This window comes from Cyprinodon tularosa, unplaced genomic scaffold, assembly GCF_016077235.1.
Source record: "Cyprinodon tularosa strain WSP-4 unplaced genomic scaffold, ASM1607723v1 ctg255, whole genome shotgun sequence".
In the NCBI taxonomy this organism is placed as follows: domain Eukaryota; kingdom Metazoa; phylum Chordata; class Actinopteri; order Cyprinodontiformes; family Cyprinodontidae; genus Cyprinodon; species Cyprinodon tularosa.
Genome location: NW_024038948.1, coordinates 143,384 through 267,090, shown reverse-complemented (window position 1 = coordinate 267,090; position 123,707 = coordinate 143,384). Strand labels below are relative to the sequence as shown.

The 123,707-nt window shown below is 36.7% G+C and overlaps 5 protein-coding genes across 8 annotated transcripts; 3 read left to right on the top strand and 2 right to left on the bottom strand.

Moving 5' to 3' along the window:
* Positions 1 to 12,514: 12,514 nt before the first annotated feature.
* Positions 12,515 to 28,360, bottom strand: mettl25 (methyltransferase like 25). The gene is made up of 12 exons (XM_038288427.1): positions 28,079 to 28,360; positions 26,916 to 27,086; positions 26,643 to 26,749; positions 25,974 to 26,522; positions 25,582 to 25,729; positions 21,861 to 21,958; positions 19,879 to 19,908; positions 19,280 to 19,353; positions 17,099 to 17,192; positions 16,696 to 16,770; positions 16,007 to 16,078; positions 12,515 to 12,716 (listed from the first exon to the last, which is right to left on the bottom strand). Exons 1-12 carry the CDS (start codon positions 28,293 to 28,295, stop codon positions 12,609 to 12,611), a joined length of 1,743 nt encoding a protein of 580 aa, XP_038144355.1. The 5' UTR covers positions 28,296 to 28,360; the 3' UTR covers positions 12,515 to 12,608.
* A 369-nt stretch (positions 28,361 to 28,729) lies between these two features.
* ccdc59 (coiled-coil domain containing 59) lies at positions 28,730 to 35,679 on the top strand. Its single transcript, XM_038288428.1, has 4 exons — positions 28,730 to 28,998; positions 31,143 to 31,473; positions 34,995 to 35,103; positions 35,198 to 35,679. The coding sequence occupies exons 1-4, from the start codon at positions 28,845 to 28,847 to the stop codon at positions 35,360 to 35,362; spliced, it is 759 nt and encodes a 252-aa protein (XP_038144356.1). The 5' UTR covers positions 28,730 to 28,844; the 3' UTR covers positions 35,363 to 35,679.
* A 93-nt stretch (positions 35,680 to 35,772) lies between these two features.
* On the top strand, positions 35,773 to 49,333 carry cracr2ab (calcium release activated channel regulator 2Ab). 3 transcript variants are annotated; one of them, XR_005281070.1, is made up of 18 exons: positions 35,773 to 35,901; positions 36,534 to 36,873; positions 38,401 to 38,512; positions 39,954 to 40,143; positions 40,243 to 40,389; positions 40,976 to 41,066; positions 41,681 to 41,776; positions 42,583 to 42,770; positions 42,870 to 42,941; positions 43,825 to 43,873; positions 43,955 to 44,025; positions 44,412 to 44,928; positions 45,032 to 45,170; positions 46,921 to 47,002; positions 47,160 to 47,274; positions 48,542 to 48,643; positions 48,759 to 48,838; positions 48,962 to 49,020. XR_005281070.1 is itself a non-coding variant. In XM_038288426.1 (18 exons), exons 2-18 carry the CDS (start codon positions 36,730 to 36,732, stop codon positions 49,047 to 49,049), a joined length of 2,280 nt encoding a protein of 759 aa, XP_038144354.1. In that variant the 5' UTR covers positions 35,773 to 35,901; positions 36,534 to 36,729; the 3' UTR covers positions 49,050 to 49,333. The 3 variants fall into 3 exon arrangements, 1 of the variants encoding a protein (XP_038144354.1); XM_038288426.1 differs by having other exon boundaries at positions 48,762 to 48,838; positions 48,962 to 49,333; XR_005281071.1 differs by lacking the exons at positions 48,542 to 48,643; positions 48,759 to 48,838; positions 48,962 to 49,020 and having other exon boundaries at positions 45,032 to 45,166.
* A 2,115-nt stretch (positions 49,334 to 51,448) lies between these two features.
* LOC119785663 (protein arginine N-methyltransferase 8-B-like) lies at positions 51,449 to 74,381 on the bottom strand. Its single transcript, XM_038288419.1, has 10 exons — positions 74,013 to 74,381; positions 72,254 to 72,478; positions 70,885 to 71,040; positions 67,174 to 67,237; positions 66,322 to 66,464; positions 65,923 to 66,010; positions 59,118 to 59,233; positions 57,074 to 57,224; positions 55,768 to 55,889; positions 51,449 to 53,285 (listed from the first exon to the last, which is right to left on the bottom strand). Exons 1-10 carry the CDS (start codon positions 74,079 to 74,081, stop codon positions 53,202 to 53,204), a joined length of 1,218 nt encoding a protein of 405 aa, XP_038144347.1. The 5' UTR covers positions 74,082 to 74,381; the 3' UTR covers positions 51,449 to 53,201.
* An 8,993-nt stretch (positions 74,382 to 83,374) lies between these two features.
* On the top strand, positions 83,375 to 101,588 carry tspan11 (tetraspanin 11). Of its 2 annotated transcripts, XR_005281069.1 has the most exons (9): positions 83,375 to 83,575; positions 85,028 to 85,134; positions 86,750 to 86,941; positions 91,648 to 91,722; positions 93,656 to 93,760; positions 94,116 to 94,274; positions 97,178 to 97,264; positions 98,784 to 98,916; positions 101,369 to 101,588. XR_005281069.1 is itself a non-coding variant. In XM_038288417.1 (8 exons), the coding sequence occupies exons 2-8, from the start codon at positions 85,048 to 85,050 to the stop codon at positions 101,426 to 101,428; spliced, it is 765 nt and encodes a 254-aa protein (XP_038144345.1). In that variant the 5' UTR covers positions 83,384 to 83,575; positions 85,028 to 85,047; the 3' UTR covers positions 101,429 to 101,588. The 2 variants fall into 2 exon arrangements, 1 of the variants encoding a protein (XP_038144345.1); XM_038288417.1 differs by lacking the exon at positions 98,784 to 98,916 and having other exon boundaries at positions 83,384 to 83,575.
* Positions 101,589 to 123,707: the final 22,119 nt, after the last annotated feature.

Sequence of the window (123,707 nt, the reverse complement as noted above, 5' to 3'; positions counted from 1 at the left end):
GGACAGCTTGACGTAAACATATTACCAGAATGATTGCTGGTTAGGAGGACCACTTATTTAGATGATCCACCCAGAAATTAAAGATAATCTTCTATACCTTTAAGGCATGTTCATTTGATTTAATTAAGCAATTAATTCATATGTGTCTAGATTCCTACTTATTTTTTCCTCTGTGAAGTTAGTTTTCCTTTTTGTCCTAGGTTGGTGTTTGGCTTTTTGCCTTTTTACTTGTACTGCAGATCATTTTAAGTTTTATTTTAGATTCCTCTCTGTTTAGTAATATTCTTACATTAGTTTCCCTGCCCAGCACTCTCCATTAGCCAGTCCACATTCCCCCAATAGATCACCTGGTTTCCATGTCACTGGTCAAATATATATTTTTTCTGTATTAAATCTCGATGGTTGTTATTGTTCTCCATTGGTACCCTTCATGTTTCGGTTTGTTTCATGCCTTAAATAAATGTGTGTCTGATGCTGCTACTGCACATTTCTGTTTGTACTTTTGTTTTGCTGAAGCCTTTCTAGTTCTGGTATTTGGGGCATTTAGACAAAATGAATTTAACTAAAACAAACTACGTAACAGAATTATTCCCTCTGAGGTAAAGACAGACTTTCACAAATCTGTTTACTTTCTATTGACTGACAGCAGCTGTTGGCACATTTCGCCCCATAACCAATTTAAAATAAATGGTGAGAAGAAAAGAGATCATATCTTATTGCATTCTTATAACAAATTAGAAATATTGAATATTTTTTTCCCTTTCGTAATGCACTCTGTTTTTGTAAGAGCCTCAATAGAGAGAGTCAGGAGTATGATGGATGAACCCCTCCGACTCAGCCTATGGCTTGTATGTATATGGGTATTGGTTTGGAAATGTGCAGCTTGGTCCCACTGAGTACCAGCCGGACCAAAACCTGTCCCACAGTTAGGGGGCCAGCAGGGTAAATGCACCAAAGACCATTGGAAGAACAAAAAACAGATGGTTGGAGTAGAATGTGCTGAGCATATCGGTGTGGCATATAGCTGCAGATAGGGAGAGACAAAGCATTGCAAGCTTAGAGCCATTTGTTAGTGAACTGGATCAGAATACAGCTTGGCCTTAATGTCAAAGAACCTGCTGGATTATTCAGGATTATTATTATTTGTGAATGCACTTGATTTGGTGGGATTGTATGATGAATATTTTGATGTCCTGAAGTACAATAATAGACTGCAATTAACATCTAAAATTGAATAAATTATTTGAAATAAGTTTACTTAACCATAAGTTGAGAAGGTAGATACGATGATCTGTCAATAAGATGAGGATGTTTACCGTTAAACTAAAATAAATAGATATTAATCAATTGAAATATGAGACTAGAGCCGGAGGGGGGGTGTTCTTATTCTAAATGTAAATTATTCTACACCATTGGAAAAATGTCTAACCTACCTGCTCAGTTCAAGAAAAAAAAGCACATATTTTTATGAAAAATTGCTTTTCTGATATTTACATTTGTTGCAGTTTTAAGTCATTTTAACTCCATTTGCAGTCAAATAAGCTCATATCTTATGTTTATTGCTGGATTTAAGCAGGAATCAGATGGATCAAGATGAGCAAACATTTTTACACTCAGTCATTTAGTCTGCCATATAGTATCAGTCGGCATTAGGTGCATAAAATAATAATGAAGAAGTTAAGAAATTCCTGCATGAACAGAAAAGCTTTTTCTCTTAACCCCTTTGCTCCGAACCATTCAGGTTTGGATGTTACATTTGATCAATTAATTGTATTTTCTGTTTTATTTTTGGTTTTATTTTTTTAAGGATGTGTCCATTGTTTTAATAGTAAAAAAAAAAACCTTAATATGAACCTTATATTGTTTTTTCTTCTGAAGAAACCTTGTTACGTATTTGATTTGAGTCCAAAGGATTGTTCTCTGTTTCCGTGTGACATCCTCAGCATGAATGTGCATGCCTTACCTATTAACAGCTGTTCTGTTAAGTTTTAAACTTGAAATGATGTCAAATATGAGAGAGTCAATTTATCATCAATTCTCATGGCCCTGGACAGATTGCTGTGCTAGCCAGTCAGGCAAATCCGTAGCAGCAGCGAGACTACAGAGGCCTCGAAACAATCAAAATAAGATTTAAACCAGAGACAGGCCATTTCCTTTCATCTCAGACTCATGTTGTTGCTTAAAGGCAAACTTGATTTAAAGTTCTCAAAACTTAAAAACACATAAATACAGATCTTATGTCCAATAAGCAACCTGTTCAAATGCAACTACAAAAAAAACCAATAGGATTCATTTGAACTGTTAATAAATTATATTATTTAAAGTGCTGCTAAAAATGTCACATGCATTTCTGTCAAACAATGACAATTTTACCATGCTGAAAGATAAAGGAAAGGCTTTTAAATCGGTCTTAATGAATAATACTTTTAAAAAAAGCTATAAAAAAAAAAAAACTTTCTTGAGAGCTGATCCACTACTGACTCCAAAAACAAAAGGTCTTAATTTTTAGGAATGGTCCAACCAAATATTTAATATAGTTTGTTACTCATAACATAAAATACACATTTAACTTTAGTTTTTTTTTTGTTTTGCAATAAAAACATTTGTTTTTTTTCAGGGGTTGTATGTGATAGTCCACAGAAACAACAGCAAAAAGCTCCAGGCTGCAAAGAACAAGGCAGCATGGTTACTACTGGTGTTCTGTCAGGTAAGCATACCTGGTCAGACCAGCATACCCATAGTCAATACCCTTTTATCCCTTTAGTTTATCTCTTTAGTTTATCCCATTAGTTATGTAGGAAAAATAGACTTTAAACTACCAGAACGGGCGTGTATCCCTTTAGTCATGTACAAAAAACTATTTAATTACTTAGTTTTTGGTGTTTTTTGAAGACTATGGCCATTTGAAATATTTTTTTTTTTGTATATTACTAAAGGGATACACGCCCGTCGAAGAAGTTTAAAGTCTGTTTATTGTATAAAACTAAAGGGATAAATGCTAATCTGACGTTCTGCGCATGCGTATTGACTGGTATGCTGGTCTGACGAGGTGTGCTGATCTGACAGAACACCGGGGTGCAGTTAGATCTAATATCAACCAGATGCATGCCTGCCTTTCCTGGCTTACAGTGGAGAATAAGTTTCTTTTTAATACACTTATGCTGTTTAAGTCAGTCATGAGCAGTAATGTACAAGCTTTTAAGTTTTTAGTAATTGCACATGATCGCAACACTAGAGGTTCCAGTAATGGGATGTTTTTTTTTTACCCGGTCCAAAAACCAATGCTCTAAGGAGATCTTTTATTTATAGATAATTTCGTCTTGGGAATAATCTACCTGAATACATTGGCTGCACTCATTGCAAATTATCTTTTAAAAAGATTCTGAGACTCCATTTGATGCCATGAAGTGGTTTTATTTTTTGTTTTATTGGCTGTTATATTTTAGTTGTTCTTTTTGTGCATTCTCTGATCATTTTTAAACTACTATGTGTTGAGAAATTACATTTTTGAAAATATAATATTTATGACTGTGCTTTGTATTGTATCTTTTTTAATGTGGACCACAGGAATACTAGCTGTTTGCCATGGCAACAGCTAATGGGGATCCTTCATAAAATTACAAATTACAAAACAACAAGACACTTACCTTCCAAATAACTTGTAAGTACCTTTAATATCTACCGGAAACATATGTTTTAAATTAAGAAATAACTCTTTTCATTAGGTCTAATATATTTTCTTCAACATTCATGTTTTATGAAAAATTATGTAAAAAAAAAAGCACAAATCTTGAAGAATATCACCAAAAAAATCACCTCACATCAAAGCATATTCCTCCGGCATAAAGAGTTTTATCATCAATTGAAATGTGATGCATATTTTGCATTAAAATGCTTGGAAAAATGGCTAAAGCTAGCATTTAGCAATATAACCAGAGAGCCATGATGCAATCATCTAAAGAGCCATCTGGAGTTCAATTTGCAGACACATGTGATTATCAACATAAAATACTGCTTAATTGCACAGCATAGTTTCCAAAGTTTTATATGAATAATTTAATGCAGGTTTCCAACACAGACAATTTATATCCAGACATGCTTTACTAAAGGAAATCCACTACAACAGGTTCCCAGAAGGTTTATTCAAAACAATTTAAATGTGGAATTCACTTCAGTTCTCAGCCTTAGTGGTAACCCTGAGAGGTGAAGAAACCTTTTTGATTTCTATTGGTGAAATATTTAAAAGGGCATCGAAAATGTTCTTTCATGTGTCATTTCTGATTCACCTTGTGGTGTTTTATAGCTTACAATAACACACTGTCATTGGAATCTCACAAAATGTGAACATGTTCAAGGGGATAAAATAGATAAAATAGGGGATAGAAATAAAATATGAATTGTACACCTTAGTTTACAGTAACTAAGTGACAATATTTAATAGGACACTAAATTGAGGTTCAAAAGAAATTCTGAATGTAAATCCATTTACACAAAGACCAAAAAAATAAAAAAAAATAAAAAAAAACATAGTGGTCAAAAAAAAAAAAAAAAAAAAAAACAAAAAAAAAAAAAAAAAAAACATAGTGGTCATAAAAACTATTATGCAAGTTAACTATCATGAAATATAGTTAACTAAGTTGACAAATAATCATAGAAATCAATTATAATAAATGCATATAGGAAATCTAATGCCTTTGTCTTGTTCACAGAGGGAAAATCTTTCTTTGTCGAAAATCTGCCTCCACTGTCACCCTCATTAGTGAGCTTTCTCACACCGTGAGCTCTTTATAGTGAGCAGGGGTAGTTTCCACAATGCTTTTCACTCCAGAACAACTGCATTTCAACACCAGTATATAAACATCACACAGGAAACAGATAATCCAAGCTGGAAGGACAGGGCTGTGCTCTCACAAAAATAGATGCCATTAATGTCAACACCAGAGCTGAAGCCATTAGAAAAGAAATCTGCTTTTAAAGGAAAAAAATCCACCCTCACTTATTAAACACGGATGCCACATCCTAATTCTGTTCACAAAGATCAGAAATCTAACTCCATCCTGAACTGGCTAGGACAGGAATGTTTGGGTTAGCAGCTAAATTTGGAGGATGATGATAATTAACATGGGCCGCTGCTGAAAGCTCTGTTGTTTTTGAGAAGTGCAACTTGTATTGTTTGTGAAAGCATTTTAAAAAACGTCTAAAACACTGTCAGAGGTTTTCATGATTAGAGGGAAATAAGAAACAAAACAAATTCTGAGGGTAGAAAGTTTGGGAAAAAGGTTAAATACAAAAATAACATGATAAATGTGTTTGTGTGAATTTCTCAATAAAATAATGTTGCCTTAATGTTGTTTATTCGAGTACAATATTGTTACATGCACATACAAAAAGAAGCTTCACTTTTCTTGGTTTTAGTAGCTGATATTTCATCCTGGTGGCCTTTGGAAGTCATCATCTGCTTCAGCTTCATGGTGTCACAGCCATTAAACAAATGGTGCAAACAGTTTGAGCCTTTGAAAACAGGAAATGGTTTTTACAGACAAACTCACAAACTGAGTAAGTCTTTCTTTCTACGGTCACTACAATCTATCTTCCAGCCACATATTTCTGTTTTCTATTACCAGACATTTGAGATTGATCTAATATGAGTAATTTCCAAGGAATGGGAATGATGGATGGAAATATGGAATCATAGAGACAAGACTGTCTTTATTTTATTAAACTAAGCAGATTTCTATTCTGACCCTGGTGTGTAAAGCTTCTAATAAAGGAAATCATGTAAAAAAAAAAAAAAGTGTTTGTGTAAAAAGCTGCTCAACGAGTATCTCACTGTTTGATCATAACATCTGATTTATCTGTGCAGAATGTTGTAGTAAGAAAGAGAAGGATGTAAAGTTGTTAGGACAAACCACACTCCTGTCTGTGTGGTTTGTGCTTTGTGTGTTTGTCTTCCCTCCTCCACCAGGCGGCGCCTGGTCCTGATTCACCTCCTCACACACCTGTAAAGGGTTACCTTATTAACGGAGTGTTCTTAAGCTGCTGACTGCCACTACCTCAACGCCAGAGTGTTTGCCAGTTTTGGGTACTCTAGCCAAGCTGAGTTTTGCTGAGTCGAACAGATTTTTTTTTCATCTTGAGTTTTAATCTTGCTATTTTTGTCTTTGCCTCTCGGCAAGAAGTCATCCTGCAAACTGGGCGTTTCGGACCTTCTCTCCCTGGAGGGATCAACTGAGCCTCAAACTGAGCTGGGGATTCAAACTGGAGGTTTGGATCCACTTCCTCCAAGGGATCATTTGAGTTTCACACTGAGCAAGGGATTCATCTGAACCACAGTCCGTTCAAGTACCGCAGGAAATCTGAGTGGCAGTCAGTTTCTCCGTTTTCCTACAAACAACCGCATTCTGGGTAAACCCTGTCCGCCCTCCACCGAATGAGACAAACACTGGAACACCCCACACCGACTGGAGTCAAAGAGTCAACCCCTTTTCTGGAAACGTGAGTCTGCAAACCATTTCTTCTCTTCAAGTTCGAGAATCAATTTTCCCACTGTACCTGAACTAACCGCAGTGTCTTCCCCTCACCTTTCAGTTCCGGTTGAGCAGTGTTCAGAGCAACACTGGAATCTCCACAAGCTTCTCAATAAACCTGTTAAACTTTTTCCCTGGTCTCTCTGTATTGGTTTCTCTGCATGTGGGTCCGAGCTCTTGATAAAATCAAGACAAACATGATGTCTTAATTCTGGTATAGTAAGGGGTAAAACAACATAAAAACTACACAACAGAAATTTCTTTAAAAATGATAAACACAGGCAAAAGATCCACTTTTTAAAGTCATACTTCAAAAATCTTAATCGCAATTATTAGACCATTACAAAATGTTGTTCAGACACCTGGTTCACAATGGAAATATTAAATGCAAAGTGAAATTAAAAGCAGTTAAAGATCAAAAAGCAATAAAATGAGCATCCCAATGGGACACCATTAATATATAAATGTAAAAAAGTTATTCTAGGAAAAAAAGGACATTATTAAAAGAATTTAGAGAAAAACTAAAGATAAACGGTTAGAAAAGGAATTAGGAGGAGTTGTAGAAGATGCAAAACATCCTTGAAAAGCAGGTGTTTATTGAATATGCAATATTGTTTTTTTTTTTATTGTGTTCCTGTTTTAGGGTAAGAGTGAGGACGAGTTTCAGTTTTTAACCTTTGGGTTTGAAGACACTTTTACAAAGTGATGACACTTTAGGGTTAAGGCATATAAAGGGTTAAAAAATGACTGAAAATCAGCAGAGGTCAACACATAATCCTCACTACGTATAGCAAGACAAGAGAGTGTTCGTCTGTTTAATTGTGGGTATGTCAAGGTGCAATGGATGTGAGTTTCTAAGTTTCCTAAAAAGATTGAAGCTTTGCGGGATGTTTATTTTGGATTATGTTTTCTTGATAGAAGTGGGACAAACAGTGCATTGCTCGGTTTAATGTGATTTGCCCCTTTCTGGACCCCTGCAGCATAAGCCGAGTCCAGAACTGGTTGATGGTATCCTATATCTCCCTGTGCTGTTCTCACCTCGTGTGCTAAGTCCTTCTCTCCAGTGCCATGCAGCTAAACTTCATTTTGCTGTAGATCCTTTGAGCAGCTGAGTACAGCGACCAGTCGGTTGCAACTTCCTGAGCAGTAGAAGCCATTGGTGGGCCCTCTTTACCAGGAAGGCGGTGTTCTTGTTCCCAGAGAGGTCAGAGGAAATGTGAATGTCCTCTATCTTTGGAATATAATAATAATTACATATTTTAGAGAAGACTAAAGTACTTGCAGTGACTCTCTACTCTTTATTGATATAAGCTCCAAGTAGCTCTTAAAGCTCAGTAGATGAAGGTACCCTCATTGTAACTGTGCTTGTTCTTCATTTAGTAAAGTAGGTAAAGGTGGAAGTAGTAGCAAGAGATTGGATTCTAATAAGAACAGCATTACTTCAATATAATATTACATAAGTAGAAAAAAAATGTATGATACAGCCCATTTTTTGAAGTTGAAGTTACTAAAGTAGATAACAGAGTAACTAGTTACTACCCATCTCTGCTTTCCAGGTGTGTCCATTTCTCTGTGACTCTGTTTGAGGCTCACATTGAGATGCATTAACATTTGACATTCAGAAGTGTCAGAAAGCAGAATGTTGGCCAGGATAAAATCCATGCTGGAAAATTCTGCACAGCTTCTTCCTGATGTGCTGGTCACCCACAGAAGCGCTTGAGTCAGTGACTCATTTCATCACGCTGCATCACAGGGCACCACAGAAACTCATTCCTCCCTGTGGCCATCAAACTGTATAATTCATCTCTCATTTCATTTCAGTCATTTCATATCTTCTTATCTATTAATTTCATTACTTTTCTCTGGCATTAACGTGACCATGTGCTTAATTGTAATTTGGTACTGAGAAGCATTGTAAATTGTAAATACCGTCGACTGCATATACTGTGACCCTTATCTTGTTCTTGTAACTTATTTTATTCTGTTTATATGGGAATTCTGTCATTTACTGTGTGGGCTGTAATTTTACAAATTTTACATATTTTATTCTATTATACCATATTTTATTTTGCTCTATTCTTCTTTCAATCTTATTTTCCTCTCTTCTGTAAATGGTTGCACTGAAAAAAAAAGAATTTCCTGCAAGGGATAAAGCAGTGATTCTGATCCTGATTGTAGCTTTAAAAATGAATAACGTTCCAATGAGAACCTTGATTCTGTCAAAGGATAAATGAAAGCTAACGAGTATTTTCATCTGAAACAGGCTGATTGGAGTCAGAACAGGCAGATGGTGCTCCAATTCTTTCTGATGGCAGCCTGCTATCACATCTCTCCCTAAAAATGTCCCAGATAAGAGGACATCATGTCTGATTGTTAATTAGGAGGAAAATGGTTTGAGAGCAACCGTTTGGCAAAGGAGGCTCAACAAATAATCAGTCTACAGCCATTTCCTACTATTTTTCCTTACTTTACGGTTATGTTGCATTGATAAATCCAACTATTTTCCTTCTAAACTCTAATTACACTCCAACTAATAAAATCAGATAAAGCTCTATGTTTTGAGCCATTGGCTTTAGGGATTTATAAAGATGAATTTCCAAATCAGGGAGGATTAGAGAAGTCTGGATTCAAGCAGCACTGTGAGAAAGCCTCATCAAAGACTGGAGTTAAAGCAGACTCGCCTCACTTCCCCTCCATTTCCCCTGATCCCTACCTCACTGGGAAGAAGTCTGTGTAGGTGGTACAGCCTTCTTAATGTTGACTATTTGTGTCTCAGAGTTCCCACTGCATCCTGAGAACCTTTTCCTGCCATTTGTTAAGGGCAAAGCCAGGAAAAGGGGTTTACGCACCCGCCGTCTGTAAACTGCAAGCAGAATTGTGTGCAAACCTTTTGTCATCTCATTTTTCCTGTGTGGACACTTGAAAGAGTCTGGATGACTGTTTACAGGTGCTGGTCATAAAATTAGAATATCATGAAAAAGTAGATTGATTTCAGTAATTCCATTTAAAAAGTGAAACTTGTATATTATATTCATACATTACATACAAACTCATATATTTCAGATGTTTATTTGTTTAATTTTGATGATTACAAATGACAACAAATGAAAATCTCAAATTCATCATATCAGAAAATTAGAATATTGTGAAAAGGTTCAAAATTGATGGCCCCTGGTGCCACACTCTAATCAGCTAATTAACTCAAACCACCTGCAAAAGCCTTTAAATGGTCTTTCAGTCTAGTTCTATAGGCTACACAATCATGGGGAAGACTGCTGACTTGACAGTTGTCCAAAAGACGACCATCGACACCTTGCACAAGGAGGGCAAGACACAAAAGGTCATCGCTAAAGAGGCTGGCTGTTCACAGAGCTCAGTGTCCAAGCACATTAATAGAGAGGCGAAGGGAAGGAAAAGATGTGGTCGAAAAAAGTGTTGAAGCAAGAGAGATAACCGCACCCTGGAGAGGATTGTGAAACAAAACCCATTCAAAAATGTGGGGGAGATTCACAAAGAGTGGACTGCAGCTGGAGTGAGTGCTTCAAGAACCACCACACACAGACGTATGAAAGACATGGGTTTCTGCTGTCGCATTCCTTGTGTCAAGCCACTCTTGAACCACAGACAGCGTCAGAAGCGTCTAAAGAGAAACAGGACTGGACTGCTGGTGAGTGGTCCAAAGTCATGTTCTCTGATGAAAGTAAATTTTGAATTTCCTTTGGAAATCAAGGTCCCAGAGTCTGGAGGAAAAGAAGAGAGGCACTTCATCCACGTTGCTTGAAGTCCAGTGTAAAGTTTCCACAGTCAGTGATGGTTTGGGGTGCCATGTCATCTGCTGGTGTTGGTCCATTGTGTTTTCTGAGATCCAGGGTCAACGCAGCCACATACCAGGAAGTTTTAGAGCACTTCATGCTTCCTGCAGCTGACCAACTTTTTGGAGATGCAGATTTCATTTTCCAACAGGACTTGGCACCTGCACACAGTGCCAAAGCTACCAGTACCTGGTTGAAGGACCATGGTATCCCTGTTCTTAATTGGCCAGCAAACTCTCCTGACCTTAACCCCATAGAAAATCTATGGGGTATTGTGAAGAAGAAGATGCAATACACCAGACCCAACAATTCAGAAGAGCTAAAAGCCACTATTAGAGCAACCTGGGCTATCATAACACCTGAGCAGTGCCACAGACTGATCGACTCCATGCCACGCCGCATTGCTGCAGTAATACAGGCCAAAGGAGGCCCAACTAAATACTGAGTGCTGTACATGCTCATACTTTTCATGTTCATACTTTTCAGTTGGCCAACATTTCTATAAATCCTTTGTTTTTATTGGTCTTCAGTAATATTCTAATTTTCTGATATGATGAATTTGAGATTTTCATTTGTTGTCATTTGTAATCATCAAAATTAAACAAAATAAACATCTGAAATATATGAGTTTGTATGTAATGTATGAATATAATATACAAGTTTCACTTTTTAAATGGAATTACTGAAATCAATCTACTTTTTCATGATATTCTAATTTTATGACCAGCACCTGTATATATAAATACAGATGAACAAACATGCGTGTGACCATCAAGGATGGGCAGGTTCACATGACGTGACTCAGTTGGAAAAAAAAAAACATAACCAAGTGGAGTTTGAATCCCAAGATAGCCACATTCACATCTGTGACTTTATTTAATTCTTTTCTGTCCAGTTTGGCCAGACTGTCAGAGCGAAACATACTGAGAGCTCTGAACACGGCCCAGACGCATCACCGTCTGTCTTAAGTGGGATAAAAATAAAAAGGCTGTGGGACAGTCTCACCACTGCAAGTACAGTATGTAAAACCCATGAATGGGCAGCAGATGTGCAGCTGCTGCAGCTAAAGCCCCAAACAGAGAACACACACAAAGGTGTGACAGAAAGAAATAGTTAATTTCAAGCTGCTTTGAACATTATTTCCAGAATTATTGTTTTGGACTTAATTAGGTCAGGATCTCCACCTTTTCTTATTTTGGTGATGAAATCCTCTCACGCGAAAAATGGTTCTTAAGAACATCTGCTTTGATCATTAATGACTCAATGTTTAATACTGTAACGCAACGCTCATGAACTTTTATTTTATTCCAATTCGCTTTTCCTTTATTAACTTTATGTTCATCAAAGGGATTTGATTTAAATCCACAAACATTAAAAGGGAAAAAGCAATTATTTTTACTTATGAAGGCATCAAAATATATTTTTTGAGTAAACAGATATTTTCCACATAAGCACAAAGACTAAAATGCTTCTTCTCTGTAATGTTTGGGAAATGACCTGCTACTAAGTGCAGTCTATTATAAAACTCCATGCATTCACATTTTTACAACTGAATACACTTCCATGCATTGTATTCGTACTTTATGCGGCAGGCCAGCACAAGTAGTGCAGTGTTTAAAAGTGAAAGTAAACATTTTTTTTTATATTGACTTTAAGATCTATGTTAGAATTATAATCTAATAAAAAAAAAATATACAGTATAGTTTTTGACCTGGGTTTTGACAGGGCCACTCAAACACCTGAATATGCCCTGATCTCTTATTTGGCTCCCCTATTTCTCCTGTCGACTCTGATCTGTTTCCCTGCGTGTAATACTGCCATTACCATGCATCACTGTGAAAACGGCGTGTGCTGTGTTAGTTTCTGTCCACATCTTGTACATTAACTTTAGCCTCGGACTAGAGGAACCATTTTTATCTTTTTAATCCTGCAAATATCCTAGCCCTTTTTTTCCATTGAGATAAAAGTGCAGTTTACTAAATAATAGGTAGTGTAAAATAAAACGGAGCTGATTAGGAATGAGATTGCTTGAGTCTTTCTCGCAATAAGAAAACTGGAAATGCTTTACATATGTGGCCAACAAAACTGCAAAAATAGGCAAAGCAGAGCCTTAAGAATAAAAAAACATACTAATATAAATCCATACATCTTAACAAAGAAGGAGGAAATAATGCACCATAATGCAATTATTTAAATCATAAAAAAATAGATATTGAAAATCCTTAATAAATGTCTGTATATCATCTTAATGTGCAAATGCATAAACTTCTCAGAGTTTTAGATTCACAGGACAACTTTTGAGTCCGATAACAGCGAAGCATCTTGGGGATAGAAGGGGGTCAAATAGCTGCACCAATGCAGAGAACGATACATCCTCCTAGAAGACACATAAACACACACATCTTATACTTGTGAAGATTCCCAGTCATCCAAGTCATTGTCACAAGATTGTTTTTATTTTTACTTTTTTGGAAACACCTTATGCATTGGCTTTCTAAAGTATTTTTACAGCTTGAGAATTCTGACATTCTAAAACAACAATCACAGACTTTAAAAATGTTTTCATTCCCATAATGCAGTAGGTCAACAGCGCTTGTGAAATGGGGAAGAATGATTTTCTTAGAAACCATTGCATGAAAAAGTTTGCCAGTAATTGGTATTTCCAGTCCCTGCTGAAAGAGAGAATGATGCTAAAACCACATTTTACTCTGGGGTTGAGCGTTAAGGGCGGCTCAGTGTTTGTGCTTTCAATGCAAAAAATGTTTTACCCAAAAAGACTTTCAGCTTTATTTTTTGTCTGATTTCAATAAACCCCTTTATTGTGCACCTTTGTGGGTACTTCCCAAAACCAAACTTTGTACATGTTTAACAGTAATCCTGATAGCTTCTCCCTCCTGAGGTACAGATTCCTGTAGCTCCTCCAAAGTTACCACAAGATTGTTAACAGCTTCCACACCCTACTCATTAGGGAAACCCTGTTTCAGTAGGTCAGCAGTTTCTTTCTCAGTTCAATCTGGAAAAACTCACACGGAGAGAAAAGACAATTGAAGAAATGTATTGATACAATACTCTGTCTTTAGCGCTCAGACCTCGGCAGGAAACATAGTACTGAATTTTGATAGATATGCACGAACGGGCTTAAAGAATAAGGCTGTTTCCCCCCCAGGTCAGTCTGTAGACTGATGGTTAGCAAGACGGTATGCTGAGCTTTATGGGGAGAGCCAGTGGACTGCGTGAGCTGATATTAGAGCTTCACTCAGGGACCTGGAAGATGGAAGTCCAGGTTGCATAACACAGATTGAGAGAACCTGTCCATGATGAGCAAGCATGAAGCGACAGTGGAGAAGAAAAACTCCTCATTGGGAAGAAACCGCAGAACCAGGCTCGACATGGCGGTCTTCTGCCGGACAAGTTGAGATGAGAAATGGAATGCTGCAAGAGTCCGGGAGGAATGAAATTCTGATTAAGTTTTTGCTACGATGGTGGAGGAGGGGCTGGAGGTGGGTTGAGACGGGGTCATCTGAATGAAGTCACATGGCGCAACCACCGCATGAGCACTAGGTAGCAGACGAGTTGCGGATTGGAGGCCTTTTAAGATGAACTTTGGATGCTGATTGGCTTTCGTGGAGGTGTGGTTCAAAGCTGATTGGCTGTGTCGCAGGTGGATGTCAGAGAGCAATCAGTTTCTTCAGTTGAACTTCCGCCTAGGCTCCATAAGATGAACTTCATTTTTTTTTCTTGACTGTTTGGTGCTCTGTCATTTAGTTTTAGATGGAAAACCATGCTTTCTGCATGCTTTACAGTAGGGCATTACTTTTTGTTGGACTACTGCATAAAATCGATATGTCGTACAATTAAATCTAAGACTGCAAAATCCCCAAATGTTGACATGACATGAGAACGTTTTATAAGGTGTATCAGTGAGAATGTAAAAAAAATGGTTATAAGTGAACTGTTTGTTTGGAAGAGCATTGTCTTCATCTACCTTGTTTACATCTATTGAATCAGAAACATTTCGCAGTGTTTTGGCTGTTTAGGTTTAGCCTAGCATACTCCAGAACACATCATCACATGGATCACATTACTGTACATCTATCAGCACCGTTTTCCTCCTAATGGGAGAGCCTTCAGTGCCGATCGGTGATGTTGATGTTGCATAGTTTGATTACATGGCCCTAATGAGGAAGTCCACCTGACACATTAACCACATGTAATCACCACTTCAAAGCTAAAACATCCATTGTATCTCCTCACCATGACTCAGAGCAAAGATTAGCTTGTTGTGTTTGGCTGCAGCAACAGAAGACTGTAAATTGCAAGCTGCATTCAATTTGGCTGACACCTATATTAATGTCAGCGGTCCTGATTTCAGCTGACATCTCTGCATGTTCCCTTTAATCATCGGGGAGGCGAGTTTTAAATCCCAATCAACGAGCCGTATGAGCCAATCAACAGTGATGAGTCCAGCTGAATCATAAGGGAATCTTTCTGCAGTGGGGATTACAGCTGTTTGGGAGATCAAATCTTTTGGGTCTGTTGCAACATTTCAATGTATATTTTTAGACTGATGCTTTATTGCTTGTATCATGACAAGTAAGCTGCCATGAGCCGGATTGCTTGCAACATGAAAAATGCCTAAAAATGCACATCTTTTATTGATCACTCTTCTACTCTATTCACAGTACCCCTCATGTTGCTTTGCACATCTGGTAAAGATGTGTAAAAAGCCTTAAAATAAATAAAAACAGACAAATTGTTCTCTAACAGCAAACTCACGCTCAGTTGCTTGTTTAATATGTTGGCCATTAAGTTGTTAAAAGATAACACCAGGCCCTTGTCCAGAATGTTTGTCACAGTTCCTGTTTTATTGTTTAATTCTAGTTTTTTTATAGTGCTAAAAATTATTCACCTTATAACGATTTCTTTTATTTTTTAAATTTTTACTTTTCACACAAACATTTTAGATCGACAAAAAAAACCCCACAGAAATACTCGACGTAGATTACATACATTAATTTAAATCAAATGTATTTTATACTTTCTTTAAGAGTAGAACGTTAACTGGACTGCTCCTCTTTTGAGAGAAGGAATTAACTAAGATTATTCTCTTTGGAAAGAAGAATCCAATTTTACCATTTTGCCATTTACTACAACACTAAATCACTTGGTTTAATTGTAGGACAATTATCCAATGTGCACTGGAAAAACCTCTGAATGGTTAAAACAAACAAAGATTTTGAAATGGCCTAGTCAAAGTCCTTTAATATGAATAAAATGCTGTAAGATGACAAAGAAGTTTTCTGATGCTGAAAACTATAAGACTCAATGCCAGTTTTCCCAAACGTTTGATGCATTTTGTAACCTTTTATGTTCAGTTGGCCGTTATTATTTACAGACAAAAGGGTGAGTAAAAAAAAATCTATATTTTTCCTAGATCAAAAATCTGAGGCCTCCAAGAAATTAGATCATTTTATATATTTTTTAAATTACCTATATAGATAAAGCTTTTAAAGATAACCCGAATGACATAATCTTAAAATCATTTGATGTTTGTTCAGACATTGAGCTACTTAAATGAGTGGGTCTTTAGAGGTGAAAGTCCAAAGTTCACATTGTTCTGACTTTGCCATGTTCAGGAAGACCTACTAATAAAGATGGCAACATTACCTGTTCCTTCAGATAGCAGAGGCGATCGAGCAGAATCAGACCCTCTATGCATGGTGCAAGGGTCACCTTCAGCTACAGCGAGAACGACATGAGGAGAGAAGTTACTCTTTATTAAAATTATCTTTTCAGTAATACCTACTTCTAGTAGACTAAAACAAAACATCTCTATGACTTGTGCCCCATCTGCTTGCTTGTTTGCATTGACCCTTTAAATAACAGTATTTTATGTCCGCAAACTAAATCTGGATTGTGGTTAACGCCATAATTAGCCGCCTCAGGGAAAAACGGCTAGTTTTCCTCTTCTGTATAATTTTACTCACATAATTTCCCACAGATCTATAATTTACCTACAATTTGCAGGAATTAAAATATTTTAAACTTAATTCCCTGAATTATTTTGGTGCAATTTGAACCATGTTGAAGACATTAATAAACCTAAGTAGCCTTCAAGGCAGTGAAGGGTTAAACGCTTCAACAATTCATGTCAGTGTCATACTATTCCATCCTTACATTTCCCACTTCCTCTCTCTTAAGATCTTCCTATAGATGTTGGTATTTAAAGAGCTAAAAACATGGATTTAACTTAATGTGACATTAAACGAAACCTGGAAATACAAGAACTTCATTGGATTTATTCCAGAATTTCAAAAACTAGGAGGAGCATCTGGCGTCCACTGAAATGTACCTACCATGTTAAAGGCATGCATCTCGTCCATCCGTGCCTTGTATGTGTCATAGTAGCTCTGAATGTCACTGTCACAAAGCTGGAGAAGAAGAAAGAATGTTAGTAAGTCAGATCACAGAAGATAAAAGAAGAAAAAACTGTATGGAAGAGGACAGCGGGCAAGGCTTCAGATTTTATAAAGATTTTTAAGACTATAAAAAACTAATTGATGATAGAAATGCGTCATCCCATTCTAAGGTAATAGACTCTTGCCTGGCATCCTTATAAACAAGAATATCATATTTAAAGCTGTCTGAAATAAAACTAAATACAGATCTTATCTCAACCTTGTGGTGAAAAAGGAAAATGGGTGTTTGTTACGCTTCCTACAGGCTGTTGTAAGATCAATGAAATATTCTCCGTCTGACCTTTGAGTCATCCAGCTCCAATCTGTGCAGAGCTCGGCGAACGTAGTCCACAAATGATTTTGCTTTGGAATAAACATTTCCGACCCGCTTTTCACTGTGGAACAAACACATTATTTCTCAGTTCTGGCACGTGGAACAAACAACCTGCCACTCCTTCAATCTCCTCATGTGTCGCCCGTTTTGCTTTAAATCACACTTTGGCAATCGAACCCTACCACAGGGCTTAACAGTGATGAATAGGCTCCGTCTGGGGGAAAGTAATGGATATTTGATGCTAATGCCTGTCGTTAAAATGAGGTGCAGAGGGCAGGAAGGGCTCTGTGTCTTTTAGGAACATCTGATCTTGTCTGCAGCATAAACATCGTATAAGGACTGACCTCAGGTCAGCTGCATTTCCCCCTATTGTTCCCTGATGAAATCTTTCTCTCAGAAGCACCTAACAAACTAACTGAAAATAACTTTAAAAGTCATTTAGTACCAGCTTTTTTGGGACATAATGCTTCAATATGTAGCTATAATTTGAACCATATGAGTCGATATTCAGAGCGAAGGGACAACCAGTCATTGGTTTCACTAAATATATAACTCAGAGCTAACTCCTGTAAACAGGAAGTGGCAAATTGCTATGCCTGTGCAAATATACAGCTCCAAAAACTCAGAAGTGGTTTGACAGATATTTAGGTAATTATTTTGGTCGCCCAATTTTCAGTTCAACAAGTAACCGACAGTTGTTAAGAAAGCAACGTTGTTCTTTCTCCTGGTCAATAAACATACCACAGTTAGGCAGATTATGTCCACCCTTAACTGCCAGTGCTTGGGGTGAGATTTCATACCAATGAGAAACACTGAGAAAACAGGAATTATTATAACATCTGTAGGAATCAGCAGAAAATACCTCAGGCAGGTCATTCCTATACGCAGATCAGAACCAAAGAAAAACACTCAAGCTGTTGGTTGAGATAACAAAGTTCTTAACTGACCCAAAAGGTCTCATGTTTGTAGTCCTTTGAATGAACACTCCTTTCAAATAGCATGTTTTGGGGATTTTATGTTATAAATCAAAACAGTCATGATATAATAAGAAATATATTATATGCTTGGCAAACATTTTACATAAAACCAAGTGGTTTTTTTTCCAACTCTCTGTAGTCTGATACGCCTAAAGCAATCCAGTCTTAACAGATTAGATGATTACTAAATAAAAAGGAAATCGTTGCTGATGTATATGCTGCAGAAAACTGAAATCCAAATAAGTCATTTTTTTTAATAGAGGAGCTAAGTGAGACCCTCTGCCAATGGAATGAGACAATCTACATTTAAAATAAAAATAAAAAATTGCATTGTCTTATTTTAAGTGCATATTATCTGATTATTTAATTTTAAGATTAAAAATACTCATTCCATTACCAAAACATCTTATTCACCTACTCAAATTAATAGTAGATACACCTGATTTAAGAAATTTTCACCTATTTCTAGATGTTTTTGCAGTTTAGATTCTGGAGGTTTTTCTTTGGATGCCTTCTTTATTATTACTTGCAAAAACTTTTAAGAGCCATAAATCCTTTGTCTTTGTTAACAACTTTCCACACAATGTGATCGTCTATCACAACAAATCAAATTTGCAATGTGGCAAATGATAAAGTTCTGTGTATGCTGAGGGAATAACTGCTTGATCTAATATCAGGATGAAGTAAACACAAGCTTCACTTTTCCTTTAGCTCTACTTGTTTAATTGATAAATGTATCCAATCAAAGGGCTGAATGACGGAATAAAACGGTCCATTATGATGCTGTAAACACGGGAGAAATCATATCGGGTTAATATCTGAAAGCTACACAGTCAGTACTTTGTCAACTTTCCGCTTTAGTTGTGGCTGTTTGTATCTTAAATGCTTTAATAGACGACTGTCAACACTTCTGACTTGATCTTTGTCTCAGAATTATTTTCAGCTCTGAAAGGTCTGATATGATTCATGGGCTGCTCCATAACTGAGTACATGTGGCTTTTGTTTGCAGGTCTTGGTTCATTAGGAATTCAAACAAACCAGAAAAAAAAAGGTTCCCTTCTCAGTTCAGTACAGGAAAAACAAACCCTTTGAACTGCTTTAAAAGCTTGACGCCTGCTCTGTTTACCATCCTTCTGTAACCATTAAACAACAAAAAATCAGGTCCTGTTACCTTTTGTAGGAGCTGTAGTGGTCCCTCAGAATAACGTGAAGAACGGCTCGATAGAACAAAGACTCCATCTGAATCTGAAGGAAAAAATAAACACATAAAGCCGTTTATTGTATATTTCCCAGCATATGCTCCAACATTGTGGATGAATATTTCTGACATTTTCACAAACTTAATGCAACACAAGCAGGCAATCAAGCCTGTTTTTGGATTCAAGCCTCGGCTACAGCAGTAATAATCAATCTTTCCATGATTACATTAATATTTATAAACATTCCATATTAATGGCAGACGGTATCATGTATCGAACTTGGCTCGCAGCCTCTTAGCTCAATGTTTCGTACAAATACACCAAAGTCAATCAAAGACTTAAAACAACTCCTAAATGAATGGACTGATTGTTTAAATGCACGCAGGAGATCGACAGTGATGATAAAGCAGCCCGGGAGGTTATTAATTGTGCATGTTTGAGGTTTGAAATGAGCTGATAGATTTGTTTAGTTAAAAGTAATGAAAGATTTGCTCAGGATGATTTGACTCTTCTGTAATGATTACTTCTAGTTAATTATATTGAAAATGATAAGTAGGAATGCTTTACTTACACTCTGGCCAAGGGTGACCCTCTCCAGCGCCTGTTTGGTAGAAAAATAAGATTGATATAATAAACTGCTTTCTGGTTATGAAAATGTTACAGCCAATTCTATGTATATAATATATAATCTGCCAAACACTGTTTCTACAAGGATTTCAAATGTGACCACTGATATAAAGTGAACAACTTTTATTAGTTTGTCTTCCAAGAGCATAAAGGTGAATTTTAACTCAAGCCCAAGCAAAAAATCAGCAGACATGAGGACATCAGCTGTAGCTTCCCATTATATGATAACTCACATGCTTTGCTGCAGACAGAAATATAATTTGCTGCTTTAAAGTATTTAAGAAAGATGCCAAAATTTCCCAGAGTGTACAAAGAGAAAACCTTTTCTTTCTTAAAAAAAATATGGCAGCACTACTGATGTTTCCATATCTGCATCTTAATAATCACGGACCTGTGGACTAGGCTAGCATAATTTAATACACAGAAATTGCATAATGCATGTACTTCTGTGCGGGAAATGAAAACAACCAAACATGGAGTAAATGAGGCGTTGGTGTGGGCATATTTTTCTACTAGTAGCTTCATCTGGTCTGTTCCTGTTTGGCTGTGACTCCATCCTGGATCGTAATATCAGCTGTTCTGCTGCCATCAGCACCTTTGTTTATAGATATATGAGCTCGGCCTGTTTTTCAGTGTAGTCCTGTTTCTCTGATTGTGACTAGCTGGATGTGCTCTCTTCATCCTCTGACATGGAAGCTAGCTCTGAGCTCATCTGCCTGGCTGTGTGTTTCCTGGACGGGGGCCAGCTGGTTGACAGTTGCCTTTTCGATCTCTGCTTCTGTCTCCTTGAACCACAGTCGGCCTCACCAGATGGACGCTCACACTGAGCCTGGTTCTGCTGGAGGTCTCTTCCTGTTAAAAGGGAGTCTTTCCTCTCCACTGTTGCTACACTGGAAAAACGATCTAGAAGTACCTCCTCAAATTAAGGGTAAATACACTTAATTTGAGGAGGTAAATTAGATAGATTGCCAATGGAATCAATATCTTTACTCTTAAAATAAGATAATTGGATAATGTGCACTTGAAATAAGACAACCCAATTGTGTTTTCTTATTTTTAGTTGAAATTGTCTTGTTTCATTTGCAAGATGTCTCATTTACCTCATCAATCCAAGAACAAATGCACTTATTTTAAGAAAAAAAATTACTTATCTAGATTTCGATTATTTCCAGTGTGCAATGAGTTGATGCATTTTTTACATTTTACATAAAAGGAAACAATTGGCTTTCATAATAAAGAGTATTAAAATGTAGTGCAAAGCACTTTGGATTTCCTTGACTTGAGAAACTGCTTTATAACTACAGGCCATGCTGCAGCCACTATGCTTAACAGATGAATCATGTTTTTAGGTTTAAAATCCTCTTTTTGAGTCCTCCACAAATGGTTTGGCTCTCATAAGTGTAAGCAGCTTCTTAATAATGTAAATAAATGATGCCATGCTAAATAATTTTACATTTTTATGAAGAAATAATGTGATATTCATCCCACTCGGTGCAAAAATGTAAACATATTTGTTGAAATAAAAGTCGAATAATGTGTATGCATAAATGTGCAAACCCTGATAATGATACGTTATTAAAATATAAATTAATATAAATTACGTACTTCGAAGTGAAAGCTTTGCATGGGTCTCTTAAAATTTAGTTTGAGTTTTTTTTTTTTTTTTGCCAACTGTCTCCCCAGAGGAATTTGGCTTATATCAACTCACTTCTACTCTGACCATAAGAGCTGAATCCTCCCTTACTAGCCAATGCGTTTTAAATCTTTCCCCACAGCCCCATAATATAATAATTAAGAAAGTGCAACCTTCATCTGTGGGTGATGAAAGCTGCCTTGGTTTGTTCATCATTCTTAAACGTCGGCTTAAGGATTTTGTTAACAAAGACATGCCTGACACCACACATTTCTTCGTGTCATCGCACTCACCAAACATGCTGACATCCTGGCATTTCTGCCACAGAACCAGGACTGATGGCGGAGGTACTGACTCAGGGGGAAACCACACGCAGTCTGCAGAGGCTTCTCTGTGAGGGAGCAGAGATAAACTCAGAGTCTGCTGACTGAACATTTGAGCCCCCGGAAATGTTTTTCCACTAATGTAATACCTCTTTAAAACAGGCCAGATGTAAGCTTGCATCTGCATGTATTTGTGTTTTATGAAGTAACACCCAACAGCAGGAATTAATGTACGTTTTTACATTTAGAAACTTCAATGTAATTCAATTGGGATTTATTATGATGGAGCAAATTTAAGTAGTCAATAAGAGTGTTTGTTTTGGGGTTTTTTGCATGAAAAGCATTAAATTAGGAAATTATTTTCCTGCAAATAAAACATACGTAAAGCTAAGCAGAAATACCAGAAGCAAAAATATGAATGCATTTAAGCAAAGACAGTGTTTTAATCCAATTGCTTTTACATAATGTGTTTTCCAAGAAACCAATACTTAATTCAAAGTCTGAATAAATTGTTTGCACAGATTTTTCTGCAAGAAATAGTCAACTCCTGCAAACTGTTATCGGGCTGTTAATGCAATCTGCATTGAAAAGAGTGTGCAACTATGATTGATATACATGAGCCAAACCGAAATGAAGCAGTTTTAGGGTGAAAGTTCATCTATAAAAAAAAATAAAAACTACAGTGGGTCTGCAGCTGTAGGTTTTAAGCAATAAGAATCACATATTTCCAACTAAGGGAGTTTTAAGAGCCTTTGAACATAATTCAAATGGGAGGTTGGTGGATGTTCTTACTAGACAGCCTGACATCCTTCTTATGCCATTTCTAAAAGGGGTCGGTGACCGAGGGTAAGGAACAGTGTATGAAGACAGCTGCAGTGTAAGGCGGCACCAATACCATCCTCCTTTCATGTAAGGTGGTCAGATTAAGCAGTTCTCGACAGTTAGATTAGCAGCCATGATAACTGACCTCTGCACAGCACAGAGAAACAAATGAGTAGGACAAACCTCTTCCCCCTGTCTGCATGAAATTTAGCAAAGCAGTTACTTGAAAATGAAGGAGATGCAATAACCTGAAAGAATGGGTGTTAAAATCAGCCTCTCTAACCGAGTATGTTTACTTTTGGCTCTTTGTTGCCACATCTAGGATTTTCTTGTATGGTTTACTATGGAGAAAAGGATCACCTTGTTGTGACAGCTTGTAGTGGTAGAGGAGTTGCATAGCTTACTAAATGAGACCACACAGAACGTGGTGTGCATGTGTCGCCATTTGCCAAGAAAGGCTTAGAACTGACCTGAAAGCAAAGAACATATACATTTGCCTGAGCTTTACAGTATCTATAAACCTGGATCTCATGTTGGGTGTATCTAATTAGCAATAATCATGCTATAAATTATGAAATCAAAGCCAGGTCATATGGCTGAATCCAACAGGAGAGGCTGATAGAGCGTTAAAGCTGGATCTGATGCTAAACTGCCATTATAAACTGCAGTTTTATCTCTTTGTTCTTTCAGAAAAGGTGTTGTTTCTGTTATAAAATACCATCCTGATTCCAGAGGAGTTATTATCCATGGATAATTCATTTCAAAGAACTGAATATATTTGAAACCAGCAGCCTAAACAAACATATAACCGCCTTGTGCAATGCAGTGCTTAAGCTTTCTAATTGAATGTTAGAGTAAGATGGGCCACTGTGTGAACTGGTCTGCAGCTCGCGCTACAAGATTTTTAACGCCTTCGTTAAAAAGAAAAAAATGTTTTTAATCGGCTGTCATGGTATCATTTTCTGGTCCTATGCAGAGAAGAGCTCTGAGACTGCTAATGCTGAAAGCCAGGCTGTCAACAGATGTCATTCCAAAGAAAACAGAAACTGATTTGCTTTACAAAAAAATCTGATTGTGATGCCATGTTTTGACAAATTTGAGGCGGTGAGGTTTTTCTCAGATTACAGAAAATTTGTAACTACTTAAGAGTATTGGATTTCTTTACAGACAGGCGCTGCAGAATATGTTCATTTTAATCAAATTTCTCTCTACTTAAAAAGGTTTTAAAATGTTGACCTTTCAGCAGCCATTCTGATTCTGTAAATCACTGCTAAGGACTCCGTTAGTTGATTCCTTGAGCACAAAAAGATCTCAGGATTTTAAACTTGGCTCAGTCTTTTCAACCACTGTGGAATAATTGACAAATTAAATTTTTTTTATATGGCCTCTTGGAATGCGGGTTGGTGATGTCAGTCATGATATGATCAGAATATAGGAACCCTGAGTCAAACAGCACCACAATGAAGTTCCCAGAAAAACAAAAACATTATTTTTCATTTACATAGTCAGTAATTTTACATAGCTGGTTTACTTTTTATTTTCTGATATATGAAGCTTTTTTGTGAAATTTGGTTATTTTTGTATGGAAGATATTTTTCTTTTGTTGCTCTTTCTGAATTATTTTTTTGTTTTGGTATTTTTCTGCTGTAAATAGCAAAAAAAAAAAAAAAAAAAATCACTATTCTTTACTAAACATTAGCACTGGCTTTCGTTTCATGTCTTACTTTTGAGAGATGAAGCTGAACCCCCCCTTTCCCAGAGATTTTTTTTAACAGCTTTGACAGCCAAGGATTTAAATGATGGTGTCTCTGATTTACATATAGTCTACCTGGAAAATGTAGTAAAAGAGTTCAATAATTACGTCATATTTGTGTGATTTTGATCATAAAGTCCTATTAGCTGGCCTAAAAGAGATCAGAACTAACAAATACATGTAAATAGGCTGTAACAGAATTAACTTTAAAAATTATGGACCGACGGATGAATTTATATGTAAATACTGCACATGTTTGGAAGAAGTAATCTTTGTTAATTGAGAAAAAAATGAATAAATGTACAAAAGATGAAGTGATGTTCATTCAGTTACCAACAAAAGAGGTTGTTTGTGGGTTTAAAATTATAGTAACATTTGACAAACTTAAAAAAAAATGTTTTTACAGCTTTAACTGTGAATTATTTGGTGGATCCAGGTCATTCCTTAGCATAGGAAGATGTAAGAACAGCCATTTCTCCCCCTTGCAAGAACTTATTATTAGTGCTAATATTTGACAATCTAAAATGATGATATGTTGAACTCTCCATAAGCCCTTAGCTATTTTCCTAATGAGCACAGTTAGCAATATGAAAACAGCTGTCTCCATGTGTATTCTTTAGAGTGAATATAGACCCTTACCTTTTATAGAATATAGACAAAGCTAAATGCTCCATGTTGAAAGAAAACAGATGTTGAACAACTCAAAATATTAAAACAAAAAAAAACATTTGTAGTGCTCTGTTTAGCCACTGCTAAAAATTATGCCACTTCTTCATTTCTTACTATTGTGAATAAATGTTCACAGAGTCAACGTCTTAATCCCATCTCTTTGCTTTCTCTGGCTTTAATTCTAAAAAAAACACATTGAGAGCAACTTTTAAAAACTTGAGTCTTCTACTGCCAGTAACACCATCGGCACTGAAGAGTGTTAATATCTGTGAAGACTAATAGAGTTAAGAAGCACTTGACTTTGGAAAGTTGGAAAACTTATTCTTTTTGGAATAGTTTGGGTAAAGTGGTTTCTCTGCTTCTGCTGTTGCAACTTCCTTTTTTTATGGTTTATGAAAATTCACAACTTAGTTTTACTTTATAATTCCAATGATTATAATTGGTTACCCTGTCCGTCTGGGTTAAACTCCTCAGAGAGTAGGTGATAGCAGCAGCCCACGCCACAGACTGCGGACAGCTCCGGCTTAGCCACAAACATCCTCAGGGTGCTTGCAGCCAAGTCTCCACACGTGTGCAGGCCAACCAGGATGGCTTCCTAGAGTGTGGAGAAAACATGCAGGGAAAGAGGAGGACAGGTGAAGATCGATGGCAGAATTTATTGATGGTGATTGTTGTAGATTCAGCACAGCAGCTACACCCCTCACTCTCTCTCTCTCTCCATTCCAGCAGCTGTAATTTTAGAAGCTGTGGTGGGAATCAGGTTTGCTGTTAAACCATATGGTTTCTCTGTCTGACACATAATAAATGCATTCTCAAAATGTTTTTTTGCACATTCTTACCTCCAGCTCTGTGATGAGCTCTCTCAGCTCAGTTTCTGCCGTGACATACGACGTGAGCGGTGAAAACACGCCACTGGAGCTTTCTCCTCTGGTCCGAGCCTTTTTCTCCAGGTTCTCTCTCTTCCTCCTCTCCCTCTCCTCAGCGCTGAGCTGACTTGGAGGAAATCTTGGGGATGAATGCTGAATCACATCTGCTGAAAGAGCCCTCAGAAAAAACTCTCCTTCTTCTGGATTCAGCTCTGCCTGTGTTTCTGCAGCAGAGTGTAAAGCGTTGACGGACAGCCCCTCTTCCTGCTGAGCACAGCTGTCCTGACTCAGTTCAGGTTTTATTTCTACCATCTCTTCTTGAAGCGAGGATGGAGCTTCCACTTGTGTCCATGCTGCTTTTTTGTGTTTCTGGTATGCTCGTGAGAACTTCTTAAGCTTTCTGTTCCGCTCCTGAGCACCATGGGTGTTAGTATCAGAGGAATCGATGCCGAACACTTGAAGGCCATACCGCAGTGACAGGAAGGAGCTCAGGTAGCCCTTCCCTGACCCCACATCTATCACCTAAAATGTAATTGATATTTTCATTATGTTTGTCTTTAGACTTATTCAAATATCAATATTGAAATTTACATTTGAAGTCACCACTGGGATAAACTTGTGATGTTATCAGTGTTACTCTACCTGTTTGACTCCACAGTGCTTAGCCAAACCGGCCACCACTTTAGACATGCACTGGACTTCATGGGACTTCTTAAAGTTCATGAACTCATCTGGATCCAGTTCGCTGGCTGCGTTACAAAGAAAAATCAATTCTTATTCATTTTTTATTCCAGTTAGGCCTAAAAAAATATTATAACAATAAAAAAGCCATGATCTAAGCTGCACATTCCAGGACAATCCTCTGCCGGTATTCTATTCTTGCATAAAGCAGCATAAAGGTGCTTTGTCTCCTACTGTTTTCTGCAGACTCCGACTCGCTGCCTCTGAGGCGCTGCAACAGCTCATCCCTGCTCACACACACCCCAAGGCCAGGCAGGGATCGGGCCTTGGCTGCCTCCAACAGCTCGTGGATATCAACCAGCCGGTTTGAATCAACACAAAACCCGAATGCAGTCCTGGAATGCTCTGAGGAAAAACACAGTAAAAGACACAAAGCGATGCAAACAATTTGGATTTATCTTCATTTTTTATATAAGCTTGGATACATTAATTCAACAGCAAAATAAAGATGCATCCAAACAATTTCAGTTAATGAATTTTTTGATTTTACAATACGAGTTTATGGAATCCTTATGTGTATAGGCTCTTCTAAAAGGGCAAATATGGACTAAGTTAAAAGCTGCAGCTGTTAATTAAAAGATATGAATCAAGAAGCTCTGCAGCTACTTCAAAGATGTCCTAAGGGTGTCTTACAGAGCTGGAGAGACACACAGCTCAGGTGGGAGAATGCATCAACATCAATAACTATTAGTCATACACTCAACAAATCTGGTCTTTCTAGAAGAGCAAAAAGTAAACAAACTACTTAAAAAACACTTTCAACTAAAAAGGGGGAAATTAAATCTTGTTCCATATTTTTTTTTAAGTAGCTGTTGTGGATGTTATTAGCTGTTGGCAGGAAGGACCTCCTGTATGTTCTGTCTTGCAGCAGATCTGGAGAAGCCTCTTAATGAAAGCAAGGTTGTTGCTTAAGGCTTCTGAAACAGATGTTCACGTTCACCAATAATGTTCCTAATTTTATAGAGAATTTAAAAAAATATATTTTTATCCATCTTCTCCAAAGGTTCCTGGTGAGTTGCTGGGCAACACACACTATGAAACACAATGGTGGCAGAATCATGCTGAGGTGAACAGTTGTCTTCAACACACAAGAAGTCAAACATCCAGTTTAAGATACAACAGTATGTTTTAGATCATCCATTATGCGTTCATATGTTTAGATGGCAAGACATCAGTGAAAAAGGCTAGAAAAATGATTTTTAATGTAGGGTTTTTATTTGTAATGTAAGTTACACTAACTTTTTAAAAATTTCTTTGTTTTTATCCTTCCATAAATGAGAACAAGTTAAATGGAGATGTATAAAAGGAAAGCACTGTTGCTCTCTGGCTTTATTTACCCAGTTCTTTGTGTTTTGTCTCCACCTGCTGGTAACTGCCGGAACTGATCGCTGACAGCACCTCCTGAGGCGACACAGCCATGAACCGCTTCCACACGTCTTGGGTATAAAACTCGACTGTGTGAGCATTAGCGATGGCAAGAGTCACCGACAGAAATCTCTTGACTTCATCTATCTGTTGGTGAATCTCCGTAAGGCTGCAGCGGAAGGACGTCATTGTGAAAAGCTTTCTAAAAAGGACCAGAAAGGCATGTGTACCCTTTTCTGCTGATGACGGTGTAAGACATTAGCAATCGAAAACACTAGTCGATGACTTAAAGCTATATTCGTCGTGTTTTCCCGTTATGTTTTCATTGTTCATAGCATATATGTTTTTCTTTAAATCTGATCCAGTGCGAAAATATTCGTTTTCAAGATTTAAGTTGCTATTAGTTATGTCCTACCCCGCAAAAGACCGTTTAAAGGCGCGTCTGTTAATGGTGGGCTTTGCTAAGCTATCAAATAATTATTATTTTAGGACATAACAGATTACACATGTATGAAAACTTTCGAATGTCTTTATTAAATAATATAATTCATAGGTGTACAATTTTTTAAATGTTTGTTTTAAATTAGTTTTTCTGCAATTGATTTATCATGCCTCGGTGAGTTTCCTCATCACGCAGCGTACGCAGGAAATCAGCATGCAGCTGTAGCCTAGCTAGCTGGAAAAGCATGAGCGAGTACTCATAAAAGTCTTTGTTTTTCGGGATAATTTAATGTTCAAATGGCGCCGTTGGACCAGAAGAGAAAACATGACAAAGCTTCAATTAAAGATCCAAATTTTAATAAAGGAAGGAAAGCATTTAGTGGGGTAAACAAGAAGAAGAAAAAGAAGTGGATCCCACACAACAAAGTATTTGAAGGCAGCGTTAAAGAAGGTAAGTTTGTCTTGATAAATGTTTTTTTTCCCATCACTGATACTCATTTAGTTTTATTTTGGACTTTGGAGTAGATGATTTTTGAATTTAACTTTTTATAATGTCCTTAAAGCTTTGTCTTGCAGCTTTTATATGTGATCTTGTTTGAAAACACTACAATAAAACAGTTAAGTCATTTCTAAGACTTTGCAGAATTTAATTACACATTAATAATGACAAATGAAAAGGAGCAGGAAAGCAGTTCTGAAAGACAGAGAGGGGTAAAGTTACATTGAGGCTCTGGTTGTGTGTTTAGTTCACTGTCCTCCTGAAAAACTGGAAATCACCCTTTTATTCTACGTTCACATTTTGTGTCCATTTTTATGTCCACATTAAGGTCATCTCTCCAGGTTTGCTCCCTTGTACTCCTTTCATTTTATTTAGAAGCATTAGAGTAAAGTGGTCTCATTACAAATTGAACTTCAAACTGTTTAGAAGTTATCAGCCAAAAACATCAACATATACCTGTCCTTTAGCCTCACTATTATAGCCTCACTACTATTATTCCTTTCTGTCTGATAGTATATCAGTTAATTCTGGGGCTGAAACAAACTATATTTTGCTTATTGATTAATCCGTCCATTATTTTTTTCCAATTAATTGAATAGTCAAAGGTTCCTTAAAGAAGATTATTTACTAAATTAAACCAGGTAAAACTGAAACTTTTCAACTTGAGCAGTTCTGGATAGATCATATTGACATACAAGGACATTTTTATCTTAAATGCAAAGTGTTTATATATAATTGTGTAAATAATAATCATTTTGTATCGGTGCATCGATCCAACAGCCGAGGATCCGATGCATCGATACAAAACGATACGTCAGCAAGAGTATCGATTCATTCTATTTTTATCGATTTCCTCCTGAACGTAATTCTGACTCCTGTGCTGCAGTGGCGCTAAACCTATTTTGCCTTCCACCCTCGCTTTCTTAAAGGAATAGTACACCCAAAACATGATTAGCCTTCATTTTCTACTCACCCCGATGCTGAACAACACCCTGGAGTACTTTTTTGATATCTCAAATGCATCTGGAGATCTGGGAGGCTTCTTGCTGTCTGCTGACATTCAAATAATGGAGGTCCTATACACTATTGTTTATGCTCTAAAAATATTCTAAATGACTTCGTTTCGAGTAAATTATGGATGCTACCCACTCAGGACACTTGGAATACATTGGACGAGCAGTATGGAGGAATATTGACACGTTTTTGTGGACTTTTATGGACCTTTCTGTCTCGGGCGCCATAGACCTCCATTATTTGAATGTCAGCAGACAGCAAGAAGCCTCCCAGATCTCCAGATGCATTTGAGATATCAAAAAAGTACTCCAGAGTGTTGTTCAGCATGGGGGTGAGTAGAAAATGAAGGCTAATCATGTTTTGGGTGTACTATTCCTTTAAGCCACTACCCTCTTTCCGCTTGCAGTATTTTTTGATGCAATCTAGAACACAGAGGCATTATTATTGTTCAGTGAATAAGGTTTTCATAGGCCTAGGTGGAGTACAACTTTGCTACTTCTGTTATTTGCTGCTGTTCTCAAGTTAAATGCATAACCATATTACAGCTTTCATTGATTTATTTCAAATTTGAAACATTGTCTAGCCTGTAAGATAAAAAAAAAAAAAAGAAATTAACCTATTAATTGAATTGAATCCTTTCGTGGTGTATTCTTCAGTATCGAAAATAATCTATGGTTGGGTCAGGAAATTGATACTGAATCGAATCGCCATGATGGTGGTGATTTACACATCTATTTATATTTGTATATTTTACAACTTTGGTATAATTACTGCTCTAAGTGGGTTGCTCTGTCAGCTAAAGGTACATCTCTATACTCCAGTTAACGATTAATTGATTACTAAATTAGTTGACGATCATTTCAATAATCGATTGACCCTGATTAATGCAATTAATTGTTTGATCCCTCGTCAAGACCTAAGAAATATGTTGACGTTTATGGCTGTGTCAGGGTTGGTGTGCATATTACAGACTATCAGTCAACTCTTAGTTCATTCTGTGTGAAACCTACACAGATTTCCTGAATAGCTGTTAAAACTAACAGATTATCAATTTAATTTGTCATATTTTGTTTTCTCCTTAGGTCAAGGGTTTGCTTTTAAGAAAAGGGAGAAAGTCAAACATGAGTACAATAAATTGCTGCGACGGGAGCATAAGAAGAACCCTGAGGTTAAAGTGGTGTACAAGGAGGAGTACCCAGAACACCTCAAGCATTTATACCTGGCAGAGGAGGAGAAACTGAGGAGTGAAGCCTTGAAGAACAGAGCGAACAGGAGCAAACTGAGGATGAAAGGGAAGCTGAAAGACGAGGATAGAAATGATGATGTTGCTGAACTAGACTTTACCACAGGATCAGATCTGATGGATTCTGTTCCTGATAACCCTGAATCCACACCAACAGCAGAGAAAGAAAGGTAGGAAGAAAAGCAGGAGATAGTTTAGCTTTTTTAAAGAAATTATGTAGTCAGAATTAATAAATGCTTAGTTCTGTTATCTATGTAATATTTTTCAGAGAAATAAAGGTATTAAAAACATATTTAATTTATTCATCTGTCTAAGCAGTGAAATGTATTTCAATAGAGGTTGAAGATTTTGAGAAAACTAAACAATTTTCTGAAGCTGGAATGGAGTCGGAAATAATATGGACCAAACAAAATCTAAAGAAGAAAAATTAAGAAAAAACATAAAGCTAGTAAAACACATAATTAACAGGGTTTCTGTGGGTCATTAAAAATCATTAAAAGTCATTAAAATATTATTTTTTAAATTAAGGCCTTAATTGGCATTAAAATTAATTAAATGTGTTTATTGTGGCATTTAAAATGCTTTATTTAAAAAAAAATTTTTTATAAAAACAATTTCGTCAGACATATTATATCACGATATATTTGCGTGGAACTGCTTCCGGTTGATCGCAAAGCTGTATGTTCAGAAAAGAAGCTTGAGTCGGAGAAAAAGCTACAGAATGGGAGGAAAAAAGCACATTTCAACAAAAGTGGCTGGAAAACGAGGAATTCAGGACATGGCTGCAGCCTGTCGACGGGTACCTGTTGGTGGCATTAAAATTATTTCTAAGAGCATTTAAAGAATATTAATAAGCATTAAATTTGAGTTATTCATTACTGTATAAACCCTGATTAAAATCGTCCTCATTTACTGATGTTTCTACAGTGAATCCGGAAAGTATTCACAGCGCCGCACTTCCTCCGCTTTCAGTGATGCTACAGATTAGCTCCAAATGATATTAAGTTATTATCTCTTGATTATTACTTGAATTGTCTCGATAGAACTTTTCCATTTCTGATGCGATAGAAATATGGCAGCTTTCAGTATGGACCGATACTGATATTGACCCACTGATATGGGCTGGAATTATACAACCTCTCATTATTCATTTTGTAGTGTTGGATGTTAGAAAGTAATTTCTTTTTTTTTTTTTTTCACAGCTTAAACTGAACCCAGATGTGTTAAATTAAGTTAATTTGATTTGATTAGGAAAAGCACGCTCCTGTAAATGACGTCCCACAGCCTACAGTGCATGTCAGACAGTAGGGTTGTCAAAAGTATCAACACTATAAAGCTGTATCCAGATAAAATACTAATTTTTAATGGTGTTAATACTAAATACAAGTGTTTGAGTATTTTTTTTATTATTTTGTAGATTAAAAAAATAAAACCTCATATAACCTAAAAATATAATCCAATTATGTTATATTTGAGGTAATTATTTTACATTTAGGGTTACATTTTACATTTAGGTGGGTTTTTCATGTCAATAATTATCTATTTGTGCCTTTAGTTATTTGACTTTTTTATTCAAATGGTATCAAGGATGGGATATTTACCTTGGTATCTAGTTTGAAATTTGATACTGTGACAACCCCTTGCAGATGCATGAAATCATCTGTAGACCTTAGAGACATGATTGTGTCAAGGCAACAAAACTGGTGAAGGAAACAGAAAATGAATGCATCTTTAAACATCCCATGAGTTCAGTGGCCCCTATATCTGTAAATGGTAGAAGTTTGGAACCAGCAGGACTTTTTCAAGGAGTTAAAACTGAGTGAACAGGGGGGAATCTTAGTCATCTTAGGGATGTGATTATTAGTCTGTCAGGGCTCCAGCATTCCTCTGTCCAGAGAGAAGAATCAATCCACTGATCAGACCGCTGCAATAAAGTAGCCAGACAAAGCTTTATATTATGGCAATGTTTTAAATGCATGAAAAAGAATCAATGTAGTGAACCATTGTGGATGAAAACCTGCTCCAGAGAATCTGGACATATAGCTTTTAAATGTGATCTTGTTGGAAAACTCTCCAATAAAATAATTAAAGATTTTGCAGAACTTAACAGATTAAGACAGAAATTCAAATGTGTTTAAACAAATTTAAAATAGTAGACTGAGTTTTCAACAGGACAAAAACCATAAGCAGAAAGCAGAGATGTCAAAGGAGGGGCTTCAGAACCACTCGGTGTTTAAAGGAATAGTACACCCAAAACATGATTAGCCTTCATTTTCTACTCACCCCCATGCTGAACAACACTCTGGAGTACTTTTTTGATATCTCAAATGCATCTGGAGATCTGGGAGGCTTCTTGCTGTCTGCTGACATTCAAATAATGGAGGTCTATGGCGCCCGAGACAGAAAAGTCCACAAAAAACGTGTCAATATTCCTCCATACTGCTCGTCCAATGTATTCCAAGTGTCCTGAGTGGGTAGCATCCAGAATTTACTCGAAACAAAGTCATTTAGAATGTTTTTAGAGCATAAACAGTAGTGGATAGGATTTCCTGAAAGCGCGCACATGCGCGTTCACGACGCTACGGAAGCCGGCAGACCAAGCCAGATGAAAGTGCGCATTCAGCGTCTGCTCTGCCAATAATGCAAGCGTAGAAGAAGAAATGTGCTGTTTACCTGTGCAAAGAAAGAAACAACGAAAGAAAAATGTCTGAGGACTTCAGTGTTGAGGAAGAGCATGAGTTCTTTGCCGAGCTGAATGCGCACTTTCATCTGGTTTGGTCTGCCGGCTTCCGTAGCGTCGGGAGCGCGCATGTGCGCGCTTTCAGGAAATCCTATACACTACTGTTTATGCTCTAAAAACATTCTAAATGACTTCGTTTCGAGTAAATTCTGGATGCTACCTACTCAGGACACTTGGAATACATTGGATGAGCAGTATGGAGGAATATTGACACGTTTTCTGTGGACTTTTATGGACCCTTCTGTCTCAGGCACAATAGACCTCCATTATTTGAATGTCAGCAAACAGCAAGAAGCCTCCCAGATCTCCAGATGCATTTGAGATATCAAAAAAGTACTCCAGAGTTTTGTTCAGCATGGGGGTGAGTAGAAAATGAAGGCTAATCATGTTTTAGGTGTACTATTCCTTTAAGCCAGGATCCCTCTGCTCATTGGGACCACTCAGGGAGAGATCTGTGCAGAGACGACTCCCATCAAACTAATAGTTTATGGACTGCAAAGAATGGTTAAAACAGCCTAAGATGGGTTTGCTAAGCTTTTGTCACCAAATCTACACCAAGTAAATTTGGTTTCTTAATTCTCTATTTCCAATAAATTTGCGACAATCTCAAAGTCACCTTTTTATTTATTAAATTTTTATTTTCAAACTAATGTTTTATGTGTAGATCTCCAAGGAAACTGAGATTGAAACCATGTGGAGTAAGGCTGTTCCATCCCTAGATGTAAAAAAATAAATAAATAAAATGCAGCGCTGTGAATATTTTGCAGATGCTCTGCTCTATTTAAAAAAAAAAAAAAAAAAAAAGGCGATATTCCTTGCAACAAATGATTCACAGAATCATTTATCCTAAATTACTGTAATCATTTGATGTTTTTCATTTTTTCATGATTATATATCTATTTTTTCTAAAAAGAAATATATATATATAAATCTTTTTTTCTTGTTTTTAAGATTACCAATAAGCAACCGCATGCGAAAGAAAATGCAAAGGAAAACTTCTTATCAGAAGACCAAGGAGGAATTTGAGAAAATCAAGGAAAAGAAGAGACAGAAGAAGGAGGTAAAGGCTCTTTCTTTGTTTCATGTCACATAAGCTCACCGACTTTTTTTTGACTGTTTTTTAAATTTTTTTATTATTCTATGTCTTATTCCAGGAGTACCTGAAGAATAAGCAACAGAGAGAAGAGGCTATTCAGAAATACAAACAAAAAAAGATTGAAAAATTCCAGATGTTGAGCAAAAAGACAAAGAAAGGACAGCCAAACTTGAATGTGCAGATGGAGTATTTGCTACAGAAGATCAAAGGGACAAATGAATGACTTCTCTGTAACTGAAGGATTTTTTTTGGTTCTTGCTGTTTCTCAGCTGTAGCTGAGGAAAAACTTTTACACACTTTGTTTTGAATTGTGCATCTGGATTTGTATGCAAAGGCAATCCAAAATCGCCCAACGATGGGAAACATCATTGTCGACCACAAGATGGTGCTGTTGTGTATCCAGAGATGTACTTCTGTTTTTTTTTGTTTTTTTTTGGTTTCCTGTTTAAAATGAAATTTTAAAAAATAAATAAAAACTTCTGTGGAAGCAAATTTTGTTTTAACTTTCTGTCGTCATACAGAATAAATGTTCTGCTCATATTGAGTCTGCAGACAGTTCGGTCTGCAGCCATCTGTGCTGTATGTGAGCAGCGGGTGGGCCAGAACTGAAAACCCTCAGGCCGCTTCCTCATGGCATCACATGGTTGCAGAATGACTTCTTGAGCAGTCATCTGTACGGCAGGACTTAAAAATGCAGAACATGGTCGGTGCTTTATAGACATGAAGATTAGATAAAGGCTTCTACACTAACATTCAAGGAAGGTGAGAATTTCTGTTTTCTTGATGCAGATTTATTTCATCTTGAAGTTGTGACAAGAAATGCTCGACCATGAAGCGTAAATTCCAAAAAAGTATTTTTTTAAAACTGAATCTCTAAGAAAAGTATTTGGGTAAACGTGGCAAATATTGCTTGTTCTGTTTGATCAGTTTTCTGTTCTGGTAAAGCTGAACATCTCTTAAAAAACAACCTTTTTCTTAAGTGCATCTCTGTTGATTTGAGTTGTAAACGCCCTGTAGATAAGTGTGACCACACGCTGAGCTGACATGCAGAACCACTTTGCTATGCCAAGGCGTGATTGTAAATGGTCGTTTGAAAGCAGAGGTGCTACATCTGTTCAGGAATCGGCACCACAGTTTAGCAGGCATTATGCCATCATGTGTTCTGTATGGTAGGGAATTAATATAATCCATTTCAAGGCATTTATGTACCTTTCAGAGCTGCTTGTTTTTGGCTCCAAAAAGAGGGAAGTATAGTTGCATGCTGACGTAATCATCAATTCTTTGCTTTAAAAAAATAAATTAAAAAAATCCACCTCTCTCAATACTCTAGTAAGACTTGAGTAAAAATGAAGCATGAAATTTACCCTTTTTTTTCTTCTTTTTTGTAAATACAGAGCCTTGTCCTAGTTTGGAGCACATTCACAAACTTATCTGCAATTTCAACGGTCTGGTGCTGCTGTTTACCGCCATCATCATGGTCCCTGAAAGGCCCCGGGGGGTTGGAAAGTGAGCCAGTGAAGAGGACTTTTTCCATGACTCCCGCTGAAGTGCACGCTACTTATCACAGGCTGTAGTTAAAGAGTGCCAAGCATGGAGAAGGAAGAAGTCAGGGTTAACGGTGACGAACAGAGAAGATCGGAATGGGGTCACATCACCCTCTTGGATAAGACCAGGGAGTTCTTTCAGACCTGCGACATGGAGGGAAAAGGCTTCATTACCCGCACTGATATGAGGGTTAGATTTAAAAGCTGTTCGTTTGATTTTTAACATTGTGACATACTTTTTTTTTTATCTCTAAAAAATACTGATAAACTGGTGTATTAAAAGCCTTTTAATCTATATTTATACTTTCTGGGCAAAGTATTCATAAACCTCAAGCACTTTGACAATTTCTTCAACAGATATCAATCCATTTTATTTAGAATTCATATTAAAGACCAATGCAAAATGCAATATATGTTTAAATTGGTTGGAAAATTTGTTATTTTAAAATTTTGCACAGAAAATAGAACCGTTTAGGTACATTTAAGTGTAACTCACTTTATTTTGATTATCTTTAATAAGCCCTTTACCCATCTGTGAATGTCAGGGTTCAGTCTAATCAAAGTTTATAGTTGGTTTGAGCTCTAGATTTTGATTAGGTCATTCTAACAAATGAAAATAGTGCTATTTAAACCATTCTGTTACAACTCTAACTATGTTTAGGCTGATGCTTGTGAGATGAACCACCAACCCTACCTTAAGGTTTTTTGGAGCTTCAGGTTTCCTTCTTAAATTCGCCTCCACAGCTGGATGCTGCCACTTAAGGAAGTTAATAGTTTTTCTCACTAGAAAGCGTATTGTATTTTGGCCAGCCTCATTTTTCCCTAAATAGACTAAAGTACTATTGTCCATTTTTGCTGTGTTTCCTAAATAGCTTGTGAAAAGCTTTAAATGAGGCTTTTAGAGCTGAGTTTGTGCACAACATGTCTGTTTAGAAGTTAGTAAATCTGAAGGAAGTTTTACAAAATCATAACAAAAAAACTTATTTTGCTTATGCAGTACTTTGAGCTCGAAATCTAATCTCACAGATGAACTGAAGTGTGTGGTGGTAACAGGATAAAAGTTTAGGTTGTGTGAATAACTGCAATGCACAGTGTTTTAACAGATTATTTTTTTTTTTTCTCCATTATTTTCTAGACAGTAATTTTTTCAGAGGTGTTTAAAAAAGCCTGGATCCATAAAACTGCTAAAATGAACAATAGGAGATGTGTTAATGCTTTTATCTGTGGCACAGTTAATTCTCCTCTCTGCATTAATAATAGCGAATAAGAAGCAGGAGTCACTTTGCTGCACCTGACTTTGCTCTGTTCCACATTCTTTCTCCCATCTGAATAACACAGATTCCCCTCTTAGTGCACTTAAAGAGCCCGAAAAGTGCTGGAAGCACTGATGGAAAAAGTTTGAGTATAATTAAGCTCAGTCACACAATTACATCGTTTAATATGCAGGATCATTGCCTCCAATTGCCATTTAAAAATGAAAAGTGTCTTAGCTGAGTTTGCAGGTAATTTGGTCTGGATTCTGAAATATTGGCTTAATGCAGTATGCATTCAAAGTTTCTAGAAACAGTGTTTTAGGAGGAAACATGGAGCTGCCATCGGTTGTTATATAGATTTCAAATCTGCCTGCACAACATTCACAGGCAGAATGCTTTATAACAGCAAAACACTAACCGCCAGCATGTTGAACTGTGGTTTGTTTATATTGCTCTCACAACAGAGGCTCCACAGAGAGCTGCCTCTTTCTGCAGAGGAGCTTGAGGATGTGTTTGATTCCCTGGATACAGACGGAGCTGGTTACCTCACGCTGGAGGCATTTTCCTCCAGATTCAGTAAGTTTCCTGCCATCAGAAACCTAACCTTCAGTCCAAAGAAAGATTTACACTCTCATAAAACCCAGAGTAGATTAATCAACCGTGTCGCCAAATTGAATGAAAGCTGTGAAATGTATCATTTACAGTTGTTTATGGAGAAATATCCATATAATTTAATTTTATTTTGAATCATATGATTGTCTTAGCACCATAAAACCAAACTGCCTGCAAAATTAAATACAAGTTAATATTTTGATAAAGTGTATCTTTAGTTGTAACAAACAAATTACTATGTAGTCAGGGAGTCTATCTAAAATCAAACCTGATAAAAAATAAATAGTTACCGGATTTTAACTTAGATAAAGGTGTCAATCTGATTATTTGACACTTAAAAGCACTTTTAGAGAATAAATATGCATGTAGTAGTCACGAGAAGTAAAATCAAATTACCACAGCTATATCTTTTCAGCTGTATTATTAACACAAACAAGGCCAAATCATAAAAAAAATGTTCACCATACACAAAATCAGTCTTCTCCTTTAGCCAACAGACACAACCTGAACAGAAAAGCTGAAGAGATGAGAATTAGAGAGAGAATCCAGGACAATGGATGATCTAGAGAGATTTTAGAAATGGAAATGCTCAAAGATCCCTCTCTTTTTAGTTCGAACATTAAGAAATGTTGAATACATTGTCAAAAGCTACAGAATGTTGACTGTATGGCTTGTGACCCTGGAAATTTCAAGTTTTTATATTTTAGTAATGATCACAGCGTCTTATTTTCTCTTCAAATTGCCCCTCTCTTTTTTTATTCCTTCATTTATTTCTTTTGACTATATCCCACTGTAGAGAGTCCTAACTTCTTCCAGTTGTTTGTCTTCATCCCTGGATTTAAATAAACATTTATTTTTCAGTTAGTCCAACAATAACTTTTGTAGATTGCTAAAAACACCACACACCTAAAGCAGCATCTTCCACATAGAGGTGTGTGTTTCCATTTTGGATGATTGAACATAGTTGGTCATCCAACACAGTGGTTCCTCCATATGCAAGCTGCAGCAATCTGGGTAGATCTTCGAAGAAACAACAAACTTCACATTGTGTTTAAGAATAATGAACTTAAATGGACAATGCAGTAAAAAAGGCAAGCAATGCCATCTTAGTGTATGTAACAAAACGTAAAAATGTGCAGGAAGAATTGCTTTAAAAAAACAGTGATCCCCACTACTGACGCTGCAATCAGAATTACAGTTGCTCATCTGAGAACTTAATTAATGACAGAATCTAAGCATTTAAATTCTAAAATCAGATAAAATTATTTTAATATCAAAGAAGTTCATAACAGTCTATTGATCGTCAAGAAGTGTTTCAGTGATACATTAACCACACAGACACACACATTCTGCACGCATGCATTTCCGTTCAAACCTAAAATCCAACCTTTTTTACGGACTTCAGGTCAGTTCCTGCACGGTCGCAGAATCTCTGTCAGTGATGACCAGACTCAGGGCCCAGGGCCTGTCTTTAAGGCCAAGGAGGCTCTGTATCAGAGTCATTGGGAGGCCAAGCTGTCAGGGGTAGAGGATGAAGAGGAGAGGCACTTCTGTATGTTGCTGGAAAGTCTTGGAGCTAGTAATGTGTTTGAGGAGTAAGTTGTTGTTTTTTACCTCCTCTTTTGTTTGCTGTTTTGCAATTATTAACATATCAAATGATGTCAAAGTAAATTCAGCAAATCCCTGCTCCCCAGTCCAGGTGAGGTGCGCAGCCTTTGGGCTCAGCTAAGGCGAGACGAGCCTCACCTTCTGTCCAACTTTGAAGAATTTCTGGCCAGGGTAACATACCAAATTAAAGAGGCACACGAGGAGAAGAAGGAGATGGAAAGTGCCCTTCAGAGGTAAGAAGAGGTATTTCTTAATCACCGTTTTTTTTAAAGAATATAAAAAAAAGCTGGAGCTGTATTGCTACACTTGGCTCTCACTATAAATCTACAGCATTGTAAATGTGTTAAATGACCCATAATCTGAGTAGATTGAGGGTTAATCTGAGGGTTTGAACTGCAGAAAAGTATTAATATTCTGAATGTGTAAAACTGAGAAATAAAATGCCTTTTCCTCTGTCCTTACCTCCCATAAAAAACAGAAGAAAATGTTCTGGTTGTATAGAGATTGTAACATTGCAGCTATACTTAAAAAAAAACAGCCAGCATCAACTATGTATTGAATTTTTAGGGCACCAAATAAAGCACTGCAGCTTCTCTTCTGTTTACTTCACCAATTAGCTGCAAAGGTCTTTTTTCAAAGGGATGTAAATTCCAGCATTCAGCTCAGGTAATAAGATACGTTTTCATTGCTGCTTATTGTTTTTCTTTTTTTCATTCTAGTGTCTTGACATATCATTAATATCTAAAGTGGGAATAACATCACCTCAAGCAGAGCCTAAAGAACTGTTCCTTTTTTAACATGCCTTTCTCGTCATTACAGGAAATCAGCAAAGCATGACAGCGAGATCCGGCGCTTGTATGAAGAGATGGAGGCACAGATCAAAAATGAGCAAGACAGACTACTGCTTCAGGTACAGGAGCTCAACTGCAGAGACAAAAAAAAGGAAATTAAACGAATTTTCTGTTGGCAGCAGAAAAAGAAAATGGAGAATCGATTTGATGTGCTATTAAACCTGACAGAATACCTTGTTTAAATAAAAAGTGTGTGTGTATTATAGGGCTAAAACAATCAATTGAAGATTATTGAATTAATCATCAACTAATTTACTAATCAATTAATCGTTGCCTGGAGTTTGGAGACAGTAAAACATGCCTTTAGGTGACAGATCAAACAACTCCTGAGTAGAAATTATACCAAAATTGTAAAAAAAAAAAAAAAAAATATATATATATATATATATACGAAAAAATAATCGACAAATTAATTGATTTGCGAAATAATCGTTAGTTGCAGTCCTTGTGTATTATTATTTAATACAATAGAAGTGTCCAACTAACAAAGAGAAGAAATGTTTAGTCTTCCCGATTAACGTTATTAAGCATAAATGGTGGGACTTTGTTAAGTTTCCCACATTTATTGTGTAGTAGTTTATTAATTGTTTATGTCTTTGAAGGTGGTCTTTATGCTCAGGCATTAGCATCTCTTAGCCCTGTGATTATCAAGCATTTGTCTTCTGATCCTCAGGACTCAGAGCGCCTTCAGGTGCACAGCCAGGAGCTGGAGTATCAGCTGTTGTCCAAGGAGAAAGAGCTGGAACATCTCTTCCAGAAACAGAAACGGGTAACTTAAAACACACTGTACCTTTTTATATTCATCCCCAGGCTCAGCCTGCAACACTATGGAGGACTGTGTAGCTGGGTCAGGGGAGCTGGGCATTTCATCATGTGGAGAGTGGTGTCCTAGTGGTTAGAGCAGTGTGCTTGTGCTCTGAATAGGTTGCAAGAACTCAATTCAATCCCCACAGCCTGCACTCTGGGTCCCTGTGCCAGACCCTTAAGCCCTGATTGGCAAAGGGATGGGTTAAGATATAGAAGTGAATTTCTCCATTCCATCATCAAAGTTCAATTATTGTTATTATTATTATGTGCCACTGTTGTATTGGAGGCTTTTGCTCCTTGATTTCTATATGCTCACCAATTCACACATAGGTATACACACCTTTGCACCAATACAATCAAGGCTGCATAACCTATTTTTAAAAGCTATCACTTGGGAAAGCAGTCCAGAGGGGAAAATAAAACAAACTTTCTAAACCTGTGAGACCATCATTACCTGGCGACTTAATAAAATACCCAATTTCCTATGCTGAAAACAAAACTGTGTTTTTCCAAAATGGAAAAAAAATATATTTGTTAGGTAGATTCTTAGTTAAAGCGTTAAAAGCCCACAGCATCTCTCACAATAAATAGGAGTTAAATGTCATAATTACTGTCATATCATAACATAAAAGAGACTCACTTTTGTATATTATTTTGCTCACCCTTTAAGACGACCATTAACCCATAGAAGTTGGCTTAGCTACAGATAATTTGATTTTATTTACAAACATCTGCATAAGTATGAACACAAATAAACACTTTTGGTAGTTAGAGATCCAGTGCCATGAGCTGAACAGCGAGAGGCAGGAGAGCCACGTGCAGAATGTCAAGCTGAAAATGACCAATGAGGAGTTGTCCAGAGCATTGGAGAGCACCAGCCAGGAGCTCTCTCTGGCCCAGGAGCAGCTGGCTATGCTGCAGAAGCAGGCCGCCAGGCTGCAGCAGGAGAAAGAGATGTGGGTATAAAACTCTGTATCTGAAGGTTAATCATTTGGTTCAATTGGTGCTTTTTGTGCTGAGAAATCTGTGCTTGTGTTCATCTTTTTTTTTTTTAGAGAAATGTATAGAATAACTGAAGGCCTTCAGAGGGAGAAACAATGCCTCATGAGGCAGCTTGACCTTCTCAGGTAACGAGCAATACCCTAACCTTTCTTTAAATTCATGTGACTTAAAGGTATTGTGGAGGATAATCATGATTTTTTTTAAAAGACCCGCCCCCTCTGTTTAAAAAAAAAAAAAAAAAGCACGTGCAAGAGCAGACACAAGCCCATTTCTTCTCTTGCGCGCTTTGTTTAGGTTGCTGTTCTCATAGCTCATACAAGCTTAATGTGCCCGAACGTCCGACCTAAAACCTAAATCCCTTAATCACTATATAGAGCGAGGACTATATAGTGGACTTTATAGCAAACTTAGTTAACTTACCGTTTGCATAGATGATCACTGCTTTTTGTTCTGTTGGTCACGTAACTTCTCCTTCACTATGCGGTGCCATCATTGAACATATTTGTTATCAGTCGCCGCTGTCATGTAGCGACAGCGGGCCGCTGTGACAGCAAATCCCATAATGCTTTGCGAGGAGGGTTCTCTGCGCATACTATTCCGGGATATATCTGCCTCCTCTGAGGTCTTTCTTTTCATCTCATACACTTCGTAGACACCTTTTCTCTTAAGACCTTCGGGCATTTTCAAAGAACCATGGTGAGAAGGGGGAAGTTTTAATGACTGTCTGAAACCGTAGCTCACAACAGACATATATGCCTGATAGTGCGCATGCGCAGAAAAAGATAGCTAACGGGGCAGCACGTAGGGCGGCCTTACGTAAACATATGACCAGAATGATTGACAATTAGGAGAACCACTTATTTAGATGATCCACCCAGAAATAAAATATGGGTTGTGCATGTGCATTTTTTTTAAAGTGGAGAGGGCGGGTCTTTTCAAAAATTTGCAAAAAATCCTTCACTATACCTTTAACTAAATAAAATATTTTATTATCTATGTTCATTTCAGAGAGATGAACAAACATCTGAAGGATGAGCGAGACATATGCTGCGGTGTAGTAAGTCAGCACTGCTTTAAAAAATGTTTTTGGACTGACTGAAGATTAATCTGTACAACATCTCTTATTTATTTAAACCAGCTGCCCCCCTCACTCAGAAAGAAGAAGGCTAACCCTGCTGACTTATTTGACCAAACAAGTCAACAGGCAAGGTAATTCATTTAGAATCAGATTATAATTTCAACAAAACTCCTTTTGAAATAGTTTTCTGTATATTTAAGGAGCCATAAAACTAGTGCTTAACTGTAACATGAAAAAAGGAATATGCATGCTTTTCTAAAGCTATAGGTGAGAAAAAACAGAGGATAATTGTTAAAAAGTACAATAATATTGTACGTTGTAAAAGATTTATTCAAAACACATCACAAGCATTTAAAGGTTTTTAGCTTGCAGGCAGTGTGCTAGTCATCTCTGTATATCCTCTGTTTCTCCTCTGTTCCCGAAGGGACCCTCTGATGGTTGAAGGGTCCTTTCAGTCTTGTGAAGCTTTGCCCATAGAGCACCTTCAAATCATGTTTGTTGCTTCCTTTTCCTGCAGTGAAGATGATGCCTCTACCTCCACCACTGCCAGCATTACTGCATGTCAGCAGCGACCTGAAACCTTAGCCAATGGAAATGTCGGCTTAGCGCAACCCAAAGAACAAGATGTGAAACCAAAGTCCAGAAGGGCTTCTGCAAAAAACTCTGCTTTCAAGAAGGTGTTGGTAAACACCAGAGAGGGTGCAAACAAAGGGGAGTGTGAGAGGAAGACGGGGGAAGATGAGGAGTTGCTTGATGCGCCCCTGGATGGGTGGCCCCTTCGCCGAGTAATCTCGATTGAGGAAGACCACCTACCACACCTTCTACAAGGTGGACCCCAACCATTACTGCACCAACTAAATGAGGAAGATCGGGATGACATAGAGGCACAAAGTGACACTGAATTTAGCATTGCCCCTCCCTTAGGACACAACACTGTTTTCACTGAAGCTCCTCTTAAAGAAAAATCCCTCTTAAAGCAAAAACAGACACAAGTGTCTCCAAGAGGCCAGCCTGTCGGGAAGGAAACCCAATCAGTAAGTCAGCTTCAATCTATCAAGTAATAAAATGTAGGGAAGTTGTAGCTATTGTAGTTTAACAATAAATAAACATAAATACAACACATCTTTTTATCCCCAGAAAACAAAAGAAAGAGCATTTTTTTCCCCCGACCGCCTGTTTAAGGTTGTCCTGGTCGGAAACTCCTGTGTGGGAAAAACGTCCTTGCTGCGCTCCTTCTGTGAGGGCCGTTTCCAACCGTCCACAACTGCTACTGTGGGTGAGAAGATAGACATCACAACATTGTCTATGGAACAATTACAAATGGAATGTTCACAGATGTAGATTCTGAAAAAGAAGATCGAAGGATGAATAAGCATCACATGAAAGGGCTTATAAAGTCACGCCGGCTGCTTTAGAGACCACACACATTTTGTTGAGGAGATTAAGTCACTTCTTGTGAATTTTTGCCTGCTTTCATGTTATTTAGTCTCATTACCCTCTTTTCTCTGTTACAAGTGTCACTACGATCCTCTAGTGGTCATTCATGCTATTAATCTTTCGCTAATCAATTATGCCTGCCACATTCTTTAGTGTTGGTGCCTTAAAAAGGCTTAAAATGAATTTTACAGCTGCAGCTATTAGCTATAATACAGCATTTAATTTGGTACATTTCTTTAGTGAGGGGAAACTAATCCCATCTTAAAAGTTTTTGTTTTTAGCAGAATTAGAGCTGGCACAGTTGCTAGTATGCATAATAGTCTTTTTAAAATAACTGTAACAGAAGATTTTTTTTTTTATTTTATACTCTAATTTGAGAGGCGCTATAAACCTTAAATTGCTGTACCAATTGATTAATTCCTGGTTTGTACTTAATGGGTTAAACGCGATGTAATAAAAGGAGCATTTCAACATTATCCTGAGGCCCAGTAGTACATGTTGATCGGGTGCTAAAAAATATAAATATGCTGAAGAGCAGATCTTCCCTGCTGTAAGATAAGGCAAGGCAAGTTTATTTATATAGTAGAATTCAGTACAAGGACAATTCAAACTGCTTTACATGAATTAAAAAATAAAATAGAAAAAAATTGAAATAATTATAGATAAATTATATAAATAATAGAAGAAAATCAAATAAAGATAAAAACATGATAAAGCAGGTAGTAAAACAAATAAAACAGTTGGACCACAACCTTAAATTAATAATACCCCAGTTAACTTTTTAACTTCAACAGTCAAAGGCAGCTGTAACACAGGCTGATGTGCTCTACTTTCTTAGTTTTAGTAAGAACACAGGTAGCAGTGTTTTGGCCATTTTTAGACAAACCTGTGAAGATACTGGTGCAGTAATCATTTCTACTGAAGATAAATGCATGAATACGTTTTTCTAGATCCTGCTTCAACATTAGTCCTTTAATCCTGGGCATATTCTTCAGCTGACTTAGTAACTGCCTTAATGTCCCTGTGAAGTTTCAGGTCTGAGTCTGTGATGACACAAAGATTTTAGCCATAATCAGTGGTTTCTAGCTGTAGTAGCTGAAGCTGTGAGCTAACTCTAGATATGGGTATGGTGGGAGATCTGTGATGGTGTGGGCCTGGTCTTCTTCTAATGGTTTTGTGAATTTTGTAAGAAGGACAGGAACTCTTAAAAAACAAAGATATCTTTAGTTAAAACCTGGTACACTTTACCCATAATTGGAAAATTGAGCTTTTAGTTAGATACTGATCTTAAAACACATTTTAATTATACCTGAACACTAAATTGTGGGCTTGTGGAAAAATAAAGCAACTCAGAGTACTGGAATAAGTGTGGAGGTTTGTTAAAAGACAATATTTCATTGCATTATTAAAAAAGATTGTTTTTTCCTAAAACTATCAGTGTGAGAGGTTGTTATATAGCATAATACATCAATTTAATTCACTATTTCTACACCAGTAGTGCAGGGACCAGCAACTTCTACCCTGTTATGTAATTGTTACATTAGTCTTATGTCTTAATCTGAATTACATGCAAATCCTGTTTTAATTAGGCATTGACTACAGTGTGAAGACATTAACCATGGACAACATGCAAATAGCAATGCAGCTGTGGGATACTGCAGGTCAAGAAAGGTGGGATCCAACATAAAATCAGCAGTTGATTAACAAATGTTTTATTTATAAAACACGGCATTCCTAGGAAGATGATTGCATTTGTATTTGTTCTAAATATTAGAAGCAGTGTTTTGCTTTCTGTCATTCTACCTAATTTTCTCTGACCTTTAAACAGGTACCGCAGCATGACCAAGCAGTTCTTTCGCAAGGCTGATGGCGTGGTGTTGATGTACGACGTCACAGAGCAGGAGACCTTTAAAGCTGTCAAACCCTGGCTGCTTAATGTCCAGGTGGGACATTCAACCTGTTAAGCTTTATCCCACTGATTATTGTGATTTTTTGTTTTCTGGTCTTCATAATTTCTTACTCTTTATGCAAGAAGTTTAGGACGTTTGTTAGGTCTACTCTGTCATCTTTAAACTCTTCATATATTCAAAGCAATTACTCTTTATTTTGAACACTATTGTTTATCTGAAACCAAGGAGAACTTGCATTTGTTTGCACAGTAGATGAACTCACTAAATGATTTGGGATTCAGATTTATGGATCAAATATGCTGAAAAACAGATCTTGCCCACTGTTGGGCAGGGTGGGAGATCGGTGATAATGTGCACTGCAAATAATCTAAAAAAAATAAAATCTGAAAGTATTTTTTTCTTTAAACAAGTAAATTTTTTTCTTGAATTGAGGAGGAAATGTAGACACTTTGCCAATGGCACAAGACAAATTATATTTATAATGGCATTGTCTTGTTTCAAGTGCATATTATCTAATTATCTTATTTTAAGGGTAAAATACTCATTCCATTGGCAAATCATCTTATCTTATCATCTAGTCAAATTAAGGGTAAATACACTTAATTCAATAGATTTTTACTAGATCGTTTTTGCAATGTGGACCTGTTTTTCTTCCAATTAATTAATTTTCTTATGGATTATTACACTAATAATACTTTATTAAACATATGTTGTTTTCCTAATGTAGGATCTGTCTGCATAGATACAGACACAACCTGCAAGTTTTGCTGGGTTCTAAATATGTACAATAAGTCAGAAAAACTTGTGCATGAATTTGGCTTCACTGAATTTAGATATATTTTAGATTTCAGAAAATTAGAAAGCCCTGCATATTTTGTTAACCTAATTTTATAGGAAAGACATATCATATACAGACATTTCTCTACTGCTTATTCAACTCTTATAGCTCTTTACCTTTATAATAAACAGGAAGTCAGCCATTTTGTGATGCATTTTCCTTTTAAACAGTAAAATCTCAGACATAAGTTAAGCCAATAGTTTCCCTTATAATCTTATTTGCAACTAATCTATATGTGTAATTTCCTAACCTCCTCAACAGAGAAAAGGAATGTACATGTTTTAGTAGTGCGTATCATTTCTGAACTTTTTACTTTTCTAATTTAACCCCATGATCAATCTAATTAATTAATTTACTTAAATACTTTATTGGTATATTAATATAATCTATACAGTTTTATATATTTTGATTCTGATGAAGTTTATTGTACTTAAAAATGACAGAATTCCCTTTTATTTCCAGGAAGTAGCAGGTGAGGGGATACCTATTCTCCTTCTTGGCAACAAAATGGATATGGCAAGAGAGAGAGAAGTGCCCTTTAAAGATGCTGAGCAATTAGCTTTGGTAAGTTTTATAAAGTAACAATCAATGTAGTACAACATATATTTGTCTGTCTATGAAAAGAAGAGACGATTGTTAGATTTTCGTATCTTTCACGTCTTATTTTGTCTGTCTCAAGTAGGACAACAATGTGATATTCTATGAGGTCAGTGCCTATACTGGCAAAAATGTGATAGAGTCCCTGACTTACCTGGCCAGGTAAGATTCAAGCGCCTTTAATAGAATTTTTAAACCTTTTATTTAAGATTAGCTAAAAAAAATAATTCATTATACACTGACTCATGCAGCATCCCCTTCGTTCTTTTTTTTTTTTTTTTTAAGGATTTTAATGGAGCAGGAGGACACGGTAAGAGAGACAACAGTCAGCCTCAGCGCTCAGCCCATTAAGAAGAAAGCCTGCTGCAAGTGAAGACACCCAGCTTTGCAAAAACAAGGAAAGACTGAATTTCTGACAACCGCAATATACCGAGTCCTACATCAGTTTCTGACAGATGCACAAAAGCAAAAACAGAAAAGTAATGCAGAATGTTGAAGTGCTGTAGAAACCCCATTTAAATGAAGTTTCTTAAAAAAAAAAAAAAAGATTTTATTTCAGTAAAAAATTTATAAAAAATAGGTGAGAAGCACTTAATCCTTTGGGAAAAAAAGAAAACGGTGAATTTCTTCAGCTTAAAGGGTCTTACCTATGGTAAGGAAAAAAATGTAAATAGTGCACCATTTAAAGTATATGCTATGTCTAAGAGTGAAAAAATATATATATATATAAACAGTTTGTTAAAACTGTAACATTTCAAATAGAGACATGTCACTGAGAACACATTATACTTTTGTTAGAGCTTCTTTAATTCTCTTTGTTTACATTATTAGAGTATAATTTGGTGGAAATGTTGAAAAAAAAGAAACATGGTTCTGTCACATTTTATTGATCATTACATCCCACTTTTTTCTTTTCTGAGCCTATCTTCAAAAACATTATCTGTTACATCAATGTGTGTCTCATCTTAGACATTTTCCATTTGTTTTTTGTTTTTGTTTTTCTGAGGCCAAAGCATATTGTTCTGAATTGGGGTCAATAAAAGAAATATGTAAAGCATAATTTCTATGATTATTCCCACACACACGCACAAACACACACACACCTACAGACACCACCACCCAAAAGTGAAAATAAACAAAATCACATATACTGACAGCTTTCTATCCAATGCAACTACCAAGTCTGTTGAGCTGCATGCAAACCACATCGCTTAGTTTACAAATCATATGATTTCAAAATTTTAGCTATTATTGATAAAAGCATTAAAACGCTATAAAAGATTGATTGAAGCGACACAAATGTATATATTTTTCTTTTTGAAGGTTTTAGTCCTCTGTTTAATTGGATGTTAATATTATTACAGTTCTACATATCCTGCTTGTTTTTAATGACTAATAATCTCAAAATGTTTACTTGAGGATAATGAGCCATAAGAGGCACAAATATTTCCCAATTATTTTTACACTCCATTAAAAACATGGCATTCCATTGCACCAGATCTGACCTGGTTTGAGTTTAAAATGCTTGCTTTCCAAATGATAATGATACTATCTGAAACCACTGAGGTGATTAGTAAACCTAGAGACAGCTTTTTTCATAATGCTATTCTTCACAGACAGTTACACTTTTAAAATCACATTAGTTTTACAAATTGCTAACATTAATGTGTCTATATCATGCAAAGCAAACTTTTTTTCTTTTTTTTTTTACCATGTCATTATGCTATTCCTTTATCAAAATTATGACCAAAGTGGTATTTTCCTTGATTTATGCATGTCTGAGTAATCCTCTTGAATTTAGCCCTTCCCTGCCGTGGAAAACAAGTGGCCATCATTATTTATATAGGACATTCATTACATCCCATCCTCAGGAAGCACCTACTCCCTACTAAAAAAAACTGCTTCGCATCATCAGCAGCGGAATATGAGCCAGAGCGTGATCATTTCTGCTCAAACTTCAGATTAACTGGCTCTTTTAGCACCTAATCTGCACAGTGACAGCAACAGTTTTTTTTTTAAAGCTCATGTCTAAGTCGCAAAAAATGTGTTTTTCCCCTGCAAGAGGTCACAAACTTTGTGTTGCCTTCCTAAAGAAGAGCATAATCTTCAGGAGTGGCCTTTTAACCTATTCCATGCTTTAGCAGTTTGAGGGCGACTGAAATGGGAAGCACTTACACGGGGAGAGCTGATGTAGCAGGGAAGGTACGTGTATTTCTTTTAAGTGTCAAAGGCAATATCACATCATATAGCCTAATTTTGGAAGGCTAAAAACAGCTTGATATTTTTTTTTCCCAATGGTTTTTGTCTCATATTTAACTATACTATTTTTTAGCTGTTACATTCACTGCAAAAACAATCTAGAAATAAGTAAAAATGTCTTAAATTAAGTGCATTTATCCTTAATTTGAGTCGGTGAAGAAGATGATTTGCCAGTGGAATTAGTTTTTTTGTCTGTCTTGAAATAAGATGATTAGAAAATATGCACTTGAAATAAGACAATGATATTGTTTTTTCTTATTTTAAATATAAATGGGCTCTATGCACAGCTCCACTACTTCCTGAATTTAAAGCAGCTCATTTGTTTCCTGTCTTTCATGATTGGATGCACTGATTAATCCAGGTGTGTATGACCTAAGTAACTGGCCAGACACACCTGGATTAATCAGTTCGTCCAGTAATGAAAGACAGGAAACAAAGGAGCTGCTTTAAATTCAGGAAGTAGTGGAGCTGTGCATAGAGCCCATTGTCTTGTTCCATTGGTAAAGTGCCTCACTTACCTCCTCAATTCAAGATAGAATGCTCTTATTTTAAGAAAAAATGACTTATTTAGATTTAATTTGTTTGAAGAGTTAACCTCTGTCAGAACCAATATGAACACCCTGAACCCATGCGTTAATCTTTAGCAATAATGTCACACTAATTTTAATTTTTTTAATATTTGATTTGATTTTATTATTAGGTTGGATTGATAATCAAAAACAAATATGAACCCTTTATTTAATAAAGATGTCCTTATAAATTGCACGAAACAATTGAAACACACGTCTTATAAACGTAAGGTAGCACATGGCATAATGTCTGAATAGTTAAAAATGTCTGTTGCCAGACAGACTGTACCCATTTTTAATTTGTTTTCTAGCACAAGGCTAGCTCTTTAACCTAGTTTAGATAGTTTTAATCATGTTTAGGTACAGATAAGTCTTATTCCAGAAACCTAAGGTCAGACTGCTGTCTTTATTTAAAAAACATTTTTAAGTTGTTTGTTATGGATCATTTTACCATTTCAACTAATGCCACTGGGAGCAATGCTGCCCCCCCAGTATAATGCTGCCAATACCATGCTTGCCAGCAGTAGTCTAGTTGTAAAAAATATCCTAAAGAGATATGAATAGTGTGGTTGTAACATGTCAGTAATGCCGGTCATGGACCTTGACCAAGGCATCTTACAGTAGAACTGCAGCCAGTCCCTCGACTGTAATGGCTATCACTGCCCCTACATAGTTAGGGACAAATGCAGAGGGCGAGTTTTCCCACTGGCATCAGCTTCTTAGTCATGGTAGGCCACTTCTTTGATTTTATTCATTTTGGTCAGGCTACTCGTTAGCCCACAACCAAATGCTGACAGGGCAATATTAATGCCATTACTATTAATATATATTACAAATTTTAACATTCAGTAATAAAATGTTGCAGGGGATTGTATGGGGGATAGTCATTTAAGAAGGGGGATGATTTTTAAGAAGGGAGATGCCATCCCTCCTCAACTCGAGAACTGCTTGTCAGTTGGTTCAATGTTTTTAGGAAGAATTCTTCAAAACAATATCATTTAATTTATACAGTTTTGGATTTTTTTTGTCTGAATATACCAAGAGATATTTTTCCTATCCATATCAATTTTCATATTATTTTAGTTTCATATTTTTGGAGCTGTGTCTTCTGATTGGTCAGCAAATTCTCAGATGATGGTGATGGTAAACGCCCAACTCTGTGGACAGTAACAGTGTCAAAGCCTCTTTAGGTGTATAGCCTGTTCTTTTACCAATGCCAGTTTAAGTCAGAAACTTCAATTTAAACATTTTTGGATGTTAAAACAGAACAATGATCCTAAATATTAAACAGATTTATGAATGGACAAAGCAGGCCCTTTTAAAATGCCTTGCCTGCAACTTGATAGGGGTCTTTATCTGTGGTTTTGACCTAGAGTTATTTGGCATTTCTGGAAAAAAAAAACTGATACAAATGCTTCAACTAAAGACTTAAATGGATGATACTAATCATACCCATGATGACCGGATATAAGCTTCTGACCAGCACTATCAGTGATGACACTATTGCTGAGTGAAAGTTCTATGTGCACTCTGATTGCATCACATGGATGCAGACTTCATGGCATCCTGTAAGATGACCCGTTTACTTCCCACTCTGATAAACCGGAATGCTTCCTGGACAGCCTTCGGCCTCCACCCCTCTCCAGTTGTGTCCAGGTGAGCTTGGGGCGGATCCTCTTCGGTGCCTTTGTTTGCCTCTAACGCATTTTATAGTCATGAGAAATAGCAGCTTCACATAGTTGTCCTTTAAAATCTAGCTCAAGGGTGAACTCCAGGTCACGCTGAAAAATAAAATGCAAAATTGCTCTACTTGAGAAAAAAATTGATATAAAAATGTAAAAGTAAAAGCATATAAGCTAACTCAAAAACAATCAACATTATCTATTTTTCACATTAACAAAATATAAAATTGTACAAACTATAACATGAAACATGACATGATCAGCTTCAATTTAAATCTCTATTGTAAATTCCAGACAATTTTACAAATCTCACCAAATTAGAAAAGAAATGCATGCAAGGTAGTTTTAAAAAATATGCATGCCCTTTAAGCTTTTTTTTTTTTTTTTACATTTTCCTAATTACAACATAGACCAACTAAACATAGTGATTGATACTGAAGTGGAGGAAAAATAATATATGGTTTTAAACGGTTTTACAGATAAAATCCAAATGAAATGTTTGTGTTTTTAGCCCAACTGAATCTGAAATCCTTCAAGCCTTATAGGAAATTAAAGCACAGTGGAACTTTGTTGTGAGGACAATTATTAGTCAGGCAGATGAAATATTTGGCATTTATGGAAGTGATAAGAAGAAAGACCTAAAGTCGTAATTAGGGAAGTGTACGTTTTGCATTCACCAAAAAAAAAAAAAAATCTGACAACTTATCACATAATTTCGAGATCAGTATCTCGGAATTATGAGAACCAGATCTCAAAATTATGAGATCAGATGTCACAATTATGAGATATGTCATATTTAGGAGATCCAGAAGTACATTCATTGCTGAGCTTAGCTACAGGAAACAGAAACAATGAGTGGGTTGTCGGATTTAATATGCTCTTATTTCCTTTTAGGTATGCAACACTGGGAAATACTGAATTTCCTCAATGTGGATGGAATTAGTTTAAGTTTGTCAGCATTGCGCAGGTACTTTAAGTCCTTAGGATTGTTTAGGCGAAAAGGCCCCTCTACTCTGACTTGCTGGAAGTCGCACTGTTCCTGCAGGAGCATTTAAACCAGCACAGGATGCTTTATGGCTATAAATCAATGCATCTGAAATGCATTCCAGCTGTCTTGGTGGTGTCCAAAAGAACTGTTCGGTACCTGCTCAAAAATCCTAGATCTTCAAGTAATAGAGCTGAGACGACGTCTCCATAGAAACCTGGGTCCCAACCTAATGCAGCATGTCGATTCATATGGCAAAATAAAACTATACGGAATCTGTAATAACGGAGCTGTTGACGGATTTTCGTGTGTGGTCATATAGCTGCATGATTGCTCCAAAAGTAGTAATCCCATTGGTTTTAGCAGGATACTTTATTGATGAAGTGCAAAACAGGAGCGGAACTTCAATGTGTATCAGGTCAGACCTGGGTACAGAGAACTGTTCAGTAGAACAGATGCAAATATGTTTAAGAAGTCATCATGAAGACCAGTTTTCTGAGAGCTACATTACTGGCTTAACCATATATATAGATAAGATCTCATAATTATGAGATTGTTTCCCATACTTAAAAGATATGATCTCATAATTACAAGACCAGTATCTCGTAATTACGACATATGCTGCCTCATTTTTTTTCTTTGGTGAATGCAACACGCTTCCGTAAAGGTTTGCATAAACGTGAGAAAGAACCTTCTTTGGGGAAATGAGAATACCATTTTTTTTTTTGGTCAGGATGATAAATACTAGGGATCAACCAAAACAGATTTATTTTATGCTGATCCTGATTCATTTGACATCAGATATTACTTTCTTTTCCTAAATTTAGATGATAATAATGACACAATAATAACAAATGTCATGAAAGGCTCTGTTTTTCAAAAGAAAAAGATTAACTAATCAAAGAAAACATTACCAAGTGATAGCAAGTCGAAGAAGCGGGAATCCACTTGATTTTAAGGCATTGCTGTTCCCTGCACTAATAAATCAGCAAACGAATGCAGGTATCTTCCCATAAGGTACAAAAAAAGTAACTAATATTAGCCAAAAATATCGGTTATATCTGTCTATCTCTACTGAACATTTTGACAGATATTAAACAAGCATATGAAGCTCCTGAAAAAAGCACTATTTATAGTAAAACATACTGTGTGGGGGCTTTTCTTCACTAAGGACAGAGAAGCTGCTCTGAGTTGATAAGATGATGGATGAAGCTAAATACAGGGCAAATCTGCAAGAACTGTGTTTGATCAATGTCAAAGTCCTGACCCAAATACAACGGAGAATCCGTCATGAAATTTAAAGATTCCGACTGAGCTTAAATAAAATGAAAACTAGTCTGGAGATGTGTAAAGCTGTTAGAGGACTGCCACACTTCATTTGTAAAATGTACTCAAAACCAAGCTTAATTTTCCTCCACATCACAAATTAAAGTTTATAACATCAAGTTATATTCCTTAAGTTACTTTAAATCATAGCGATTGTTGTCTCCATTAAGCTTATATAATTAGAATAGAAAACATATGCTTTTTTTTTTTTTTTATTCACACAATAAGGATCTGAACAGCATCAGTACAGGTTGAATTTCTTGATCTTACCACATTCTTCTCATTGGGTCTAACAGTGATACTGCCAAAGATTTCCTCTCCTTTCTTGACAGTTAAGTAGTCCTCTAAATAAAACACAGTCTGCTTCCAGTGTGTGCTGGCAGCATCTGGAGCTGAGGAAGGAAGGAAAACGGAGTTCAGAAGTTAAAGGCATAGATGAAACGAGAAAGGTAGAAGAGGGGAAGGAAGTAAGAGAATTTAAAGCATGACTAGAAGAGAGGGAAGATATTGTCATGGGAGAATAAGGACACCAGTTCTGGTGAGCTCTAACCTGCCTTGGGCTTGTTTGAATTGAATTTTTTTAAAAGCATACTGGCTGACATCCAGTCATCCAGTGGGAGAAATATAAAGGCGGATAGGAGACAACTCCTTCTGTGATGCTCTGCTTCAGCCCCAACAGACACAGCCAAACATAGAACCTCCTCTACACGATATTATGTAAGCAGCTGATATGTGAATGTATTAAAACGGCCTTACATAACTGCTTACGTGGAGTTGAGTGGTGATTCCTCTGGCACAAACACCAGTTTGGTTTGTTTAACTTCTGTAGAAAGTAGCCAGAAGAAGGTCGGGTAATTAGTAGTTAAACCACTAAAAGGTGGTGGAGAATGTAAAATTAACATGTTTCTTCTTGAGATATATTATTTTAGTGTAGGAGTACGTGTATAGCTGCCAGTGCCAACTAAGGGTTTCTACTGATATCTTTCTTTTTAAATATTTTTTTGCAAGAAGTTTTTTTTTAAATTTTCTTCTGTTTTTATTGGATCTCTGTAACTAAAGCTGAGCAAAGCTAAAATGTATTAAATAATCGGCATAAAACAAGTCTATATATTGTCATATTTCCTTTTAGATGCACAATTGAAATTACATTTAGTAAATAAATGATAAAACTATGTTAAAGATATTTAAAGTACCTTAAAATCCTTTTTTTAGCATGAGATTATTTCACACAGGAAATAACTAAAGCTTTAATTTGAATACATTCAGTAAAATAGAAATCCCAATCATTCTATAAATGTAATAAAAAGGAATTGTATAATTGTTTTTCACCATAATTAGTGTATGAAGGTCACACACTGTAAGAGTGCTACATATGAGTACATAAATTGTTCCTAAATGTTTCAGTTATTACTTGTATTATAAGATTTGTGGGCGGGGCTAATGTTGCTCAGGTCAACTTCATTCATTCTAAGTTTAAGATTTCCATTTCAGTTCCTGTTGTATTTCTGACAGATGGCTAAACCTTAGATTTAATTATTATTTTTTTTTAATCAAAGTTATTCTGCTTCAATCTCACCTGTGGAGAAGCCAGTCTTCTTGTGACATTTGGTGAACTCTATATTGAAGTAAGTGACTAACGCATGAACGTAATCATTGCGCTGGATCTGCAGACAGAAAGCTGACGTGAACGACAAGTCCTCTGGCTTCACGGTGTAGATGTCGACCTCCTTGAAAACACACAAACACATTTTTTTTTTGTTAAAAATGGTTAGAAATATGTCTTTTCTCTCTGGCTTATCAGGTTAGTGGTGGTAAAGTGGCTCAGATGGATGCTCACCACTTGTCCCTAGTACTTGCTATCTCCCTCACACATGCAGCCCATGTATATGCCGGAGCTGCTTCAGTATTCACCACAATTTTTTGTTCATGTGTGAATTGTGTGTGTGAAAGCCCACAGGTTGAATCATGGCTGGATAATCAAACATGCTCACACTACACATGCTGTGTGGGCGTCCTCACTCGAGTCCTCTTGGGAGGGAGATTTTTTTTTTCAGTCTGTGTAATATATCAAGTTCTGCCTTGTGGATACATTGCCTTAGAGACATCTTTGACTTTTTGCAACCTGCTGCCGAACTCAACCGGTTCAAAATAGAGAGAGAGAGAGAGAGAGAGAGAGAGAGAGAAGTCTCCACCTCACATTGTAGATGATGACTTTTAAAAGTGCAGAGAGGGATTTCTGCACTGCGACCTGTTTATTATGCCAAAGTAGTTTAACATCAGCATGACAAATTGTGATTTAACACCTTTGTCCTCCCCAGTAATATCAGGACCATAACTTATGCAGCAAAATGGGGGTGGTGTGAAACAAAACTACGGGAGCTACTTTGTAATTTAAGCCTGTGAAAAATGAGTGACAGCATGAATTAGGATAGTGAGAGGTGTTGATGGAGGTGGAGGTTTGGGGGTGGTTATGTGAATGAGCTCTTAATAACATCTTCAGGGTCTTTTAAATGTATTTATACCTCTTAAACTCCACTCTTTGTAACGTTAGATCATAAATCTAAAAGCAGTTTATGGGGTTTTTTGGAGATCAACCAACTAAAAATAGTGCATAATTGTGAAGTAAAACTTTTTTGGAAAATTTTGACCTAAATGCCTGAAAGTGCATGTGATTGTTTTTTTAAATTATTGAAATCCCATCAATAATTGTTGCAATTGCAGCTGCAAGTCTTTGGTATATTTCTACCAGCTTTGTATTTGAATGGCCAATTAGGTAAATTCCTAAGGTAATTTGCTTGCTTTGTTTTGTATTTATGGGTATCAGAATAAAAACAGCTTTATTAGTAATCAAGAAAGTCAAACATCATTATTTTTCTTCCTCTCACAACTATGTATTTTAAGTTGATCTGTTATTTGAATCTTATTCCAATTAAATTAACTTTTTGCTCATAACATGACTTAAGAAGAAACTACTTTTGCAAAGTACTGTAAAAAGGTTTAATTCCAGCAGAACAGCCAATGTTTTGTGATGTGTTGCAAACCCTCTTTGTATAATAAAAGGAGGTGATATCTTCCCTTTTGCAGAGGTTGTGCCCTTGATTCTTTTGAGAGGTTTAAAAAGGTAAAGGTTAAAGTGTTGAAGGAGTAGGTTTGAAATAAGATCAGACAAAAACAAAGTATTGGATAATGTAACCTGGTACAAAGAAAAATAAAGTAAGCATTGAAATAGAAAGCAGTGAGAAAAGGTTTAGTGGACAAACAATAAAAAAAGCTATCAATGTCTCTGAATGCTCTATCTTCTTTTCATTTGGGAGAAGAAAGACAAGCCAATGTTGTTGCCTGGAGAAAGGAAACAGAGCTGTAGTCTATTTACAACGTGCCAGAAAGCTCTATTATGTTCTAGAAAATAGCCTCTGCAGACGGCAAATGCTCAGAGATCCTGGAAGTGATGGCTGTCTGTGACTTTCCAGAATTTGATCACATAAAATATCACATCTGGATGTGTACCATAAATATAGTTTGTACGTTTTTTTTTTTTCCTGTGTTTGACACAATCTGACATGAAAGACAAAAATATACCCAACCCCTCATTCTGGAAAATATTATATAGATAGACCCACCTTTATGAGGCAGGCGTTAGTCACCACTTGCTTAGGATCGACCACATCCACCAGAGGTTCTTTGATGGCCACATTACGGATGCAGCTCATGTCGAACCCATATACGTTTTCCCACCCTGTTATGCACAAAAATACATTGCTTACACACATGCTCACAGTATGCACTTTCTTTATGTCCTGTATGATCAATTCAAGCTAGCATTAATCAGTTATCCCGTTTTCTGCACAAAGCATTCAGACCAGTTCAGTTTTTCTTTTAATCCAAGCTCAGCATGAAAGAAGAAGTTTTTTAAAATAAGCTGCAGCCTCCTCCAAAATGTCTGGCAGCTTTTTTTGAAAATTATTATTTGTTCCGAAAATATTTTTAACAAGCTTTCCCTCCCCCATTCCCTCTGTCCCTCCACTCCACCTTATTTTGTCAAGCGGCCAGACGCTAAGTACATGTGGCTGAGGAATCCAACACCGACGCATAAAAGCTAAAAATACAAACCTGAAGCTTTCAGAAGGACTCGATTCTTTTAGGATTTGTGTGATAAAAAAGGAGCCCATTTTCATTGTTTTTAGATGTAATAAAGTGGACCACCTGCTCTGCGAAAGGAAAACTCTGTAGGAGTTATTCAGTGTGGATGCCAGACTGAGCGGCACCTTTAAAATTAGAGCTTTGATGTTGACCAAGGGTTTAAACTCGGACCTCTGGCTGTGCCGGCTATTTGAATACATGCAGAGGTGGATGCCCTGCAGGAAACGGAGGCCTAATCAACAAAATGAAAAAAGCCTGAAACTTTCGGAGGCATGCATTTGCAAATAAAAGTATTTCTTTTGATTAAGTTCAATTATTTAATTCAAAAAGGTTCAAACATGATGAGCCTTTAAGGTGTTAAGTCCAGTTATCAAAAGCCACCAACTATGATGGATGCAGGACTGATGCATTCCTTGTGTTATGCTACTCCTTAGCATGTAAAACTACAGAGGTGAACAAGTTATCAGGACTTGGCATCTTCAGTGCCAAACATACCAATACCCTGCCGCTTTAATAACCATGCAAATGTTCTCAATCAGCATTCCAACTTACAAGTCATAATGTTATCAGGTGGCTTAAAGAATTTAAGAATTGTCAAGAGGAACCAGATCCACCAATCCAGATTAGATAAAGTGTATTATTAAAGCAACCTGGCTTTTCTCAATATTACCATTTTTTAAATATTTTGGTTAGTCAATCAACCACTGAATGGTTTAACACCAAAATATATTACAGACTTATTGTCAGTGTATCAAAGACCCAGTTCTGATTAAACATCAATGATGGAAAACCTGTCACTGTTCAGCCTGGGTTTGATTGGTGTGAAGGTAACCTCTTGCTCTTTTTCCTCTGGAAACAGAATCTTACAAAAACATTAGAGATGATCTGTTTGATACTTTAGGGAAGGTTTAAGAGAAGAAAAAAAAATCTGAACTCGCCTTCAAAATCAATAACAATATGCAGATAGATAATGTTCCACTTTAAATTAAGTTGGGCTTTTGAATCTTTATAAATAGGTTAAATGAGTGGTTGGACAGGTGTGGCCCTAGACTGGGTTATGTGTTACCTGGTTTAGACGTATCTGAGGGAGTTTCTGCCCGATCCATAACCTTTCACTCACAGTGGTGGTCGCTTTTAATATCTTACATCACTTCTCAAACGTGTTGAGCCAATAAAGGGCTGGTGTCCAACTACGTTTTGATAAGATCAAGTTGTTAATAATATCTTATTAAACTAAAGGCTGTAATCTTCACAGCAGATATGAAGATGCTAATTCGCGCTTTAATTTGATCCCATTTTGATTACTGCGATATATTCTTTTCATCATTCATTAAAACCATCTATCACCTCTTGCAGTCCTCAGAATGTTGCAGCAGGTTACTTACAAGGACAAATAAGTATCCATATGCCACACGTCATGCTTACCTCATCGGTGGTTTTCAACCCTGTTACTTAAGTATCTCTGCCCTCCATATTTTAGATGCCTCCTTGTTCCAGGACACCTGATTTCAAATGACTTCATGACCTCCTCAGTAGCCATCATGTGCCATTACAGCGTATAAATCACTCATCTATATAACTCAGGTGTGTGGCAGCTAGGCGACACCTTAAACATGCAGCACAGGGGTGCTTGCGGAGCAAGGTTTGGAACCAGTTAGAGGGTCGGTTTTGAAATATGTACCTTCACATCTAGGGCCCTACATGGATAAGCACACATATAGCTCACTGACCTCTTCCCTGTCCACGCCAGCTTGTGATCACTCAGATCTACAAATATATTCCACTGTATATTCCTCGCCTGAAGACCTATGGGGAATTAGCTTATGCTTCTATAGCTCTGAAGCAGTATAAAACAAAGATCAGAGCTAGTTTTGGAATGAATAAAGCAGCCTAACAATAAGAACAGCCCTGAACTCAACCCAACAGTAAATCAATTACCTGTGCTCAAAACCAAAGGTCTTTAAAGTTCTCGATAAGTAAAGGTAATTGCATAATAATTAGAAAACGTAATTAGAGTTGGAGGGGATGACTTGGCAGCAAATAGGTATAAAATGCAGGTGTGAGTTGGAAAAGGAATTAACTTTTTAACAAAGTGTGCCGCTACAACAATCCCTTCCCATTCTTTTACTTATCATCCGCTCTCATTTACTGGTTGCAAGTGGCCACACTAATATGCTGTAATTTATTTAGCACCTTGAGATGTCTTTCCCATTCGGCAAAGGTTTTAAATGTGAATTTAGAGCATCTTTGTAGTATTGAGTAAAAAGTGTGTTATAAAAGTGACAGAAATAATTAAATGTACCAGAAATTCCATGTGAACATGGTTACCTCTCTTTTTTTCCCCATAAATTCATATTTTCAATTGGTTAAATATTCAACCCTTAAGTTATTTACTTTAATATTTAACAAATGCTCACTGGACTTTTTTTTCCAAATACTTTTTATTTTGTTTTGGAATGACTATGACCTGGACGACTGAAAATCTTCACCAGCAGTAGATTGTATGTTACATTCTTCAAAGTTAGATGTCTACATATTGCGTCAAACGTTTACAGTATCCTCCATCAGAATTTGAAAATAGTTTGCTGGTATTTACAATTCATGACTGCCTACTAACCTTACTCAGTTTAATGAGTCATGTAACTGAGTAAGGTTAGCAGGCAATCATGCTCCCACACATCTATTCAGGTCTGCCCATAGTTCCAAGGGTCACAGTCAGGGGCGGACTTAGCCACTTCGGAGCCCCTTTAGTCAAAGTCAGCCCCAGTCAGCCTTGAGTTTTTAAGATTTTGTAGAGCTGCCACAGCTTTCAGACTGCTATACTGTGAACAAGATACAGTAGAGGCTGTACCTCAGTGCCTCACCTTGCCTCCACAGCTAAGAAATTAGATGCTGATCCATCAATAGCAGATATACATGTTGGTTTGGAGGGTGCTGTGTTTTAATGGCCTTGTACCCCAGAGCTTAATTCAAAATGGATGGATGATGTGTTTAAATCAGCAACATTGTTGAACTGTATAGGAGGCGTGGCTTTTAGCTCCTTAAAGGAGAGGATGATGGTCAAATATCCTTCTATCTCGCCTCTTTGAAGAAAATATACCAAATATACTTGTTAGAAGACAAATATATCTGATAGAATAAAGATATTCGTATTAAGTTTTAGTAATAAACCCTTTGCTGTAAAATTAAGTTATTACAACAAGAAAGCTGTACAAAAATATCACTTTTTTAGTATTTTTATCTATTTTAAAGAAATTAAAAGCTGAAAATAAAAACATTTCACTGGAGATCATCAATCTTCTAAGTTAAGTAGAAAAACCTTTGTCTGATTTTTTGATTATTTTAATGAACCTGATTAAGGAACTTATTAATTGATTTATTGCTATTAGGCTACTAATTATTTTTAATCCTGAACCTAAAACAACCCAGGGCTAAAAGCTGAGGATCAGTACAGAAAATAAGGCACCAGGAGAAAAGGAAAAATGTCCCCAGTTTATTGAGAAACGTATTTTTTCTGCATGTAGAACTGTACTGACTGCAGCCATGTGATGATCTAAAGGACCTTTTAATGTGTTTTGCTACTTTAAGAGTAAAAGGTTTTATTTTGACTGAACTAAGGGACAGAAATGTTTTATACCTTGATGCAGATCTAGCTAGAAGCTCCCAGAGAGGATTTCTTCTGTAGACCATCACAACCAGAGCTTTCAGCTCAGGTAAAGTTCATCTACTCTCAGTTCCTCATAATCGTTGTGATGCATATTGAAGCAAACTTCCACCTCACGCCATGCTGGGTTAATAGATAATTAGCTGTAACTTACATTTCTATTGCTATCCTTGGTCTTGATTAATCTATTTCTTTCTGTTCCTGTACGCAAAGATGCACCAGAATCCCACACTGTGGATGGCAGCTGCTCTGAAATCAGTGTTCCCCTGCTGCAATGTTATTTTGTTGTTTTTATTATGGAAGCAGGCTGATGGAACAGCTGCTCTGGCCATTAAAGGATAGACAGACTTCCAGTCCGTCTCCACATGTCGTAGTTGTGCAGCGTGGTGTATCATGTGCACAAATAGCGTTTTTTTTCTGTCTTGTCTTTCTTCTTATTTCATTGCCAGATTGAAAGATGAAGATGGTGGAGTGGGTAGTGAATATATGAAATATAATAAAAACATTCTGATTAGTTTCTGATAAAAAACATATTTAAATTTGATTTAATTTGTGGAATTAATGTTATCTTTTTAAACAGACATACAAGTCTTCTTTCATGAGACCTGGGGCTATTCAGAAATTATGCAGTCTTTAAGCCATTATTAGTAGTACTGATAGTTTTTTTTTACCTCACTTTTCAACTCTCCTATAGCTCTCCTTCACTTCTGTGTTTTCTGATATCCTGCTGCTCTACACTGCAACTCTAGATGTTTAAGTAATGGGCAAGTTTGTTCCATTATTGTATATGAAAAGGAAATTACAGAGGTTGATGGTTTTTTTAGGTAACAATTTTTTTCTAATTTTTGTTATGCTAAATCATTATTTCATTTACAACATGCATAAATATACCTGAGGCACTCTTAGATGATTGGGTAACTAGCAGGCCCCCTCACAGGTAGGGCCCCTGCTGGTTTGGGGTCCTTGGCGGTTGCCTACTTAGCCTGTATGGTAAGTCTGCCCCTGGTCACAGTTAAAGTCATCATGTTCCTCCCTCCAAAAACACTAACTTGGTTTTCCTTCAGCTCCCTTGTAACTCATGAAGTACATCCATGTTACATCCATGAACCCCATCCGGGGTTCATGGATGTAACTTTTAACCTGTCAAAATGACTAATTTCATTGTTGATAATGACTTTCTCAACCATTAACTAAAGATCTTTTGCTTTTGGTTTGGGCTGATGTGCTCATTTAACATTAAACATATCAATCTTTTCCCTGAATGTTGTATGATTTTTTCCAGCTTTATTGTTGTCTTTACACAGTCACAATTACAGAGCAACAAAATGAAATCTCTGCATTTAACCTATCACCTTGGGGACCAGTGGCCTTCCATTGTACGGCGCCCGGGTACCCAGGGACCCAGAGTGGCAGTCTGTGGGAGTGGGGCTTGAACTCAGAACCTATGGGACCCAAGGGCAATGCCCTAAACACTAGGCCACCACTCCCCATCACCAAATTTGATATCGTCATTGTGTTTATATTTGAATAATCTTTTGAATAGTTTAATAGGGTAGGTCTAGCATCTTAAATATTTACCCTAAGGTCCATAGTTCTTTTTTCAATATATTTCCCATGATGTCACAACAAAAGCAGAATACATAGTCTGCCACGAAAGAAGGAAGGACAAACTCAGGATATGTCAGATCTGGGACTTCCCAGCTTAAGGGTTATGCTCCCGCAGCAGTGAGTCGCAGTGAGCAGATATTTTCGATTTATGCCCAATATTGAAGCGTGGTCTGCGCTATGATATTCCACACCACAATGCAAGAGGGACAATCAAGAACTAGTGGGTCTAGATACGGCCGAGGCGGTGGGGAAGTGGGGGCGAGTTTGTGCGACAACGGAAGGACATGAGGGTGAAAAAGAGTGGGGATCCAGGTGGAAAAAGGGTCCCAGCGTTCTCACGCACCTCTCTATTCTAGCTGGTCCAACTTCATGAGTCGTTTTCCACAATGGCGGTCATACAAACAAAACAAGCCGGTAAGGTACAATACAGGAAACTCAGATAGTGTAGAGCGGATTTAGATTTGACCAATCAGAGGCCTCCTGTCTGCGGCACTGTCTGCAGTCACCTACAATTTTGGAGAGTGTCTGCAGAGGGGGCGGGGGCACATTTGCGTTCACTGAGACACACACGCAAACGACCTGGTTTCTGAGTATAGACCAGCTTTTAGCCTGCTTTAAACATATAGTTGATGAAGCAGATAACCCCAATGTCTCCACAGCTTTATTAAACATATGTGATCATGTCTCTGAATTGAAAGAAAGCAAAGCAAGACACAAAACAAAAAAAAACATCTAAAACATTTTCTATTTTATTCTGACAAACAGAACCAGTTATTTTTAAATGTTCAACAACAAGATATGTTTGGTTTGATAATAAAAAAGATACATGAGATGTGTTAACCGGATATGTAAATAATAGTAACTAAAATTATGTTTAGACTTGCTCTTAAGGTGGTCTTTGCTTTATGGGGTCTGAGTTAAAGTTCACCTGCACCCGCTCATAGTCACTACTGAAAGAACTACTGAGAATCAAACATACAAGACAAAGGAACAAAGCATGACTGATTACTCACAATGAATCTTGAAGTCCTTATACTGCCTGTCTTCAATGGCTACCACATAAAGAGCTGCTCTGTCTGGGAACATCAGACCTCCAGGTTTCTGCACAGAATACAGAATTCAGCTATTCAGAGAGCAAACACAAAGACCATCGATCATTTTTATTCTTCACACACCTGGCATGTAATCTAGGATCACATGTGCTGGCTTTAACGGCCTCCAGCTGTTACTGAGGCCAGCAACAAATTCATTCGTGCATAACCTCAGCATCTGGGCACACACCCACACAGTAAACCCTCTAGTTTATCAAACCCTCTTCTTTTCATGCGTCAATAGCCTCATTTGTCTATTCAAGCAAGTGAACATGTACATGCATTAAACCCCCACATCAAATAGCCCAATCATTTTCATACCAGCCACTTGTCCCGGGCGAAAATGACCGTGTTCAGCATGGACTCGTAGAACAGACAGTAACCCATCCACTCAGAGACGATGATGTCCACCTTCTCCACAGGTAGTTCCACCTCCTCCACCTTGCCCTTGAAGATGGTAATGACTGTACCGTGAAAAGAAACAAGGCAGCAGGAGACAAATTACTTTGAAATGTCTTCATTCTGATAAAGTAAATTGGACAACGATTCATGCTGGGTTAGTAGCTTTGGATAAAATAGTCCAATTATTAAATATTTTCAAGAACAATATTTCAAGTCTTGTTTCCTCATGCCACTACGAAGCCTTTGAGTCCAGCCATATTAGTTACATCTCAGCTGAAGAAGTAAAAGCTGATAAATCTAACAGCAAATATGGTACGAAAAATATTACCAAATAAAAATACCTTAGATTATATATAATATTCTTTAAATAAGCTGTTGAAAATAGCCCTTCACTGGGTCTGTACATTAATGTTTAGCTTTCTACTCTAATGATAAGGTAAACAGTTGTAATTATCAAACATTAACAGCAGAATTTTTCAGAATGCTGCACTTTTTGTAGCCACTCCACCATCTGTCTTTCTAAGGGTGGGATAACAATGAAAATAACCCCTCTGGGGGAGTTCTGATTGATGCCAACGACCACGATTATTTGGCTGTGGGAAGAGCTGCCAGTTAACCATCAAGAACGGTGACTAATACTGTCAAGCGTGACTGTAATGAGGGAAATATACATTTTCCACGCTCCTTCTAACCTCAATGTCATTAAAGAGTCCTCCATTCAAACAGATGGATATCTGAGCAATGGAAAATGGAAAATCACCTTTGACTCACCGTTGTGTAGGTGATTAGACTTGATAATCTTCTCTGAATATTCAGATATGCTTGAGCATTCGATCTGCAGGAACAAGTGTGAGATCACACATTGGGTATATAAAAAACAGTCTGTTCTTGAAGCTGTCAAATGTTTCTTGAAGTGTTTACACAATGTGTGGGTTTATATTTTAATTTGACATGCACAAGTGGGAGATGTAAAGTTCTGGGCAGAACCTTCCATAGCCTTAATAATGCATCCAAACCCCTTCAGCTTGATCACATTTTGTAACATTTCAACAACAAATGTGCACACTACATTGAACACAAAGAGAAAAGAAAGTTAATTTCACTTAATCTCAAAACTTAAAGGAATAGTACACCCAAAACATGATTAGCCTTCATTTTCTACTCACCCCCATGCTGAACAACACTCTGGAGTACTTTTTTGATATCTCAAATGCATCTGGAGATCTGGGAGGCTTCTTGCTGTCTGCTGACATTCAAATAATGGAGGTCTATGGCGCCCGAGACAGAAAGGTCCATAAAAGTCCACAAAAAACGTGTCAATGTTCCTCCATACTGCTCGTCCAATGTATTCCAAGTGTCCTGAGTGGGTAGCGTCCCTAATTTACTCGAAACGAAGCCATTTAGTATGTTTTTAGAGCATAAACAGTAGTGTATAGGATTTCCTCAAAGCGCGTTCACGAGTCTACGGAAACCGTGGCAGACCAAACCAGATGAAGGTGCGCATTCAGCGTCTGCTCTGCCGGTAATGCAAGCGTAGAAGAAGAAATGTGCTGTTTACCTGTGCAAAGAAAGAAACAACGAAAGAAAAATGTCTGAGGACTTCAGTGTTGAGGAAGAGCATGAGTTCTTTGCCGAGCTGAATGCGCACTTTGGTCTGGTTTGGTCTGCCGTGGTTTCCGTAAACTCGTGAACGCGCTTTTAGGAAATCCTATACACTACTGTTTATGCTCTAAAAACATTCTAAATGACTTCGTTTCGAGTAAATTATGGACGCTACCCACCCAGGACACTTGGAATATATTGGACGAGCAGTATGGAGGAATATTGACACGTTTTTTGTGGACTTTTATGGACCTTTCTGCCTCGGGCACCATAGACCTCCATTATTTGAATGTCAGCAGACAGCAAGAAGCCTCCCAGATCTCCAGATGCATTTGAGATATCAAAAAAGTACTCCAGAGTGTTGTTCAGCATTGGGGTGAGTAGAAAATGAAGGCTAATCATGTTTTGGGTGTACTATTCCTTTAACATTTAAAGGCGCATAAAGGCAGTTACTAAGTCTGCCTTTTATCACCTGAAGAATTTCCAGATTAAAGGACTAACGTCCAAGCAGGATTTTAAAAAATGTATCTTTAGTAGAATTTATTGCTGCAACAGTGTCTTCACAGGTTTGCCTAAAAGGTCCATCAGACAGCTGCAGCTGATCCAAAATGCTGCTGCCTGTGTTCTCACTAGTCCTAAGAAAGTACAGCACATCAGCCTGGTTCTGAAGTTCTTCCACTGGCTCCCTGTAACTCAGAGAATGTGCTATCAAATCCTTCTGTTAGTCAATAAATCACTGAATGGCACTTAACAGATTTGTTGTCAGTGTATCAACCTTCCAGACCAATCAGGTCTTCCAGTTCCAGCCTACTCTGTACACCCAGAACTAGAGCCGAACATGGAGAAGCAGCATTTAGTTCCTATGCTCCACTTATCTGGAATAAACTCCCAGAAGACTGTAAAAGTGCTGAAAGCCTTAGTTCTTTTAAGCCAAAGCTATAAGCCCATTTGTTTAGAGCTGCCTTTGACTGTTGAACTTAAACTGTTAACTGGGGTTTTATTAATTTAAGGTTGTGGTCCCATCACTTTATTTATTTTACTACCTGTTTTTATAATTTTTTTTAATCTTTTTTTGCTTTTATTCTGCTTTTATGTTTCTTCTAATTTATAATTTAATTCACATAAAGCACTTCGAATTGTAATTGTACTGAATTCTATATGCCTAATTTTAACATATTGTAAACAGAAATCTGAAGTGACCTGCTTGAATTTAAGATCCACACCTCGCTGCAGTAACAGTTGCAACTATCTCAGTTGCAGATTTCTTTACAGATTTTCTCTTTCGCTATTGCTCTATAGCTCCATCCTGATGCTGCCACTACCATTTTGAAACATTAAGTCTCATTTACCGACTCAAATTAAGGGTAAATACCCTTAATTTAACAAATTTTTACGTATTTCTAGATCGTTTTTCCAGTGTAACACACAGGTAATGAATAAGGACATCAAATAATTTCTTAAGGAAGATGATTGCATTGTATTCCATTTAGGGAACCTGTTCTGCCATGCACAATTCTATTTTGTAAAAAAAAAAAAAAAAACAATATAAAGGCTTTAGAAATGGCCAAATAGATGCAGCTAAAATGTCTTCTCATCTTTTACCATCATATAAATGGTTTTTGCTTCTTACTTGGAAAATATCCACCTAGTGAGACCAGGAAGCATACATTTCTTGATGCTAGTGGAATACAGTGATACTTACATATACCCCTTAGGGTAATACTTAAAGACTAAATTTAATTAAACTCTTCTAATCCATCTAAAAACTGATCTTCCTTCCGTTACAAGACTTTACCATCATTAAGTGTGCTATAATAAAATCTATAAATCAAGCCTGTAGTGTTTCTCTGTCAAAAGTCCCTTCATAATAAACATATGTGGTCATCTAATCAGAGCCTCACTAGAAAAAGGCCACAAAAAAGAAAAAATGCCTTCATAGCAATGCAAACTCCTTTGTAATTGTGCTTAAATGTTATGTTTATTTTCTCCCTATGCTTGCATTCTGTTTTCAAAATATGTAGATTTAACAAATACATCCCCTGTAATATGGTCACCCATACACAATTTGTTTGGTTACAACTTTAACTTTAATTTTTCCTATTTAGATTTAACATGACAACCACAAAACTAGACAAAATTGTGAAGTTTTAAAAGCACTGAGATGGTGTCCTCAACAAATAAAAATACAAATGTGAGGAACATCTCTATTCATCCCCCTTTACTCTTGATAACCCAAAAATGAAATTCATTACAACTAAAGCAAATCAGAGGTTACCTAGTCCTAAATATTGCCTAATTGTTTTTAAATTCATGAGAGGTTATTTAAAGGAAACTGAGAACCAACAGAAAATTACAGAGCCTTGCATGGCATATGGTACAGTTTAAGGCAGTCTGGTGAACTTGGGCCTTCTATGAGTATATCAAGAGCCTCCAAAATGCATGCCACACTTTTCAGATTTACAGTAGTAAAATATTTTTTGCATTCTTAAATATTAGATCCTACATTTTGTTGCCCTGTCACATAAAATCTGGAAAAAAATATTAAGCAACTTTGCTTGTAAGCTGTAAAATGTAAAATAGAGGTCTGAAACTTTTTTTTACAAGATGCTAAATGTGAGTCATCAGTTTCCTGTCGAAGTTGTATTTTTTCATAACAAGCTTAATGTAATTGAACAAATCTCATCATTCGTTTTCATGATGCTTTTTTAAAAATAAATAAATATACATAATTCTTGTTATAATGTAGATGACTTGTCTTTGAAACATGGCCAAAAATATTTTTTGCTATGTGTCTTGTTACTGGAATTTAACAATAAATAATCAGTAAGGGTTGGACTGCAGCATCTGTTTGCAGAATGTAAGTGCATTTATTCGCCTCACCCCGTACACGTGTTTGGCACCGGCATTGGCAGCGAACATAGAGAGGATCCCTGTGCCGCTGCCAACATCAAGGACGACTTTATCCTTGAACACATGCTTGTTGTGGTACATGGCGTTGCGGTAGGTCAGCGTCCGCACCTCATCTTTTAGCATCTCCTGAGTTGGGGATAAAAATAGCGTCTGTGACCCATACAGCGTATTCATTACTCCTTCAAGAATATCTCGACACATAAAAATATACACACTGTGTATTAAGATGGACAAGGTAGAATCCCGGCCATAAGCCTTGGTGACAGTCGCAGCTTCTTAAAAAAGACAGGAGTACAACACAAAGCCTTTGGGGACTTCCTGATATCCATCTCCCTAAGCTCATTCACAGATCCCACTTTCTTTCCTCTCTTGCTTTGAACTCTTTAATCAGGACACACGCTTTGTCTGCAAGCAGACAAAAAGCTGACCCACATGCTAAATAAGGACTCTATTAAAAAAAAATAAATAAAAAAAAACAGGGTCTATACGTCCCCAAACTTTTTCACCATATTTTTCTTCACATCTCAAGGTCATTGGTTAGGCTACTTTACCTATAGTTCACTGCAGGATGCAAGATGTTGTTTTTACTTATAGAATGCTGATTATGGACTATTACACAGCCTCCTGGGGTATTTCAGGCTAGCTGGTGATGAAGAACTCAGTTTTTCACTGAAAAATGCTCTGTGAACACAAATAGTTTAGCAGCATTCCCTTCTATGTGTTTGTGTTAAGACAAACTGTAGATCTCAATAGTTTGTAGAGAGAAACATGTTGTAGTTTTTTTTGTGGTATTTAAAATGCAATAAAATATATCATGAAATTTATTCATTCTTTGGGTGCATCCTGCTGTAGATGTTTCATTTTATGCTTGGGCAAAGCATTAAAATATTCCTTTAGTGAATATTTGCACAGCCTTACAAATGCATTCATTGTATGATGATTCCACCACCTTGTTTCCAACTAAAAAACAATCCTTGCAGGATCATGTGCAAAAATTTTATATCTGAATAAATTTTCCTAAATAGGGATTACCTTCCTTCCTGTGTTATTAACGTGCTGGTCCCAACGAAAAGCACTGAATTTAAGGGGGTTTGTAAAGTGACAAATGTGGAGAGAGATATGAAGTCTTTTTGCAAGGCAGTGCAAAATACATGGATCAAAGCTTGTTTGTTCTTGGGCATCATACTGTTAAATCACATGGGGATTTTGACGTATCACACTGTTTTAGAGTCAGATTCTAAGGGTTGAAACTCTTTGGCAGAATTCAACAGGAAGCATCTGCTGTCATTCTTCTACTCTAATCACACCGTGCTTCCGGCTGTCAGCCTGGTCTGCCTACCTCATGGATGCCAAAGTGTGCATAAGAGTCAAAGTAGTAGTCCCTTGATGTCATTTCCTCTGGGCTTACAAACTTGGCAATCTTGCCTCGTCCAGGACAGGTGGTGAGTGCTGCTACATGAGGCGTGTGAGGAATACAGGGCACATGATGGGTAGTAGGCACTGGTTTCGGCAAAGAGGAGGGCTGTGCAGATTGAGAAAGAGGGGACCTGACGGGCTGTTGCCGCTATGGAAGAAGACATGGAATAAAATAGTGTTGATTAGGTTTAGACAGAACAAAGGGACAGCTGCAGGATTACATGGAAGAGTGAGCAGAGATTTCTTGTAACTATATATATATATATATATATATATATATATATATATATATATATATATATATATATATATATATATATATATATATATATATATATATATATATATATATATATATATATATATATATATAAACTAATTCCACCTTGTACTCTAGCTATTTCATGTATTGCAATGATTTACTGTGAAGAACGATTTTGAAATAGTTTTCCTCCATCTGTATGGGTTCATAACTTCATTTAGATATTAAACAACAAAAATTGATTCATGGTGATCTCATGCATTGCACATAAGAGGGAAAAATGTGCTTCAGATTCTAGAGAGAGGTTTAACACAAAGCAAAAACTAAATAAAAGAATACTCAAGGGCTATTTTTATAGACATTTTCAATTAATTTTATTTTTTCTGGTGCAGTCTGTTACATTTCATAAGACTTAAGTACATTACATGGGATAAAAATCCACATAGCATGCTAAAATAAACGTTTCTAGCACATTTCAAAAGACAAACAAAAGATTGTCAGAGAATTAAGAATTGGTAGAAGTACTGGCAGTGGTCAAGGGGGGTGTAGTAGTGGGAGATATTATGGAAGCTTTGGTTTTCCACTTAATAGAGGTCAAGGGCAAAAGAACTAACAATGTTCCTTAGTTGTATCAGTAGATTTTTTTCACTAAGTGTACCTATGAGTGAGTTCATGGTGAATATTATCAATTTTATTTAGAGCTATATGCAAAATATTTATTTTTCTTTTTTTACAGGTAACCTTTGGTGGTAAAGTGAATATTTATGTGGGTGGGTTGGAGGGCAGCTTAGAGATACATGAAACAACACAGGCAATGGAGAAAACTGCTTTTGTTTCATTTATTACCGTGAACAGTATAGGTATAACATGGATAGGGAAATATGTGCCCACATTCATATAACATATAACATAAATGTCATGGTGTGTATTTGTCACGATATTTTAAATGTAGATGATGTTGTGCAGATAAAAAAACGCATTGAAAATGTACTTTTATAATACTAAATAAAAATACTTTTCTCTGCAATTAAGTCATGCATGAAATGGCTAAATGCAGAGGTTGTGATCTGATTCTGCACACTAAGTAAGCCGGTAGAAGAGGCAGGTTCCGTTTCAGCACCAAGGACAGCGGACACATCCAGGTTAAGGATATTTCTGCATCTAAAACATCGCTAAAACGCAAAGCATCCACTCGCTGTCACTACCTCGCACTACAGCTCATATCCATACTTGCAGACTCAGCTAACATCTGCAGGACACTAAGAGGAATTTCAAGTTCTTCGCAGATCACTGCTACAACGCTGTTCTTAAAAATACCGGAACAATATGAGTCATCCTGAACTGATATACGTAGTTAGTATGGAAAATATATGAAGTAATTTGTGAAAAACCGGCCACAGGACATCACAAGGTCCCCTACCTCGGAGCTGTCCGCCTCCGCCATCTTCCGCCGTAGCAGCAAACACCGCGACGAATGCCTGAGTCCCATGAGAGCCGGCGAGATTTAGGCTCAAACTCTTTTAAGTGCCTGGAATCGTTGCAAATACGGGTCAAAAAGAGAAAAAAGCCTCGCAACATATAAATAATAAGGATTTGATTAATAAAGTCATGACAACAGCCTTTTAGACCCTCTATTCTTATCTGTATAAAAGTTATAAAGTTATGCGACGATTTTACGCAAGGTGAAATGTTCTTTTATCCATAGTGTGAATGTGAAAACAGGTTGTTTTAGAGGGAGGACTCAGTGTGGGAGGACTCAGTGTCTATTGGCTGGAGACAGCGTGTTGCGGCTGGAAGGTTGTAGGTTTGATGAGAGCGGGAGAGACATCATCATCATCGTCATCATCCTCATCATCATCGCTCCTTTCAGAGGTTTTGTAAGCTGGAGGATAAGATGTAGAAAGTGTCACCCCATGACCTAAAATCCAGCAGCGTCCCAGAAACAACCCATCTCTAAATGTCCTCAGCGCGTTCAAATGTTAAAGGCACTTTGAAGAAAACTGCTTCAATAGTAAAAAAAACAAAAAAAAAAAAAAAAAAACAGCTTTTTCCATCTTTTTTTTTTTTTTTTTCCACAGTGAAGTTCTGTTTTACTTCGACGTAATCCTTTTGGGGAACTTCAATCCGTTTTGAAGTGTGATATGACAAGAGAGGGATGCCAGAACAAATGATGCCAGACTTCCTACGCACACTAGGAAAGCAGTTGGTGTGATTTTGAACTGTTCTTTTTTTTTTTTTTTCTTGATGAGTTAAAGTTTCTTACCATGATGTGGTTTTATTCACACACCCCAAAACAAGAAAAAAGCAAAACTGAAAATAATAACACAAGTGCTACGGATTACAGATTTTCACAGCAGTATTTTATAAAACATAAATGATTCAAATAAAAGAAACTGCTAATTAGGCTCTGATTGTACTGGTATTAATGACAACAAGGGGGGGGTTGAGCTGAGTAGCTGGATTTAATGAGGACTGACCTTAAAATGTGTGATCAAAATTAAAGGGTTAAAATTAAAAAATCTTTGGTCGAGAATCTACATTTTTCATTATATAAATCTACATTAATATTTTTAAAAAAGTGTATATAGCAATGTTTGGAAAGTGTTTTTTTTCTATTTTAAATAGTAGAGATGTTCAAACTTAAAGTATACATTCACATTTGTGAAGGAAAAATATGTTGCTTTTATTTTGGTATTTTTAGCTGGTATTTTCAGTGTCCTTTTGATGTTGCTGGTGATGTGATATAATACATCAATTCAATTGATAGTTTGAAGCAACAGTTAATATGAACAGATTATTATGAAACATGTATCTAGTAACCCATACATTTACGTGGGTAATTATCCAGAAAATTACTTCATAATTAAAAACATGCAGCAGGTGTAGTCTATAGCTTACCTACTAGCTTTTCTTTTCTTTTCATGAGAACAGGAGTCAAGTGTCAAGTAAGCATAACTAAAAGTGCATCTAAAGCAAGAGCCTAAAATTGAGCCACCATCCCTGGATCCTCACCATAAAAACATACATTTGTATTAAGTGCTTTGTTTGTGGAAACAGTTTGGGTTAGTTTAACATCTAGCACCAAGGCCTTCCCCAATCTAGCCCAAGAAATGTAATTTTATATGACATCTTTTTCTCTGTCTTGGCCCACTGAAAACACAAACCTCTCTGCTTTCTTGTAACTTAAGACTAAGTTTTGGCCGGCAGTGTGAACAACGAGAATTCATGCAAAGACATTAACATCAGTGTGGATGAAGGTGTGGAAGGTAGGCGGCTGCTTATTTTACATATTTATAGCAAATATGAAAATGAAATATTGTGCCAGAGGATAAAAATAAGCATTCAAATTTTATATTTTTGAGGCAAAGTCTAAAGGTTTTAAGGAGGGCAGTACTGGCTAGTATCTCCTCGTCATGGTCCAGAAAGGGTCCTGCTATCTACCTGACAAAATAGTTGGAAATGTCTTTCTTCTTTTAAACTGGTTACTCTTTTCATTTATCTGTCCATAAATCTGTAGTTAATCCAACACTGAATCATGTGATTCAACGCTCTCTGTAGGTGTGGGCTGGAGACAGAAGACAGTTTATAGCTCCATGTTATCTAATCACTTATGTCCTTTCTTCTGCCTTGTTTATTATTTCAGTTCCATCTCACCCACTTTCCACAAGCCCAGGTTTTCAACAAGGTTGATGAGTTTCTTGGCATACAACCATCAAGCAAAGACCTACCCACCGTTACTGAAAATACACTATGTGGATCATATTCAGCCCTCTCTGATATGATGTGGTAGAAAGATGTAGATCTCTCTGTTTGAAATGGTTCTTGGGTTTCAGAATTTTGTGTAAATTAAACATAACTGTGCCAAAAGTCCGGATCTAACTTCGGATCCCCATGAATTTTGATCTTTGGTGGAATTATCATCATCTCTCATTTATTTCCTTCTACTTTTTTCTGTTGATGATTAAAAAAAAAAAGATAAATATGCGAATACAATTAATACACACACAAAAAAATTGAGTTGCCTAATCAAAATCCAGGCGTAAATATGAGTGAGAAGCTTTATAATGACCAAGATACTGTACAATGCCACTGCAATGTGCTTTTCTCTGTCTATTTTCCTATATTGTGGGGTTTGGAGTTCAAGTACTGCACTTTGAATGATCTTGTTTCTAAACAAAATGCAACAAAATTAAGCTCCCCTTGCCAGTTGACCCTTGCCCCAAACCCTTGGATATAACTCCATTTTTAAATAGTTAAGAAAAAGAGCCAATATTTCTCCCCAGTGATGTTACAAGACTCAATTCCAGTTAATATAAACCCTGGTGGCAGTGTTGCTACCAAGAGTGGCACGAGTTCCAGGGACACCTACATAGAACAAAGGAACAGGTTGATGTTAATAGTAGTTTTCTTTTAAGATTCCCAATTTAGAATTCCCTGTGTTATATATGAAGATTATCTTTGATATCAAAATGTGTTGATCTGAAACAGAAATAGAAAACTTAGAAATCTGTAGGAGGGGTCTAAAATACTATTTACTGTATAGCTTCCATTTTGAGTAGGCAGAGTAAGAGAAAAAGTACTGATGCCTGTGGACAAACTAAAACATGTGACTGTATTTAGTGTTAAAAAGAAGCATGTCTGGTAATGTCAGCATTCACCTACAGAGTATATACTATTCAGAATATGAAAATATGCTGATATAAAAAATAGAAAAATGCTGTGTTCTCAATATGAATCATTTTATAGCTGTCCACTAAATCATTCCAACTTCCATCCACAGAACATCAAAATAATCACTTCACAATAAAAGCATGTTGTGGTGCTGTCAATATACTTACTGGTTCTGCTAATATTCAAAAGATTTTTGCTACTATCGTTTGTTTTCTTTAGTTTTTGGACTTTGCTGCCTCAGCGCAATGCTGTTTTAGGTCGCACATCCGTCCCATCACAGAACCAGAGAGCACATTTTCTTACAGCTTACATCGACCTCATGTTCGACTGACTGAATCATTCTAATTCAATTTTCTACTTCATTACACATGTCTGGCACTCCAAGAAATCATAAACAGAAATGTGTTGTTGAAACATAAGGGTCAGTGAGGCACTTTTATTTGATTTTCCTCCCATCAGTCAGATCTTTTGAAAGCAAGTAATATAATTTAATTCTTATAGCTTAATGCCACATTCTTCAAATCCTACAGGCTGTATTGAAAGTTCGGAGGCTTTCAAAACTAAATACATCTCTAAAACCCTCTCAGGTACTTGTGATGTAAAAAAATAAGTCTTCGATTGATTATATTAGTCGAAAAATATGCTGATAGACCACTATCTAAGACAGAATGTTGAAACTCAATCAAAGTGTGTTTGGGGAAATTTTAGGTGAAGGGTTTTGCACGAAGGGTTATGTCAGCTGTTTTATTCATGTTTGATTTAGTTAAATGGTTCATGATGTTTATTACGCTGCATGTGGAAGCAATTCTTAAATGATTTATCGATGAGTTTTTATTTTACCTCATAAAAACTAAAAAAAAAAAAAAACATGTTCTGTTTTGCAACATGTTTTCATACCCATGTTTTTATTGCACACCTTTTATTCACTATCCAAGGGTCCTGCAAACTTACATTAGAAAAATGGAATCATGTTGAGATTTTGGACAATAAACCAAATCTAATAAACCAGGCTCTAGTCATAGTTACGGGTGAGCCTAATTACCAGCAAAGCTTAAGAACATCAGCCCACGCATTACACTCACAGTTCACACACTAATCAGTGTGGAGGCAGGCACTCACAGGAGTTAAAGCAGTAGGCGCGCTACTATTGACTGATTTGCACGCTTAATAAAGCTGTTAACATGACAAAAGCTATGTGGATATAATTTGATGAAATTTATTTTAAGCCTTAAAAAAAAAAAAACTGCAAGTACGCTGAGTTCACTCATGCACAATACAACATGTTGAATTGGACACTGATATAATAGTTTTTAGTAAATGTAATTCACAAGTACAGAAAAGCCAATTGTCCAGGATATTGTCACCCAACAAATGATCATTGAATTCTTTTTGAAAATGTATATCTTTAAAATTTGAATACTTATATTAATCCTGGAGAAAACCCAAAACTATTTTTTTATTGCTTTAAAAAAAAAAAAAAAAGACAACTCTGTCTTTTTTAACATTACAAGTGTTTAAAGAATACAAGTCAATGGCTCTATTATAATTCCTCTTTGCATTTTCTCAGTGGTTCTGCAAACCTGTAATGTGCACTTCCACTCACTTCACTTGTAAATCACTAGATTTACAAGTAAATACCCTAAAATGGAGTTAAAGCGATTCATCTAAGTCGGAGTCATATTCTCACAGGGTCAATGGCACAGAATGAGGCCATGAACAAAGTTTGATTCAATGCTTGGCAAAGTATCTTTGTTTTTATTTGTCCAAATTTTTCTATCAGCATGTTTATAAAGCAAACAAAAACAATCATGGAGATTTAATGTGATTTTGTGCTCTCAGTCTTTCTCTTGAAATTAGTGAATTCTATCATAAGCTTCCCAAACTATCAATAAAAACAAAGAAATTCCTTTTTTTTATGTACTAAAAAGAAAAATCTGTTCATTAAAAAATAATAAAAACAATATAACATAAAACCAACCAGGCGCATGCAGAATTAATACAACTATTCTATCCATTTATGCAATATAACCTTTCCGTTTTTTTGTTGTTTTTTTATGTAAAGGGAGAAAGTTTGCTTTGTTTTCTTGGGAAGGGCCTCGATTCTGATTTCGCTATTTTCATATTAGCAGATGTAAATAGAAATCTGATAAGTTTTGTGAACTTTAAAAATGTTTTTGACTTTCTCTCTTAGATGACAAACACAGGAAATCTTGTATTCAGAATACATGTTAAGATTTAGAGCACACGTGTTGGCAACACATTTTATAGGAACAACTCAACAGATGTTCACATAAAACGATATTGTTTAAAGAGGTTTAAGAAGAAGTTGGACATCATAACAACTGAATCATCCACTGTGGATAATAAAAGTTGCTCAAACTTCCCTTGTAAAGCACTTAGAAATCCATCTCACCATGGGATCATTATCAGTTTTGATGGAAAACATGAAACTAGCCAGTTCTGTCTCCTATTTCTTGATATGAGAAATTGTCTGGTGCTGTGCCACATTTCCCTCTTCCATCTGCTGACAGTAAATTCCCATACACAGATTGCTTTTAGCTCCAAAGTTTCCTTAGTACTTAGTATGTATCACTAAGCTTTGAGATGGGAAGTACTGCCTTGAGCTTTCACAGTGATAGTTTTCCTAATTTACTTTCAACAACCTCTGGGGAGTTGCCTTGTTCTGATTTAGGACCAGTTCTTTATCTTCTATCAATTAAAAGTAAATGGGATGCATTTATAATATTAATGGTCTAAGTTTCCTCCCAATGTTTTTGTCTTGGGGATTGTGCCTCATAAAAAATTGCTATGATCATCTTTTGCAAATAAGAATATTTTGTTTTATAGGTCAGTTTGATATGATGTTAACTCCAGTAGATAGTGACCACAAGAGGTCAGCCAATGCAAAACATTTAGTAAAGTGGACGTTTAAAAAAAGAAAAACAAAACTGCTTCAGGATGAAACAAAAGTATCTAACAGCAGCGGCCTCTGCGGTTTGTAGAGTAAAAATATCCCATAGGTTCATATTTTGTGCCTTTTAATTTCAGTTTTATATTAACATATATATGTGCATGAGCGTTTATCTGTCAAGCAGAATTAAAAAAAAAATCATGTTGACTTTTTTCTTTCAGTCTCTGCTTTACATGCATGCCTTGTCATATCTTCTCCCTCACTCACCTGCCCTTAGGAGAAGAACTAGAATATCAGTGATTCACAAAACCACTAGAGGTGATTAATGAACTCCTGCAGAAATACACTGCTCATAAAAAGGAGCTGACTTCTGTGGAAACTACCTCCACAGCATTGGGTTATAATAGAGACTAAAATACAACATACTCCAAATTCCTAGCAATGAACCTCCATACTCTTTATGTTTTCCTACTGAATGTGGTGTATTGAGTGACATAATATCTAAGCTTGATGGATTGCAAATCCTACTAACTAATGTTGTTTTGGTAGACTGATTGTCGCCATCCAAGGTACCATAAATGCCTTCGGCCATTATTTACTCCTAATAGTTTACATATTAAATTACTCTTGTGGAAGATGAGGCAAAACATATTTACCAAGGGGTCTGTTTTGGAAGAGGAGGAAGTCTGGTTCTAATGATGATAATTTTATTAAAGATAATCTCTGATCATACGGAAGTTGGCATAGAAGCATTTTATTTTTATGTCTAAAAACTATTACTTTATATAGCACCTCTGTTTTCTTAATGGACAAATACATTTTCGCAGCACTGACAGTCTTGCTGTGTTCCGGTGACATTTCTTTGAGGGCTAAATCATTTGACTAATAATAAAAGTTAAAAAAGAAGCTGACACTTAATAAATTGTGTGTTTCTGTAGAAACAAAAATGTCCCATAAATGAAATTTTCAAAGCTATTTTTGATATGGATAAAATATGTGATGGAGCTGCAGCTTTATTTAACCAAATTTTATCAAGAGTGAATGTGCATGTTTAAACCAGTACAGTATATATACAAATATTTGAGAAAATATTGACAAAACATCCATCCATCCATCCATCCATCCATCCATCCATCCATCCATCCATCCATCCATCCATCCATCCATCCATCCATCCATCCATCCATCCATCCATCCATCCATCCATCCACCTTATACTTTCCTGTGCCTGTGTCAGCAGATGACTACAGGTGGATGGAAAAATTACATTAAATTAGTATCTTATAACACAATTAATGTCTATGAGAAATTTTAACTTCTGATCAAAACTGTGTATAAGGCAGTTTTAAATATTAAAATATCAAACGATTAATAGCAAATAAATGATAGGATAAAATGGCATAAACAGGTGGTTATACTCACATGATAATTAAATACATTCAAAAATATATACATTACTTTAAAAGACACTTAAATAAAATATCTGCCCATATAATTTGACAATAATGAAACCGAGATAAAGAAGATGGATTTAAAGTACTTATGATCAACATTCCAGAGCAAAGAAAAGCCTGGAAAAGAGGTGAAGAAACATATCCAAGCATATTCGAGTGACTGAGATGATTTGGGCATGTACAGAGGAGGGGTTGTAAGTACATCAGGATATTAAAGCTAGAACTGCCAGGCAAAAGATCTAGAAAACCAAAAAGGAGATATGTGGAATGAGCTGCAAATGACAAGAAGATAGATGGTGTGCCAGAAGAAGATGAAGACAATATGGTTAAAAAAAGAGATGATTTCCCTGTGTCTACCTTTGAATGGGAGAGCCAGAAGAAGGAGATTATTTAATAATAATGGAAACAAGAGTATGTATAATCATAATGTGGAATGTTCCAAAACCTTCATAAACATCAACTTACTCATATTTTATTTATTTATTACACAGTCCTATTGTTGAACACTTATTGAATTTATTTTAATCCACCAGTATTATATCAGCATTCAAAGGCAGAGGTCAGAGCAAACACTGCTATATAAAGGTGATTGGTATTTACAGCTCATGGTAGACGGTTACTCCATTTGCATGTGAGAATATATTCGAGGACCTATAATGAAAGCTTGAATTAATAAGGGTTTATTGTATGAAAAGAAATATGAAGTATTTCAAAGCACATAATGCACATAGTTGAATGAATCAGTTAATGAATGGATGAATGAATCTGGCTGAGATATGTTTAAAATAAAATTCAATAACTGAACAACATATTTAAATGCACATATCCTCATCCCATATTTTGCAACGGGATCAGATAATAAAGCTAACTGACTTATGGGTTCAACTTTTTATTATTAAATTACTTTTTCAAAAAGAATTTGACATCTTTAACCGCTGAGAGATATTTTTTTAAATCAATGTATTTAGATTTTTTTGTGAAAATTACAGTCACAATTTTTTTTTTCAACCAGTCATCGAACAGTTTTGGTCCTGAGTTTTGATCTAGCCTCTATATGGAAGAGGATTAGTGCCACTGAAAAAAAAAACAAAAACTGATTTTTAAGTTTTATTTCAGTATAATATGGGGGAAAAAAGTCTGAATTTTGACTTTAATCTCAGAATTCTAACCTTTTCTCATAATTCTGACTTTTTTTTCTCAGAATTCTGATTTCTTTTTCAGAACTCTGACTTTAATCTCAGAATTCTGACTTTTTTCTCACAACTCTGACTTTAATCTCAGAATTCTGACTTTTTTCCTCACAATTCTGACTTTAATCTCAGAATTCTGACTTTAATCTCAGAATTCTGACTTTTTTCCTCACAGTTCTGACAGTAATTTCAGAATTCTGACTTTTTTCTCAGAATTCTGACATTAATCTCAGAATTCTGACTTTTTCTCATATGGTACTGAAATAAAATTTAAAAATCACTTAACCTTTTTTATTTTTTCAGTGGACCCTAATCCTCTTCCTTACTCTTCTGCTCTATTTACTCAGTCACATTTTTTTTCTTTTTTCAGAAAATGCTTTAGATAAGCTGTTTGTTTATTCTATAGCCAGGTTCCTGCTGCAACAGCAACTATTGTAAAATTCCTAAGGCTGTTTTCACAATCATTAAAAACACTTTAAAAACACGTACATACTTTTAACATAAACACAAACTGAATCTATTTTTAAGAAAAGAATGCTGTCCAAGCAATATGATATGCGTTATATCCGCAGCTGCGTCTGTCAGCCGCATAGTAATCAAAATTACAAGCTGCACTAGAACGCACCACCATAGCAAACAGTGGATCTCCCTGGAGCAACAAGCCTGAGCGGACAAAACGCCCATTTCTGCAGCGGCGTCCTCTGTGCTCCGAAGGGAACAGCAAGAACTTTAAAGCTCTTTTTCTAGCACTAAAACTGTAAGTATTTGGACGGTTGTGAGATTAAAACGTTTGCTTTACGTTAATATTGGTAATATTGTTTAAACTTTATCCTGCGTATAATCAACGCAGGTGTGTTTTTTTTCTCCAGGATGCCCGACTGCGCATATCCCACATCATAGGAAGTGTTTTCCCTGCGCAGTAAAAACATTTAGATTTTCTTTATGTTTATGCAGGTAGTTACGGCGAAAAAATAAACAAGTAGTTAATTAAAACGTTTCAGTACAACAGACTTAAACAGAGAGAAATTAGGGAGGCCTTGTATTAAAAGAGTTATGTTTGCTTAGAAAAAAGTATTATTTAGGTGATAATAGCAGTATCACTGATTAGATTAAATTTTTCTTCTTTATTAGACAAGCACATTTATTTTATAGAATATTTCCCATAAAGCCAATTAAAACACAACGTCTTTAATAATTAAATCCCATTTGTATTTAGGACACATTAAAAATCTAAAACAAAATATGTGCATCTTGCATTATTTTTCAACTTGTATGCAAAATGTATCCAAACACTCATTGGTCCTTTGGAGGAATGATCCTAATAGTTGGTCCCCTGGATCATTTGATTAGAAGATAAACGTCTCTTAACGACATCAGTGCATGGTGGATGCCCTAAGCCTAAAACTAAACCTAACCTTTACCAATGTATACCTCACCCTAACCAATTAACCATTGGCTTAATAGCATGTGAGGACCATCAAAATGTCCTCACTTTGCAACAGCTGGTCCTTAATTTGATGGTGAAATTGGAAAATGGTCCTCACTCTGAGAGCAAGACAGGCAACACACACACCCCTACATAAATATATATTTTCCCTGGTGGGACTGGTGCTTATCTCCAGTGGTCCTTGGGTGAGAAGATGCTGGCATGCATGGTACATGTGCATCACATGTGGAAGAACATTGGCAGAATGTAAATGATCATTTAAAATTGTGTGAATGCAATTTTTAAAAGCACTATTGGCTGATCCAGTCCCTTTTTTTCACATTTTGGCTGCCTTATTGAACCTCAGTTATTTTTTGTCTTTGCGGCTGTGGATTAACGGAAACACTGTAGATCAATTTTATTGATTGAAGTGCTTTCTATTCCCTGAACTTTTATTTACAGTATTAGGACCACACACTCTTCTGTATTAATAATTCAATGGATCATGTTATTTATTTATTTCATGCATTGCATAAAGAAGATGGTCCCTGAAAGTTTGGTCAAATTCTTCTGCATAGATGCAGCAGTCTGATTAGACTAATAAGTGATTACAATGAATGTAAACAATCCAATGTGTTACTAAATCACAATTACTAAATCAGCACAGCATATATATAATCAAGATTTGTGCAGATGGAACCACAAACTGAACCAGCATTGGCCGGTTTCTTTCATTGTCTTTTTTTTATTCTGTTGTTTTTTTGCACAAAAAAAAATTTCTAGGCTGAACTACAGCTAAGACGATGTCAGCGACTTATAAGGATGACGGGGAAGACTGGTTGACTGTTTGCCTCAAGTACCTACTCTTTGTCTTCAATTTTCTATTTTGGGTGAGTGGCTTTCAACAAGGGAAACAAAAGTACAAATTATGCTGCTTTTCCCTTAGGCTGCATCTGGTTTTACAGAACTGCCTGTAAAACTCAAGAACAGCCTCTATGAAATCAGTAGCATTTTATATTCTGCAAAAACAGACATACTGTCAACCTGTATTGAGTTGTTGTATTTAGGGATTGCATGTTATTAGCAGTAGATTATTATAATAAACCTGACTTTCTGGTGTGTTGCCTAACAACTCCACAGTACCATTCAATTCTCAACTAGCAAACCTGAACTTAATGGAAGAGTAGGAGAAAGCCATTGCGACACCTTGGTAGCAGAGTCATGCTGTGGGAAAGCTTTTATACAGCAGGGGAAAATTTATTGTTGTTGCAGTAATTTAGAGCAATCCAGGAAACGTCTTAGGGACTTCAAAAGCTTTGGGACTGTCCTGTACAGTCACATCCCAGCAGGAAAACACACAGATTAGAATATATATACATTTGAAACAGAATTTTTTTGCATGACTTTGCAAACTGATGTCCAGAAACTCTGAATCCTTACTTTCCAAAAATAAGATTTGCAATTTTTCCATTATGTCCACATAGGGCGGCCTTATGTAAACATATCACCAGAATGATTGTCAATTAGGAGGAGTATTTATTTTGATGGTCCACCTGAAAAAAGAACATCCTCCATATAACCATTAATTTGATCAGATGATTGAGCAAACACTTTTAATTTCTATATGTGTAAAATATCCCAAAAGATCTATACCCATTCTAAAACCATAACTATAATAATAAAAAAATAAATAAAAAGAAACGGTCATTTTTTGCAATTGGAATAATTTTACAAGGCATTGTAAACACCACAGAGCAGGTATTTTTATCCTAAGATCAAATGTAATCTGAAGATTTAGATTGAATGACTGTATTAGATATGTACACCTCTGACACGATGTCTTCAGTAAACAGGATATAAGGAGAAGCTCTCAAAGGATCTCAGTCTCATTGTTTACTTACAAGCTCAGGACTTTTTTTTAGCTATTGGAAGATTCAATATTTCCTTGTGTTTTACTTCCTTTCTAGATGTGAATCTAGTATTCATAGTGTCCTTTACCAGTATAATGTTTATAGTTGGCAATTTCTCGCTGTGAATAAGAATGTCTTACTGGAGACAGAAAGGGAAGGGTGTTTGAAGGCCAGAGGTTCTGAGGCATTTCCTATTTGCCTGTTTCCTATCTGTGAACCTTTAGAGATGTGAAAAACAGATCTAGGAGCCACTTTAGGTCAGCCGCTCCATATTGTTTTGAAGGAAGTAGTCATTATGGCCTTCTCTTTCTCTTTGTGTTCTCATTGGTCCTGTGGGTCTCTTTTTTTCACTGACTTTTCCATGTTTCTCCTCATGTTCCCTTCATCCTTTTCCCCTCTGCCCTAATTTATGGCCTGTTTTACTTCTGCACTGCCATCTGACTCATCTAATGGAGTGAACTATTTTTCTTTCCAGCTAAAAGGGCTGTTCACATCTTGCAGATCTTTTTTCATGGAATACATGAAAATTATGTACTAGCCTTTTGCAGAACATGTTTGAAATAAATCTCGCATTTCATTTTCTTTGCATCTGCAGGTGGGTGGAGCTGCAGTCTTGGGTGTAGGAGTGTGGACAGTGGTGGAGAAGAGCGACTACTTGAGTCTTTTGGCCTCCAGCACTTTTGCTATCTCAGCTTATATCCTGATCCTGGCTGGAAGCCTGGTGGTTGTCACTGGCTTCTTGGGCTGCTGTGCTGTTATCCGGGAACAGAGAAGCTGTCTTTCTACGGTGAGAAATGAGTTACAGGGCATTTGTGTTTATATCATGGCCTTCATTTTATAGGTGGTTAAGCCTTGAGTGCATTAGTTGCTACATAATGCTGGTTATTGTGTGTGGCTTCTAATTGATATAATATTTTCAAATACAATTTAAAAAAAATTCTGCTCTACATTTGGTCTATTTATTTTAAAGAGGTTTTACATCTATTTATTTATATATTTTTGTCATATCTTGCGCCGGAAGCTCGGAAAGTTTGGATAACTGGAGGATACCTTTGGGTGTATCACTAGGGAAATTAATTTAAACACAGGTCCAAATGTTTTAAAGAATGGATAAATTAGGCTAAGATTTCGCTTCTTGAATAACCTTGTTTTAAATCACACTGAAACTCTGTGATTTGTATCGTAGGAGCAGAATGCATCAGAAAAAACAAGCAATTTTAATGAACTGAATGATTTCTGAAGAGAAAAAAAACAGCTTTCCAGAACCATGTCCATGTCTACAGTGTGTGTTCTTTTATTCAGCAATTAATGGATAGAGTTCTTCGTTTAACTGAAAGATTTTACTTTTTTGTGGGAATATTCTGAAAAAAACACAAAAACTAATTAAGTTTAAAAGAAAAAAACTAATTATGACTGTCATTCACACAGTGAGTGTATTTTAACTCAGCTACTTTACCACTTCTTCATGGAGAGGAAGATGGGCATTACTAATTGGTTTATGCAACCAAAACCTCTCACCATCCGGTTGAATGGTCCTACATCACTCCTTGTAAATCTACAATGCTGATTAATTCTCTCTCATATACCGCTTTCTGCCACATTTGCTTTGGTCCATCACACCTGTGCAGGAGTTTGACATGGATCTCTTCGCTGCCATCCTTGTTTTAAAGGTCTGTCACAAGACGGTGACAAATGACTCTTACGAGGCCTTCACTGTCCTCATTATTTTACAAGGAAAAGGACCACAGGGACAGAAGCGGGTGGGAGGTGAATGTTCTCTGCTGCAGGGCTATTTATAGGTCTGCCTATCAACTGTTGATGGATTCAGGAAAAGAATGTGAGAGAGCAACGTATCTGCAGGAGCTATGTGATACAAACATAGAGGATTGGGAATATGCTTTAATACCAAGAGCTTCCATGTGTTATTTTTAGGTTATAATTAAGAAATGAATTAGACTTGGATTTACAGGTTTTTTATTGTTCACACAGAACCTTTTTTTCTTTCTTTTTTTATCGTGTAACCAGGAGAAACGGAGCAGGTTTTGTTTTTGCAGGGCACAGTTAATGAGATACTTAAGAGCAACACATCACTATTAATTCAGATTTTCTTCATGCACAAGTCCAATATTCACAGTTTACAGTTATGTTAAAGTGTTTTTCCCATTACAGAATTACCTCCCTGCCTTTCTTTATTTGTGAAACTTAAAAATATTGCTTATGTAAATATCTTAATAATATCTTATTGTTCATGAAGTCAAATTGGCAGAACTTATAGTTGGTTCATGTTGTTGGTTTAGGTTTATGTTTACTCTCTAGACATTTCCCCAGCATCCACTGATAAACTGCATGAAAAGCATTTCGTTTTTTATGCAGTTTATCACCTATTGAACAACATGCTGTTTGAGGTTTTTGTTTTCTTATTGCTTTTTGGTTTTTAAGACTTTTAAGACTAACTAAGATTATTGTTACATCACTTAAATGACCTCTTTTACTTTAAGTGGAGACAGTTGTTTTTTTTTACATTTCTGGTTGGTTTAACTGAAATTCTCCTTCAAATGTTGGACATTATTTTTGTATTATTTATAACGCCAAATGTAAAGAAAACTAAATAGATCTATTTTTGTAATTGTTTGGTATTAATGCACATAAAAGAGGATTGGCTTAAACTGAGATTGGCCTTATAATAACATCAAAGATCCTTAGGTGCCATTGTGAACCAAGTTCTTATAAGAGCTATTGTTTCATGTTGATTTAATCCACAAAGTTGTCTTTCCTGAAGTGTATAACCCACTATTTCAGCCAACATTAATTTATATACTGCCTAGTGGGGATGCCCCAATTAAAACTTTTTCATTTTAAAGATGATGCAGATATTGCAGCTTTGAAAATTTGCAGATACGGATATTGAACCCAGTGGTGGCTGCAGAGTATTTTTTTATGATTCAACTATGGTGGGGTAAACCCATAAGGGAATGGGGCTCTAATAAATGCAAATTATAAAGTGAATATATATTCAGTGAAGCAACGTCCTCCCACAGTTCGAAACCTACACATGCAAACACTCATATTAAAAAGTAGTGCCAGCAACTAAAATGCAAGAAGACAGTGTAAAAACTGTTATTTATCACCAAAAGACCACAGTATCTTTCTGCTCTCTCACAGCAAGCTCTCTGCAGCAGGCAGACTCACACACACTCAAACAAACATGTCTCTCCATATTTGTGGGGCCTTTCTATTAATTTCTAATTTACTCCCTAACATTGTGGGGTCCACTACATTGGGTCCCGTCTTTGGTCCCCACATGGCCTGTTGGTCCTCAGAATGTTACTAAATGTACAAAAAACAGCAGATATAGAAGGCGATGAGACCAAAATAAGATTAGACTGGACCAGTAACGCAAAGTCACAGATCACCAAATTCAGCACAAGCTGTCTCAAAGCCAAAGTCTATCAAAAAACAGAACATAGTCAAAACATGTCTCCAACAAATTGAATATGCTGCTTAGGAAACAGGACTGCATGAAGGAAGAGCATGAAAAACTCCCCTGGGTTGAGTTGCCCCATAGATCTTAAACAGCATAGCTCCACCAAGCCCTACTCTGGAGCTGCCTATGTTAACCCAATTAGATATAAGATTTAAATCTTACATACTTGTATTACTAATTTAGTTTCTTTTTTCAATCTTTATCCTTAACACAGAGCTAAAACTATAATAATACATAGTAAAACAACTGATCTGTTTTTTTTTCTATTATTATTTACGCTTAAACCTATCAATATTCTTCAGTTGTATAAAATAAAATGTAATAAATAAGACTGTGGATAACAAGTCAGACTGATTTCATAGATCAATGTTGGATTGGGACAGCCCTACTGATAAGCCCCATCATTTGAGAACCAGTATTATATCCTGTGTAATCACTATTATTTCTGTCATCACCAGAGTGATGAAGTAAATGGAAAAAAAATTGCACCGGTTTTCGATCCAAAACAGAAGTTGTTGCTAAAGTCAAACTAAATACAATGTGGCTATACTTGCAATTAAGATAACTTGAGGCGGATTCTGGTATTTACTCATTTGATTAGATACAAATATGTTGTAGGTACAAGCTTTAAATACAAAAGATCTCATCATCACCATTTGATTTCCTAATACTGCATGTTGTAGCTCTTCTAGGAACTCGTAATTGAGCCAAATGTTTCAGAATCTGTCAAAATCTGTTAACGACTGCTCCTCCACCGTAATGTTTAGTAACACTTTGTAATCTGTTCAGGTTTGACAGAAATGCACCAATCAAAACTGGAAACTTTCTTTTATTAAAAGCTTTGTGGCCCTGTTAGAAATTATTCATTAGTAGCTGGACAAAAAGGACAGAACAAGAATCTCAAGATTTGCAATAAATGGTCCCAGACTAGGAGTTGAACCTAGAACAAGAGCTTTGAAGAGTTCAACATCTGCTTATTGATTAACTCCTCACCCAATACTGTAAAAGGAAAAAAACAACAACTGTCTTTTAATACTATTTATAAAGTCATTACTGTAACTAGCTTGTAGAATTATGATTAAGATAACAGATCTGCATTATTAGCAGGAATGTTATTAATAGAATGTGCAGGTCCTAACTTGGTTTCCCCAAATCATTTGAATATTTCTCCCTCTTTTAAATTAACATTTGTTGCTAAGTTATATATCTGTGTTCTGTAGCCCTCATCGCTTCCCTGTAGATGTTTATTACCAGTAGTCTGGTGTTACTTTGCCACTGGGCATGTGGGATAAAGCATCTGTCTCCGTTATGGGCTTTGGAGAAGTATTACTAGAACTGTGGTCACACTGTTTTTTGTCCTGCTCTGACGGATGGGTCTAATTAGTTCTGTGTGCTGGTGTCATATGCTGTATGTTTGATGGGTGCATTTTATGAATGCATAAGTTTCTTAATATTATTTGAGCCAAATAAAAAAGTTATGTTTTTTTTTTTTAAATCTTGCTCATTAGGTGTACATAGACAGTTATCTGCTCAGCATCTTTTTTTCCTCCACTGTTTTGTTTTTGTTGTGTGTTTTTGGCTCTTTAGGCTCAGATTTTTCAAAATAAATAGTTTTCACTTGATATTTCAAGCAGTATTTTTTTTTTCTTTGGTAACCTGAATGACAGTTATTTAAATAATTGGACGTGGGGAAAAAAAACATCAAACACTTTGATTCTATATTTGCATTATAATTAATGCATGGCCAATTTAAAGATGTCCAAATGACACAGGCTCTCACACTGCATTCTGATCGCCTTCCTGTTGCATCGCCATCTGTGGCAGAGGTGACAGATGCAACAGAGTGACAGATGATGGAAATGTATATTGAGCTGTCACCATTTTAAATCTCTTGAGGCACAATTCAAGTGACAACTGTGTGGAAGATTTCTAAGCTAAAATGTCTCAATGCTTACTAATTTATCCAATTTCTAATTTTTTCTCCTCTTGTCTTTTTGTATACTGTGCAGTATTTCTTCTTCCTGCTGTTAATTTTCTTGATTGAACTGGTTGCTGGAGTGCTGGCCTATGTTTACTACCAGAGGGTAAGCTATGAAACCTTGTATTTTATTTGCACAGAGTTTTTAAATTTACACACAGGTTACTGCGTGACATTGAAATGCATCTGCAGTTGAAACTCAAGTTGCTGAGAACTGAATATCCAAAACTAGCTTTTAGAATTTGATTTAAAAAAACTCAAACTGTTTTTGTCTTGTAAGCTGTAGAAGAATTATACACATATTTTTTTTTTCAAAAACATGTAAAAAGCTTTTTTTGATGAATTGTTAGATTATTAAGATTACAGACTTTCTACCAATTTAAGCTACATTGAGAGGACTCTGGATGTTTTGTGCACAAGGCATTCAAAAGATGAGATTAAAAATGAATAACTTTACTCTGCTTGCTAAGGAAAAGTATTCTTACAACATGATACTGCCATCACTACATTTCACTGTTAAGTGAAGTGAGAATGTGGAGCTAACCTCCTCACATGGTTTTAACAATAATTGGATGATAACAAGATACAGTTAAAAAAAACTTGGCCCCTTATATTTGAAATATAATAGAGAATCTTTCTTAAATACGTTGAGAAATGCATTGAGAACGATGGAGGGCTGGATTTGGTATCATACTCAAAAAAAAAAAAAAAAAAAGTAAATCACAGAGCAACCTGATTTAACTTGATTGGTAATGTCAGAGGACCATTGAGGTTTAGTTGTGTTTGGCTTCCACATGCTACTGTGAACTCCCTACAACTGAACCAGCAGATGATCAAGCAAGGGGTCTGTGGCTCTCATCTCAGTACCTGATAGAAAGCAGGGCAGCCCTCCAAAAAAAAAAAAAATTCAAGAATAACACAGTAACTAGCAACATACCAAACTGGTCATACTGGAAGATGTGGCAGGCGGCAGATCGTTCTCCATGTTGTCACAGACTCTTATTTCTGTCAGGTGTTATCTGTGAAGTGACCATCTTGGTGTTCTCTGGCAAATGCCAATCAGCCATGGGCTTTAAGCAGATGATGTACACAGTGCCCTGCTGGAGCTCATTCTGCAACACTCTGGCAGTACTCCTCTTGTTCCTTCTTCCTCAAGAAGAGCTCTGGACACTGTGTTGACAGATGTTGATAACCCTTTTGCCACAGCTTGCATTGCTGTACAATCTTGGAGGATGCTTGCACTACCTGAAGGACCTCTATGGTGTTTAGACAGCTTTTTGTGCTACATCTAGGTGTGAAAACACTAACGAAATGCAAAAATGACCAAAATATATGGCAGAAAGGATTAAAACTAATTGGTCTGTGGTCACAACCTGAAGAACCAATACTTTACAGAGGCTGCCTTGCTAATAGCTTCTTAGTTCCACTTATTGTCTGTTTCATTTGTACATCAACCAGATGAAATTACTTCACGATTTCTAAACTGGACAGGTTGATTTCACAGAAGTGGGATTATCTCAGCTTGATATTGTCGAGCTCTAGCCTTTATTACATTTTTGAGCAGTGTACATTTTTGTCACAAATAAGTTCACACAATGTAAGCTGTCAATAAAAAAATGTAAAGAAAAATAAATGTTGCACTACAGATTGAAATCTTCAGAAAAGCTAATTGTTTTAAGTGACGCTAAAAATAACAGCTTGAACAGTAATAAAATGTAATTAGCTGTTTTTGTCTTTTATGAGATTCACACCTATATTTACATATCTTAACGGCATGATATACATTCTGCTTTTTTAATTTATTCTATACCATTCATTTGATCATGTTCTGCATCCAAGCCATCTGTTGTTTTTTTTAAGACAGAACTTTGTGCTTGCTATCTCTAAGTTCAATATTTTTTATTTTCTCTATTCTTAACTCTAAGACAAATTTCAGAAATGTACTGTGTAACGCTGCTAACATATTTTTATCACTAATATAACAATTGCTTCTCCTTTGCTGTTCTAATTGCATATTTATTTTTTTTTCCTGTTTCTAGCTCAGTGATGAACTGAAGGAGCACCTCAACCAGACTATGACTGAGAATTATGCTCAGCAGGGGAAGGAGACAATCACTTCTGCAGTCGACAGACTGCAACAAGATGTATGAGAAATAATGAAAAGCTAATCTTGTTCATTTTATGTTGAAGCCTGCTGCCTCTTTCAAAAAGAATAATCAAATAGATTTGCTATAAAGCACATACTTTTACTTTCAACTTTGTAAAACTCATGCTTTGTTAGTATAAATAATTTTTCCAAAACCTATAATAAATTGAGTGTACTGGTAATCTCATTGAAGCAGAATATTAGATATTAACTGCCGGATTTATGAACCTAGAAAATTATGATATTAAGTTTAGAAAAGTAAATATGTATTGTGTAGCAACTTTCCATGTTTTAATGCCCTTAGGTTAAAAACACACCAGCCAACCACTTGTTTTATTTCTCTGCCTCTCCAGTTCAAGTGCTGCGGAAGCAACAACTCCCAGGATTGGATGCTGAGCGCATACATTAAGTCAGAACAATCAGGAAACCGGGTGGTGCCTGACAGCTGCTGCAAAACCGTTACCCCCAACTGTGGCAGGAGGGACCACCCTTCCAACATCTATAAAGTGGAGGTGAGTAATCCATTTTCTACAGGAAGGTGGGAAGCTCCATTCGAACTGCTATTAAGTACCTGTTGTAGAATAACATGCTGTATGGGTGATTTAACATAGTCAGAAAAAGGAGCTTTACACTTTTAATGGTAAGATGTATTAAGTTAAAAAGCTGTCCCACAAAAGATCCCTGTAATATAATATACATTCAAGCCTTTTTTGACAAAATGTGGTTAATTTGAAGGGAATGCTTTAGGAATGTTAAGAGTTACTGAGTCTCTTCGATGAGTACATGTGTCAGATGCAAGTAGCTCAGCAGAGCAACTTTGAAAAGGTGCAGTCTTGGAATGAAATGTAGATCAGTCGGTTTGCATGTCCTATCAATAAAACTCCATCTGCCTTTAATCAGATACTTAATTATTTTATTTAAAACACTTTCTACACAGTTGTGGCATTGAAGGAAAACATAAAGTATACACTTTACTAGAGTGTATAAAAGTTTTTATTCTGGAGAGCAATACTACTTGTTAACATACACTGTTAGAAAGACAGTTATCAGCACTAAGGAGGTGGAGCATAGACAGTGCATTGGTTGCAGAACCCCGTTATTGTGAGGAGATTTTATCGAAAAGAGCAAAGATGCACCCCGGTCCTCTCCATACTGCATTCAAGAAAGTGAAAACAAGAGTAGTGTTTTCCCTCCAGTCTTCACTGTTTAATGTCTGAAATATTTCTGATCTCCATTGAATTGTCTAAATTAAATTACTCTCTCTTTAGTAATTGCTCAACTTATCTATTTATCCTTGATTCTTAATATTATAAACTGTATATCTGTTGGGTGGGATATGTCAGAATTATGCGTCAAACCCTTAATTTCCCTCCTTCCATATGTAACAATGCTTTAATTGTGAACTGCGGCTAAAGCATTAAGAATTTCCAATCGTAGAATAGAATTCAAATTAATTGTCATTACACTGTTACAGGTACAAAGCAACGAAATATAGTTTGCATCCATCAAAAAGGGCTATGTATGTATGGACTATAAATTGTATATACAAACAGAGTGATTATAAGAGGCCATAATATAAAAAATATGGAATCTACAGATTATACAGGAAAGTTCGACTATGGATGATATATATATATTACACACACACTGTGGGGTCAAAAGGTTAGTCAGCCACTGCACTGATTGTGCAAGTTCTCCTACTTAGAATAATGAGAGAGGTCTGTAATTTTCTATGTAAGACAAAATGAGGAGCAAAAAATCCAGGACATCACATTGTATAAGAATTTATTTGTAAATTATGGTGGAAAAAAAAGAATTTTGTCAATAATTAAAGCTCAACTCAATACTTTGTTACATAACGTTTGTTGGCAATGACAGAGGTCAAACGTTTCCTGTAAGTCTTTACTAGTTTTGCACACACTGTAGCTGGTATTTTTGACCATTCCTCCATGCAGATCTCCTCTAGAGCAGTGACCTTTCTGTGCTGTCGCTGGGCAACACGGAATTTCAACTCCCTCCACAATTTTTCTATGGGGTTGGGGTCTGGAGATTGGCGAGGCCAATCAAGGACCTTGGAATGCTTTTTATGGAGCCACTCCTTCATTGCCCGGGTGGTTTGTTTGGGATCTTTATCATGCTGGAAGATCCAGCCACATTTCATCTTCAAGGCTCTCACTGATGGAATCAGGTTTTGGCTTAAAATCTAATAATATATGGCCCCATTCTTTCTTCTCTAAACACGGATCAGTTGATGTTTCCTCCCCCATGCTTCACAGTAGGTGTGGTGTTCTTGGGATGCAACTCTGCATTCTTCTTCCCACAAACACGATGAGTTGTTTTTTTACCAAAAAAAATCCATTTTGGTTTCATCTGACCACATGATATTCTCCCAATCCTCTTCTGGATCATCCATATGCTCTCTGGCAAACTTCAAGCTCTCTGGAGGTCATTCATCGGGTCCCTCCGTGTAGTTCTGGGATTTTTGCTCACCGTTCTCACATTCATTTTGACCCCACAGGATGAGATCTTGCGTGGAGCCCTAGATCGAGGGAGATTATCAGTGGTCTTATGTCTTCCATTTTCTTACAATTGCTCCCACAGTTGATTTTTTTTTCACACCAAGCTGCTTGCCTATTGTGGATTCACTCTTCCCAGCCTGATGCAGGTCTACAATTTTCTTCCTGGTGACCTTCAACAGCTCTTTGTTCTTGAGTTTGGAGTGTAACTGTTGGATGCTTTATACAGATAACTGGTTCAAACAGGTGCCACTAATACAGGTAACTAGTGGGGGACAGAAAAGCTTCTTAAAGAAGGAGTTACAGGTCTGCGAGTTCCAGAAATCTTGATGGTTTGTGGTGACCAAATACTTATTTTCCACCATAGTCTACAAATAAATCCTTTAAAAATCTGATTTTGTCTCTCATAGTCAAATTATATATATGATGAAAATTACAGACCTCTCTCATTATTCTAAGTAGCAGAACTTGCACAACCAGAGGCTGACTAAATACTTTTTGGCACCACTGTATACGGTATATATAATAATAGCAGATAAAAGATTTACAGATAATATACAGCTATAGTTGAGAAGTACGTGTAAATTGTGTTGGATCTGTAGGTTGTTGTGTCTGGAATAGCCACAACATGCATTTGTTTATAATAACATCCATTCAATGTTTGTCTAGGTACAAATGGAAAAGGCTTTTATGTTTTTCTTTTCCCCAAATTGCACATTTCAACTGTTTTTGTGTCGAATGATATGGTGACAGCAGGCTGATGACATATTAAATACACAAAATTGAAAACCTCTTTCTTTGTTTGCTGCAGCAGTTTAGATCTGCAGAAATGAAAACAAAGTCCTGTCTGTTCACTGAATTCTACAGTATTTTAAACTAGTTTTCCATTTTCTATTCAGGGTGGATGCATCTTTAAGCTGGAGCAGTTTCTTGCAGACCATCTATTGGTTATTGGTGCTGTTGGAATTGGAGTGGCCTGTCTTCAGGTAAGGATAACCTGACGGTGTGTTAATGCATGTAGAGAAGTAAAATACATTTATCAAATTTTTGCTTTCAGTGAAACAGAATCTACTTTAATCAAATATGCTTTATTGTTTAAAATGGAAAGCCTCTGCCCTCTGTTAAATAGAACCTTAGAAAATCCTGATGGACAGGATTTTAGTCTTTCCATAATGGAAAATCTAGCCTTGCAGGTCACAAACATTACCATATTAGAGCTTTTCCATTTTCCAATAATAATCCTGCTTTATCATAACAGTCCTTTTGTTTGTTCCATTCTGAAATGGACTCATGCTTTTAGGCACTGTGATGCATACACTCCATCGGCCATAACATTATGACAATTCACTTAGTTATAGGTACACAGCCAAATGCAACAGCATGCACATGTGCAGATGGGTGTTACATCAGTCACCATTGAAAATAAATTATTTGAGCTTGTTTGCTTGTAGGATTACTTACGTTCTACCATGAGTGCTCTGTAGAAATATTTTGGGTGAGATGCAGATGCTAAAGAAAATTCAGAAAAGTAGTTTCCTTGCTGTAATGGTTTACTTTATTGTTATGAGATGAAAGGTGTTGTGTGTTCTATTAGTCAGACAACAAATAACAAATAGCTCAATTTATTTCACTTTCTGCTAGTTGACCTTTTAGTACTGCCTCACCTTATGGACTAGTTTATGATCACCATGCCTATATTAACACGTAATATTATTGATATGTCCCTCAGTGGGAAAGTCAACATGTCTGTGCAGTAAACAAAAAGAAATAGAAGCATGCAGTTAACAGTTAAACAAAAATAAAAGCAAAAAACATGGTACAAGTTTTAGTTGTTTAAATCAGTACAATCAACAAACTAAAGCAGACTGTAGGTTAATTAGCACAGGGATACATATACAAGGCAAATAGAGACAAATGATTTTGTTCATTGTAACATTGACAGTGTGTTAAGAAACTCATTGCAATCTTTGTGGCTATAAATGTACAACTGCATATAATTAGAGCTTAGCACAAGCAGCTATTGGGAAAGTGCAACTTGCCCACAATCAAAACCATCACCATAAGTCATTTTAAATTATGTGCAGCTGTACCTCAGCACAGTTATGTTTACTCAATAACAGTTTATGATTTGGTGTTTGGCCTTCCTTACTGTAAATCTACATTCAGGGTTCCTACACTTTGGGGAAAACTATTAAGAATTTGAGCTTTAAAGGTGTCATATGATGGCAATATTTTTTTTATAATTTCTGGAATACATCCAGATGGTTTGCTGAAAATAAGGAACTGCTGTCTTGTCATTTAAGTCTTTCTTTTCCAAATATTTTCTTTTGTTTTCATGCTGCAACAGCCTTGCATCATCTTTTTTCACACTCACTTTTCGTATTTTATACTGACATTATTTACATGATTTCTGTGTTGAATGTTAACCCAGTAACTGTATATGTAACATCACTCTGACTCTTGTGCGTTCCAAATGTCTGTTTTGTATGTTTGGTTTCACTGTAGCTGGCCGGAGCACTCTTGACAGCCTGCTTTATCTATCTGCTCTATAAGGAGGAGGAGGAGGACTTTGGTGCATTGTAATTTGGCTCCAGAGCTCTTTGGTGCTTTTAATCAAATGGATAGACAAGGATGGAAGGTGCTGTAGATTTCTGACTCGCATGTTAATCCTTATTTGCATGCCTGCTCAGTACCAATTATAAATGCTGCATGTAAACGGAATGAATTCTCCTCTTGTTGTTTAAGGCCTACATTTGCATGGCTTTTTTGGTGTGTTTTAATTATGGAATGTTATTTAAAATGAGGATGCATGTCTGGTGAATGGCTTAATTAATCAGAACTGACCCATGTGTATTTCTGTAGTCGATTGGAACCATTGTGGCTCTTTTTGTGCCTGTGATGTCTGGAAATGTAAAGCTATGTGAAATAGCTTTCAGCATAAAGTATTTTTTGATTTTTTTAAACTGAGGAATTTATTTATTTATAAACAAAAACAAAAAACAAATGAAAAAGCATCACATGGAAGATAAAAAATGGGACGAATGAGCATTTGCTTATCAATAAGAGAATTGATGTGAACATTTAAATCCAATTTACAAAATTAAATTCTGTGTGAAAGCCTTATGCTGCTGAATGGACACAGCTCTAAGGAGATTTAGAGTTGAGCAACTCGTCCCTCATTTTCTTTAAAGTTTATGAAAACTTTTACAGTACAGTTAGATAGTATGCAGTAATGTAGAGGAAAGATCATTTTATTTATTTTTTACAGTGTTATAACAGCTTCGCCTCACTCCAAATCATTGTAATCAGATAAAATAGAAATGGAACCCTGGATCTACCTCTAAAGAGAACATGCCAATCCTGCCAACTAGCAAGGAACCCCATTTTGAACATGTGCTTTATGACTATAATAATGGTAATGTTTTCTGGGGGAGTGTTGGCCTAGTGGCTTGAGCATTGCGCTGTGCTGTGAGAAAGTTGCAAGTACCTGGTTCGATCCCCACAGCCTCCACTCTGGATTCCTAAGCAAGACCCTTAACCCCACACTGCTCCCCGGGCACCACACAATGGCAGCCCACTGCTCCCCAAGGGGATGGGTTAAAAGCAGCGAATGAATTTCCCTATTGTGGGACAATAAATGGATTTACACACAAAACAATTTTTTTTATTTGTTTTATTAGTTGTTCGATCAGAGGTACGAATCCAGGTTTCATGCTCACATAGAATGGATCACCTTAATTCTTTTGTCAAGGAGAAAATTGCAGAATTGAGATGGGTGTTAAGAGGGTTGTTCATTGCTTTTAGTTTTTGAAAAGTTTGTTCCCACATTCAAAGATGATTAGGTTATCTGCAGGCGATTTTTCTTTTTTTTTATGCAACACGATTAGCTAAAGTACCAGGCTAAATTATTCATGTTCTCTCTCTGTTTTGAGAATACTCATTAATAAATTGGTTTGTAATTTCAGTATGGTCTCAGTTAATCATGTGTAGACTTAACTCTTAAGTTTTTTGCTTTCTTGTTATACAACTTTTGTTAAAGATGGCAACAATTATTGATTAGTGTTTTAAATGCTCTCCATGCAGCTTCTCCCAAATTGACAGCAATGTAAGCACAGCAAGCAGAGCAGGTCACATGACGTACTACTAATAGCCACTACTTGACTTGAATGTCAGTACAAGTCAAGTATTTTAAAAAGATTCAATTTCTTTTTTCACGAGCGCCTATTTGTGTGCATCTTTTTTATGTGTTTTTTAAATATCATAAGAGACAACTGATCCATATCCAAAGAAATTTGAACCAAGATCTATTTTTTCACTGAACATTGGTCCAGAACCCCGGAGCATTCTGGGGGATGTAGTCAGAAGAAGGTTTTAGGGTGTCAGCCTCTCACTGCCAGGCTAACAAAGTGGGTGGTAGGACTGACCTCTTTTTAGAGGTTACCCTTAAAAAAGGATTACATTTTGTATTTAGCCTTTTTACCTGGTCTCTGTTTAAAATAGGTTAAAAAGGGAGAAAAATGTGTCAGTATAAACAAGTGTTTATAGCATGCTACATTTTTAGCAATTTTACATTGCCCAAATTGACCAGCGGTTTAGGGTCTTCCCTACCTCTCTGGAAATAGTCACCAGCACCTTTGTGACCCTGCAAGGAAAGGTGGATACAGGCAAATGCTGGATGGATTTCCTTTTTTGGCATATTTGCTTTTCTTCTTGTGCTTGCATTTATCTGTGTATTATGTAGTATTGTAGTATTTTGTAGGTTTTGATTCCAAACTTTTTTTGTTTAGATTAATCAAAAATATTTTTAATTACTTAAATCTAAGAGGATCAATCAATGTGCATGTTTTCGTGTATAAATATGCACACCTTCCAAATACATCCACCTTCATTTTGGTTTTGCTTGTTCAAGCATGGTGTTTTTGCAGCAATATCTTCTTTTGTCCTCCCATCACCATAGCAACCAGCTTCACACTTTCAAATAGCTTCAAACTCCATCACCTTTTAACCCTTCTCTGCTCTCCAGTCAACAGCTTTCAAGCTGCCTGCAGTCTCCCATGGTGAACATTTGACTTAACACTTGCTGTTTTCAGATCTGTGGGATGGTGTTCACCTGCTGCCTGCACAGGAGGATCAAGATGGATCCTTACTAGGCACACAAGACCCCAACAAACCACCAGTAAAATGAAGATGTAGTAAAGCCTGCTGACGCCCAACTTTCACGTCTGGATCTGAAGTCTAATCAGAGAATAAAAATGAAGTTCACTTTATCAGAAACCAATTCAGCCATTGAGTGGCCCGGCACAAAGAAAACTAATACATTCACCTGGTTTACATGCATGGTTTATATTGAGCTGAACTTGGCTTCAAAAACTAGGGAAAAATTAGTCATTGTTGCCTTTAATTTTCCAGACTTCTTCATGCTGACTTCAGACTTTGAGCATATATAAGAACTGAAAAATGCAATGGCTACTTCTTTCATTGTTTATGAAGAAAAGGAACAAAATGTGCCTTTCTTAGGAATCTTCTAATCAATAGTTATCTGCTAACTGAGTGCCTTTCATCTTTAAAGAAACCACCCCAATACTGTATGTATATAAGAGTGCTTATTTGAATGATTCAGACAAAGCTATAATGTTTGACTTGACAGGAAGAATTGGTTATGCTGTCAACACTGCAACACTCTAAAGTTCACGCACATGGAGCATCAATTTAGATAGAATTTAGAAGTCTGTTTTTAGACAGGCTGAAATATCTCTGAATTTATAACTCCATCTAGTGGACGTGGTTCTATGAAACAAAATATGTTTTAATGAAAGAAACTAAAAATTAAAATGTCTTCCTTTTCTGTGTTAGTGTTAATCACTCCTGATTAATACTTCTGCACACTATGATTTTCCACATGAAATCTAAAGGACTTGTTATTTCATTCCTTTCTGAAACCATTGTTATAGTATATGCTACAGATATATTGAATTATATATTAGAGAAACATGTACTACTATCATTATTGCATTTGATTTCGTTTTTTTTTTTCTTCAAATTTTTTTTTTGGTTTTTCATCACCTAAACTGATTAAAATAATATGGTATTGTAAATGTCTGATTTCTTTTTTGGAACTCAAAGTTTTGGACATTGTTTTTTTTCTTGCAATTAAGTTCTTAATAAAATATGCAAATAAATGAAAATTGTTACTAATGAACTGGTAATACAATGGCAGGTTATCCGTTTATTCTGATTTTTAACTAAATATTGGAATGTCATAACATTACCTTTAGTTTATAAAATCCCTGTTAGTATATAAATCCTATATTTTTGTTTATCAGTCCATTTTGCCTATAAAGAATAATCGGTAAAACAAAATAAGATCCTTTTGTTTCATCTTTTATAAATGCGAAGAGTATGCATTTCTCAGTTTTCTCGTCTGATGAAAACTTCTGCTTCAATGTAACCACTAGAGGGCGACAAAGACCTTACATTTGAAGTTTTACCTTTGCACCCTGAAAATCTAATTTAATATTGTTTATTATTGTAAATTCACCTTATTCTCCCATATGGTAAAATTATTCATCTCTGTTTTAACGCATAACCTTCTGGAACAGACTGAGTAGTGCATGGGGAGCTTTCTGGGTTAAAGACATAAAAGTCATGCTCAGGGACCTGGAGCTTCTATAGTGGTTAGAACATTGCCAGGCCTCGGTTCCTCTCTGGACCTTACTTGTCATCACTCAATTTGCCTGATTGATGCATGAATGTTATCACTTGTGTGCTCATCCATTACTAAAAATCAAACTTGTAAGCCACCCATCAACATGGCAGATGTTTAACTTATTACCTTTGGGTCACTAAACCTTATGAATCATTTGACTTGTGTCGATTTATTGTTAAGGTGTAGATCATATGCATGTTTTGGCTAGGTTTCTGTTTGTATTGGAAAAAAGGCTTAAGCCATCAGAGAATATGTGGTTTTTATACCTTATATGTACGAAAACTTTGCAGAAGCACTGTGGTTCCTACAAATGCTACAGTAAATCTCAAATTCCTTCCTTTGGTTTTTGTTTTGGAAGGTCTTTCCTTTTTCCGTCCATGCTAAAATAAATGAGCATCTTTCTGCTCTGCTGTTACTTTATTTCACTGCAATTTGTTTTTGCTGTTTTCTTGTACATATTAGTTTCTCTTCAGACCTGTTTAAAAAGATGAAGCATGCATATTTGCTGGTGCCTTTTAAACTATTAGGATTGATTATTGTTGTTGTTTTAGGCCACTGAACCAACTGAAATTTTACAGCTGTATTAAACACATTGAAGATGGTTTGTAGTTAACGTGAAGCATTGTTTGGGTTAAACCAACCATGCACATCACCATAACACTGCATCCCAGTTGAAACATGCTGGTGATAGCGTCATTCAAAGTTAGATAGGCATGTGATGATTGTGTGAATTAAACTGTTTGCTTTTATATGAAAAATAAAAATACTTTTTTGACAGACCAGCACTGCTTAAATCTGTGTGCATGTTTTCTCTGAGGATATGAATGCTGTTGGAGTATGCTGACTAACTCTTAAGATGTGGTTTTGGCTTAGGGATAACATCTTTACCCACTATATTTGCTTTGTCTCTTATTCAAAATGGAAAACATGATTCCTCATTAATGTCTTATTTTTTAAAGAGAGTTGATGACTGTAAATTACAGTAATTTTAATGCTTAATAAAAACAGAAGAAAAAAAAACAAAAGCTTAATGCCTGTTTGTTTGCACGTTTTGGCCTTTTGACCTACCTACTGTAGTATTGGAACTTTTCCTTCCTCCTCCTCCCTGCTCCAGATATCTTACACAACTCTATATCTGTACAGGGCCATCTGTCACTGTCACCCATTTAGCAAAAAAAGGACAAACTTGTAAGAGAATCTGGATATTCTCCAACATTCAACTTCTTCCTGCCTATAGAGCCTATCTGTCCCCTTTTGTCTTCATCGTCTATAGGAGGATGGCTCTCATTTCCTGCAGATGTCATACATTTTACACTTCAGAGACATTGACTAGATAGGAACACAGAGAAATGAGAAGCTGTATGCATTAGCATGTGGTCTCTACCCTCTGCCAAGAAAGACCAGAGAGAGAGAATTGGGAGCAGCTGGAGATTTCACCACTTCCCATGTAATGTAGGCCTCTTTGCATCAGAAGCATACACGCAGCATACACTCTCTGTTCTCAGCACATCGATGCTTCGGGGCTCATGGTTTACTGGGGAAACTATAGAAGTTCCTCAAGGACACTTTGTTCTATAGTTTCTACAGCTGACCTGAAAGCTAACTGTGTATTTTCTTTAGCTCAGATAACCCGGATAAACCAGGGTGTGTCTTTAACAAGTCAGCCTGTCCCAGCACCAGTGGTTTTTGCATTTTTAAACATTCTTCAGTGGTCTGTACCTGCACCTGTATTCAATATAAGCTGGGGTACTCATGGCTTTAGTTGTAATGATTAAGTGTTGGGGTGCCTGCAGTATATAAAGCAGGGAGAGAATTTCTGTAACATATTTTTGTCCAAACATTTCAGAGCCTCCAGATTCACTTGAAGTAGTTTTATTAATTGTGTGTTTATGATTCCTTGTTTACAGCAATGAACACTATGGTAACATCATACCCACATGCCATTTATGTAAATACTGTATGTTTGTCCTATTAAATGGTTCAAGTTTATGTTTTAAAAAAATTAGACCTATGGAATATTAGACCCAACTTTAATTTATAATTAAATGGCCAAACAGACCTCTTCCCCTGCTTTGATTGTATTAAATACAATGCTGCCTCATAGATTCATCTACATATCAAATACTTTATTATCTAATTGAGAAATAACAAAGTTCAGGTTAGACCTGACCAACTACAGCTCTGTATTTCATTTGGTCTTCAAATCCCACTGACTGTCATACAATCTAGGGTTGAACAGTTTTGCCAAAAATTTGAAATTGCGAATACTTTAAACAAAATTGAGATGCTAAGCTGGTAAATGTTTCATCCAGACGTTCGAGTTTTGAAACCTTGCTTCCCCAGACTCCATTGTTACAAGACTTTCTTGTAACTTTTGTAGGGCTGCAACAAATGACTATTTTGCAAATCAATTAATCTGTGAATTATTATTATTATTAATAATCAGATAGCCAAAGGTTCATTAAAGAAGACTTTTTAGAAAATTAAACCAGGTGATACTAAAACTTTTCCATTTGAGGAGTTCTGGATAGAGCATATTGATGGATGAAAATATATATTTTTTTGATCATAAATGCAAAATATTTATATGTTACAATTGTAGCATAATTGCTACTCTAAGTGAGTTGCTCTGTCAGGTAAAGGCTCTACTCTCCAGCTAACAATTAATCAATTACTAAATTAGTTGACGATTATTTCAATAACCGATTCATCACAATCTGATATGTTGTTTTAGCCCTAAGCCAATGTGTGAAAAAGTGTTAACTTGCATGCATGGATCATCCTCCTAGCTGCAACTCACTCTACCTTTCTGTGTGGTAACAAACCCACTTCATGCATTAGCGACCACCTAGGGGCTCGGGGGGAAATCTATTCTCAAGACATTTCAGACGCTTGTTAAATATAGTGTGATTAAAAATCTGTTCCTCTGCGATTTAAAAATGTTGTTTTGTTAAACTGCAAATGCATTTAATTGCCCAGCCCTAGTACAATCATTAACTTCTTAAAGAATTTGCATCTGGTCTGCAGCACATTAATTCTGGCTGCAAGTGTTTGACAGATCCCCACAGGAATTAAAAGGAAAGTGAATGAATTTGAATGATCTCTGACTGTCCAGAAAAAAACTCCAAATAGAAAAGCTTAGCATATTTTGAACTCTAAAATCCTTTTTTTATTGAAGTTTGTATAAGTGTTTGGGATCCTTGACCTTTTGGAACACCCAGTATACTCTAAGCTGTCATTGTTTATCCTCTGATTAGAGGTTGAAGGATTTTGAGGTCTCCGGGGTGTTCATTGTTTCCTCCTGGTGGGTCCAATATTTTAGCACCACTGAGAATAGGATAGTCTCTCAGCATGATGGTGCAATAACCATATTTGACAGTTCTAACATTGCTCTGAAATTTGAGTCTTAACTTGATGTTGTTTATGCTGTGCTGTTTTATTTATGCCTAAAACTTCTCTACTGGGGTTAGTTGGTGGACTGTGAAGTCAATAGCTGTGTTTTCACTACAAATATGAGCAAAACTTTGCTGACTTTCTGCTAATGTGAAAAAAAACATTTGGGTCACTTCTATTAAATTAAAATCTTGTCAATCCAAGCGTCATCTCAGTCCTCCTACAACTTCACATTGCCTCTTTAAGTTTTTGTCGCGAGGTAACATCGGGTTAGTGATCATGTGAATGGTGACACAATGAAATTATGCTTTCATTGTAGTTCTGCCGGCTACACCAGTTTTACATGGACAAAATCTCACATTGAAATGTATTTTTTTTTTATTCAGAAGTTAAAGGTCAGTGGAAAAACACAGTTTGTGACTCTTCTCTAGTTTTCCGGTGACGGCAACTTTGAGCTCTGTTGGTTTGCTCAATAACGTCATCCTAACTAATCAATAACAAAAATATTGGGATAACAGAAAAAGAATGACACAAAACAAAAGCCGCACACAGAAATTCATAAAGTTGTTAAATGTAAAGAAAGCATAACTCCATAAGTAATCAAGACATGTTTCCTATCGAGACAAATTTGATTCCACTAAATCCTAGAGTTTTATTGGGATATTTAGTTATTCAGAATGTGGGCCTACCCCAAAAACCACAGTGTTTTCAACGTACTCTTCAGCTCCCCCACAGTCGGGAGGTTTGTGGTTTTCTAGAATATGCATGTGTATGCTTCACTGTGTGTGGGAGAGTTTGTGTCCATGGGAGAGTGGGTTCAGATGCAAACAAACTTCACAAAGTGTTTCAAGACGAACCTTCTGCCTGATAATGATGATGAACGCCATATTGATGAGGGTGTTGAGCGATGCCAACCAGATGCTAAGGTTGTCATGGAGTTTTTACAGCTTAACTGTGATCTTGAGCCACTATTACACATAACACGGTGGCATCTGGTGAGCCAGAGATTTAACTGGGATCTGTAGATAAGGGTTGAAAAGAAGTTGTGCTTGTTTGCTTCTGTTGTGTATTTGTAAAAAAAATACATGGCAATTAGATATTCTGAGCTTGTGCTTCACTATCTTAGTTTACCACCTCCTCTTTGTGCTACATATATTGCAGTAAATTGAGGTTTGAGATCGCTTTTCAAAGTACTTATGTTTCCTAGTGAAACATACTGTAAGTACTAGTTTGAAAGCAGTTTCTGTGGGATCACAAATGATCTTGAAATGTTTGCGCTTGTTTTGGTTTTTTTTGGTACGCATGTCTCTAGCTGCTGGGTATGTATGGTAAAATCACTCAGTTTAAAAAATGAGCATGAAAAGACAGAATAGTTTAAGATTTTCTTTCACATAATTTCATATTTTTAATTCAATAACCATCCATCCATTCATCCACTCTTCTATCTGCCTATAAATAAATCCTAGATTATGTGGCGTATCGCTGTCTCAGTGTTTCATGTAATTTGTGTTTGCCGTTAAGCTGTAATTCCCAGAGCTCTTTCACCATAGAGCCATGTTCTTTCATGAACATCAGCGAAATGACTCCAGTGGATTTATTTCCCACTTTTCTCGCGGTACCAGTGGAATTATTGGATATTGTGGTAAAGACCTCACTCGCTGCCTAACACTCCGGAGCACCTCAGGAGAGGAGCCAGGCCCCTTTTGCGTCTTCATAGCAGAGATTTCACATACCGTTGCCAGCAATTTTGATTTCCAATGTGCAACAAACTGGACGAACCTCAGCTACTGATGTGAAAAATCAGATACTTTTATTCATCTTCTGTTCTGTACTTCTCAGACTTGGATGTCTGAAATTAAACTGGACTCTGCACTCCTGCTGGCTGCTTTCAGCTGTATAGAGTGGACCATGACACACCACTCTCTGGCAAAGAAAAGGGCAGAGGTGTCTGTTTTTACATCAACAGCAGTTGGTGTGCTGATGGAGCTGCATCAATGCTCTCCTTATCTGGAATATTTGATCATTAACTCTCATCTTGCCCCCCACACTGCTCTCTCGTAATTGTTCACCTCTTTGCTGCATATAGACAGAAAAGGCTTGTCATAAAGATATTAAATATGTGACGCTGTAAAAACTCTTCAGGTGTGCTTAGAATTGACTATCTTGGATGTTCTAGGCTATTGTACCAACAGTTTGGAGGAATTTGACATGCTACATCAGCTTTTGTGAAGACAGATTTATTCCGACATCGGGGTGAACTACAGCAATAAAAAACCCTGGTTTACAGCCTAACTCAGAGAGCTGAGGTTGTTCGGATTGTTAAAGTACAGGTTTAGCAAAAAGGTGCGAAATACTAAACAGCTGTACTTAGAGAGGCTAAAAGACCAGTTCTCTGCAAAGGACTCCACATCTGTCTGAGAGGAGATCAAACAGACCAATAAATTACAAACCTAAAGCCCCCTAATCTATCAACAACTCTTGACTTAGAGGAGAACTAAAGCAGTTCTAACAGCCACTTTGAGAGTCAATCGTCACCAGCTATCTCCATCCAGCTCAGATACCAGTGGATCTCCCCGCTCTTCAAAAATTTGGCCAGAGCCCCCCCCCCCCCCTCAGGGTGATGTGATAAGGATGGCTCTGCACTACATCTTCCAAAGCTCCTTAGGAACATATGCCAGGATCCTGTTTGTGAACTTCAGCTCTGCTTTCACCTCCATCCTGCAGCAGGGCAAGCTCTCCCAGCAGAACCTTCTTGAACTAATTGCCCTCAAAACAGTGAAAATGGTCGTGGACTTCAGGAAGAGCACGGCTCCACCCTCCCTTATCAAATATTGCTACCCTACAATCCCCACCATGGACTTCCTCCATAGACCAATTATTTCTAAGAAGTTAGAGTCACCTCCTTCACGTAGGAAGCAGGTAAAGAACTTTGGGCTGCCTAAATGAGGTTGACTGCAGTGTGTCTTTTGCTGTTCAGAGAGGGAGATAGACTGCAATTTTCCTTCTCTTCAGGAACTGTACAACTCCAGAAACCATAGGCAAGCAAGTAGAAATACCCCTCAGATCCTTGACACAAGCCTTTTCAGACTCTTCCATCTGGTAGAAAGCTACATTAGAACCAAAACCAAATCCCACAAAATCGGCTTATCATCTGAAAATGGCTTCATTAACAAGGCAAAAGTTGCCCACTATCTAGCTGTAAATAAATAAAAAAAAGTAAATAGAAATGCAATGTTTATATTACTAAGTTTTATATTATTGGTCTTATTTTATTCTTACTCAGCAAAAATTTATCCAATTTCTTTTTTTTTGTCCATATGACATGCCTTTATAGTTTTAATTTGTTCATTCAATATCACGTTTTTCCAAATGTATTTGTCAACTGTAGGTTTGCTCGTCAGTGTGTAGCACTTTATCCCTGTATCAAATTCATCATATGTGTAAAATACTACTTGGTTATAAAAAATCTTGTCTGATGTGGCATCATCTCTCTACCCATCAAACTCGTCTTTTATTCATTCATCCATCATCTATTCATTTATCAGTCCATTGATTGATTCACCCATCCATTCATCTGCCTATATACTTTTTGTTCATTCCATATTAGAAATATGTAACTACAAATGAATTAATTATTAACTATATATTGTTTTCTATTTAAAGGTAGGTTATTCATTAAAATTAAGCTGTAAAAGTAAGTAGTTTTTCTAAAAGAACGCTAATGAATCTGTTTTAAACAGTGCTTTTATTTAAAATTCGTCTTTAAGCCATTGTTTTACATGTGATATTAAGAAGTTTACTCGTTAAAAAAAGAAGCCATTTCAGAGTTAATACAGAAGTCTGTATTTCCTAAATAGGAAAAATACAGTGAAAAAACTTGAGAGTTTGTTCTGTGCTTGCTGCGTGCAGTTTTTGTGTGTTGTCTATACAGCTGTTGCACATGTGTGCTTTGTTTAGCAGATTCCCAGATAATACCAGTTTATTATACCTTTCTGGTTAATGAGAAAAAAAACTGACAGTTTTCCAAAATGTAGAAATTAGATGTCAGTTTAAACAATATCTGTAAGCTGGAAAGGACACCTTTGTAAACAAATTGGTCTGTTATCCCATGTTTGTTTATGTTTTGAAGATGAATTGAAAAGGAGGAAGCGGTTATGATACTCTGAGGGAGAATGTATTTATCATCCTCAAAAAATGAGGGGGCACAGGAACCAAATAGCGTGAGAAGAAACTTTGCTTCTTCCCAGAAAACTGTTGGCATTGTTGAGCGCAATGGACTGACCTTGACTTGGTGAGTGAAGATATCTGAACTCAGTGCTGTGTAATTCTGATTTAGGAAGTACACTCAAAAACATGAGTTCCTTTGTTATAATCATTAAAAAGATAAGTAACAGCCTTATTGTGAGGTGGAATCATTTTCAACCATAAAAAAGTGTAGGATAAAAATGTTTTTAACCAAGTTAATACTTTGTCAAATCACTTCTGCTCTAGTTAAAGCTGCAGGTATTTTATATTATTGATTTTTGCTAATCTTAAGTCTAAAATGTTTTCTCATTTTGTTGCAAAATATCTGAAGCCCATTCATGTTAGTTAGTAGTGTTTAAAAACATTAGTTTTCAACTCTTGCTGGTGAAGATTCTCAGCTATCCAGGTCATAGTCATTCCAAACACAGAAGACTGTTGGTTCGGCAGAGCTCTCAGCAGCAGCAGCGTCTAGCTTCTGACTTGTGAGTGGCAGACCTTGGTTTGAGATTCCAGCTCTTCCTTGAGAGCAGCAGGAGGAGTCCGGATTGAGATCTTCAGGTTTGGCTCCCTTAGGCAGGCAGGCAGGTTTCATGCAAAGCTCATCCAGAGCTTCTAGGCTTAGACGGGTTTCTTGTGATCAAGAAGACAGAGGCAGGTTAGAATCGGGCGACTCAGGTTCGCTAACCAAACTTGGTCAACACTGCGGCGTTGAAGGAAGGTCTGGCTGCTGCTTATATAGGAAGGTCTCCTGATGGGCTGATGAACTTCAGGTGTGCTGGAGGGCTCCAGCCCAGGAGACCCATAGCGCACTCTGCTGGAGAAAGGTGGTACATCTCCAGATCCCAACAGCAACGTAGATTCCCATCCAATTAGATTGAATTTGGTATTGATGACGTGAAAAATAATAGCGGTAACTCCATTGAAATTATTCAAAACTAACGAGCCAATTTTTTTAAATGTAAGGAGTAGAAAGTACAGATATTTGTGTAGAAATGTAAGGAGTAGAAGTAAAAAGTCGCCATAAAAATAAGTAGTAAAGTAAAGTAAAAATATCAGAAAAATCTACTTGAGTACAGTAACGAAGTATTTGTACTTCGTTACTTCCCATCTCTGGATATCAGGAACCCAATTGCTGCATTGTAGGTTTTTGAAAACTGAAACCTGAATCCACCCCCTCTGTTTAAAGGAATAGTACACCCAAAACATGATTAGCCTTCATTTTCTGGTTTTCCAGAAAATGAAAACCAGTTTTTCTGGTTTTCCATTTCTGATTTCAGACCAAACCAGATGAAAGTGCGCATTCAGCGTCTTCTCTGCCAATAATGCAAGCGTAGAAGAAGAAATGTGCTGTTTACCTGTGCAAAGAAAGAAACAACGAAAGAAAAATGTCTGAGGACTTCAGTGTTGAGGAAGAGCATGAGTTCTTTGCCGAGCTGAATGCGCTGGTTTGGTCTGCCGGCTTCCGTAGGCTCGTGAACGCGCATGTGCGCGCTTTCAGGAAATCCTATACACTACTGTTTATGCTCTAAAAACATTCTAAATGACTTCGTTTCGAGTAAATTCTGGATGCTACCCACTCAGGACACTTGGAATACATTGGACGAGCAGTATGGAGGAATATTGACACGTTTTTGTGGACTTTTATGGACCTTTCTGTCTCGGGCACAATAGACCTCCATTATTTGAATGTCAGCAGACAGCAAGAAGCCTCCCAGATCTCCAGATGCATTTGAGATATCAAAAAAGTACTCCAGAGTGTTGTTCAGCATGGGGGTGAGTAGAAAATGAAGGCTAATCATGTTTTGGGTGTACTATTCCTTTAAGGTTGGCTTTTCTTTCTTAACATAGATGGCTTCATTTTTTTTTATTTTGGAAAGAATTTTCAACTCTTGCCATGTCAAGGACTTAGCCAATATGATGTGTATATGCATTGACACGTTAACAAGCTTGCTAAATTGTTCTTGTTCTGTTGGAAGGTGAAACTGAGTATCAAGTAATTTGGAACCTCTAGCAGATTCCCTTCCTGGATTACTCTTTATTTAGCTACATCCATTAACTGTCAACTTTCCTGTCACTGTGTTAACAAACATTAAAAATACATTACACTCAAAATGTTTTACAGTATGAATGCTGTTTTCTCCTGCCATATGTAGCATTTTGCATGAAAACTATTGGGTCCTGTTGGAAAATTAAAATACAGGTAATATAACTATAAGTCTTGACAGCAGCCTTTGGACTAAACCCTAGAAACCAAGCAACAGTCTTGATGTATTCTCTCTGTCCACTTATCACTTTCATTGATACAAAACTCTTTAAACAACCAGTGATCTTTTGTATATTGTTCTTGTTTTTGAGAACAACAATAACTTCTGATGGACAAATGTCAGCTTAGCTTTTTTAAGAGTCTTTGAAGTGGATTCCTACCAGTAAGATTTCCCCAAAATCCCTGTTGTGTTTTCCTTGGAGTTTGGGAATTATTGCAAACGTCACAGCTAGATGCACTGAACAAATCAGGCATTCTGTATTCTGCCACATGCTTAGAGAGAACGGTAGCTTTATGGACAATCACATAACTCAATTAGCTAGTCATCCTTAGATTAACAATATTTTGTCCTTCTGTCTGTCCAACCATCGTCCTTGTATGAGAATGCTGATATTAACTTTTCATTGATATTCATATTTCTAAACACATTGGAATTTGATAAACTGATAAAGACTTAAATGACCTGGCAATGTAAATTTTGGTTCAACATGGACCCACTCTGCATCACCAGAGTCTATCACAGGTTAGAGACAATCAACCATGCACACAAAGTAGCACCAAAGAGTAGAAGTCAGTGTACATAAAAAGATATTTCTACCGTGTCCCCCCAATAGCTGGCTACTAAACCAGCAGATGATTTTGATACTGTTTTACATAATATTATGCATTTCAACTATATTTCTGGTTATCAAATTTTATAAAATATAAAAGAATAACATGAGGGTTACTTGGTAGGGGAAACACTGAAATTATAGTCAAATCTATGTAGATTTAGTTATGCGCTGCTAGATGATAATGTCAACCATAACCCATGTCTTTCTTTAAATACTTAAGATTAATTACCTGAAATCTAAAACTTAAAAACAAATTTCTTCAATTTAAATGAAATGCTATTTTAATGTGTGGAGAAATAAATAACCTTTACGATTTACTACATTATTGATCAATATCCAATAAACACACAATAAAGGTTAGTATACATATCAAAGATTATGCTACATATAATCAGCAGCAGGTGTTTAAGTAAAGTAGGCTCACATATAATCAAGCAGGACTTCCCATGGTATATTGTTTTTCATGAACTGAATGTAATAGAGGTAACAATTAGGTTTACAGCCAAACCATCTGGGAGCCATACTTCCAATAAGTAAACATGTTTTAAAGGCAGAACTTCTATAATGATGTTTAAAGGAATGGCAAAGATCCAGCATTGCTGAGTCCAGCTTGCTCCTTCAATCCTGTTTACAGTCACTAGCCCTCGCTCAGCCTTTCTCAACAAGTGAAACAGATAATGGCTTTACATTTTTGTTGAAAAAATACCTTTATAAGGGTATATGTTTGTTGAAATGTGATCTTCTGATTTCAAAAGATTTCATCATTTCCACATTCTACCAGGCTAGGTCAGGCTTCTGGTCAGGTGAGAGGACCGGTGGTTTAGTGGTCAGAGCAGGGTGCATCATTGGAAGTCTGCAAGCTTCATGGTTTAAATCCAAAGATGGTCTTTTGATTCTCTGAGCAATTCCTTAACCCCCCCGAAATCCCCTGGCTTCACCACAGTGGCAGCCCAACCATCCCTTGGGGAAGGTAAAATTTTCAGGGCAAATGCCATTGTACTTTACAAAGTTGCAATGACAAATAATAGTGTTCAGTTACCATAAATTAGCTTTTTCTAAGTATTCTCAATCACTTTTGGGTTTACACACATATTTGTGTAGTTTTGATAAAATGCTGGTTCCACAAAATGAGAAAAAATATAGTATGTACTTTTTTCCTATTTATATAGATTTTGGAAATTTATGTATCCACTGTCCAAGTTCGGGAATGTATGCGCTTGTATGCCGTTTTATATTCGGTTGACACTGTTTATGCATTCATCATTCAAAGCATCAGCACCAATTTCCTCTTCTGTAGATGAGAGGTGCGTGTGAGGCTTAAGGTGTGCAGCTGTGGAAGCATCAGTATTTTCTTCTGGGAATTTTTTAAACATTGGCTCAGACGGAACGTGTCTCCATAAATCAAGTTTTATCCTCTGAACATGATTTTGGATGTTGTAGTGGTAGGTCTGGGTGTCTGATGTGTCCCATCTGTGAAGCATATTTGCAAATATAATGATTACAAGATGAGGTGGTTTATAAACACAGCAAGCATCTGTTTCTGAGTTTTTCCATGCAGCATTATTTTGCATAAAAGAAAATAGAATGTGAGGAAATTTTATAGGGTGTATTATTCATTGATATAAAAGAATAGATATTCAAAGTACATCCTTATTCATATAAATTATTCTAATGCAAGGTGCAATGAAAATGTAAAAACAACATTTGTTCAACTATATCTTCATCACATATCTTAAATATTTAAGACGTGATAAGAGAAAAGATATTTTTGTGTGAAATTGAAAGAATGAAAAGTAGAAACAAAATCCCTTTCACTGCAAACGTAAATTAAAATGTCATAAGCAGCCTAAGCCTGTTACAGATGGTTTTAGAGGAGACACACCAGTTGCACATGTTGAAAGGATCTTATTTCTTGAGGCTAACTCAAGAAACCCTACATGTGGAACTATTCAGCACACTTAATCTGTCATAAAAGGGATTCGCAGATGTGCACCCCACCATACTTAAGAACGAAAAAATAATACATTTATTTCTTGAGAATACTGTGAAAAACAATATTAAGTGAAAATGAAAGCTGCCATTTCAAAGGTTACCATTTTAAAAATAGTCCAGTAAAAATTGGTTGCAGTGACAGAAGTGAAGCTGTCTTTGGTTAGAAAATATCACTCATTGAGACCATTCCCACATTTAAGATGTGCACACACCATTTACAATATCTCTTTTTATATGTTTGAAAGATGTTTTTGATATTCTTCTAGTTCAGCAGATACTACAATAATAATATCAATAACACATTCTTTTAAATGTTTCTATTGTACTCTAAAATTAAGACTGTCTCAAACTCCTCCATTTTTCCCCCAAACAACCAGAGAAAGTTGGGGATTATTTTCAAAATTACTCCAGTTGCTAAGACCTATGACATTTGCCAGCATATTTTTATTGTCTTCCACATTTGAAATTATCATATGTTTTAGCAACTACAGCAGGTGGTTATCCTAAAACCCCTAACACACACTTTTGCAGCATTGGAATATGCACAGGTTTTAGGTATATGTTTTCCAGAATAGCCTTTCTATGCATCTTATTCCATAGCATACATGATTGAATCTCAAATTAACCTAATCTGTAAGGGGCATGCCCAAAAACTCACAATACACTCTTTACATGAGATTCCACTGGATTTTGTTTCCGCAGTTGTTTTTAATCTTCTTTTTTTGAAGTGACCATGACCTGGATGCGTGAGAATCTTCACCAGCGTATTTACTGGAGATATATCATATTATACAATGCCTTTGCCTTTACACATATGTTTAAATACTACTACGTTATTCCATTTCTTACTATCCAATGTATTCCAATAATAAAGATTTATTCCCCCCTCTTTCCAGGTTGTGCAGAATTTGTAGCATAGTGGTGCTATGCATCAATACATCAAGTGGTTCCTGAAAATTTACTAATATTAGAAAATTTAATTTGTATTTTTGATATTATTTTTTAACAGTTTCCTTTCTGGCAATGTGGCAAAAAGAATATTTGTCTTGATGTAAAAAAAAAGGGCCGAACGGATTTTACTTTTTACACAAGTGGAGCAGTATGGCTATTGCCATAGTGTTCCGCTAGATTTATGCATATAAATAGCTTTATTATAATTATGCAGGAGATGATACAGATTATATGGACACTGCAATGTAAGTAGAACAGGTAAGGAAAAACAGGAAAAAAGAGAAAATATGAAAAAAAGAGAAGATAAAAGGGAGACAACGATAAAACGTCTTTAGTCTGCTTCATCACCTGCAAAGAGAGATTTAAAAAGAATAGCATAACCAATGGATCTAGTATAACAGATACGATAAAGTGGCACCTTGATACTACCACTGAAGTTTAAGTGGTATTATTTAATTTGAAATGTATATTATGGTAGCTGAAGATAAGAATATAGGCTTCTGTATGGAAGTGAATCTCTTAAGTTCCTGCATAAATGCATGTACTTTTGAAAACTTAAGTATTTTCAAAAGTGAGTACTCAAATACTTAAGCTTGATTTTTAATCAGGTAACCTTTACTTGTAGTTGACAAAGATTCAACACTTTTACTCAAGTGCTACTGTTGAGCACTTTGTCAAGCATAGTTTCTATTAAATCCATTAAATCTATTAAATGGCTAAATATTTGACCACTTTTGGGTATCATTTACTTTACTTTGTGTCACACGGTAACTACATCCTTATTATTCTCTGGATCTTCCATCATTACAATGTTTCAATCCCATTAAGTATAATTACCTCTGTCTTAACAATATGCATAAGGTGCTGACAACAAGGGCTGTAAAGAGTCTTTCAAATGGCCTTACTGGCATGTAGACATTTCATATAACATGCCAGCAGTTTTTTACATCTGTCATATTGTGCATCTCTATTGCTGAGCAACAGTCACTGAGAGTCAAGCTGAAAATCCAAATTATTGATTTTATTGCATTATTTCTTGCTAGATTTTTTTATACAGGAGCATCAGATAAAGCATTTCAGACAGCGTATTAATGGGTCCTTTGACCAATTTACAGTACTATAACATTAAAGGATTTTGTTTTATAACATTATGCCCATGTACAAATAGAATTATTTGCCTTCCAAGCTAACCTATATACTTTCCAAAAATCTTAAAAACTTTCAGTTTTTCTCCAGGTTTTAATTTCCCCTCTCAGGTACTGAGAATTATAATCTACATGAGCGTGATATTTATTTGTAACAGACCGAAATTTGACTGTGGTTTGATGTCCAGACAGTACAGCAGACATTGGTAAGCCATTTCCAACAGAGCAAGAAAAGTTTCACCAGTACTTATACCACAAGTGAGTATGTGGGTGTGTGCATGTCTACGTGTTTCTATGCAGGGAGAAACTCTGGATGACTCCAGCACACAATTGTTCACTCATTTCATTTCCTCTATCAGAAAGAGATACATTCAGTGCAAAACTGGGACACACATGCCTCACATTATATCTGTCGTCTTCCTATTATTCGTATAGATCCATGAGCCTTTTATCTCTGTATGTTTCATCTGCCTCGATGTGTTTGCATGTGGGATTTGCCCAGTGAGGACCATTATTTTCCCCTTGGTAGAACTTACCGTATATTTAAGTTTTGGCTTGAGTCTTATGTGAACCGCCAAGTAACAGATGATGTGATTCTTTGTTTATCCACCAGATGGACTCGGTGGTCTAAATGGCCATCTTGGCACCAAGCAGGCAGGCATGCATTAGTTTCTACTTTCTTCCTCTGTAAAACGTGTAACCCTTGCTTGACCAATGGAAAAGCAGCTAAACCAAATTCAACTACATGCTCAAATAAACAGCAACAAACAAACCAAACTTCTTGTTGAATAATTTTAAGCAACCACTTTGCTTTCATTGATTTTCTTTGTGTTCCTCAATTAAGTTTGTAAAACTAAAATATTCTGTTTTTCCTGGAACCAATTTTTATATAGGTTTTTTTTTTCTTTTTTTCTCCTCTAGAAACAGAAACAGATGAAGGGGCAAGTTCACATGGGCATTAAAACAATCACCATGGAGACCAGAATTTAAGCATGCATGTGTACGTGCCGCCTGGTATTGTGAGCAAAATCGGCGCAGGCTAATGTGTGATGTTTTACAAAAGCTCGCCTGATGTCTATTACAGAAGTGTCCCTCTGTGTGAGGACGAACACGCTTCCATTTGCTGAGCTAAATCATCCGTGCACGTCTTTGGCCAACTGGCACTGTATGATGAGAATCAGGGTAGGTGTTAGTGACCGTCACACATGCGTGGAATCAGCATCTGAAGGCTGGATTGTGTTTTTAAATAGGAACCGGCAGGACAATGCTGTAATAAATCAACTCTTTGGCCCCTATCTGAGCCTATGTTTTGTAGCACAAAAATATTTGATACACTTAGAGAGTCCATCCTTAAGCAACAAAAAAAAAAAAAGAGATAGCATCTGCCAGACACTAACTGACACGTTTCTATTTAAATTGTGTGCCTCTCGAGACAAAGTGTGTCGCCGCCCGCCGCAGATTTCTGCCAGTGCTCATTATGCAATCCTAAGCTTTGATAATTCCTCTAGTGCACCGTTTAATTAGAAACACATGGCCCAGAGATCGCAGAGGAGTACAGGGCTCCCAATGTCTACACAGCCTGCATATACAGCCATGAGTAATTGTTTCTCCCTCGCTTGTGTCGAGCCATTTTTTAACCTGCTGACAGCCAGCGAGCAGAAGGAGGTATTTTAGGAAGAAAAGAATAAAGGAGAGAAAAGAGGTAGAAATAATGAGTCCATATTAAAGTTTTATTTTGTTTTGTCTAAATTATTTAGTAATGAGAAGGGCAGGTTTGTCCTTTATTTCTGTTACTGTTTTTTCCACTTATACAAGAACAGCTAAAGGTAAGGGGTGTCCTTAGTGATCTGGAGACTAGTAGAAGCTGACATCATGACAGGACACTTAATCAGAACCTTTGGAGACAGTTTGGATTCCTGTCCTGGCTAAGAAAGAACTGTTATAGCCTCTTCTAAATTCAGCCAGGCAGTGAAAGTGCAGTTTGTGATGGGACAAAGTATACACGTGTCACAACTGTCCTGGTTTTCTTTATGCTGGACCGTTGAAATATTTCAGGTCCAAACCGATCTGTTATCCATTCACCCTTCTTCTATGGTAATATTGATAGTTTGAGGTAGGAAAAAAATCATTTCTTTTCAGTTGCTGAATAATCCTCTTAGGTTTCAGGAACATGTTGCATGTTCTCCCTCTGCATGCCTGGGTTATCTCCTGGTACTCCGGCTTCCTGCCACAGTCCATAAACATGACAGTTAGGTTAATTGGCTTCTCTAAATTCTCCTTAGGTGTGCGTTGTTTGTTCTGTTTGTCTCTGTGTTGCCCTACGATCGACTTGCGACCTGTCCAGGGTGTACCCCGCCTCTCGCCCATCGACAGCTGGAGATAGAAACCAGCACCCCTCGCGACCCCAGCAAGAATAAGCTTGACAGAAAATGGATGGATGGTTTCAAGAACATATATTTATCATTATTAAAAAGTTATTTGGATCTCCTGTGAACTTAAATCACCTTTTTCATTTTATTTAGGAAAACAAAATTTTAGCTCATCGTAGTCCGTCTACATTAGAACTGTTTTCCTATTTTAAAAAATGGTAATAAAGTAGAATGCATGGTACAGTGGATTCATCTATATGCTACATGACGTCTGTTAATTTTCCAATGTATTATGGCTCTGATAATAGCTGTGGTCCATGACCTGTGGATGTATTGTTAGTACAGTATTCAGTGCACTTTGCCCCACACTGTTTTTTTTTTTTTTCCCCAGCGATGTTATTGTCATTAGGCTGTCACAAGTACAGAGCAATGAAATGAACTCTATGCATTTAACCCATCCCCTTGGGGAGCAGTGGGCTGCCATTCCGGGTGCCCGGGGAGCAGTGTGGGGCTAAGGGTCTTTTTTTGCTCAGAGAGCCAGAGTGGCAGTCTATCGGAGTGGGGCTCCTACTCAGAACCTCAGGATTCCAAGCTCTATGCCCTAACCACAAGGCCGCCACTCCCCCTGTTGCCGGTGCACCTTTTGAGCTTTTTACCTTCACTGAACTTTCCTCAAAGATCCTTTGATACTTCAGTTTTAAACAACTAGCTTCTTTTAGTAGTAACCAAATTGTAACCTTCATTGTGGTATTTTTTTGTGACTTTCAGCTGGACACTATAACTTCAGCATGCATCTCTGTGGTTGTATAGACCATAGCAAAACATTTCTGTATCATTTCTGTATGGGGTGTCTTCTGTCGTTGGGGATAGAGGGTTTTATTGGTCTGGGTGTGTGCAGAAGTCATTCATCCATGAGTGTAACTTTGCCCTACTGAGTTCAATCTCCTCTGTGTCAGATGTCCGTCATTCCTTGCAGGCGGGCGCTACCCTGCTGGGTTGTGTGTGCGCCAGACTCAAATACCCACAGCTGTTCACAGCAGTTTTAGATGGAAAGATGGGGACAGTTTAAGAGGGCAGGGGGGCTCATGAACTTGGATATTCCTAAACGGAATAACTATTAAGCAGCTCTGTATGGAATCCCAGCTCACATGACTGAAATCCTCCTCAGTAAGGGTTTGGCACCTTCTACTCGTGGGCTAATGATGTCACTAATCTCCGGGCCCCTCTTGGATGCTAAAAACTGGACTGCAGGGTGATGTCACAAAACTGGCGCTGTCGTGAGCTTGAGTTGGTGATAGGCAGCTTGGTGTGTTTGTATGGCGCAGATGGTTGGGATGGGGGGAGGAGGAGGGAACTGGGGTGCCAGCGTGGAAGGTGACAAAGACAATTCTTATCAAGTGGTGCCACACGCAGACTCTGAAGTGCCATTGTGACAGGACATTTTTCTCCTTTTCATGTAATTCTGTCTCCCATTGTCTTTTTTCCCCTATTGATCTGCTTTGCCTCATTCTTCTGAAAGTCATTAATTTCTCAGTGGCTTGTAGTTTTTTATGCTCACTCATGCTACTTCTTTGTGCCTTTCTCTTTGTCTTCTCAGCTTGCTATCTTTTCTCTATCTTTTAATTTGCCTGTGTTTGTGCCATTTTATCTACCTTCCACATCAACTCCCCTCCCCGCTCTTTTTTTGCAAATTCTAATTGAAAATCCTTTTTTTTATCCTACTCTTTGTCTGTTACTTCCATATGTGTTGTTTACCTCCTGGTTGCTTTTTTTAATCCATCCTTTTCTATATTTATAAGGGATTGTCTTTTTCTCCTTTGTGTGCTCTGACAGGCCTCTTCCTCTCATTGATAATGATGGAAGCGTCAGCCTCTCTCTATAGTGGCACTGATATTTTTCCCATTGGAGACCCCACTGCTGCTGCAGCAGGCCTTACTATCCCTGAAATGGACAGACAGTCCTCCTCCCTCACTCCCTTCTTCCTCATCCTCACTTTTCTGTTTCCATCCAGTCTGCCAAGCTTCTGATTCAGCAGGGGAGCAGTTCAACAAGACTGGTTTCAACAAGACTGGTTTGTTTTGGACAGTGACTGGGCCCCCAGCTTCATAGAGATTAATGTGGACAAAGACTGGTATGACATTTATTCGGTGTGGAAAGAGGGAGAAGAAGAAAGGGAAATTACATTTTTATGGTTACTTCACAGAAGTGCAGACAAATAAGAATTTGTTATATGAAAGGAGTAAAGATGCAATGCATAAAAAACTAAAATGATCAAACTTAAAAATCAGCATATTTAAAGGTAGAGTGGAGGATGTTCTTTTTTTTGGTTGGATCATTAAAATAAGTGGTCCTCCTACTTGTCAATCATTCTGGAGATATGTTTACGTAAGGGCATCTTATGTGCTTCGTCCCCATTTTCATTTACCGGTGGTAAGTCTGACATAGAGGAAAAATTGGCAGTCTTCTTTTTGAAAGTAAGCTTGTATGAGCCATGCCAACAGCAACTTCTAAACAGAGCATGCATGAGGAGAAATGTGCTTGTGCATGCTCTCACATGGGAGCGGGTACAGGGTTGTGCATGTGCATTTTTTTTTAAACTGGAGAGGGCAAGTATTTTCAAAAATTTTGTGAAAATCCTCCACTACCTTTAACATTTCCTCCCCATGATGGCTGTAGTAGTAGGTTGAAGATACTTTTCTGGCAAATAAAGTGTATTGCTGAAAAAATTTGTATCTTAAAGAATTTGAGCTTAATTGCTCTTAAGGATCAAAAACTAATTATACTGAGAAGTATGAAAATTAATTCAATTAAATTAAGACTTCCACAACTGTTGCTTCATAATATTATGTATTCTGTTGACTAACTGGAAATTCAACACCTTCCTGAATCATATTTTATGATGAAAAGTAGCCACCCCTCACTGTGGGGAAGCAGAGCCAGACTGGATTTACCACTGAGTACATTTAAATCCCTTTATATGTGCTGATTTGTTAATTCTTCACACATTTATAGAATAATTCACCTGACCATCTATCTTGCACAGTTACCATCAGAATCCTGAATTTATTCACTGAAATTCGAGCTAAAACCTGTCATTACTTACCTACACAAATGTTTGAAGCCCTTTATCTAACATTCTCACTCTTCTTAATAATTCAGTTTTATTATGCTGCTTGTTTTTAACAATTTTAGCAGCATTTCTTGATTTGAACATAGAAATTAGAATAGCTATTTTGAGTAACAAGACAACACAGTTGGGAGAAGAAAAAAAAGTTAATAATTATGGTAATTACTCTTCAAGATCAAGACAACAGTGGCGGATCCATCTTTTAATGTATTTCAAGTAAATAACCTACTTTCAGAATCTTCCTGGAACTTCCAGAAGCTACCTTTTTTCTCTCTCTCTTAATCCACAAAACTTAGTGCAACAGAGGCTTCTAGGGAAGAAGCTGTCAATAAAAGGCCAAATTAGAATGGATCTGAGAAGAATTAGAACATGCACACTGCACTCACCCCGCACCAAGGTCCATCAGTCTTCACATCCATGTGATCAATGGGGCTCAGAGAGTTCACCCAAGCTTCTATCCATTCTCATTACTGACATCGCCATCCACTGCCGCTCACTGCTTTCTGCTCATTGTCTGGCAGAATGCTGAAAGAATACGTGTGTCAGACATCTGTCGAAGTAAATTTACGGTTTCGTTGATGGGAGTTAAAAGTTGCCATGCTGCTCTCAGCAGGCGGCATTTGG

Excerpts from the sequence above, each read along its gene's own strand:
- LOC119785663 (XM_038288419.1), bottom strand. The coding sequence starts at position 74,081 with ATGGGACTCAGGCATTCGTCGCGGTGTTTGCTGCTACGGCGGAAGATG. Across the intron at positions 71,041-72,253 it reads CACACTTTGGCATCCATGAG|GAGATGCTAAAAGATGAGGT; the intron begins GTAGGCAGACCA and ends TCCCCAACTCAG. Across the intron at positions 57,225-59,117 it reads CTAACGCCTGCCTCATAAAG|GAGGTCGACATCTACACCGT; the intron begins GTGGGTCTATCT and ends TGTGTTTTCAAG.
- ccdc59 (XM_038288428.1), top strand. The coding sequence starts at position 28,845 with ATGGCGCCGTTGGACCAGAAGAGAAAACATGACAAAGCTTCAATTAAA. Across the intron at positions 28,999-31,142 it reads TGAAGGCAGCGTTAAAGAAG|GTCAAGGGTTTGCTTTTAAG; the intron begins GTAAGTTTGTCT and ends TTTTCTCCTTAG. Across the intron at positions 35,104-35,197 it reads AGAAGAGACAGAAGAAGGAG|GAGTACCTGAAGAATAAGCA; the intron begins GTAAAGGCTCTT and ends GTCTTATTCCAG.
- cracr2ab (XM_038288426.1), top strand. The coding sequence starts at position 36,730 with ATGGAGAAGGAAGAAGTCAGGGTTAACGGTGACGAACAGAGAAGATCG. Across the intron at positions 41,067-41,680 it reads AAGACAGACTACTGCTTCAG|GACTCAGAGCGCCTTCAGGT; the intron begins GTACAGGAGCTC and ends TCTGATCCTCAG. Across the intron at positions 45,171-46,920 it reads GTCCACAACTGCTACTGTGG|GCATTGACTACAGTGTGAAG; the intron begins GTGAGAAGATAG and ends TGTTTTAATTAG.
- tspan11 (XM_038288417.1), top strand. The coding sequence starts at position 85,048 with ATGTCAGCGACTTATAAGGATGACGGGGAAGACTGGTTGACTGTTTGC. Across the intron at positions 91,723-93,655 it reads CCTATGTTTACTACCAGAGG|CTCAGTGATGAACTGAAGGA; the intron begins GTAAGCTATGAA and ends TCCTGTTTCTAG. Across the intron at positions 97,265-101,368 it reads TTGGAGTGGCCTGTCTTCAG|ATCTGTGGGATGGTGTTCAC; the intron begins GTAAGGATAACC and ends TGCTGTTTTCAG.
- mettl25 (XM_038288427.1), bottom strand. The coding sequence starts at position 28,295 with ATGACGTCCTTCCGCTGCAGCCTTACGGAGATTCACCAACAGATAGAT. Across the intron at positions 26,750-26,915 it reads GTCGGAGTCTGCAGAAAACA|CCAGCGAACTGGATCCAGAT; the intron begins GTAGGAGACAAA and ends TTTGTAACGCAG. Across the intron at positions 16,771-17,098 it reads TGGAGCTGGATGACTCAAAG|CTTTGTGACAGTGACATTCA; the intron begins GTCAGACGGAGA and ends CTTCTTCTCCAG.